This window comes from Macaca fascicularis, chromosome 10, assembly GCF_037993035.2.
Source record: "Macaca fascicularis isolate 582-1 chromosome 10, T2T-MFA8v1.1".
Taxonomy (NCBI): Eukaryota; Metazoa; Chordata; class Mammalia; order Primates; family Cercopithecidae; genus Macaca; species Macaca fascicularis.
This window is the reverse complement of record NC_088384.1, coordinates 86,651,955-86,794,016: the sequence shown is the minus strand read 5'-3', so window position 1 is coordinate 86,794,016 and position 142,062 is coordinate 86,651,955. Positions and strand designations below refer to the sequence as shown.

The window sequence follows — 142,062 nt, the reverse complement described above, 5'->3', positions numbered from 1 at the left end:
TTTCAGACTGGACACATGTGTTTCATCCTCACCATGAGCCAGAGAGGTCACAGATGTTAGAGCACCCCCTCTTTTGCGGCCTCCAGCCACTGAGTGACTGGCCCAGAGGCACCCAGCCAGTTGTAAAAGAGCTGGGCTAGAAATCTATGTTGTCCAACAATCTGTCCTGTTTCCAGGACACGATAGTGTCTGAAATCCCACTGTAAATGCTCATCGCCCTGAGCCTGGCTAGATGATGATGGAACAGGCAGCTTTCTCAGCCCACTTACAGAAACAGCTGACCATCTGGGAGCTCTGCCCCCTGCCCCCTCCACCCCCAGGTCCAGGTTGGGGCAGATCCATCCAGATGCGAGCCCAGCCTCCCTCGAGGCTCTTGCAGCCCAGGGACAACATGTTCACTCACAGGCAGGGCTATTTTGAGGGCTGAGGCCACAGTCCCAGCAGAGCCTGGGGCTTGGGCTTCTCAGACAAACTCTGGCAGGAGTGGCTGAGAAGGGCAGATAGGGGAGGGGGTGCAATATTAAGGTTGAATTAGAAAACTGGCCTTCCCCTCTTTAAGTCCTCAGGGACAGGGAGAGCTGCCCCCTTCCACCCCAAGTCTAGAGGTCATGTGGAGACCTGGGGTCCCAGAAGAATGCTGGGACTGTTCACCTCCCTGAACCTCGGTTTCTTCATCTATGAAATCGGGACAAAATGATTTTACTTGCCATCTCAAGGTGCAGTCGAATGTGAATGCAGCTGTGTAAGCTGCTAAGTGTGCTTAGAAGAGGTCCTGACAGCCGGGTATGGTGGCTCATGCCTGTAATCCCAGCACTTTTGGGAGGCCGAGGCAGGCAGATCATGTGAGGCCAGGAGTTCGAGACCAGCCTGGCCAAACATGGCGAAACCCCGTCTCTACTAAAAATACAAAAAATTAGCCAGGTGTGGTGGCTGGCACCTGTAATCCCAGCTACTGGGGAGGCTGGGGCAGGAGAACTGCTTGAACCCAGGAGGCAGAGGCTGTAGTGAGCTGAGATCATGTCATTGTACTCCAGCCTGGGTGACAGAGCGAGACTCCGTCTCAAAAAAAAAAAAAAAAAAGAGGTCCTTACAAGACCCCAGTTTGTTTGTCCCTTAGGAACTTAGCACCAAGGGTCTTCAGGAAGCACCATGGTTAGGAGTTAGGTTTAAGTGAGACAGACCTAGGCTTTGATCCCTACTTTGCCAAGGGCCAACTACTGCACCTCAGGCAAGTGATTTCATCTCACTGAGCCTCAGTTTCCCCCCCCCGTAAAGGGGAGTTACTTTATAGGATCACACAAGCTAACATAGGATTACACAGGCTAATCTAGGTAAAGCCTTGGTACAGTGTTGGGAATATAGTAAATGTTCATAAGTATTACTATCAGCATCATCTACTGAGAGTGCCTCCTGGTCCCAGCTACCCTCTGGGTATACCAACAGGGGAGAGAGAGCCTTACAAGATGATCCTGTCCGATCCCCACCCCCAGGTGACAAAGGGAAAACAGGGCAGAAACAAGAACCCCAGTTCCACCTCCCACTTGCTAATTCTACCACAGAGGGCCACACCTAACCCGTCCTTCAACAGAAAGATGCTACAGGGAACTGTTTCCACGGCAACCCCAACTCCAGACTGGCCAGGATGGGAGGGAGGTGGTGGCTCAGGGTAAAGGAACAGGGTGTTGGGTCTTAAAGCTCTCTGGCCCCCCCAAAGCTCAGAAGGGAACAAGAGCTCCCCAAGACAGCCAGTTTTCTTCCAGCAGAGTCTTCAAGGGGCCATAGCTGGCCAGGATTGCCCCTCTCGCCTATTCCCAGAGGAGACTGTGGGGTTGAGAGCATTGTTTCTACAGCCAAATTTGGCTGGGTTCTTGGTCCCATAGACAGATCCCAGGGAAGCAGCCAGGCCCAGGGGAGGTCCCTGTGAGCTGTGGGACAGGCCTGAGACCTGCAGAGAAGTCCCCCAGCCTGCCTGCTGTGGGGGTGGACACATGACAGTTACAGGGACTTACCCCTGTAACCTATCCCACGTCTCAACCAGGCAGGCCTGAGTTTGAATCCTGGTTCCATCACTGACTGTGTGTCTCTGCGCCACTGGCAGCTCCTCTAAGCAAGTGGGGATAACCGCAGCGCCTCATTCCTGGCTGTTGCCTGATTTTAATGATAACTCATGAAGAGTGCTTAGCACAGATCAGTGCTCATGAAGGCTGCTGTCACTGCTGTTACTGGCCATTGTGCTCCCCCTCTGCACTCCCGCCACTTTTAGCCTCTTCCCTCTTCCTTCTCTAGGTCTCAGCTCTTGCTGTATGCCCCAATCCTAGAACACCCTTTCCATCGGCCTGTCCCTGTTCTAAAGCATCCTTCAGAAATGTGACACAGAAACCCTGTCAGCACTCACCCTGGGTTGGGGGCTTCCTCTGGGCTCTGAGAATCCCTTTGTGCTTCCCCTACCCCATCATCAGACCACAGCATCCTCATCTTCATCTCCCTGCCCTGACCCTGGGGCTGCACTGTCAGGTCCTGACTGGTGGATGGGTAGGGACCTATAACCTGCTTCTCTGGGGTTCTCAGAGCCAACAGCAGGCAGCTGTCGGGTAGCTAAGGGTTGCTAACTGGAATGAATGGGTGAAAGGCACTCAGGGAGTATCCCTGAGGGCCCCTTCAGGTCTTCCCATCTCAGGAAGCCTTAAAGGCCCACTCCTGGCTTCTCAGCCCAGCCTGGGGCACTGACAGGGGCCCACAGCTGGGAGCAGTAGGGACCATGGAGAGGGTACAAGCCTGAGGCTAAGAAGACGGATTCAGGGCAACTGAGGCAGCCAAGTGTTGAGAAAGCAGGCTGGATGTCTGATGGGCCAGACAGAGGGTGGTCTCAGGCCAAGATGCAGAGGCCTCCGCAGAACAGGGTGGAGCAAGGGACCAAGGGGAGCTGTGAGAACCAAACAGCAGGGAGTCAGGGGCCTAACTCCAATTCCCCATGCCCTTCCACTTGGCCACCAAAAGTCAGTACTCTCTCATGCTCAGTTTCCCTGGATGCAAATGGTAGCTGCTGGAATACAAGTTGTTAGACAGGCTTCTTTACTGTAGGAAAAACCCAGGCCAGAAAGGCACAGGATCTGGGGATGAAGCAGGTTCCTTGGGGCCTGGGCAAGGTTTCAGCCAAGAGGCCACCTCTGCTGCCACACAGCCCCCGCCCACCCCTACTAGCCTGGTCCACTTCCTTGCCCAGGACACACTGCAGGAGCTGCACACCAGCTCCCTCCAGCTGAGCCAAGAGTGCCCTCTCCCAACACCACGTCCTTTTGGGGGCTGGGGGCTCTCAGGGGGCCCCTTCTTCACTCCTACTGCTCATCCGCTGGGAACCTCAGGCTCTCGGTTGGGGGTTTGTGGCGTCCTTTCTTCTCAGTCTCCTGCTCTTGGGTTAGATCTCAGGACAGGGGACAATTACTTCAAGGTGGGGGCAACACACACCAGGCAAACCTAGGGCGAGCACCCCAGCTTCCCAGCTGAGTAAATGTGGGCAGGTGATTCCATCTCTGATGCTCAGATCTTCACGAGGATAAAATGGGCAGAAAAACTACCTGCCTGAAGGGATTCTTGTGAAGGCAAAAAAGTGGATGTGGAGCGCATCAGCACAGAGGAAGACTCAATAAAAGATGGACTTTGTTATTCCGTCCTCATGCTGTCTTCCCAGCAGGAAGGAAGTACCAGCACACCTTTCGTTGGAGGGGATATCCCACACTGAGCAGTTAAATCAGACCCGAACTCTGGGTTTTCCTGCATCCTTTCTGTTTGGGGGACAGGACATTAAGTCAGTGGTTCTGTTCCACACCAGACCCTGGGCTTGGGGAGCCGCACCCAGCACAATTCCACGTCGCTTCCCCCTGGCCTCGTTGGGGCCCCTTCCCGGAGAGGCAACGTCCCCCGCCTACCCCGACCCAGTGGCCGCAGTGAGGGACGCAGCACACTCACCCCCTTGCGCTGGTTGCTGAGGCAGAATGTGCAGATGGAGCGCGGCTGGCGGCCGCCGTCGGCGGCGGTGGGGACGGCGCTCTTGGCACTGCCGGCGGCGCGGAAGCACGGCTGCCCGTCGTCGGCCGAGTCGCCCAGCAGCAGCACGTTGGCCAGGTGCGCGATGTAGCTGGATGCCAGGCGCAGCGTCTCGATCTTGGACAGCTTGCGGTCCACCGGCTCGGTGGGGATGAGCGTGCGCAGCGCCGTAAAGGCCGTGTTCACGCTCTGAGTGCGGTCCCGCTCCCGTGCGTTGGCCGCCTGCCGCTGTCGCACCACCACCACGGGGCCCGCGCCGCCGCCCGCCCGCCGCCCGCCCCCGGGGCCCGGGCCGCGCCGCGCCGCCTCCAGGCCCTCGCAGCAGCCGAACGACTGGTCCGACGCGTCGCTCTCGCTGCGGTTCTCCTCGTCCTCGCTTAGCAGCCGCACGTCCGGGTACAGCACGTGCGCGCCGACTGGCCGCAGCAGCGCGAACGCCATGGGCGCCGGCCGCGTCCCTCCGAGCTCCGCGTCCCAGCGTTGGCCGCGCCCCGCCGTGCGCTCCCGCGCGCTCCCACGGCCCCGCCGGCCCCCGCCTTATAGGCGAGGGAGGGGCCAAATGGCAAGGCCGCCCCGGCCGGGGGCGGAGGGCTCCGCCCGGCCAATGGGGAGACACCCGCCGCACCCTGGCCAATGACTACGCGCCCACCGCCTCCGTTCCCTAGGTTGAAAGCGGCCCGGGAGCTGGTGGCCCACCCCGAAGGCTCCCATTCCGGGCTGGCTAGCCCGGCAGATGCTGGAGGTCTGGGCGAGTCTGCCGGGGTGGGCCCAGATTCGAACGTTTTGTCCCCAGCCTGGACCACCTGGGAGACGCGGGCAGGTCCCTTTCTCCTCTCTTGGACTCAGTTTCCTCATTCGGAACGTTCAGATTGCGGAGAAACAGCTAGTGTATTCCTGCCCTCAAATTCTAATCCTGTAGTTCTGCAACTTTCATGTGCGTAAGAACTGGGGAGGGGGCTTTTGCTATTACAGAGTCCCAGATTGCTCCCACTCTGATTAAGCAGTTCTGGAACGTGCCCAGGAACGTGCATTTTGTAACAAGCCATTGGTGATAGTGGTGGTGTCAGTGGAGAACACTTGGAGAAAAGCTATAATCTCTCCAAATGAGGATTCGATGGTGTCTTGTCCCTGAAGACAAACTTAAAAAAAAAAAAAAAAGCAAAACAAAACCACAACACACAAACACCAGTAGTTCGTTCATTTATTCAACAAATATTCGTTGGATCCCTACTATATGTCAGGCATGGTTTTAGGTCAGGATACAGCCATTAACAAAACAAATTTTTCACCCTCACGGAACTGATGTTTTGGTTGAGGCACTACCGTGTGCCAGACGCGGTGCTATATACTCTATTGAGCCCAGCTGAGGCTGCAGGATGGCAGCCCTGAGTTACAGGTAAGAGAGCTCTGGCCTTCAGTCATGCAGGTGGGAGTGGGGGCGCTAGCTCCAGCCTGTCCGGTTTCACTACTTCTTGGAATCCTACCACCACCATCCCATCGCGCACACACACGGGCTATCTTTCCTCAATGCCTGCCTTCCTTCTAGAAACCTTAGATTGTTCAGCCTGATGTGTCCTCCTCAGAGAACTGCTGAGCCAACGGTGGTTGCTGGGGTCTCCATCTCACTCGTGCCGGCTGCTCAGCTCTCTCCAGGCACTAGCTAAACCAGTATCCCGCTTGGCCTTGAAAATAAGCCCGAATGGCAGCCCGTATAGCAGAGAGAACGCAGGGAGTGAAGTTGAAAGGCTCCTAGGTGCATTTTGGCTCCTCTGGGCGTCTGTGTTCCTGACGATGCCTGCAGCTCTGCCATGCTGTGCTTTCCCGGCTTCCCTGATCCAGTTCAGAACTGGGGGAAGAAGAGGGAACGAGGGGTTTCCCATGGCTGCCGGGGGTGGAGCCCCTTAGGATCCAGGGTCTGCGGGAGACTCTGTTCCCACACCTGGATTCCCCCACTGCCACCATTTGACCGTGACCCCAGCCAGGCTGGGCTTTGGGGAGGAGGAAGGCAGCCAGCATGGGCCCCCTCCCCGCAGGGCTGGTCCCACACACAGCCCCAGGCCAGGCTGCTGCTTCCTGAGCCGATGAATTATTACCGGGAGATTTCCTTCCCTGTCTGCGCCTCCTCACAGGGGCTCCCAGCTCACTTCACTTTCCCTTTCTCCCCCTTCTCCCCCTCCTCTCTGCTCCTGACCCTCAGGCAGCTTGAAATTCCTCTGTCCAGCCCCCTCCCAATTCCACCTCCAACTGGAGATGCCAAACAAGGCGTGAACTGGGCCGGAAGGCGAAGAGGGGCTTGCCTTGTAGGCTCATTCATTTATTCGCTCCTTAGGCAGATTTCTCGACACTTGGGACCCTGGGAGTAAAAGAAAACCATGAATGAGACTGAGACAGGCCTTCTGCAGCCGAGAGGGGAAGGCGAGCTATAAACAAAGGACTTCAAGACAATGTGGTAGGAGCAAGCCAGGGTCTGGTATCAGAGAGACCCAGTTCCGGTTCCAAGGTCAGCTGCTTCCCAGAGTCTCAGTTGCCTGCTCTGAAAATGAGATAATAATAGTACTCATACCCAGGGCTGGTGATGGTTCCATGAGTTTGTGCCAGTAGAGCTGGGGCCTGGCACACAGGAGTGCTCAATACCTGCGAGGAGTTTGTGCTACTGTTTTTAGGGGCTGGCCCCAGCCAACTGCCTGGGAAAGGGCTGAGCAGCATGGACTTTTCTAGTTCTTGTCCCTGGGAGTGCAGAGGGGACTCCTGCCACATTCTCAGCTCACCTACACAGGGGACCTCAGCTTCCCCCATTCTCTGTCCCTCACTCTGCTCCAGCCATACTGGCCTCCCCACTAAACCTGGAGCCCACTTCTTCCTGGCTCCCCGGCCCCTGATAGTCTCATAGTTTGTTCCCTCATTTCCTTCAAATCTTCACTCTATTCTTATCTCAGGGAGGCCTTCCCTGACCACCAGCACTAACAGTAATGGCTCCTCCCACCTGCCAGTATCCCCAGCTCTCCCTTTCCCTTTACCCTGCTTTATTTCTTTTTATAGCATTTACCACTGACTTTCATTCATTCACTTATTCATTCTACAAATATTAACTGAGCACCTGCTATGTGCTAGGCACAGTTCTGGGTACTGTGGATACAGCAGTAGACATGTTACATATTTATTTGTTTACCACCTATCTCCCTCCACTAAAGTATAAGCTCCATGGGGCAGGGACTTTGTGTGTTTGGCTTATCTCACTTCCTTCCCAACACAACCTTCTGAGGTAGTATTGTCATTATTCCCATTTTACAGATGAAGAAACAGAGGTTCAAAGAGGGGAAAGTGACTTGCCTGAGGTCACACGGTGGGCCAATGTGGGAGCTCAGATTGTTCTGACTCCAAAGTGGTTGCTCCTTCCCTAACCACATGGCTTCTGAGGGAGCCTAGAGGTCTGTGAGGGCTGAGTAGGAGTCTGCCAGATAAGAGGAGATAGGTATCACAGGCTGAGAGGGTAGAGGCTGGCCCCTGCCTCTCTGACCATGGGCACCCTTCACTCCCACAAAAAGCATTTGTTTCTCAGAGGCACCCACTGTGCTCATCTCTGAGCCTGTGCTCCAGCTGTCCTTCCTGCCTGGAATGCTGTCCCTTTGGGTCTGAGCAGACATGCCTAGTCCTCTGCCAGTGTTCAGAGTAGCAGATGGTGAAGGCCTCTTTGCCACTTTTTCCCAACCTTGTTGCAAAGTCTTGTTGTGTTCATCACACCATATTTTGACTTTTCTCTCTTCATCCATGATTCTCATTTCCATTTCCCTCCCCTCACAGGACACCCACTCGAATATCTCTGATGCATGTCTTTGGATATATATGTGTCTTTATAAAATGTGCATGGTGTTGATTTGTGTGTGGGGGTTGTTAATGTACATAAATAGTAGTTTCAATAGATCTGTGTCATAGGCTATTTTGTTTCCTCGACACTGCTCTGTGTGCTGAGTCCAGCTCAAGTCCCTTGCTTCCCACTGCTGCTCAGCATGCACGGTGTGCGTGTGCCACCATGCCTCCTTTTCCCACCGCTTTCGTGACGGATGCTGGCTAGCTCCAGTTCCCACCTCCCCAAGCAAAGCTGTGAGGGACTTGCAGTGTGTGACTCTCATAGACTCCTGTGTGTATTTCTCTGGGATATCCCTCAGGGGCAGGATCCCTGGGTGGAGAGAAAACACACAGTTACTGCACTTTGTGACGGCTGCCTCAGTCTACATGACCAGCAGCAGGGCACGAGGGACCACTTTCTCCACCTGGACCCTGGCACTTGGAATTATCTGACTTCCTAATGATGGAGATACGGGTTGTTTTCCATCTCATTGTGCTTGCCTCCCTCACGGCGTGGGCAATAATGAATACTTGTTGCACTTTGGGAGGCCGAGGCAGGCGGATCATTGAAGTCAGGAGTTTGAGACCATCCTGGTCAACATGGAGAAACCCCGTCTCTAGTGAAAATACAAAAATTAGCCAGGCGTGCTGGCGCACCTGTAATCCCAGCTACTCAGGAGGCTGAGTCAGGAGACTCGCTTGAACCTGGGAGGTGGAGGTTGCAGTGAGCTGAGAATGTGCCACTGCACTCCAGCCTGGGCAACAGAGCAAGACTCCACCTCAAAAAAAAAAAAAATATATATATATATAATGAATACTTGTTGCATGATTGAATGAAAAGGCTAATACACAGCCTCCCAGGTTTACCTTGTACCAAACCTCAGTCTAGAAGGTGGCAGTATATGTGTGTATGTTTGTGTGTGGAGAGGGGAATATAAGACAAAGTCCTATGCCTCAACCTAGAGAAAAAGACTAATAAGAGTTAGAATCTATTGAGGGCTTACTTTGTGTCAAGAATTCATAGGTGTATATTCACAACCTTAACTTGAGTTAGACAAGGTAAAATGCATTTCTCTCTCACATTCAAGGCCTTTGGAGGTAGGGCTGCTCTGGCATTCTGTGGTGTGGTCGCCGGCCTCCAAGATTGCCAGCAATGATCCTTGCCTCCTGGCATTCATCTGTGTGTGTAGACCCCTCCCCCATTGAATCAGATTTGACTCATGTGACCAAAAGAATATGACAGAAGTGACAGTATGTGACTTCTGAATCTAGCTCATAAAGGCATTGAGCTCCTCCCTTTTTCTTTTGAGTCATTTACTCTGGGGACAGCAGCCACCATGCCATGAGGACACTCAAGCCATCTGCGGAGAGGGACTAAGGTCCCTAGCCTACAGCCGTCACCAATTTACCAGCCAAGTGAGTGAGCCTCCTTGGATGTAGATCCTGAATTCCTGACCTGTAGGACCTATGAAAAAGAAGAAAGATAATACAGAAAGACAAAGTAAAAAGATAATAAATAATTATTGGCTGGACGCAATGGCTCACACCTGTAATCCCAGCACTTCATGAGGCTGAGACCAAAGGAAGAAAAAAGATAAGAGCGCAGTGGCTCACACCTATAATCCCAGGACTTTGTGAGGCTGAGGCCAAAGGATTGTTTGAGATCAGGAGTTTGAGACCAGCCTGGGCAACAGAGTGAGACCCTGTCTCTAAAAGAAAAGAAGGAAAAGAAATTTGCTGGATGCTGTGGTGCATGCTTGTGGTCCCAGCTACTCTGGAGGCTGAGGCAGGAGGGTCGCTTGAGCCCAGGAGTTTGAGGCTGCGGTGAGCCATGAGCACACTACTGCACTCCAGCCTGGGCAACAGAGCAAGACCTTGTCTCCAAAAACAGAAAAATTATCAATGTTGTAACCCCCTAAGTTTGGGGTGTTTTGTTACGCAACATTAGATGACCAAAACAGATGGTGCCAGGGACCCAGGCTCTGTCTATCTTTTTACTGCACCATACATAGCTTCTACTTCCTAGTTCTCTTACAGAGCCAAAGGGCCACAGGAGCCATTCTGTCTGCATTCCAACTGGCAAAAAAGAGAAAGAGGCAGAAGGAAGAGCATGCTTTAATCTGTAGAACATCAACCTCACTTCTGTTCACATCCCATTGGCCAGATCTTGTCATTTGGCCACACTTAACTGAAAAGGAGGCTGAGAAGATAGTCTTTTGCAGGTAGGTGTCCATGTATGCAGCTGAACACTGGGTTTCTGTTAGTGAGGAAGAGGGGAAGAATGGCTGCTGGAAACGACGAACCATAGGTGTTATATGCCATAGGTGTTATCTCTGGAGATAATAATGTCACATGGTTAAGTCTGCAGATTTGGGAGCCTGACTGCCTGGTTTCATATCTCAGTTAGGCCACTTACCAGATGTATGATCTTGGGAAATTTACCAAACTTTTCTAGGCCTCAATTTCCTCGTCTGTAAACAGGGCTCACAGTAAAGCCTGCCTCATAGGGTTGTTATGAGGATTAAACGAGTCAATGTATGTAGGGTTTATAACAGTCCTGGCACATGGTATGTATGTTAGCTGTTTTCATTATATAATCCTTACGAGGGTTTTTTTTTTTTTTTTTTTTTTTTTTTTTTAACGGAGTTTCACTCTTATTGCCCAGGCTGGAGTGCAATGGTGCAATCACAGCTCACTGCAACCTCTTCCTCCCAGGAGAATTCTCCTGCCTCAGCTTCCCATGTGCTGGGATTACAGGCATGCTGATTTTGTATTTTTGGTAGAGACTGGATTTCACCACGTTGGTCAGGCTGGTCTTGAACTCCTGACCTCAAGTGATCCACCTGCTTCGGCCTTGCAAAGTGCTGGGATTACAGGCATGAGCCACCATGCCTGGCCACAAGGGGTTTTCTTAAGGTCCCACAACCAGCAAGTGATGGAAGCAGAATTTGGCCCGAGAGCATTTTTTTCCACTTGCCTCATCCCATAGAAATTCATAGAGTGCAAGATCAAGACCCAGATCAGTACACAGCACATAATAAGCATCCAGAAATATCTGTTGAATGAGTGTGTTAAATAAACACATAAACTGTCCTTACATAGAGATGCTAGGTTTTGTTTGGTTTTGTTTTATGTTCAGTTCATGAGAATGCTCCATTGACCCCATCTGGTTCCTCTAGTCTGGGGCTGATGCCCTTGATTCCATGCTAGAACTCAGTCCCTCCAGGGTCCCTCCAAGCCATCATTTTTAGGGGTGAATTCCTGAGAACACTTGTTCTTGCAGATGCTCAGGATTCCATGATTTTTTTAAAAAGTCAGAGAAACTGCATTTTATATCCCTCTCCTAGAGACCTGCAACACATTAGCATGTTAAAGACTCTGAGAAATCCTGCAACAAAAAAACTTATTGGGCTTCATTTCAATCTGCATTTTATCTTCTTCTTATTTTTTTGAGACGATGTCTTACTCTGTTGCCCAGGCTGGAGAATAGTGATGCAATCATGATTCACTGCAGGCTTGACCTCCCAGGCTCAAGCAATCCTCCCACCTCAGCCTCCCAAGTAACTAGGACTATAGGCATGTGACACACCCAGTTAATTTTTAATTTTTTTTGTAGAGATTTAATTTTTTTTTTGTAGGCAACTATGTTGCCTAAGCTAGTCTCTAACTCCTGGACTCAAGCAATCCTCCTGCCTTGGCCTCCCAAAGTGCTGAGATTACAGACATGAGCTACTGTGCCTGGCCTCAATGTGCATTTTCTGAGTTTATTTTAGACTTACTTGATTATTGACTCACTTCCTGCCCCCAACACCAGACACCTAATAGAGAATACAGTTTAGCAGACATTTCTCCAGGCTGTTACCACTGACATCTACCTTGCTGTGAGTGGGTATCCATTCTTTCTAGACAGCATGTTTGATAGGAGTGAAGTGGAAGTGAGCAGGTGGGTGCTGGTTACCAGGAAGAGATAGGGTAAGACGGGGAACATACGAGCATATGCCCGAGCCCCACTTTCTAAGGGACATGAAAATATCATTGAAAATATAACAGGTAGAGAAAAATGTATTTCGTGGTACTTCTTTCAGGGAAAATGCAATGTAAATTGAAATAATAATATTATTGAGGGGTAACAATATGCCAGGCACTCTTCTAGGAACTTATTTAATCCTCATAGTAGCCTCATGAGCTAAGTACTATTAATGTTCCCGATCTATAGGTGAGTAGACTAAAGAGCAGAAAGGTTAAGTAATTTACTTAAGGTCACATAGCTAGGGAGTGGACAGGAATTCTTTGATAAGTTGCTTGTGGTGAGGATAACAAAGGAAGACCCTCCCCCAGGGTATTTTAAGCTCAGATGATCACAAAACTCTGCTCCAGGGAGAGTGAGATCACTTGGTTGCAGAGCACTGATTTTGTTGAGTAGAGGATGCAAATTTGGGCCAGAGTGGAATTGTTCAATGATAGAGAGGAGGTTGGTGCTGCCATGGGTGCCCTCCTTCAGCTCCATCGCTTTAAGGAAAGGATGAGCTCATGTTTAAAGACTATTAAGTTGAAGGAAGTGCTAAATAATTTCGCCTGGTCAGGTACCCACCTGACTCAGGTTGACCCTGACACCAGTGCCAGGTGTGGCAGGATCACCAACATGCTGTAGAAGATCAAGATAATGCTAAATGAAACTACCAATTAAGGCTTCTTTGAAAGCTCAAGGAGTTTGGAGCTCAGAGTTGCCAAGAACAAGTTTGAATGGCCTAAGGCCACCATGCTATGAGGAAGCCTAGGCCACATGGAGAGGCCACGTGCTTTTGATTGGTTGTTCTAGTCTTTCAGTTCTCCCAGCTCCAGGAACAGATACGTGAGTGAAGAGGCTTTCATACAATTCCAGCCTCAGTTATTGAGTCTTTGCCATTGAAGCCTCAGACATCACGGACAGTGACATGTCTTCACTGCTCTGCCTGTTCTGAATCCTGAACTACAGAATCCGTGAGCATAAGGAAATGCTTAAGACACCAATTTATCAGGTAATTTGTCACACAGCAACACTAATTGTGACTGTAGCTCACTAAAATGCCTTCCAAATATTATCTTCACAACTAAAAGCACCAAAAAACCTGAAAGTACAGTCGATTTTCATTATTTGCTGTAATTATATTCTAGAAAGTCACTATAAACACTGAATTAGCAAATACTGAACCACTGCTCCTAGGTGAAATACAGGCTTAGGTTCCTGTGAACCATTCTCTTCCCAACATGTTCATCAACTGATCAATACATAAGCTTGTTTCATGCATGTTTCTGTTGAAAGACACCCTGTTTAATACATATCGTTGATTTGCTCACATTGCACTCATGGCCAACAGCACTGTAACTCACGCCTGAATGAAGCTTATCTAACTCACATGATCTTCTCTGTAAGGCACATCAAAGCCTTCTGGTGCTTAGGAACATTAGACAGCACTTCAGCACCACGCCCGGGGTCATTGTCAACAGTACAATCACCAGCAGAAGACACAAACATTTGTAAAATGTGGCACAAAAAATAGACTGTGAAAAGGACAGTTGTTTACAGTGTGAGAGCTGAAACAAGAAGGCAGCATGTCACTTTGTCTGATCTCACCTGGAAACGTGCATCAGGTGACTTAAATTTTTTTTTTTTTTTTTTGAGACAGAGTCTTACTCTGTAGCCCAGACTGGAGTGCAGTGGTGAGATCTCTGCTCACTGCAACCTCTGCCTCCCGGGTTCAAGCAATTCTCCCACCTCAGCCTCCTGAGTAGCTGGGACTACAGGCACGCGCCACCATGCCTGGCTAATTTTTGTATTTTTAGTAGAGATGGGGTTTCACCATGTTGGCCAGGATGGTCTCAATCTCTTGACCTCGTGATCTGCCCACCTCGGCCTCCCAAAGTGCTGGGATTACAGGTGTGAGCCACCACACCTGGTCAGCGACTCAAATTTTTCATGACTCCTCGTGTTGATTTTGAGGTTACAAATTTAGTGAGTAGATGAATCCACGACTCCAGAATCAGTGACGAAGAAGAATTGACTGATTGTTTAATAAGTTCAGGGCTTGCAGTCGTGACTCATAATTGGAGAAAGCGAGGCATGGAGGAAGTCAAGGGGTGTCCCAAAAGGCCTCGCTTTTCTTCTTTGCAAACTGTGGCTGATGAGGGCCATTCTGTGGGGTTTGTGGAGAGAAGGGATAGTAACAACAACTTCATTGTATGGGGCTTTGTGCTGCACACTTTACACACCTGGTAATTTAAAACTCACAATGATCCTAGCAGATGGATCCTATTACCAAGTCCATTTTACAGATGAGGAAGCTTAGACCCAGCAAGGTTAAGGGGCTGTGCTCAAGGTCTTACCATCTAGGAGAGGCAGAGCTGGATCTGAAGCCATTTCTATTCTCAGCCCCTGCTGTGTGCTTTCCCACCATGATCTCCAGACTTGCCTTGAGCCCATGTTGCTAAGGCATGTGGCACGGTGCCTGGCACACAGTAGGCTCACAGTCATGGCTGCTTTGATGATGATCATAAACTGGGATCTGGGGCCTCTGAGGTGATTCTACCAAGGGGACCTGGGGGAAGCTGAGTCCTGGGGCAAAGTGGGGGCCAGCACAGAAGCTGCTGGGGAAGGAACTGAGCCTGTGTGGTGGGAAGATAGGGCATGGAGCAAAGAGGATCTTGAATCAGACCCCGTGGTCCCCTCCCACAGAGGGTTAAAGCAGCCCAGCCTCCTTCCGGCTGAGCGGAAATCAGGTTCTGAGAGCTGAGCAGGGCTCTGGAGGGATGTTTTTCTTCTCCATTTGTCTGCTTGTGGCTGGCCCATAAAATCCACCGGAACTCCATGCTGGACTGAGGCATTCCTGCTGAACAGGGGCATGGAGAACGCAGGCTGGGAGGGGCACAGTGTGGCTCCTTATCAGAGCAGAGACCACCCCATCTTCAAGGCCCCAGCTCCAGGCTGGGTGACACCCTCTGGAGGCCTCACAGGATTCCTGGGTAAGGGGAGGGACCAGGATCGACAGGGTGGGGGAAAGTCCAAGGAACAAGTGATACCCCCTCCCCCCTTTCCAAAGTGAATTTGCAGGGTGAGGAATGAGAGGAGACAGGGAGGGGTCAGGCAGATCACTGAAGTGTGATGCAGGTTCCACCTTCTATGCTGTGTGACACTGGGCAAGTCTCTGCCCGTTTCCTCATCATTGCAATCAGGGGGCTGGAGCTAGATGACCACCATATGTCATTTCCTAATCAGAGCTGACAGTCTGAGGCTCTTTCTGTCTAGTTGGCACCTTGCACGCATGTCCTCCCCTGAAGGCAGTGCAATTATTATAACCCCTATTTTAAAGGTAAATAAACTGAGGCTCATTGAGGCAAGGTGGCCTGAGCAATTTCGCCCTTGAAGGGCTGGGACAGGATGCAAACCTAGACAGTTGGTGCCAGAATCCATCTCTCAAGCATTCGCTCTCCTGCCTCCCAATACGAATTTCTAATTCTCTTTGCCCTGGGATGACCTCTCCTTTGTCTCTTGGCTTGATGACCTCATTTTTAAAGATACGGCTCATGCATCACCTGTCCTGACTAACTAAGCTGGGTTGGGGCTCCTCTCTGTCTGCTCATGCCTCTGGGAAGTAGCTGTCTCTTTTGGTCACTGGACTGTGAGCCCTGGATGAGCAGAGCCAGTTCAATTTTCCTGGAAGATTCTAAGTGCTTGTGGTGGTTTTAGAACATGGCTGCATTAAGAAGTGGGGTCCATTGGTAGCTCATGCCTGTAATCCCAACACTTTGAGAGGCTGAGGCAGGAGGACTGCTTGAGCCCCGGAAGCTGAGGCCAGCCTGGGAAACATGGAAAAATCCCGTGTCTACAAAAAATACAAAAATTAGCCAGATGTGGTGGCATGTGCCTGCGGTCTCAGCCACTTGGGAGGCTGTGACAGGAGGATCAACTGAACCTGGGTAGGTAGAGGCTGCTGTGAGCTGTGATTGCACCACTGCACTCCAGCCTGGGTGACACAGCAAGACCCTGTCTCAGAAAAAAAAAAAAAAAATTGGGGTGTATGTCTCCTCCTCTTGAGTCTGGGTGGGCTCGTGACAGCTTTAGCCAATAGAATATGTCCGAAGTGACTCTGCGACTTCTGAGACTGTTCATTGGCACCCCGTTTTTGGAGTGCTGAGCTGCTGTGGAAGATGTTCAAGTAGTCTGGGACTACCATGCTGTGAGGAAGACCAGGCCACACGGTGGGTCACATGTAGGCACTCCTAGTCTTCAGGTCATCCTGGTCTGGGTACTCCAGATGATTCCAGTTCTTAGTTGTTTCATATCCAGACTTTAAGTCCTCCCAGCTGAGGACCAAACAAGCCATCCCCACAACTCCTGGCCGGAATTCCTAAGCATAATAAAATGGTGACTGCTTAAAGCCACTGAGTTTTGGGGTAGTTTGTTACACAGAGATAGTAACTGGAACAGTGCGACCACCCTGGACATGTCACCTTCCTCTCTGGCCAGCCAGAAGGTGCGGCAGCCACAGAGCTCTCTGCCTCCTCCCTTCCCTCTGCGGTGTGCTGTTGATGCAGCAGCCAGAGGTGTCCCATAAATGCTTCAAACAGACCACGTCCCTCCTTTGCTCAAAACCATCTGTTGGCTCCCAGCTCACTCAGAGGAAATGCCAGATTCTTACCATGGCCCAGAGGCCCCACATGATGGGACCCCTCTCCAGTCCATGACCTCTCTGTCCTGTTTCCCACCCTCTCCCCTCTCCAGCCACACCGCCTCCTTGCTACTCCTCGAACACCAGACACTCCCTGTCTCAGGGCCTTTGCACTTGCCGAGGACAGTGCTCCACTGCCTGGAACATTCTTTCTCCAGGGGTTGCTTGGTTCAGTCCCTCATCTTGTTCATGTGCCTGCTCAGATGTCATCTTCTCAGTGAGGCCCTCTCTTCCTACTCCCGAACCCCTTGACGTGCTCTATTTTTCATCTTGCCATGACCCTTAGAACTACCTGACACACTATGCACTTTACTTATTGTGTTCCCCCACCCACCCCCTCCACCCTAGAATGTCAATACCACAGGGTAGGAATCTTTGTTATTCTTTAATGTATCCCCAGTGCCTGTAAGAGTACCTAACACTCACAGGGGGTTGCTGAATGAATGAATGAGCTGTAGGAGCCTAGAAGGGGTTGGTTGCCTTCCCTAGGGCTATGTGTGTGGGGAAGCAGAGTGGGTGAGGAAAGGGCAGGATTGGAGTGGCTGGGTTGAGCCAGTGTGGCCAGGGCTGGAGGACATTTCATGGAAGTGACAACTCGCTGCCCAGCTGGGGAGTCCTGAGGATGGGAGAGTGCAGGGCAAGCCTTTGAAGATGCAAACGTGGGTCATCTCTGGGGCCTCCCTCCTTCCTGGTCTTGTGTGTCTCCGGCTCTGCCAGTAAACAGGATCTCTGGGGAACTGCCTGAGAACCCTGCCCAGTGCCGCAGAGGCCCTGACGTGCTCCTTCCTGAGCTATAAATCGGGTACCTTCCAGCTGTGTGACATCCTGGATTTGATGGGGAAGGCAGGGAAGACAGATTTGTTGCAAAGAGCTGTGCACTGCACCTTGATTTCCTTGTTAGCAAAATAGGAAGGATAGGAGCATTGACTTCAAGGAGTGGCTATGAAATTGAGTGAGATAATGCATGAAAGTCCTCTGTAAACAGAGATGCTTCAAGGACCCATTCGTGGGTGGAGGCACAGGGAACAAATCCCAACTCTGCCGCTGAGCTCTGTGTCTTCATGTGTAAAATGGGGTTAATGTGAATCTGTAACTTCCTGGGGCTACTGAGGGATTCAAAAATGCAGAGAAAAGTCTTAGTACCCAATGAACGTGCACTAGATGTTAACAGTTATTAATGGTAACTATTACAATAATGATAGAGAATCAGATGTTATTGAGAAGCCATTTGGGAGCCCAAGAGTCTCAGTTCATGCCCCAGAGGGGACAATGGACTTGGCACGACACGATTTCAATCCTGTGCCTTTTGTGTATATTTCAATCTGGTCAGAGACTATCTCCTACTCACAGGCCACCTCCTTCCCCTCCCCTCAGAAAGGCTATGCCTGTGAACACACCACTTCCCTAAAATGTGCTGCAAGAGTTGATATCTAGCCAGGCACGGTGGCTCATGTCTGTAATCCCAGCAATTTGGGAGGCCAAGGCAGGAGGATGGCTTGAGTCCAGGAGTTCGAGACCAGCCTGGGCAAGACGGTGAGACCATATCTACTAAATAACTTTTAAAAAATTAGCTGGGTGTGGTAGTGTGCACCTGTAGTCCCAGCTACTTGGGAGGCTAAGGTGGGAGGATTGCTTGAGCCCAGAAATTCAAGGCTGCAGTGAGCTATGATTGCACCATTCCACTTCAGCCTGGGCAACAGGGCGAGACCTTGTCTCTAAAAAAATTTTAAACAAACAAACAAACAAAGAATAAATATCTAGCTTTGAAGCCAGCCTTGGGGGTGGGGTGGGAGGAGGACAATTTGTGTGTAGGAGTTCAAATCCAGGCCCCACCACTCCCCAGATGTGGAAACTTAGACATGTTATTTAATTGTTCTATGCCTCAGTTTCCTCATCTGAAAAAGGAGAATAATGATAGTACCCATCTCTTCCAGTTGCATTGAGGACCGAGTGAGTTAAAAAGTACCCAACACACCATATGAGATAGTGCTATTTTCATTCTACCAACAGGTAAACTGAGGCTCAGCTAGGCGAAAGAACTTGGTTCACGCTATCAGTTGTGTTGTTTATTGGCCCTAAGTTGTGACAAGTTTCATTATACCATTAGAAGCCCCCAAACAGTAAACTCATTGTTTGTGAGGTATCTCCTCTATCTCTTATTGATTTTTTAGTTAAATGCTAATCATTTATAAAAAATGGATAAGATAAAAACTTAACATTGAAACATCCATGGGCTTCTTTCCATAAGAAATGGAGAAACTCTTGCTACTAGTATTAAAAGGTCTTGAGTTCCAGTTTGGGATACACCAAGCAAGGTAATAGGAAGTCCTTGAAGGTTCTTGAGCAGGGGGAAGCATGAACTTAAAACATATGAACCATGTGTTTGGGTCAATTCAGGTTACTGAAACTTAGACATTGCTGGTGGGATGCAAATTGCTACAATCTCTATGGAGGGTGATTGAGTTCCACAAATATTTAAGATAAATGGAAGAGCTCCTACCAAATGCCAGGTGCTATTCAGGTGTTAAGGATTTGCAGCAAATAAATCCAACCAAGTCCCTTTGCCTGGTGCTTATTTTCTGGAGAGGAGACACACAATGAATGAATATACAACTTAGTATAGCATGCACTGGGGAAAGAAATGAGAATATTTCAGGTAGAGGGAACCTTAAGTATGAAGACATGGAGAGCATGTGTGGAGCCCAGGGTGGGGCAGTGAAGAGATGGGCAGAAGGAAAGAGGTGAGAGAGGTCATGGGGTCATACAGGTGGGGCTTCAGAGCCATCATAAGGGTGTCTTACTCTGAGTAATGTGGGACGCCATCATAGGCTTCTGAGTAGAGGAGGGGCAGAATCTGACCTGGGGTTTGAGAGGATCCCTCTAGCTGCACCGTGGAGAATGGACAATGGGGCCAGGGCAGAAGCTGGGAGCCCAGGGAGGTGGGTGGCTTGGGTCAGGGTAGTAGCAATAGAGATGGTGAGAAGTGGTCAGATTCTGGATCTGTTGTGAGGAGATGGTTTATCAAAGGGCTGGCAATATCTATCAAGGTTGCAAATGCACTTGCCTTTGATTTAGCGTATCTGCTTTGGGACTTTGTCCTACATTTGTACTTGCACATGTGTGCAATGACCCATCTACAAGAATGTTTACTGCAGTGTGAAGGGGGAACTGAAGAGGCTGGACACAGCCAAGTATAGGTGAAGATGTGGAGACAGCGATGGGGGTGTGTTGACTGGAGCTGCCATCTGGAGAGCGATCTGTCCAGTTAAATCTGTATATTGGGTGCATAAATTATAGCCACCAATTATTTGACATTCCTCCCATCTAGATGTAGGCCTATGTATCTGCTCTCTGAATCTGGGCTGGCCTGTGACTGCTTTAACAAACAACTATGGTGGAAGTGATGATGTGTCAGTTTCCAGGCTTAGGCTTTAAAAGATTGGCAGCTTCTACTTCCTCTTTCTTGGAACAATTACTTGAGGGGAAGCCAGCTGCCATGAAAGAACTCCAACCACCCCAAGACTGCCATTCTGTGAGGAAGTCCGGCCAACAATGGAAAGAAGTCCTCTAGGATGAGACACCATGTGATGGAGAGGGAGGCCAGGAACATCAAGACTGTAGACATGAGTGAAGATGCCATCTTGAAAGGGAACCTCCAGCCATAGCTGTTTTGGTTGATACCACATGGTTCACAGAGGTGCCACCCAGCTGAGCCCTTTCTAAATTTCACCCTTCACAAAGTAATGAATAAAACGAAGTGGTTGCTTTAAGCCTCTCAGTTGAGGGTAGTTTATTGTAGTGCAAAAGATAACCAGAATAGATATACCCTATGACCCAGCAATTATACGCCTGGCTGTATGTCCAGACAAAATTCTCATATCAGCCCATATAAGACATGGCCATATTGTTGTGGCAACAGAGAGTTAGAGGCCACCCAGGTGTCCATTACTGGGGTGGTAGGGAGGAATACATGGTAGGTGCAAAGAGCTCTAGGCAGCAATCAGAAGTCACAGGTGAAGCCACACATACAAGTCTGTTATGTTCTACATGAAGACTTATACACCACAGAATGCACAAAGAACCCATCAGAATCTGTGGAGGTGCAGAAAATATGAAGGGTAAATGGGATAAACAGGAATAACGAGAGAGAGAAAACAAAACAAAGGAGGGCACACAGGGGTCAGTTATGATAATCTGCCATGAATTGAGGTTTTATTAAACTCGAGTCTCTACATTTAAAGTCTAAAAAGTAATAACAAAGACCAACAAAATAAATGTGTGTAAATAGGGGGTTGGTTAAACAAATTGTAGCACATCCGCATGATGGAGTACTATAAAGCTATAAAAAAGAGTGGGGGAGCTTGCTATGTACTAACATGTAAGAGTCCCAAAGTATGTCAAAAAGGCTATAAAAAGGGTATTGAAGAGGATGTAGAATAGGCTTCCATTTGGGGGGAGATAACAGTGTATATGGTTGTGGATATGTTTGTAGACAAATGGTATATCTGTGGAAGGATGCTCCTGGGGAAAAGAGCCAGATGTCAGGGGAGAGGAGTGGATGGCACTTCAGAAGAGCAGGCACCCAAGAGCTGTGTTCAGAGAAGGAATTGCCACTAACCCTGGGACCACCTCTCCAGGCCAGGATCATGCCAGGTGTGGGGACTCAGAGGGGGCAGAGAGCCTCTGCTGCTTCCAAAATGCCCAGGGTCCTGACTGTGTCCATGATGCAACCTCAGCCAACAAGTTCGTTGGGCACTGCCCACCGCTCTGCACTTGTCGGCTGCCATCCTCACCTTCATTGCCACTCACCATCACTGCTCTCCTTCATTCTGCCTGAAACACTCCTCCCCACTGCGCATCTCCCTCTGTTACTTAATACACAAACGAGTCCAGAGAATAGCAGAATAAAACCCCAGGTACTCACTGCTCAGTTTAAGGAGTAAAACTTTTCTGTTTTTGTTTGTTTGTTTGTTTTGAGACAAAGTCTCGCTCTGTCACCCAGGCTGGAGTGGTACAATCTCAGCTCACTGCAACCTCCGCCTCCTGGGTTCAAGTGATTCTTCTGCCTCAGCCTCCTGAGTAGCTGGGATTGCAGGCACTCATCACCATGCCCGGCTAATTTTTGTATTTTTAGTAGAGACGGGGTTTCCCCAAGTTGGCCAGGCTGGTCTCGAACTCCTGACCTTGTGATCCACTTGCCTCGGCCTCTCAAAGTGCTGAGATTACAGGCTTGAGCCACCGCACCCGGCCTAAAACTTTTCAAATAGAATTGAGAGTGAATGGTTTTAAATATGTCCACAAATTCTTGGACACTTCTCCCTTCAAAAAATAGAGTTACATTCTCCTCACCTTTGAGTATGGGCTGAGCTTAGCATCTCATGTCTAATGAAGAGGATGTGGTGAATGAGGATGGGTCACAAAAGGGATACAACTTCTACTTAATTGTCTATCTGTCCGTCTGTCTCTCCATGCCCACTCTTTGAACCCAGCCACCATGTTGTGATAGAACCCAGGACGCATGGACGGGCCCACAAGGAGAGGAACTGAGGCCCTCTCCCCTCTTCCCAGTTCCTGATCAACAACCAGCACAAATTTGCTAACCACACAGATGAACCCCTTTTGGCTTGGCAGCAAATTCTCCAGCTCACCCTCCAACTCCCCAACCCGATAGGCCGTCAGATGACTGCAGCCCCAGCTGACAGCTGAATGTAACTTCCTGAGGACCAGAACCACTCAGCTAAACCACGCCCAGATTCCTGACCCTCAGAAACTGTGAGATATAAAAAATGACTGTTATTACTTTTAAAACATTATGTTTTGGGATGATTTCTAATGCAGGATCGATTGCTAATACAGAGGGTCTCTGGTATCCCTTCCCACCATCTCCATCCACCCTCTTTGAAGCCACAATCCGGATGTTTATTATTTCCATGAATGTTTTACCTTTTACTACATATAATAAATGCTTACCCAATACATAGGACTATGTTTCATTCTTTAAAAAAAAATTTTTTTTTTGAGATGGAGTTTTCCTCTTGTTGCTCAGACTGGAGTGCAATGGCACAATCTCGGCTAACTGCAACCTCCACCTCCCGGGTTCAAGCATCATTCTCAAAAATGTATAGAAGTGCATATATATTGTATGGATTCTGTGTATCCTACCTCACGTGCTCTTTTCCTTCCACAGTGTGGATTGGAGTCCCATCTGCACTGAGGCAGGCAGCTGCCATTCATTGGCACTGCTGGGCAGTCTTCCCTTATATGAATATATCAATACCACGATATAGTATCTGAAGTCCATGTTGATGAACATTTGGGTGGTTTTTATTTTTTGCTATTACAAACAACAGTGCTGGTAACATCCACTTGCCCACTTGCGTTTCACAAGGCACCTTCTTGTTCTTGGAGGTCTCAGTTCTAACGATGTAACCCTACCAACCCCCCGCTCCAGCTAATGGGTTCCCTGTCCCCACATGTCCCCCCCAAGTTGACCTTTGACGGTGCTCCCTCTGTTTTTCCTGCCGGCATCTACTCTGTGTGGTCAACATTCAGTTATCTGTTACTGTCTGGAGCTAGAGGGTAAGCCCCACGAGGGCAGGCAGAGTAGTAGGTTTTTTTTCCCATTCCCCTCCACCCCTGATGCTTAGCACAGGGCCTGGCACACAGCAGGTCTGCAGGAACAATTGTTGTATCAGGAATGGCTGAGAATTAGCTTCCTCTCTTTGTGCTTCAGTTTTCCTATCTGCACAGTGAAAACTTTAGATCAATTTCGGGGTGATTTTAGGTTTAGCTTCTGAGAGGTGTCTCAGTGGCCACCACAAAATATCGGAAGACTCCAACTTTCAGCAGAGCTGGCATTCTTTCCCTTGTGTCTTGGATTGGTCTCTATGGCAGATTACGTTTAAAAAGAACAGCCACCATTTATTGAGTGCTCACTATGTGATAGGCATGCTGTCAGATGGCGGATGCACTTCCTCATTTTGGTCACTCATTAACCCACAAAAGTAGCACTGTTACTATGCTCTTTATAAAGGGGGTAAACTGAGGCAAAGAGAAGTTAAGTCGCTTGTCAGAGGACTGGCAACAGAGGGAGCTGGGATTTGTAGCACAGAAGACTATCAGACCCATTCGCCAACCCTGGTGCAGCCCTGCCCCACTGGTACCACAGCGTTAAAGAAGGGGGGTGGGAGGCAAAGGAGGAGGATGGTGAAGGACAAGGGTGAAGAGAAATGTTTGGGTAAGTTTGGCAGCCACTCTTCTTTTTTTTTTTTTTGAGACGGAGTCTTGCTCTGTCGCCCAGGCTAGGGTGCAGTGGCCGGATCTCAGCTCACTGCAAGCTCCACCTCCCGGGTTTACGCCATTCTCCTGCCTCAGCCTCCTGAGTAGCTGGGACTACAGGCGCCCGCCACCTCGCCCGGCTAGTTTTTTGTATTTTTTAGTAGAGATGGGGTTTCACCGTGTTAGCCAGGATGGTCTCGATCTCCTGACCTCGTGATCCACCCGTCTCGGCCTCCCAAAGTGCTGGGATTACAGGCTTGAGCCACCGCGCCCGGCCTGGCAGCCACTCTTCTGAAGTGCTTTGCCAGCCACAGCATTCAGGTGTCATTAGTCACGGGGGCTCCGTCACTTCCCCATCCCCGTTTCCCAGCGTTGATAGGTTTAGGATGTTCCACCTCCCCGCATTTGGCTCCCCTGCCCCAACCCCAGACCCCAGTGGGGTCCTGCTGTGTTCTAGCAGCCCATAGCCCTCTCCCTGTATGGAGGCATCTCCTTCCAGGTGTCCAGAGACTGAAGCCCAGAAGCTGAGGTCTGGGCTCACAGCCCAGCTGCAGTGATGGGACAGAAGGGTCTTTCCAAACCACACCTTGCATTTTCCCAGAAACAGTGGAGGAGGAGAATATGATGAATTGAAGAGGACATCTGTCCCTCTGGGCTTCTGGGCCCTGGGACGGTGGGGAAGCTGGAGTATGCGATTATATCTTCTTAGCCTTGGGGGTTTAGGTCCAGGATAGGCAGGCCTCTGGGTGTGGAGGGCACCTGCTCCCTGGCAGGCGGCATTCACAGGGACTGGGAGGGGGATCCTTGGGATCTTGGGACTCCGGTGCTCTCATGGATGACTTCACAGGAAGAGGATTCCAGGACATGGGAATGGCAAGTGCAAAGGCCCTGGAGTGCGAGAGGTGCCTAGTGTGATGAAGGCACAGCCAAGAGGCAGGTGTTGCTGCAGGGGAGTAAATGAGGGGAATGCAGGAGGCAAGGAGCAGACCCTGTAGGTCTGGTGGTCATTGAAAGGAGCTGGGGTTTGTTCTGTTTTTCAATGGCGCTTGGGAGTTTAGGCAGAGGAGTGACATAATCAGATTCAGTCTTTGAGACAATCCCTCTGACTTCTGAGTAAAGAGAATGTTGAGGGGGCAGGAGTGGGAGCTGAGAGCAGAGGCCAGTAGAGCAGATGCCACAGTAGGCCCGGTGGGAGATGAGCGAGGCTTGGATAGTGACGGTGGAAGTGGCTGGGTCCTGGATGTGTTTCGTAGGTAGATCCAGCATGACTTGCTGAAAGATCTAATGTTGGATATGAGAGGAGACAGCTCAGAATGACCTCGAGGCATTTGGCCTGTTTGAATGGAGGGAAGCATGATTAGGGAAGGCTGGCTTGGAGCAGGTTTTGGACAGGTGGCAGGTTAGGTCTGACAGCTGTTAAACGGTCTAGCAGAAGTGTCAAGGCAGCAGTTCAGGATGAGACCAAAACTGGAGATACACGTTGAGCATCATTGACATAAAACTAAAGCCATGGGATTGGATGAGAGTGCTAGAAGGGAAGGAATTTAGATAGAAAGGAAGAGGCTGTGATGTAAGCACTTTCTACAAGGATAACAGTATATCCAAGTATGTAGTGGGTGACTTGTTTGAGGTTTGTTTATTTGTTTGTTTATTTATTTTACAGACAAGGTCTTGCTCTGTTGCCCAGGAGGCTGGAGTACAGTGGCGTGATCACAGCTCACTGCAGCCTGGAACTCCTGGGCTCAAGCTATCCTCCCCATCAACCTTCCTAGTAGCTGGGACTACAGGCACACACCACCATGCCCAGCTAAGTTTTACATTTTTATACAGAGACAGGGTCTCACTATGCTTCCCAGGCTGCTCTCAAACTCCTGGCCTAAAAGCGATCCTCCTGCCTTGGCCTCTCAAAGCGCTGGGATTAAGGTGTAAGCCACTGTGCCTGGCTGAGATTTATTTATCACATAGATACCTATACTATTCTAAGTGTTTTTCAAGTGATAACTCATGTAATCTTCATAACTGTCCTGTGATGTAGATAGTATCAGTTTTATCGGTATTTTATGGAGATTAAGTAACAGAAGCACAGAAAGGTCAAGTAACTTACCCAGAGTCACACAGCTGGTAAGATGTGGACCCAGCTTTGAATCCAGGCAGTCCAACTCCAGAATCCTTGTGCTTCACACCACCACTGTGATGCTGCCTTCACCATCACGTGTCAGTTCCACACAAGTGGATGCCCATGATGGTTGGGAGTAAGGGGAAAAGGAGTAGGGGTTGAGGAAAAAATAAAAGTGAAGTGTGTGATGACAATGAGCTATGACTTGAGAAATGGGATTAACTCAGCTGTCTGTACTTGATACAAAAAAGATGAAGGAGAAGGAGGAGAGGAAAGAAGAAGAAGGAAATATGTAGCTGGACTCTCCGGGGCTTAATTATAACAACTGTCTGGCACCTAAGGTCCTTCCCTAGCTGGGTCTGCTGCTTCTCCAATCTCATTTCCCTGCCTTTCTCACAGTGCTCCAGTCTCTCCAGGCCACACCCCATCCCAGAAATCTACTTGTTCCTACTTTGAGCCTTTGCTTGTGCTGTTTCTTCCATTAAGGGTGCCTTTTCGCCAGGTGCAGTGGCTCATGCCGTAATCCCAGCGCTTCGGGAGGCCGAGGTGGGAGGATCACCTGAGGTCAGGAGTTTGAGACCAATCTGGCCAACATGGTGAAACCCTGTCTCTACTAAAAACACAGAAGTTATCCAGGTGTGGTGGCAGGTGCTTGTAATCCCAGCTACTTGGGAGGCTGAGGTGGGAGGATTGCTTGAACCTGGGAGGCAGAGGTTGCAGCGAGCCAGCCTGGGCAACAGAGCTAGACTCTGTCTCAAAAAAGAAAAAAAAAGAGTGCTCCTTTCACCATTTTAGGAACTCCTACACATCCATCAAAACCTGGCCTAAAGGCCTTCTCCTCAATGGAACCTTTTCCAGCCTTCCACTTCTTGGGGTTCCCACAGCCCTTTACATGTCTCTATTCTGGTTGGCTCACCTGCTGCTCTCCTCTGATGGCCAGTGAGCTCCTGGAGGACAGGGATGGGTCTGGCTCATCTCTTTAACCACCATGCTGAACACAGAGCCTGGTAAATGGTGGGTGCTCTATAAGCTCATGCCCATTTATAGTCGCCTTTACTTGCCTTTATAGTTCCAGTGTCTGACTGACAGTGGGTGCTCAGTACACGTGTTTAGACAGATCAACGAGTGAATATTTGATGGAAGGGTGAATAATGACATCAAGGCTCCATTCCAATAACAGCACAATCCCAGTGCTGAGAAAACAATTCACAGCCCTGGATTCATATCATGGAATTCTGATTCCTAGGCCCCTTTGTTCCTAGAGCTATCCGATGATGCTGAAGAAGAGTCCCTGGGCATCACCTGTTCCAGCTGTGTGACCTTGGGCAAATTGTTTAACCACCTTGTGCCTCAAGATTCTTATCTGCACAAAGATGAGAAATAGCTACACCTTCCTCATGGGGTGGTTACAAGGATGAAATTTGATCCTTGATGTGCCAAGAACTTAACACAACACCTGAACATCACGGCATTAGCATGTCATTGACATTGGCATGTCAGCTATGCCAATGACTCTATTTATACCTGACTTTTCACTTTGAAATAATTTCAGACTTACAGAAAGTTTGCAATAATAGTACAAAGAATTCCCACATACCCGTCACCAAGATTCCCTAAATGTTAACATTTTGCAATCTTTCCTTTTTCATTCTCTCTGCATATATTTTTGCCCAGTGTCTGAATTGTTGGAAATAAGTTGCAGACATGTTGACTCTTTACCTCTAAGTTAACTATCCCGTGTATATTTCTAAAAACAAGAATATTCTCTTACAAAATCGCAGGATAGATACAAAAATCAGGACATTGATACAATGCTATCATCTCTCTTATAGACCTATTGAAATTTTGTCAGTTCTACTAATGTCCTTTGCAGCAAATAGATAAAAAGAATTCTACTCCCCCCACCCACTCAGTAACCAGTCCAGGATACATGTTGTATTTAATGTTTACGTCTCTTTAGTCTTCTTTTTAGTCTTATCTGGAGCAGTTTCTTTTTTTCGAGACAGAGTGTTGCTCTGTTGCCCAGGCTGGAGTGCAGTGGTGCCATCTCAGCTCACTGACAGTGATGCAACCTCTGTCTCCCAGGTTGAAGAGATTCTCCTGCCTCAATCTCCTGAGTAGCAGGGATTACAGGCACCTGCCACCACGCTCAGCTAATTTTTGTATTTTTTTAGTTTTACCACGTTGACCAGGTTGGTCTCGAATTCCTGACCTCAAGTGATCCACCCGCCTCGGCCTCCCAAAGTGCTGGGATTACAGGCGTGAGCCACTGCACCCAGCCTAGAACAGTTTCTTTGGCTTTTATGACTGATTATTTGAAGAGTTTAGGCCAATTTTTGTTTGTTTGTTTTGTGAAATGGAGTTTCACTCTTGTCACCCAGGCTGGAGTGCAATGGTGCAATCTCGGCTCACTGCAACCTCTGCCTCCCAGGTTCAAGTGATTCCCCTGCCTCAGCCTCCTGAGTAGCTGGGATTACAGGTGCCTGCCACCATGCCTGGCTAATTTTTTGTGTTTTTAGTAGAGACGGGGTTTCACCATATTGGGCAGGCTGATCTCGAACTCCTGATCTCAGGTGATCCACCTGCCTCGGCCTCCCAAAGTGCTGGGATTACAGTTGTGAGCCACCGTGCCCGGCCTGGAACAGTTTCTTTGACTTTTATGATCGACATTATTTGAAGAGTTTAGGCCAGTGATTTTGCAGATTGTGCCTCTGTTTGGATTTTTGTGTTATTTCTTTATGCTTGGATTCAGATCAGGCACTTGTGGCAAGAACACCGTATCAGTGATGCTTTGTCCTTCGGGGTGCGTCCCATCAGGGGGCCCGTGATGCCGACTTGCCCCATTATTAGCAATGTTCACTGTGATCACTTGGTGAAGGTGGTGTCTGCCAGTTTTCCCCACTGTAAAGTTACCATTTTTCTCTTTGTAATTAACAAATACCTTATAGGAAGATACACTGATACTATGTAAATATTCTGTTTCTCTTTATATTTCCTGCCCATATATTTCCTAGCAGGATGATCTATTTTGCAATAGATGAAATTATAATTTGATAAAGGAATACACAAACATAGACCAATATTCCAACAGTATAAAAGAGTGTAAGGCAAGTCTCCCACCCACTCCATCCCCAGCCACCCCAATCCTCTCCCCAAGCCATCCCTAATCTCACTGTTTCTTGTGTCCTTCCAGAAATGTTCTATGTATAGACAAGCGAATCCACTCATCCGTCTTCTTCTCGAGTTATGTGCATGCAGGAGGTAGCTAAATAGACACATGGTCTGCGTCTTGCTTTATTTCATTTAACATTTTGGAGACCACTTCACATTTGAACACAAAGAGAGATCTCTTGCTGATTTTAGAAACTTATGTCCATCTGAGGTGCAATCCCAGGGCAGTCAATCTCTTTCAGGTTCACAAATAAGGAAGCTGAGGCTCAGAGTGGAGTAGGGACAGGTCCTAATGTCAGAGGCAAAACAGACTTGGAAACCAGCCTGGAACCCCTGAATAAGAGAGTTGACGGGTCTTACTATTGGGGAACCAGTCCTTCCAAGGGTCTTTCAAAAAAATGCCAGACCCAGGCTCATGCTCCCATTCTCAGCCTGGCTTCTCCTCACATCCCCCCCTCCCCTGGGTCCCTTCTTAACTCTCGTTAGGGACTCCCCTCTAGCTCCCTGCTGGGCCAGGCCTTGGGAGCCCCATTGATCCTCTGACAGCCCAAGACAGATTGGTGGGGAGTGTGTATTCAGGTGCAGGCGCCAGCACATGGAGGCCAGATGAGAATGGGGTGGAGGGGGTCAGGGGCCTGCTGGGGTGGGGGGATTGAGGACTGAGGAAGGCCAGGATAGAGCATCCCACAGGCACCTGCCTCCCCTCTTTCTCCCCCACCAATTCCCACCCTTCTTGGGGCTTCTGTTCCTCCCGCCTCCTCTTTCCAGGCGTGGGCAGGCCAGAGGGGCTGGGGCAGGGCCTCGGAGGACTGGGGGTGTAGCAGGGATAAGTCGGGATGTGGAGTGAGCCTTGCTTGGTTTGATCTCAGCTCAGGCCCTCTTGTGAGACTCAGGCAGATGACATCTCTTGAGCTTCCGTCTCCTCAGGGCAATAAGAAGGAAATAAACTTCACACACTGTCCAGCAGACAGTGAGGCATGGCCAGTAAAGGTTTCCCTGTCCCTTCATTGGCCTCTTAAGGCTCCCACCGCATGGTTCCTGTCTGATGATGGAAGTCCCCCAGCCAAGGCGGCCCCTCGGCTCTGCCTGCGGGGAAGTTTTCCCTTCTGCTGCACAGACCAGGCCAATGTGGCCTCCAGCATGGAGGAATCAGCCTAGATTGCCTGTGACACCTCCAAAAGGCCTTAGGAGGCACAGCATTTCAAGTGCACACCCGAGTACGGTGTGATCTGCAAGGGGAACAGGGGCTGGGGGGAGACACAGGCTCTGAAGATGAGTCAGGCTGGAGCAGGGTGGAAGTGGGCTTGGAGAGATGGAGCGGGAGGGGTTGGTCAGGGAAGAGGGAGCTCAAGGGAGAAAATGTAAGCACAGAGAGTGAAATAGACAGGGACCCAGTGGCAAGTGGGCTCAGAGAGGGGCTGTGGTGCAGAGCGAACCAGACTCAGATGGGGGTTGTAGACTCAGAGAGAGGGATGGGGACAAAAGGGGAGTGGGGGCTCAGGCGAGGGGATGAAGGCAGAGATGGGAAAATTGGGAGGGAGGGGAGCGTCCGTTTTGGGAGGGAAGTGTCAGTTTTGAGCACACACAGTCCTCTGCAGCTTGAGGAGGAGGAAGGCTGGGTCTGTGGAGGGTGGGGAGCGGGTGGCACCAGAACAAAGCCTGGGGGTAGCAGCCTGGGCCCTGCAGCTCCTTCGCAGCTGACAGACCCTGAGCTAATTACCATTAATGAGCAGCTGGGCCCAGTTTTTCGGGATTTGCATTCACTGTGCTAGTCAGCGCCACTGTGGATGGAAGCCAGCGCCAGCCTTCTGGGGTGGGGGTGACTCAGGGAGCTGAGGTAAGATCGCTGCCTTCATGTGGGGCTGAAGAAGGTGTGGCTTTGCCTTTCCTGCAGATTAGGAGATGGCTGAGGCACAATCGTGCCTGGAGGCAGGGCACTGGCATCATCCACCTGTCCTCAGCCAGGGCTGGGGTAAGGGTCCTGGGGAAGAAACAGGTCTTATGGCCCTCACGAACCCTCAGACATTTGATTGCAAGGGCCCTTAGATTGTGCAGCAAGCTGTCCACTGTGGAGATGAGGGAATAGACCCCAGAGGGGCAGGGGCAATGTGCTGCTCAAACTCACACCAAGACAGCATCGCTCGTTAAGTATGCCTGTGTCAGACGCGTCCAAAGCACTTTACCGAATCTTCACTACCAACTCCATGTGGTGGCTGTTATTATCAATCCCATTTTACAGATGAGTAAACTGAGGCACAAAGCGGTCACACAGCCAGGGAGCAGCAGGGCTGGCATTTGAGCCCAGTACTCCTGACTGATCCCTGCTGGGCAATAGGGCTGAGGACCTCTCAGACCTGGGTTTTCCCTTGTGATGGGGGCTAACAGTGCCTCTCTCCCCCTAATTCCACTCTCTGCAGGGATGCTGGTAGGTTTCGTGCCCCTGGCAGGGTTGGGAGGTGAGACTTAAGTATAAATAAATAAACAGGGAGCAGATGGTTGTGGGGGGAGTGGTGGTGCTGGGAGGGGTAGGGCCAGGGCCTCCCACTTCTCCTTGGGAAAACATTTCTGGGCTGGAGCAAATGGATTCCAGACTCAGGACCTGGGAGTCCCTTCCCCAGGCCTACCTTCCTGCCTGCTGGCCTCAGACCTGGCCCAGCCCCTGGGAGAAATGGTGGGCTGGAGTCCTGAGTCTTGGGTTCTGCCCATCCCTCATTTTTCTCTCTTTTTCCTGTGTGGCTTTGAGCAAGTCACTTTACCTTTCTGTGCCTCTATTTCCCCATCTGTCAAATGAGTAGAAGGAGAATGAACTTTGTCAAGTTTCTGTTCAAGGGCCACCTCTTCTGATAAGCGTTTCTTGATTGCTCCAGACAACTTTTGTTAGAGCAACAGCTGAGAGTATCAAGGAGAACATAGGTATTTGTGTTTTTCATTTCACAACAATCCATTCAACAGATACTTTCTCAGGGTCACCTATGTGCCTGGCACGATGCCACACTCCAGGCTGACTCATAGTTTTCCTCTGTAGCTCCAGTGCTGGCCCAGAGTAGCTACTAATAAACATGTGTCATGTGCGTGAATGATGAGCGGGTGACCGAAAGGGAACATGAGGAGCTGCCGTGTTTCCCAAACGTGGAACTTGCATCATGGGGGTGGGAGTGGGGACTGGATAAAAGATGATACAGGTGAACAGCAACAAGTTATTAAATAACAATAAATCAACAGTGAAAAAGTCGTTCCTTTTTCATTATCTCCCAGCCCTTCTCACAGGCCAAGGAGAAAGTCTCTGATGATGCCAGGAACGTGTTTCTAGCACCTGTGGATCTCTTTTTCTCTCTCTCTCTCCCCCAACTCCCCCAAAGCCCACTCCAAGAATGCTGGTCTTGAACTCAGAGCTTCTACAAACAACACTACCCATCTAGAATTTGAGAATGTTGTTTAGTTGCCATTTTATTCATTTTGGTCAGTTACCTTTTGTTTGTAACGGGGATTCCGATTTTTCCTTTATGTTTGGATATGGCCAGCGGGAGTTTGAAGCGTTTGGCACTTTCTGATGAAGTGATCAGAACCAGGGTGGGGAAGAGGGCTCGACTGAAAAGGAGCACGAGAGCACTTGTGGGGTGATGGAAACGTTTTGTGTTTTGCTTGTAGTGGTAGTTACATGGCTGTGTATATTTTTCAAAATGCATTGCACGGTAACACTTAAAATGGGTGCATTTTATTGTATGTAAATTGTACCTCCAAGTTGATTTAAAAACACAGATTGAGGGCTGGGCATGATGGCTTATGCCTGCAATCCCAGCACTTTGGGAGGCCAAGGTGGGTGGATCACCTGATGTCGGGAGTTTGAGAACAGCCTGGCCAACTTAGCAAAACCCTGTCTCTACTAAAAACACAAAAAAATTAGCCGGGCATGGTGGCGCATGCCTGTAACCCTAGCTACTCAGGAGGCTGAGGCATGAGAATTGCTTGAACCTGGGAGATGGAGGTTGCAGTGAGCTGAGATTACGCTGTTGCACTCCAGAGTGAGACTCTGTCTCAAAACCACCACCACCACCACCACCACATGTTGAGGATATTAAGTAAATAATAATACAGATGCCATGTAGGTGTGGCCAAAGTCATGAAGGTTGCCCACCACACAGTAAACTTTGTAGTCAGTGAATAAATGGATACATAGGAGTTAGAATGAATGAATGCATGAATGGGTAAATGAGCAAGCGAATGAATATCTATCTCATCCATTCTCTACAGCCCCAACACATTGGGAGGCTGTCCTAATTCAACTTGCATAGCTCCTAGAATGGGGGAACTCACTACCTTACGACATAGCCCTTTCCACATCTGAACCACTAGGTGTGTGTAAAAGACATTTTTTCATATTATCTTTCTGGAGACCCTGTGCTCTCTGGGGCCCACAGACACATCTGCTCCCCTGTCTGGGGACAGTCCAAACACTTGCCCTCCCCAGGCTGCCCTTCTCTGGGCCCTTCCGCCCAGATCCTTGGCTGCGTTGCCCACCAGGTCCTGCTTGCACAGAGCTTATATCCCAGTGGGCGGCAGGACAAAGCACAAGCACACAGGCACACAAACACAATCATTCCATGCTATGAAGGAAATGCAGAGTGAGACTGTTGGGAAGAGCATGGCGGGGTGTGGAGAGACAAGCGGAGTCTCTCTAGGAAGGTAATATATAAGCTGGGACCTGAAGCATGCAACAAAGCCAGAAGAACAAGAGAAAGCGCATTCCAGATAGAGGCAAGAGTGAGTGCAAGAGCCCTGAGGTCACAAGGCAATCGGAAACTAGGAAGCCTGGCTGGATGGGGAAGAGCAGGGGCAGGGGAGGTCATTTTGGGTATTGACGGTGAAGAGCCTGGAATTGTTTTCTAAATTTGATCTCCAAACACTTTTAAGCAAGAGGTGATATGATATGATATATTTTAGTAGGAATATATTTAGTAGGAATATTTCCTAAATTAAAATTGAAGACCCTTCTAGTTCCAATAGTTCCATGCTTCCCAAAGTGATACTGAAACGACTTCAAGAGAGAACAGGCTGGGTGTGGTAGCTCACATCTGTAATCCCAATGCTTTGGGAGGCTGAGGCAGGAGGATTGCTTGAGGCCAGGAGTTCAAGACCAGCCTGGGCAACATAGTGAGACCCCCATCTCTCCAGAAAAAAAAAAAAAAAAAATTAAGGCAGGGCATGGTTGCTCAAGCCTGTAATCCCAGCACTTTAGAAGGCCGAGGTGGGTGGATCATGAGATCAGGAGTTCGAGACCAGCCTGGCCAACGTGGTGAAACCCCATCTCTACTAAAAATACCAAAAATTTAACCGAGCGTTTTGGTGCACGCCTGTAATCCCAGCTACTTAGGAGGCTGAGGCAGGAGAATCGCTTGAACCTGAAAGGTGGAGGTTGCAGCGAGCAGCAATCATGCCACTGCACTCCAGCCTGCGTGACAGAGTGAGACTCTGTCTCAAAAAAAAAAAAAAAAAACCAAACAAAACTGGACATGATGGCACGTACCTGTGGTCCTAGCTACTCAGGGGGCTGAGGCAGGAGGATCACATGAGCCCAGGAGGTCAAGGCTGCAGTGAGCTGTGATCGTACCACTCCACCTCAGCCTAGGTGACACAGTCAGACTTTGCCTCAAAATTTTTTTTTATATTTTATTTATTATTATTTATTTTTATTTTTATTTTTACTTTTTTTATTTTTTATTTTTTTGAGACAGAGTCTCGCTTTGTAGCCCAGGCTGGAGTGCAGTGGCGTGATCTCAGCTCACTGCAAGCTCCGCCTCCTGGGTTCACACCTTTCTCCTGCCTCAGCCTCCTGAGTAGCTGGGACTACAGGTGCTCGCCACCACACCCGGCTAATTTTTTGTATTTTTAGTAGAGACGGGGTTTCACCCTGTTAGCCAGGATGGCCTCAATCTCCTGACCTCGTGATCCACCCGCCTCGGCCTCCCAAAGTGCTGGGATTACAGGCTTGAGCCACCGCGCCCGGCCAGGAAACCTGTTTCTAAGCGCAGCTCTTCACTGTGTGTTCTGTGCTTGGTTGAGTTTCCCAGGGCACCAGTGGCAGAGAGGGATTCATCCCAGCGACTCCAGGACTCTGTCTACACTCTGGCCTGCAGTGAAGGTTCCGAAAAGGGCTGGTGGACTCCCAAAGTTGGAGTCACTGGGATCTTCTCTCTCATCCCCCAGATCCAGTCCCATCCACTGGTAAATCCTGGAGCTCCTTCTTCAAGTTATGTCCCGATTCGGATCAATTCTTTCTACCCAGGTGCGATCCACCAAGCATCACCTGGGGCTCTGGTGACAGCAGCATCACCTTCACCTTCCTTCTTTTCCTGCTGTACTTGGCAGCCAGAGCCAGACCATGTCCTTCCTCTGCTCAAAGCCTCACGTGGCTCCCAGCTCACTTGGAGAAAAAGCTAAAGCCCTCACCCTGCTATGAGGCCCCTCCCAAGATGATGACCCTCACCTCTGCAGCCTCGTCACCTGCCCAGCCGCAGCCCTCCTCCCACCCCCACTGTCCCCACCACACTGGCCTCCTTGCTGCTGCTTGAACACTCTCTGCAGGCTCCCAGCTCAGGGCTTTTGCATATGCTGTTCCCTCTGCCTGGAACACATCCCTCTGACACCCACAGGGCATTTTTCCTCTCATTGTCCAGGTCAATGCCCCCTCTCAGAGAGGCCCATCCACCTCACCTAAATGAGTATGTCCTAGCTCATTCTTCCTCCCTCCCCTGCTTTTCCCTCAGAGCACATATCACTACCAGATATCACATTTTACCTTTGATACGTATTTTGTGTGTGTCATTGCCTATCTCCCAGACTGGACTTCAAGAGGACAGAAGTTTGTATCTGTTTTGTATTCTGATGGCTTCAGTGCCTGGAATAGTACTGATTTGCAGAATGAATGTCCAGGGGTGTGTGTGAAGGGTGGGGGCAGTCACTCCCAGCCCTGCCCAGCCTCGCTATGGCCCCTCAGTCCCCTCTCGGGATATAGCTTTTCTCTCTGCCTGCCCCACCCCCTGACCCTCAAGGGCAGGCCAGGGCAGCAAGCTCATCCCTTAGGAGAGAGGTTTCCAGCTGCAGGGCAGACCCTCCTCCTATACCTCCATCCCAGATAAGCCCAACTGGAGCTGCCCTCTCATGGAGGGTACTCCAAGGATGAAGGGCCTTAGGGGAAGAGCCACCCTGAATATCTCTGGGCAGCCAGGAACCTGCTCACAGCCTCTGTGACCTCATCGGGAAAGAGGCAAGACTCATGAGAGTGAATGGTCCATGGGGAGTTACTATGCTTGTCCCCTTTTACAGATGAGAAAACTGAGGCTCAGAGAAGTGAATTTGTCTCTAGGACAGCTGGAGTCTCTGTCCCCTCCTCTGTAAAATGAGGAGAATAACTCCCCCCTCCTAAGGTTACCTTGAGGATTAAATGAGCTAAGTAAAGCCTTTAAACACAGAGCCCTGTGTGGCACATGGTAGATGCTCAATAAATGCTGGGTACGCTTGTTGTTCTGACAGGTGAACTAACTTCCCAAGGTCTCACAGTTAGTAAGTAACACAAACAAATTCAAACCTAGATCTGTCTGAATCTAAAGTGATTCCCAGAGGGGTGCAGTGGCTCACACCAGCACTAGGGGAGGCTGAGGCAGGAGGATTGCTTGTGCCCAGGGGTTCAAGACTAGCCTGGGCAACATAACGAGACATTGTTTGTCTCTACAAAAAACTTAAAAAATTAGCCAGGCACGGTGGTATGTGCCTGTGGTCCCAGCTGCTTGGGAGGCTGAGGTAGGAGGATCGTTTGAGCCCAGGAGTTGGAGACTGCAAAGAGCCGTGATCACACTACTGTACTCCAGCCTGGGCCACAGAGCAAGACCTTGTTTCAAAAAAAAGTTAAGCAAATAAATAAAGTGACTCATGTTCACAGCCACAAAATAATAATAACAGCGACAATAGTAACAACACCTCCAAGCAATAACAGCATTTTCCACTGCAGGTGGTGGCGCTGAGGGTAAAAAGATAAGGTCATCAGGCGACAGCCCCTGCCTGGCACCCAAACCCGGACATTGGACCCTGCCCTCACGCTGCTTCCGCAGGGACGGGGGCAACCAGCAGAGCCTCCCTCTGGGGATGCCCCCCAATCTGGTTGCCTGGGGGGCCCAGCAGGGGTGGAGCACCCTGGGCGGCCCCGGGGAGCCCCCCGGGGGAGGGATGGGCGGCCCTCGGGCTCTGGAAGGGGCCGCGCGGCCTGGAAGACATTACACGGCTGTCGGACGGGGGGCGTCGCTCGGAGTTCCGGAGGGGGTCCCGGCGGCGGACGCGCGGGGTGAGGGGACCGCCCGGCCACAAAGCGCGCTTTGTTCTGCGCTCCCCCCGGAGCTGGAACCAATGGATTGGCGGCAGCTGAGGTCATCTGTCAGGCAGAGCTGGGGGTCAGGCCCGGGGAAGGGGCTGCGAGGGAGGGCAGCGCGCATGGGCCGGCGGGGTGCGGGTCGGGGGCCGGTTAACACACCAGCGCTCGCTGGCGGCTCTGCGGCAGGTCGCCGCGCTGCTTCGGGCCTCAGTTTACCAGTCTGTCCAACAGGAAAGATCATTTTGTCCTGTTCACCTCTGGGGGCTACTGTGAGAATTAAAGTAGGGGAGCTACAATGATGATGATGATGACGACGGAGGATGACAGCTTTCTCCTCATCGCAGTCTCTACTTCCCGCACCATGGAAGAGCTAAGGCAGGGGCTGGACGCAAATGTGCTTTGTAGCCTATAGTGCATGCCTGCATGGGAGGCAGGGATGGATGTTTCACCCCAGAGACGGATGTTTCACCCCAGAGACGGATGTTTCACTCTCTTTCAGCCCAGGGAAGTCAGTGGCTCCCCCTGATTCCCTGCCTTGACCCTGGGTGCCAGACTTGGTCTGCCTTCTCCAGGGCTGATAGGTGCAGCTGCCCAAGCCTGAGCCCAGGAACCCATTGGAGCCTGTCCTTGGTGCCTTCTGGTCCAGGGTCGGGTGGGACTGGAGTGACCCAGATAGGTGGGATTTTTTTCTGACTGGAGGTAGGTCAGGGTCTGAAGGCTCTCCTCTGTCTGCTACAAAACGACAGCCCTTTTATTCATCAATTCACTCATTCATTCATTCATTCATTCATTCATTCATTCACACTGCCACCTGCCTGTGCCTCAGAGCTCCCATCCAAAAGATAATTAGGCTTCTAAACATTTGATACAGGATCCCTTGGGGAAGGAGATCATCAAATATAGGGAGGCCCAGAAACTGCCCAAAATGTGTGTGTGTATTTTTGGGGAAAGGACTCATGGTTTCTTGTGTTCTCAACCAAATTCATGATCCCAAACAAGGCTAAGAAGTACTGGTTGGAGTGCAGGGAAGGAACATAGGCTCCCAAATTCCATAGGAGAGGGTGGCACTTGGAACGACCACTTTGGAGAGCAATTTGCCAGGGTCTTAGAAGATGGAAACGGTCATATGCATCAGCCAGGCAGCTCCACTCCTGGGTATACAGTTGAAAGAGCAGGGTGATGGTGGGGGCCGTTCACAGCTGCAAATAACTGTAAGCCCCCACACGTCCAGGATCATGATCATGACTAACAAACAGCTACATTCACACCCTGGAACACCACGCAGCAGTAAAAAAGAAGGAGCTAGAGCCACCTGGAATTCATTCATTTGCCAGATATTGATTGAACACTATTATCTTTTAGGCACTGTTCTTAGCACTGAACCTACAGTGATAAACAAGACAGATTAAGTCCTGCCTTAAGAACACACATTTGGCCGGGCACAGTGGCTCACCTGTAATCCCAGCACTTTGGGAGGCTGATATGGGAGGATTGCTTGAGGCCGGGAGTTGAAAATCAGCCTGATCAACATTGTGAGACCCCATCTCTACAAAAGAAAAATAAAAAATTAGCTGGGCCTGGTGACACACACCTGTAATCCCAGCTACTTAGGAGGCTAACTGGGAGGATTGCTTGAGCCCAGGAGTTGGAGGCTGCAGTGAGCCACGATGGTGCCACTGCATACTCCGGTCTGGGTGATAGAAAAAAAAAAAAGCAGACACAGAAGAAAATTTGGGAGAGTGTGACAAATGCCATGAAGAAAATAAAACTGGATAAAGGGACAGAATGATGGGGGAGGGGGCTGTTTTAGACACTATGGTTGGGAAGGCCCAGGAAGAAGTGACATTTGGGCACAGACCAGAATGAGGGAGATTGGGAGAAGAACACACACGAATGGGATGGTTGGCGGCGGCACAGTGCCAAGGGAGAAAAGCAATCTGCAAAACAACACAAAAAAGAAAACATTCTTTACTTAAACACACATTCATTACTATCAAATTAGATGAGTCTGGAAGGGTTGATGCCAAATTCATGAAGGTAACTGTCTCAAGAGTGCAAAGGAATAACCAGGACTGGGTCTTGTGGTGGGCTTCCGCTTGCCTCTAATATTTTCAGTTTCTAATATTTAATTATTTAACATTTTAATATTTTAATGTTTAAAAGGTAAATATGGCTGAATGCAGTGGCTCATGCCTGTAATACCAATACTTTGGGAGGCCAAGGCAGGAGGATCACTTGAGGCCAGGAGTTGGAGACCAACCACCCTAGGCGACAGAGCAAGACCTGGTCTGTATAAAACGTTTAAAAAAAAAAAAATTAGCCAGGTGTGGTGGTGCCTGTAGTCCTAGCTACTCGGGAGGCTGAGGCAGGAGGATGGCTTGAGGCCAGGAGTTTGAGGTTGCAGTGAGCTATAATCAGGACATTGCATGCCAGCTTTGGTAACAGAGCAAAACCCTGTCTCAAACAAACAAACACATTTTAAAAAGTAAATATACTTATATAAAACTTGTGAAATGGCTGGGCATGGTGGCTCACGCCTGTAATCCCAGCACTTCAGGAGGCCGAGGCGGGCGGATCACCTGAGGCCAAGAGTTTGAGACCAGCCTGGCCAACATGGTGAAACCTCGTCTCTACTAAAACAACAACAACGAAAAGCCTTGTGAAATGGAAAAAAAAAAAAAAAAAGAAAAAGAAAAAGAAAAGAAAAGAAATTTAAATCTACCACAGGTCAAATGGGTGGATTCCAGGGCAGGGAAGGCACATACTGCCTTTCACTGGAGCCAGGTTCCTGGGGGCAGAGGTTGGTTTGGGGAGGGACACTACATGTAGGGTCACGGTAGCCCAGCTAGTAGGAGCCCAGAAGCTTCTTGGAGAAGGTACCTCCTTTGCTGAGCCTGAGATTCTCTGGCCCAGCACCCCCAGTATAGACAGGAGTGGGTAGACATGTATGCAAGGTCACAGAACAAGAGCAGGTAAGTAGAACCTGAACTCCAGACTCCCGGCTGAACCCGGATTAACTATTCTGCCTCTCTCAGCCGGGCGCGCGCATCCAGTCCCTTTCCACAGTGGTAGCTCTGCAAGCCCGAGGGCCAGCCCTGCAGTGGGGGCAGGAGAGCAGCGCCACCTGCTGCTATAAGAGGGAAACGCAACTCTCAGCGACCTGCAGGTTACAGCCTTTAAAACCCAGCTGGTCTTCCTTAAATGACCAACCAGTCCCCCTCTACTCCGAATCCGTTCTGCACCTCCTTCCCAGTGCCTGGCAGGGCCCTTAGCGCTGCCTGGTTGCGTCTTCTCTGCAAGAAGGAGAAGTTGTTTCGGGAGGGGGCGACCATCTTCACTCTTATTCCAGCCCAGCGGGCACAGGAGGAGTTTACTCGCAGAAGACCGTGGCACCTCACCCTCGCTACAAACCTTAGGGGTACACAGCCCATCTGACAGCCTGGAAGAAGTCCCCAGGGAAGGGACAGAACTGCCCAAGGTCACACAGTTAATGGTAGACAAGCTGGGGGGAATGAGTAGACTCATTCCACTGGCGATGGAAGTGGGGAGGTCACTATATTTGAAAATAACTGACGCAGTCTAAATGAGTGGCTCTTAGTGTGCGGTCCCTGAACAGCAGCATCAGCATCATCTGGGAACTTCTTAGAAAAGCAAATATATTACTGGGGCCTTGCCCCAATTCACCTGAATCAGAAACTCCGGGGGCCACATCTGTAATCCCAGCACTTTGGGAGTCTGAGGCGGGAGAATCGCTTGTGCCAGGAGTTTAAGACCAGCCCAGAGAACATGGCAAGACCCTATCTCTACAAAAAATGAGAAGGGCGCACCTGTAGTCCCAGCTACTCAGGAGGCTGAGGTGGGAAGATCACTTAAGCCCGGGAGGTCAAGGCTGCAGCGATCCATGATCGTGCCACTGCACTCCAGCCTGGGTGACAGGGCATGACCCTGTCTCAAAACAAACAAACAAACAAACAAAAAAACAAAGTGGGGGTGGAGCCCAGCAATCTGGGATTTAGCAAACAAGCTTGAGACCCTGAACCGCTGGTCTAAAGGAATTGCACACCCCCTTTTTTTTTTTAATTAAATAAACTTTTATTTTGGAATGATACTAGATTTACAGAAAAGTTGCAGAGATAGTATAAAGAGTTCCTGTATATCCTTCACCCAGCCTACCCCAAGGTCAACATCTTACATCACCATGGTACATTCGTCAAAACTAAGAGACTGAAATTGGTATATTAATTAAAATTCAGACATTTTTCAGATTTACAGTTTTCCCACTAATGTCCTGTTTTTGTTCCAAGATCCAATCCAGGATACAACATTGCACTCAGGACACTCTCCCTTTTCAGTTCTATTATTGGTCACCTTAGTCATCTTTCCCTGGGAAAGAGAATGCGTGGGAAAAGTTGTTGTCCTTATTATTGAACTGGGGAAACTGAGGCTTAAAAGTGCCAAGTGACCAAGTTCCCTTAGAGGGCAGTGAGAACAAGGCCTGCCTTACTCTGTTCCCTTTCCCTGGGGACTCTTGATTTTCGGAAGCCCCTCTGGAATGTCCTACCTGGCCTAACCCCATACCACCAGTGCAGCAAGGAGGTGCCCCTACTACAGTGGGTCCAGTCCTTGGAGAGACTCACTTCCTGCCCCAACACCTCTTCCCCTAGACCCTGAGGGCCAAGACAATGTCTTAGTGCCTTCAGACTTGGCAGAGTGAGGCCCGTGAAACAGAGAGAGAAAGGGGGAAGAGGGAAATACTTTTATTTGCCCATCCAAAATTATTTGTGATAGGTGAAAAATGGCCACAAGCTCTGCGTGGTTCCCCTCATCAAGACATGTCGTCTGTTTCTCATCCCTTGAATCTGAGCAAAGCCTTGTGATTTGCTCTGACGGAGAGAATTTAGCAGAAGTGACACTGTCCTAGTCCCAGTTCCAGGCCAAGAACCCAAGAAGTCTTTCAGCTTCTACTCTCACTCTCTTGGAACCCTGAAGCTATCATGTGAATAAGCCTCAGCTAGCCTGCTGGAGAGGCCACATGGAGGAGAACCAAGCAACTCCAGCCAACAGCCTGTCACCTTCCAGGCAAGTGAGTAAGGCTATCCTAGACCATCCAGGCCCAGCTGAGGTCAACAGCTGACCTTAACTCCATGAGGGATCCCAGGTGGGAGCAGCAGAACTGCCCTGTTGAGCCCAGCCCAAACTGCTAACCCACAGGATTGTGGGAAAATAGAGGGTTTGTTTCTAGCTGCCAAGTTTGGGGATGGTTTGTTACACAGCAAAAGCTAACTGGTACACAATTCCGCCTTTCTCTCTTGGTAATGGGATCCCAGTTTTATTGCAGGAGGCAGTGTACCAGTCTCAGTAGATGGAGCACGATTGGTCTACTCAACCATGACAATTCTGTTCCCTGCTGTCTTAGCTTTCTTTGCAGCTAGAGGTGCAATGGTAGCTGGCTCAGGCCAAGGGCATCTAAGTGAAAATATGCAGAGGGAGAGAGCAGGAAACAGACTTCTGACTAGGTTTTACTTTCTGATAGGTGACAGGTCCAGCTAGTTTGGCCCTTCCTCTTCCTCCACCCCTCCTTCCTTGAACGCAGACATGATTCTTGGGGATACAGCAGCCATCTTGGGACCATGAAGTAACAAGCACTGAGATCAAGGCAAAAGGATCCAAGATGTCACCCCTACCTTTGTGGAGTTGTTGAACCAATACCATTAGCCACCCATCTCCAGAATCCATGCTATGTGGAAAAACAATCTTCTGTTTGTTTAAACCACTGCAACCAAGGTTTTCCTATCCTTGCAGCTGAATGTAGTCTACATAAGAGGTTACATAGACAAAAATGCAGAGGGATCCTTGTCCTTGGGAATTTGAAGCCGGCAGCATGTGGCTCTCCAAGCGCATCTCTGTTCTCATTTCACCTTCTCAGTAATGCTTCAAGGGTAAGGCCATGATCCTATTGTCACAGAGGTGGGAACTGGGGCTCCCACACTGCACAGTGAGTCCAAGGCCTTGTAGCTGGCGAGAGGGGTGCCCAGAGTCAGACCTTCTTCCCAGGTGCAAAGAGAATGCACCCCTGCTATCCCTTCTGCATGGCCCAGCCTGCTGGAGGCCAGGTGTGTCTTCTGGGCTCTTGAAGGTGGCAGCAGGTGCCAAGGAGGCTGCTACTGCAAGTCTGGTGTGGATGCCCCCAGGTACACCCTTAGGTCTGAGAGAGTGGACTGGACAAGCTTGGCGGGGATGGTCTCTTGCTGCAGCTGCTGGTAGGCCGCGTAGCGGTGGCAGCCCCCGAAGGAGTAGAAGTAGTCACCTCCCTGGGCCCCTTTGATCCAGAGGACATCGATGGGGGGCACGCTGTCTGGGTCCTCCTGGGGAGAAGGGGCACAGAGTCAATGGATGGTACAAGGCTTGACAGTTTGTAAAGCAGACTTTGTCCACCTGTGCCGCGCTCCTTATAAGGTGATCACACCGGACTACTGTGAGAGACAACTGCTAAATATCAGGAATTTTGTGAGCTGGTCGACATCACTTTGTAGCTTGAAAATCAGCCATGGGAGAGTATTTACACCAGAGAAATGGACAGATGCTACAAATCAGGGATTTCTCCCACACATGTATCAGTACACCACATGCACACTATCCATTGGGCCCTGTTGTAGACCCTGGGAATACAGTACAGCTGGAATGAGACTGAATAAGGCCCTGCCTTCAAGGGGCTCCAGTCTAGTGGGGCAGATGGAACAAGAAGTAAATATTAGAGTGACAAATGCTATAATGACAATAACACAGGTGAGAGGACAGAGATGGGGTCCACAAGGCCTCTCTGAGGTAAGAAGGAAGCAGAGTACTTGGAAAGATTCAGAAACGGGGCTGGGCATGGTTGCTCACACCTGTAATGAGAACTTTGGGAGGCCGAGGTGGGTGGATCGCTTGAGGTCAGGAGTTTGAGGCCAGCCTGGCTAAAATGGCAAAACCCTCTCTCTACCACAAAAATTAGCTGGGCATGGTGGTGCATGCCTGTAATCACAGTTACTCAGGAGGCTGAGGCAGGAGAATCGCTTGAACCCGGGAGGCAGAGGTCGCAGTGAGCTGAGATCGCACCATTGCACTCTAGCACAGGCGACGGAGCGAGACTCCATCTCAAAAAAAAAAAAAAAAAAAAGAGAGAAGTGGAATAGTTTCAATTAAGAGCGTAGCTGCCCGGGTTCAAATCTAGCTCGCTGCTTAACAGCTATGTGATCTTCGGCAATTAATCTTTTTGTGCCTCAGTTGCCCCATCTATCAAATGGGATGGAGATAACCGATCCATCTCACAGAGCTTTTGGGTTAAATGAGTTAATATATATAAAGCACTTTAAATCATGCTTGGCACATCGAAAGCGCTCAGTAATGTATGCTGTGTATGACCTGAGGGAAGAAGATTCCACGCAGAGGGAACAGCAAACGCAAAGGGCCTGAGGCCAGAGCACCTTCACCGTATAGGAAGCACAGCAAGGAGGCCAGTGTGACTAGAGTGGCCTCCAGGGCTCGAGGAACGGTCAGAAAGGCCAGCAGGAGCCAGATGGTGCAGATCCGTTTCTGAGAGAAGTTGGTGGGCCTGGAGTGTTCGCGATAGGGGAGAGTGATATGATCTGATGCACACTCTAGAATGCTGTCACGGGAGAACAGACTTGGCAGGGCGGACAAGGGCACAAGGCAGGAAGACAGAGGGGAGGCCTTTGCAGGCATTCAGCAGAAGATGCTGGTCTGGATGATGGTGTGGTGGGGACAGGGAGAGGTAGACGGGTTTGGGACACATTTAGGGGGCAGGTCCGAGGGGTCTGGCAGAGGGGTGAATCCAAGGGCAAGAGAAAAGGGAGAATCTAAGTTGGCTTCCTGTTAGGGGCCCGCACAGCCAGGTGGAGAGTGGGTCATCCTCTAAGTAGGGAAAGCCTGGGGCAGGATGGGTGCAGCGTAGAGCACTCTGGGGAGACCCCATTAAGTGTGAGCGGCCTGGAATGCCTCCTGCTGCTGGCCCACGGGTCCTCTCTCATGACTCCACAAATGATTATTCAGCAGTAAGGCGCAGCAGTCACGAGCCTGCGCTCTGGAACTCGGCACACCTGACTTTGGATCTCGGCTCCTCTCCACAGCAGCTGGGGCACCCAGCCCTCTGAATGACATTCCTCACCTGTAAACTGGGAATAAGACATCCTAGAGGGCTGCTGCTGAAGAGTCAGTGAGCTGATGCCTACCGGGCATCCGTAGAGCACTACGGAGGGGCAGCCGTGCCAGGCAGGCCTTGTGCTGGGTACTGAAGGCACGATGGTGGATGGCCAGAATGATGGCTCCCAAAGATGTCCACGTCTGAACCCTTGTGAATACGTTACCTTACATGAGAAAAGGGACTTGGCGGACGGAATTAAGGTAAGGATCTTGAGATGCAGAAATTATCCAAGGTTATCTAGATGGGTCGAATGTCATTATCAGCGTCCTTAAAACTGGGAAGAGGGAGCAGAAGAAGAGGTCAGAGTGATGCGATGTGAGAAGGCCTTGGTCTAATGTTGCTGGTTAGAGGAAGAGGCCAGAAGCCACGCAGTGTGGGTGGCATCTGGAAGCTGGGAAAGGTGAGGAAATAGATTCTCCCCTAGAGCCTATAGAAAACAGTGCAGCCCTGCTTGATGTTAGCCCAGTAAGACCCATTTTGGACTTCTGACGATAAATAAAGCTGTGTTGTTTTAAGCCATCAACTTTGTGGTAACCTACAGTGGCCCCAGAAAACTAATATAGGTGTACGTAAGCAAAGGAAGAGCTGGTTCTGGCCCTTGGAGCCTACAGTTCTAGCATGGAAGGCAGGTGTCTAAACAGGACGTTAAAAGCCAGTGAGCTGTAATCCCAGCACTTTGGGAGGTTGAGGCGGGCAGATCACTTGAGGTCTGGAGTTTGAGGCCAGCCTGGCCAATATGGTGAAACCCCATCTCTACTAAAATACAACAACCAGCCAGGCGTGGTGGCGGGTGCCTGTAATCCCAGCTACTCAGGATGCTGAGGCAGGAGAATAGCTTGAACCTGGGAGGCAGAAGTTGCCGTGAGCCGAGATCGCGCCACTGCACCCCAGCCTGGGCGACAGAGAGAGACAATGTCTTTAAAAAAAAAAAGCCAGTAGATCAGAGCTATGCAGGTGGTCACACAGGTGGCTGCAGGCCCACAGAGCTCCTAACCTGGTAGGGACGGTCAGGGAAGATGCTGACACTGAGACAGGAAGACTGAGGAAGAGTCAGAAACAACAAGGCAGAGACAGAAGAGGTTCTCAATAGGAGAAAAAGCCCAGTGGTGGGACAGGGCGTGTATGGCAGATCCCTTCCCATCTCAGCCAGGCACTGTGCTACTGTTGTGGCAACAGATAAGATGGGACAAGGTCCTCGCCCTTGTAGAGTTCACAAGAGGTCGGGAAGACAGAAAATAAAATGCAACACAAATAAATGTATGATATAATTTCTGGTGGACATAAGTGGTATCCTGAGAAACATCTCGGGCTAAGGGGAGAGCTAGAGACGCCAGGGACCCTGACCAAGGGTGATCAAGGAGGCAGAGAGCTGGACCAGGCAGGGGGGCAGGCCCTGTGGTTGTTGGGGGAAGTGGCTCCAGGCAGTGAGGACAGCAGTGTAAATACTAGGACTGAAAGTTAATCGGGGGTGGCTGTAGAGGTGCTGGGTGGGGCTTAGGGATCTCATGCGCTCGCCTTCCAAGGGTCAGGGGGGAGGGGACTCAATGTCGTGTAGGCCTAACCTGACACCTGTTCTTGCACCTGCCAGAATCACTCCGGCATTCTTAACACCCTCCCTCAGTGGTGGAGCTGACCCTTGACCTCCTCCACTTCCCATTCAGACGAGGGCCTCCCAGCAGATACGACACACCCGGTCCCACTGTCACTGACTGTCACAGCCATGATAACCCACGGCTTATCTCCGGGTAGTGCAGTGGCCATGTGCTGGGCAGTGGGGGCCGGCTGCCTGGGTGTGAATCCTAGCCGTGCCACTTTTTAAGCGCCTGATCTTAGTCAAGCCGCTGAAATCTTCCCTGCCTCAGTTTCTCGTTTGCAAAAGAGACACTCTCTACCTCATAGGTACTCATTGGGTTGGCATTGGAAACTAAGGGACTTCCTGCAGTTCCTGGACCACTGCAAGCACTAGCGTTATAAGCATTATCATCACTACTTTAATTATCTCGTCCAATTCCCTCCTTGCTCAAGTGAGGAAACAGAGGCCCAGAAAGGCCCAGCCACTTGCTCAAGGTCACACAGCAGATGCTAAGCTCCGGCTGAGCCCGGAACCACTCCGTCTCGCCTCCATCGCGGCGACCTCCCTCCTCCGGCGACCTCCCCTCCAAAGCCCTCCCTCCAGCTGGCTGGACTCCTCGGGGCCTCACCCGGATAGTGTTCACGAGGCTCTGCACCTTGGCGGGGTCCAGCACGGACGGCAGCGGCCGGATAAGCACGTTCAGTGGCACGTTGTGTACCGCGGCGATGCAGCCCGAGTGGATGCTGCCGCCCTGCGCGCCACCGCTCGGCCCGGGCCCCTCGGGCGCCCCCCGATCCGCGCCGGCTCTGCCCAGCGCTCCTCCAGCACGGAGCCCCATCGTCGCCGCCACCGTCGTCGCCGCTGCCGCCGCGGGACTCGCCGCCTCCTCAGGCCTTAACTCTGGCCGGGCCGTACCATTCTGCGCGGTCGGGTGGGGGGGCCCGGGCCAGGGCGCGTTTCTCCCCCGGCCCCGCCGTGGTCCGGTCTCAACCCCGCGGTCCCCCCCGCTACTCAGGCTCCGCTCGCCAGGTGCAGCCGAACTCGCGCGGGGCTCCGGCTCTCCACCGGGGGGCGCCTCCCGCCTCCCCTCCGCCGCGCGGCGTCCGGGGAGTGGAAGCGCCCGGGCTGGCTGACTCAGGGTGAGTTTGCAGGTCGCGGGGCGGGAGGGGCGCGGGTGACGCACCGGCCGCGGTGACTTAGGCCGCGGGGGCGGGGGCGGAGAGCGAGGCGAAGCTGCCCAGCCGGGATGAGTTGGCAAATCCTGCAGTGCGCTGCTGCCCCGCTGCTAGGGCTCCTAGCCAGCGAGGTGATGATCCCCACCAACGGTTCCACTTCCAATCTGGTGCTGGCTGTGTCTGGCGCCGTTCCAAACATTTTGCACGAATATTGACTTATCTAAACCTCAAAACAACTCTGCAAGGAAGGTATGATTGTTATTCCCATTTTACAGAAGAGGAGACTGAGACACAGAGGTTTAAGTGATTTACCCAAGATCATGGAGTTAGTAAGTGGCCGAATCCGCATTCAAATCCAGATAGTCTGGCTCCGGAGTCCGCTCTCTGCCCCACGGCTGGTTGCCTTGGTTCAGCAACAGTGACTGTCACACGGAGCCCTCAGGAATCGCGCTGACAATGTGTGGGCCCTGCCTTCGAGTTCCACACTGTTTGTATCATTACAACACTACTGGAAGTAGGTGCAGTTATAGACCCGCTTGTTCAAGATCAGCTGAAATGAAAGTCAGGTCATACAAGTCCATACTGTGGAGCCACCTAACCACCAACTCCAAGCAGGAAGGTGGACAATCCCAGACTCGGTTGAAGACAACCATGTCTGGTTTGCTTGTCTTCCTTCTCCACGTGGATGGCACGAACATGGAGGAATGCATACTTACCCTGCCAGCCCAAGAAAACTCCACATGGAGGAGGGGGCCAGGGGTTTCTACTTTGCCTTGAGCCAGTTGCTGACACTGTCTGAATCCTGTCTGTAAAATGAAGTAATGCTGCTCCTCACTCAGAGTTGTGTGAATTGGGAGAGTGCTCATATAGTGCTCTGTGAATTGCGTAACATCCATTTTGCTGTTGAAGATCTTTTATTTTGGGTTCTTAGTCTCTCACAAAACCTTAGAACACTGAGACCAAGATTTGAGCCTTTCCCTTTCCAAACATAATTCCCGTGGACACCTAAATGATACTTTGTTTCCAGAAGTAGAACTGACAACCACACCTCAGCCCCAGAGCACTTTGGGAGGCCGAGACGGGCGGATCACGAGGTCAGGAGATCGAGACCATACTGGCTAAAGCGGTGAAACCCCGTCTCTACTAAAAAAATACAAAAAAACTAGCCGGGTGAGGTGGCGGGCGCCTGTAGTCCCAGCTACTCGGGAGGCTGAGGTAGGAGAATGGCGGGAACCTGGGAGGCGGAGCTTGCAGTGAGCCGAGATCCCGCCACTGCACTCCAGCCTGGGCGACAAAGCGAGACTCTGTCTCAAAAAAAAAAAAAAAAAAAAAAAAAAAAATTAGAGAATTTCATCAAGAAGGAAGTTATCCCTTCTAAAACATCTTTCTCATTATAAGAAGTAAGAATGGCAAGATAACAGTTTCTAGAGTGGAAAAGTGGAGCTCTGGCCTGATTCTTTCATCATGGTGTATTCAGGGGGACCTCATTTCCTGGTATCAAATTCTCTGTGTTAAGATATCTATGGCCTAATTCAAAATTGCTTAAGCAATAAGAAGGTTTGTTTTCTCACATAATAAGATGTGGTAGGCATGTCTAAGGTTGGTAAAGAGGCAGTTGAACAAAGACTCCAGTTCTGGCTGGGTGCAGTGGCTCACACCTGTAATCCCAGCACTTTGGAAGGCTGAGGCAAGCAAATCACTTGAGGCCAGGAGTTCGAGACCAGCCTAGCCAACATAGTGAAACCCTGTCTCTACCAAAAGTACCAAAATTAGCCAGGCATGGTGGCACGCGTTTGTAGTCCCAGTTACTCCAGAGGCTGAGACAGGAGAATCGCTTGAAACTGAGAGGCAGAGGTTGCAGCGAGCTGATATCATGCCACTGCATTCCAGCCTGGGCGACAGAGCAGGACTCTGTCTCAGAAAAAAAAAAAAAAAAAAGATTCTGGTTCTGTCTATCTTTTTGTGCCATCATCTTCAGTGTTCTGTTATCCTGCAGTGTGCCCTTCACGGTCCCAAGATGGCTGCTGTAGCTCAAAGCATCACATCACTACATGCGAATGTCCACAAGTGGAAGTTAGGACATCCTTCGCACCTCTTTTTAAGAGTGAAGAAACCTTTGCTGGCTGGATGCAGTGACTCACACCTTCTGACCATCCACTCCTCGAGCCCTGGAGCCCACTCTAGTCACACTGATCTCCTTGCTGTGCCTCCTCCACAGCGAACATGTCCTGGCCTCAGGCCCTTTACATTTGCTATTCCCTCTGCATGGAACGCTCTTCCCTCAGGTCATACACAGCATACATTACTGAGTGCTTTCCCTGTGCTCAGCATGGTTTGATGCGCTTTACATATATTAACTCTTGGAACCCAGCAGCTCTATGAGATGAGTCTGTTATCTCCATCCCCATTTGATAGATGGGGTATCCCTGTGGGAGCTCTGCCCATACGTTCCAGAGGTGCCAGGCCATTCACTAATGGGGGCAGGAGCCGGCGAGTAAATGCCAGTCTTCTACTGTCACAGATGGATGATTCAGAGAGGTGTTCTAGACCATTCAGATCTCTCTGGAACCTTCTCAGAGACCAGAAGTACTCATCCCTATTACTACAACTGACTTCACTAACACCCCCTCTGTCCCATTCCTCTCACCCCTTACTTCTGCTTCCAGGGATCACCTTCCACATAAATGACTTACACTAAAGTCTCAGACTTGCTATCAGGGAGCCAAAACTAAAACAAAAGGGAAACTTGATACTGGGTCATCCCCTATAATTCTGTACCTTGCGTAGGTTAAAATTGCACTATTTTATTGCATGTGTGACCTCGGGCCAGTCACCTGCCCGTGCCTGTTTCCTAATCTGCAAAATGGACATGCGGTCACCTAATTCACAGGGATGTTGGAAGAATGAAGAGAGATGATGTTAGGTGAGGTCCTTAGAACAGTGCACAACACATTATAAGTGCTCAATAAATGTTTGCTGTTTGATTGCATTTTAAATTATAACAGAGCTTGAAGGTCTCTCCGTGTCTTCACTTTCAGACTAGTCTTGATGTATTAGTCAAGACTTTTGTTTGCAAGTGACAGAAAGCCAATGTGAATTAGCTTAATGAAAATGGGGATGCTTCGCTATTCCCTTGACTGAGGTGAAGCCGGGCCTCAGGGGAAAGTAAGTTGAGAGATTTCTTTTTTCTGCCCTCACTCAGCAGAGGGATTATCTCTACATGTCAGGAACATGACTGTCAACAGCAATGATATTTGGCTTTCAATAAGGGAAACCTGACAAGAGAGACTTAATACAACTTAAAGTGTTTCCTCTATTAAAAAAAAAGTCTGGAGGTAGGAAGTCCATGGCTGGGATGGCTGCTCCATGGTCACTAGTGGCATAGGCCCTTTCTATCTTTCTGCTCCATCATTTTTGAGCAGAGTTTTCATTCCCAGGGTCACCTCCTATTCAAGATAGTTGCTGAAGTGCCAGCCATCTCATTCAAATTCCACCCTGAAAAGAGGTGGAGAAATGGAAAGGCAAAGGATATGACCCTTCCCCTTTTTAGGATGCTATCTCAGAAATTTTATATAACATTTCCCCTTGCGTGTCATTGACTAGAAATTGGTCACATGGCCACCCCTGGCTGCAAGGGCAGCTGGATATGTTGTCTTCATTCATAGCGGTAATGTGCTCAGCTAAAATTGGAGTTCTCTTACTAAGGAAGAATAGAGATTGATAAGTAGCTAGCAATTGGAGGCACAGCTCTCAAGTTACAGGCCTTATGGCACAGAGAGAGGGAGAGAGAGAAAATTTCCAAGTTCTAGTCAGATGCCTACATATGAACAAACCAGCTATAGCATTGGGGGGCAGAGACTTTCTTAAAAGCATAAGCCACCATTATTTATTATAATGACTTAAAGGTATGGAGTTCATTTAAAGGTAATTACTGGTCAACTGCTATTGGCTGGGCTGGACCCAGGGGATTTAGTGATCAGCAAAAAGACACTACCAATCTCTGCATTATGAAGCTTACAGTGTAGTGGAGGATTCAGATAATGATCAAATAATCACACTGGTTAATGGAGAGTGTAAAGTATACATTGATAGTAGGTGCTGCAAAAGAATGGCATGTGGTTCCGAGGAAGTGCCTTAGTCCTTTTGGCTGCCATAGCAATACCATAGACTGTGGCTTATAAACAACAGAAATTTATTTCTCACAGTTTCGGGGGCTGAGAAATCCAAGATCAAGGTGACTCTGTATCTCCCCAACATCCATATGTTGAAATCCCAGGTGCTGATGTTGGGAGGTGGGCCTTTGGGAAGTGATTATGTCGTGGGGTTCCTGGGGGCAGAGCCCTCGTGAGTGAGATTAGTGTCCTTTTTCTTTCTTTTGAGACAGGGTCTCACTTTTGTCACCCAGGCTGGAGTGCAGTGGAACTGTAAAGAAAACTTCAAATTTTTAAAATCAGGAACCTGATAATAACTAAGGAATCCTGAACAGAGTATTGGTAGAAATACAAATGAAAAAGGCCATTTGGATGAGGAAATGAGGAAGATATTGGACGATGGAAAAAAGACCATCTTGTTACAAAATGGCAAAGAACTTGGCTGAATTATGTCCATGTTCTAGTGCTTTATAGGAGGTAGAACTTGTGAGCAATGAAATGGGATATTTAACTGAAGCTGTTTCTAAGCAAAGTGTTGAAGCTGTGGCTTGGCTCCTCCTGACTGCTTACAGTAAAATATAAGTAGAAATAAATGAGTTAAAGATGCGACTTTTAAGCAAATAGGAAGCAAAATGTAAAGATTTGAAAAATTTTCAGCCTATGCATATTGCAAAGAATCAGAAAGAATGTTTGGGAGAAAACATTAGTCTCCATAAGGAGACTGTAATGGTTATGAACTTAATCAGCCATCCCAGCTGGAAAACTGCCATCTTGAATTGAAGGGGAAGGAGATGGGGAGGGATGAAGGAAGGCTGTTTGACTTCTTGGGTTTTTCAGGACAAGACCAGAATGCAAACTATTGTTCAAGACAAGGGAAGAATGACCCTGAAGGCAATTCAGAGATCATCAAGGCTATCTCCTTGCTTTCAAAAGTCAGGGACAATGCCTTGCATTCAACAGGTTAGAGGGCCTCTGTCCAAAGCCATGGAGGAAGAGCTGCCCAGAGCTGTTGGGGTGGGGCTACCCAGAGCCCTGGGAACATGACCTCTGCTGGATAGAGCTGGAGGGACAGGACCACCACCCCAGAGGGTACAGAGGGTGGGACCAACACCATCGTGGATCTGGAAGGCTGCCTCAGTGGGCCTGGAAGCAGAGCATTTAATGAACCAAAAATGATTTTTCTTGAGCCTTAAGATCTCATGGAGTTTGCCTTGTAGTTTGGATGTAATTTGGATCTGCTATTCCTTTCTTCTTTCCTATTTTTCCCTTTTGGAATGGTCTATCTTATACCTGTCCCACCATTGTATTTTGGAAGCAAATAACTTGCTTGATTTAACAGGCTCACAGCTGGAGAACAATTTGCCCCAGCATGCATCACACCTTGAGTCTCAGCCATATTTGACTTAGATGACACTTAGATAATAAAACTTTGGATTTTAGACTTCAGAGTTGATGCTGGAATGAGTTAAGACTTTTGGGGCTGTTGGGATGTAAGGAATGAATGTATTTTGCATGTGAGAAGGATGTGAATTTGGCGGGGGGCGGGGATGGAGGCAGAATGCTATAGACTGAATGTTTGTGTTTCTCCAAAATTCATGTTAAAATCCTAACCCCCAATATGATGGTATTAGGAGGTGGGTTTTTGGGAGGTAACTAGGTCATGAAGGCAGAGCCCTCATTAATGCAATTAGTGACTTTATAAAAGAGATCCCAGAGAGCTCCCTCACCCCTTCTACCATGTGAGGACATGATGAGAAGATGGTGGAACCAGAAATCAGGTCCTTACCAGACATTGAATCTGCTAGCCCTTGGATCTAGGACTTCTCAGTCTCCAGAACTGTGCAAAATACATTTCTGTTGTTTCTAAACCACCTAGTCTACGGTAGTTTGTTACAGCAGCCTACACAGACTAAGACAGCCATGATCTGATCTGCATTTCTGAAAGATCCCTGTGGCTGCTGTGGATGGAGGGAGGGAGGCCAGGGAGGCAGAATGGATCCAGGAGACCAGGGAAGAAGACTGGTACAGTTGTCTAGATAAGAGATGATGGTGGCTCTGAACCAAGGTGGAGACTGAGAAGATGGAGAGGAAAAATTGACAGGACCTGGTGGATTGGGTGGTAGGATGGGGAGACAGAGGTGAGAGAGATGACCTCTGGGTTTTGTGACTGCAGGACTGGATGGGTGCTGGTGTCATTCACAGAGGTGGGATGCCTCAGAGGAGAAGCAAATCACAGCTTCAGACCTGGGCTGGTCTCTGATGCTTTTGGGATATCAAAGTGGAGGTGGCCTGCAGGCAGATACAGATTTGCAGCTCAGAGAGGAGGCTGGAATTGAAAATGTTAGTGTATGGGCCGTCTCATGTAGGTAGAAATTGAACCCATGGGTGTAATTAGATTGCTTTAGGGGAGTATACAGAGCAGAAAGTGGGTTCCTTCCTTGGGTATCGGGTAGGTGAGTCTGCAAAGCTGCTAGGTGGAGCAGTCAGACAAGTAAGAGGAGAACCAGATAGTCATGTCATGTCATGTCATGTCATGGAGGTCTTGAAGCTCTTTGAGAACGTCGTAAAAAGCAGACTGGAGCCATGTGCCAGTTGAGGTACTCTGGACTGCAGGTAACAGGAACCTGATTCAACTGACTGAAACAGTAAACTCATGTCTTCAGGTATGTTCAAGTAAACAGAAGTCCACAGGCAGCAAGCACCATGAGTGGGATTCAGGGTGGTGTTTTCATTGGCTCCGTGATGTCATAAAGGACCCAGGCTTTTTCCATGCCCCTGCATTGCCATATGTTGTGTAGGCTTCATGCTAAGGCCAGTTCATTTCATGGTCACAAGATGACATGCTTCTCTGCTCACATTTGAGGGGAAGAGGAACTGGACTTCCTTTCCTTTTAAGAAAAAGGAAGCAGCAAGTTTTCCATACCCTTCCGGCAACCCTCTCCTTAAGTCTCATTGGCCAGAATTAGGTTATGTGCCCATTTCTGAACCGTGGGAGATGTTAGTATTCTTAGACCAGTAAAGACTACCTCTTAAGCTGATGTTCAGTCCCCAGATTGCAAGGTTGCTAATCCAGGAGAGAGGGGTGGGGTGGAATGGTTATTGGACCTGTATAACTGGGCTGGATATGGCTGATGGAGATCCAGCATTCTTTCCCACCTCCCTCTAGGGTGCCTTCTAGATTGCATAGTTGGAGAGTTAAAAACTATATTTCTCAGATCTCTTTGCTGCAAAGATACTAACAGGGAATTAAGTTCTACCAGTTAGATGTACTTCCACGAGATATGGATGGCAGACGTGGGCTGGGGCCATCTTCCGACTGGTTTGACTCTTGCTACTGTCAAGATCGTCTTGGAGGTGTTAAGATTTTCTGTAGCAGTGTTCCAGCATTGTGCCACCAGCACAGTGGGAGACAGGAGACAGTTATAGAGGCAGTGGCAAGGGCCTGCTGATCCCTCGGTTGCACCTATGATGTGGTGTTCTTCAACTCAGTAGTTCCAGTGCACCCTATTGACCACCACCAACCCCCACTCCACACCCTCCCCCACCACTGACTGTGGAAGAGGCAGGTGCTGTCTCGGTGGCAGCAGTTCTGCAGTGGAGTTCTGGACTCCAGCAGATGGCTCACTTCTTCAGCCCTTCCACAAATTTTGTCAGCAGCCAATTATTGAAGTATTAAATCCTTTCTCTTCAAAGGGATTTAATACATGTTTATAAAATCCTGATCTAGAGTGGTTTCTGTTCCTGGCACCTAAAACAAACATAATGGATCCAATAGCCAGTCATGGGCAGTGTATGTGGGTGGTTAAGGGATGCAGCAGGTGCCTGGGTTTCTCAAAACCCCACTGGCGAGGCAGGCAGATCACTTGAGGCAAGGAGTTCGAGACCAGCCTGGCCAACATGGTGAAACCCCGTCTCTATTAAAAATACAAAAATTGGCCGCATGCAAGGGCTCATGCCCGTAATCCCAGCACTTGGAGAGGCTGAGGTGGGCAGATCACAAGGTCAAGAGATTGAGACAATCCTGGCCAATATGGTGAAACTCTGTCTTTACTAAAAATACAAAAATTAGCTGGGCATGGTGGCATGCGCCTGTAGTCCCAGCTACTCAGGAGGCTGAGGCAGGAGAATTGCCTGAACCTGGGAGGCAGAGGTTGTAGTGAGCCAAGATCATGCCACTGCAGCCTGGCAACAGAGCGAGACTCCATCTCAAAAAAAAAAAAAAAAAAAAAAATTAGCCAGGCATGGTGGTGCATGCCTGTAATCCCAGCTACTTGGGAGGCTGAGGCAGGAGAACTGCTTGAACCCAGAAGGCAGAAGTTGCAGTGAGCTGAGATTGCGTCACTGCACTCCAGCCTGGGCAACAGAGCCAGACTCTGTCTCAAAGAAAACAAACAAGAAACCATTGGAGATTTTGCAGAGTTAGGGGAAGGTTCCCACAACTGCTGTTGTTGAAAACAGCTAGCACATTGCTCAGGATGCAGCTGCTTGTCCAGAGGTGTGTGGAGGGAAGGCGGACAGGCACCAGGTAGACAGTCTGCAAACTGAGGGCACTGCTTACACAGGAGGAAACCGACAAAGAGGCCCCAGAGGAGGCAGGTTCTAGCCTGCAGCTTCCCCATCCCATTACTCGGCATCCATCCCTCAAAACATGCAGGTTATGCTTCTTGGTAAGTCTGAGTTGAGGGTAGGTGGCAGGGGTTGGTGGTCCCCACTGAAGTTTTCAGTAAGGTGAGACAGATTTGTATTTTGAAGGATCGCTAAGGCAGCTATTGAGGATGATGTATTGGTTGACTTGAACACTTTTGGTGACAGGTAGCTCAGAAGCTCTATGGGCAACTCACTGTTTTTGGACAACTTTGCCAGCTGAGCCAAAGTCAACATTTTTGCCTGCTTCCACTCACTGAATATGTGACCATATATGACTGGGCAGAGCAGTAGGGGATGAACTGGGGAAGAATATTGGGGTTGTAAACTGGCTGTCCACAGACACATGTGGACCACAGTTGTAATTGTTTGGTAGGTGTAATTTGAATCTTATTTCTCTAAGGTGAGACACACTCCAATTAGTCACAGGCTTCACCTTCCCTAATGTCTTAAGGCAACTGGCTTCACTCACATGTTATTAATCAGGTTTTTAAACCCTTATTTGAGGAATATTAAGGATTGAGGATGCCTGAGACCCTGTAAATGCCAAGGGACCCTTGGGGCTATGTGACCCTTGGTGGCAGCTACAGGCTGGTCAGGCTATAGAGAGGAAAACGGAGTGGAAAAATACTGTCTCTCGGATGCCCTCCCCTTCTTCTCATTCCCCCCTTCGCCCCCGCACCCTGCTCCAATCAGAACGTCTGGAGGCGATGGTGAGTGGCCAAAGTCCCTTTAATATCCCTGAATTGCGTTACAAGTAATACTGCTGGAGGTGGGGAAGGGATGGGGGTTTGGGGGTGAGTTGGGATAGGACGGAGGAGGAGCGCCAAGCGCTCATACAAAATATGGCCAAAAGGCTTAGCATGCATGGAAAATTATTGCTGTCAGAAGTTCCTATTTACAGGGTCAACACCCTCCATAATTGCTTCTGCTACCCCTCTCCCTCCCACCATCCCTGCAGCCTCCCTTCCCGCTGGGCCTGGAGCTGAGCAAAGGCCCATTCACCCCTCTGGAGCCCTGGGGAAGTGCCCCTGCTACAGGGGTGCCTCCAGTCTCCCCCTTCTTTTGTGGCTAAGAGGAGGGGAGAGGAGGATCTGAGAGTCCAGGACTCCTGCCCGTAAGCTGGGTGCAGAGCAATGGGGCAGAGGCGTGTGCTTAAAGCGGAGGGGGCCGGGGCCCGTGCGCGTGGAGGTGTGTGCTTCGGTCCTCGCCCGGGCATGCAAAAGCGCAGCGGAGGAGGTAGTGGCGGCCAACGGGCGGGTGGCTGGCAGCCCGGCCCCTCTGTCCGGGAGAGTTGCATAGACGTGGCCGGGAGAGAGCGCCCCTCCCGGGGAGCAGGCCAGAGGCCCTAGCGGGTCCGGGGCTCAGTCGGTCCCTGGAACCTGGGGTCCCTCGGGAAGAGGAATAAATAAGAAACAAATCGAGGAGGCTCCTCTCTCCGGGCCGCCTGGAGTGGCAGGGTAAGGTTCAGGAGGGCGGGGACCTGCCCCACGCCTGGACCTCCTGATGCTCCCTCACCCCACAAGTTGAGGGTCAGCAAGCTGCCCCCCAATTCTCGAGTCCCCTTCCTTAGTGAGTGCGGGCTCTGGTGAGGATGGATTTCTCCCGAGACGCGGGGGTGTGTGTGGTGGGGGCAGCCTTCTGTGGCCTATGCTGTCCCTCTCCTTGCCTGGCTTCCTGACCTCCCAGTCCAGCTGGGGAAGCCAGACTGTCCCTGGGTGAGGCCAAGAGATTAAATAGAATAATAAATAGATAAATAAATAAATACACAAATAAATAACTGGAAGGACCCAGCCGGACGGGGGAAGGGCATTGGTGAGGTGCTCCAGACCTCCCCCCAACAAGTAAGGAAGGGGATCTGTGGCCCTGGGGATGGGGGAAAGTGCTCAGAGAGTCTGGGGGTAGGGCAGCTCCAGATTGTGGAAGCCCAGGTTGTGCCGGGGAGAGAGGGGTTACACTAGGGGGCAGGGCCCTGAAGTGCCCCTCAAGCCCCCTCCAGGTTAGGTAAACTCAGAGGGGTGAGAGTTGCTAGAGAGGTGAGGGCATCTGGAGCTGGTGCTGGGAGTGGGTGATGAGATCCCCATGGACTGAAGAGAGTAGGAAATGTGTGTGGGAATGTGTGTGTGTGTGTGTGTGTGTGTGTGTGTATGTATGGCCGGACCTAAGGCCTGAGCATGGATGGGATCAGGGACAGATTGGAGACTTCAAGAAGGGTGAAGATTAGATCCCCAGATGGGCACACTCTGGGAGACTCAGCAGAGGCCAGAGGGATGGTCTGGGTTGGATTGTGGTCTCAGGGCGGCAGGGCCTGCGTCCAGGTATGGATGGGGAAACTGAGGCAGGCATGGGCGTCAAGGGTATAGGTATGCGGCTTTCATTGGGGGCTCCAACAGAGGAATGGTCAGAGAGATTCAGCTGAGAAGCGACAGAAAAGATCTAGAAGTTAGAAGAGCAGCGCGGGGTCTGGGCGGGAGAAATTTCCGGCTCTTGGCGCAGGAGAGGTGCGGACCTGGTGCCTGAGTTGGGAGCCTTGAAGGCGCGGACAGGGGGTCAAGGTCCGAGGGGTGGCCGGAAAGGAAGCAGTGGGTAGGGGGACGCTGGGGAAGACGGTGCTGGAAGTGAGTCGTGGGCTTGGGGGCTGGAGAGAATAGTTCAGGGCTGGTCAGGGGTCCTCACGAGAGGGGCATGGGCAGGGAAACGCAGCGGGGGGTGGGCGAGGGCGCTGCGGGCGCAGGTAGCGGACCCGGGGCGCGTGGAGAGCGAGTTCCAGGCGCGCGGGCGAGGCGGAAGGCTCAGCTGGCCGGGCCAGCAGGGGTCGGCGGGGGCGGCTCGGCCCCCTTGACGCAGGCTGCCTCGCAGTGCTTGTGGAGGTAGGACTTGAGCGCGAAGCTCTTGTCGCACTGGCGGCAGCGGTAGTGCTTGAAGGCCGAGTGCGTCTGCATGTGCGCGCGCAGGTTGGAGCGGTCGGCGAAGGCCTTGCCGCAGTGCGCGCAGCCGAACGGCTTCTCGCCAGTGTGCGAGCGCATGTGGCCCTGCAGCAGCCAGGGCCGCGAGAAGGCCTTGCCACACACGCCGCACTTGTGGCGCAGGTTGTGCGTGAGCACGTGCATGGCGAGCGCGGGCATGGACACGTAGGCCTTGCCGCACGTCGGGCACTTGCGCGCCAGCTGGCTGTCCAGGCTGCGGTGCGTCTGCTTGTGGCGGCTCAGGTTCGACGACGTGGCGTAGGTCTTGCCACACTCGGCGCACGCATGCCGGTGCCCGCCGCCCGCCTGCGCCCCTGCTCGCCCCGCGCGTCCCCCGGCGCCCCCCGCGTCCCCCGAGCCCCCCGCGTCCCCGCCGCCTCCGCCCCGCCGCCGCCGCGAGCGCCCGTCCGAGATGAAGAAGGCGTCCATGGAGTAGCTGTCGGTCACGGCCGCCTCCCCTCGGAAGTAGCGCGCGGACAGGCTCGACTGCGGGCTCTCGGGGTCGCTGTACTCCTCCGGCGCCGCCGGCGGGTACGCGGGCTCGGCCGGGGCCAGCTCCAGGCCCGGCTTCTGGTCCGCATCGTAGCTGCTCGGGGGCAGGCAGTGCGGAGCGTACCCTGGAGGGGCGAGAAGTGGAGGGGCGGTGAGAGGAGGCGCCGAAGAGGGTTTCCCGCTTTGAGCAGGTCATCCTATGTGCCCTGTAGCTCAGCGCCCCTGTGGCAGCCCCGACAGTGGCAGTCTCCGACCTGCACTTCAGCTCTTCGTGTCAGACAGCCTGGGTTCAATTCCTTCCTCTGTCGACTGCAGTGCAAACAGCCGCCACCCCATCCCACGGAGCGTGGGGCCGGCACGGTTCTACAGAGCGTACCTTCACTATCAAGTGCTCACAACCACGGAGTGATGGTCTTATAATACCCACTCTACAGGTAGAGAAACTGAGGCACAGAGAGATGCAGCAGTCAGTCTAACCTTAGAGTCAGTAAGTGATGGAGCCCTTGCCAGTGTGACCCTGAAGCCCATGCTGCCTCTATTCCAACAACATTCTGCCGTTGCAGTCCTGTGACTTCTCTGGATCTCAATTTTCTCATCTGCAAAATGCAGCTTGTGATTGGACACCTCCTTCCAGGGTCGTTGGAAGGACTGAGTAAAGTGACGATAATAAACATGTATTAAGCTCTTACTGTTTGCCAGACTCTGCCTCGGTGCTTTACACATGTTAACTCTAATTGTCACAGACCCAAGGAAGTCGACACTATTGTAATCCCCATTTTATGTGTAAGGAAATTAACAAAGGGGGGAACATACAGTAATTGCTATATAAATGTTAGCTATTATAATTATGCTTTTTACTTGCTTGGAGATAGTCTCCTCCCCCACCACACTGTGAGCTCCCCAGGGTTGGATCTGTATGCTCAACACATGCCTGGCTCAAAGTAGATGTGCGATGAATAGATGTTGCACGAAGGAATCACAATCCAGTTAGACCCACCTGCCAGGGTTGCTGGAGCATTTAAGAGGGGTCAAGTGTGTGGCATGTAATAGGTGCTACAGAAAGGGGACTTCCTCATACCTGCTCCCAAGCCTGCTTTGCTCTGTGCTCCTCTAGAAGTCGTTGGGAGTCCCCAGTGAGAATTCACCTTCCCCTCCTCCTCCCACTTAACTGGAGTTAGACCAGGAATCCTGTCTGCCAAGGGTTTGAGTGATTGGTGGGTGGGCAGGCTGGGGTCTCCCAGGGGATTCCATAGGGGGTTCTTATAGGCAGGGGCCATTCTGATTTGCCTCTGCCTCCCATGGCCTAGGCTGGTCCTAGTACTTTCCCTGGGACCCTGGGGGCTGGGCTCCCTGTCGAGTTTCTGGCAGACAAACTTTTCATCCTGGCACTTGATGAGCAACTGATTCCATTTTTCTGTGATTCCACAGAACAATGAAGGTTAAGTCCCTTTCAGAGGTTTCCCAGCTGGGGAGCGGGATTTGACCTTCTCCTGGTGACCCCTGAAACCGATAACCACTACTCCTTCCCTTCTCCCCGTAGCCTCCTTAGCTGAAGTGAGCAGGTGGAAGAGGGTTTTGTAAGGGGAAACAGGATTCCAAGATGTTCAGACTTTTCGCTGGGTATTCTGGTCAGGTTTGGTTCCCTACACAGCCTGATTCAGCCTCCAGGCCTTTGCCTCTCATCTGGCATTTGGGATGGACACAGGGTGAAGTCTGTGTGCCCCTGAAAGCAAGGGTATGCCCTCGTTTTTATCTCTGTCCCTTCAGCAGCCAGCACAGGGGCCTCTGCACATAGAAGTGATTGTGGATTGAGGAAGTGGATGACCTAGTAGGGAGAGGCTCTGTGCTTGGATGTAAAGGGGGATAGTGATAGTGGCAATTTTTTAATCTGGGGAGAGGAGATGCCCAGCCTCTCCGAACCCTATGTCTTCCATCCCATCTGCCTCTGGTCTGGAGATCCCCCTGCTTCCCACTCCAGGAACCAGGCGTGGTACTCAAGTCCCAGAACGTTCAGGAGTGTTGTTTCAGACTGAGTTAAATACCTGTCAGGCACTCCCAGACCCCCCTCCTTCTCCTTCTGTATTTCCTCACGTTGTAATTCCTGGTGATGATAATAATAGCTAATATTCATTGAGCACTTACTGTGTGCGTCAGGCTCTGTGCTAAGTGCTTCGCTCCCATCATCTCACTGAATCATCACAAAACTGCTCTTATCACAGATAAGGAAACTGAGGAACAGTGTGGTGATGGCCCTTGCTCCAGGGATGGAGCAAGGATTGGAATCTACTGCCCCCTTGGTTTCCCACATAGTGAGAGGTCCTCCAGGAAGAGGCTGTTCACCTCCCATTCCTAGGGCCCTAGCTAGTAGGCACTTAATAAGTATTTGTGGAATGAGTGATGACGATTTGCGAGGCCAGCCTCACTCCCCAGCCTAGCAGGGCCTGGTAGACAGTCCTGTCCACCTGGTCTCAGGGCAGGTCTGCACCTCATGTGGCTGGGGCCATGGAAGGGGAAGGGTGATTTGGTTCTCCAACACAGATTCCATCTGGGTGCCTTTGGGCAGGTTGTGCCTCGGGTCCTTTTTTTTTAATGGGATTTGTTTGGAGGGGTGACTGATCATGTAACCAGTGCCTTGCATGTTCTATTATTAAAGAAGGATGACATATTGGATAAGAGTACAACTTTGGTGCCAGACAGCCTGGATTGTTTTGGCTCTGCTATTCCCAGCGGTGTGACCTTGGACAAACGATTTGGCCTCTATGTGCCTCTACCATTTCAGTAAGGGGTCGTCAGTAAACAGACAATGTATAAACAAATAATAACCAACACTCCCAGAGCACTCCTGTGTCAGGCACTCTTACAGGGGCTTTCCACACATGAATGCACTCTACCCTCATGACGCACAAAGTGGTACCATTTTACAAAAGAGGAAACCAAGGCACAAGGAAATTAAGTAACAAGCCTAAGATTGTGCAGCTAATAAGTTAGAGTCAGGATTCCAGCTCAGTGGCTGGCACATTTTAAATCCACCATGCATGTTGGCTGTTACCATGAACAACAATAACAATCTCCCCAGATGGGTTTCTGTGCTGCAGCTTTCTTGGCGTCTGCCCCAACACATTTTACTGCTCCTCTCTGGGCCTCTGTTTCCTCACCCAGGATGTGTAATTTCTATTTCACATTCTGATGGGAAAATTTCTGGTGCATAGTAGGAGCTCCATCAGTGAACCAGAGCGTTCTCAATGAGGTGCTCTGCCCATGGCGCCCTCTGCTGGTGGCCTTCAGCACTGTTGACTTTACTCTTGTTGCAAGGGGCTCTTTATAAAGTAGGGGCGCCTTTAACAAAGGCTGCTCATTTGCCTAGGGAGGGATGCAGAATTGTCTTCAGGATAGTAATTGTGAGCCCAGACCAGACACCCTGTCAGTGGATTTTGGAATGGGTTGAGAGCATCCTATGAGAGTTTGTGTGGTCATGTTAGGAGGAAGTGGTTCTAACTTGCTTTGTGACTGTGGCCAGGTTGCTTAACCTTCCTGGGCGGAATCTATACATGAGAAAGATTGACTGGAATGGTCTAAAGACCCTTTCTGCATCATGGCTGAATCAGTCCCTCCATGATGCGCTTTGTCCCCTCCACTCCTCGCTCCTCCAATTCCACCCTGTTTTCCTCAGATTCACAGACATCTCCCTATGCAACCTTGGGCAAGTTACTTAACCTCTTTCTGCCACACCTGTATAAGGGAGCTCATAATAAGGTTGAATAAATGAATGCATGTAAAGTGCTTAGTACAATGCCTGACACATAATAGCTGCCCTCTCGACCTGTTATTATTATTGTCGTTGGTAGTATTCCTACATTTCCTGGTGATATCCTTCTAATCTGCCAGAGAGTAGGAGATACACATGGGTGTCTTATGCTGCTGTGTGACCTTGAGCAAACCACCTCACCTCTCTGAGCCTCAACCCTGGAGACTTCTTTAGGAGACTAAAAGCCATACTTTAACCTGATGCATGGAACCCAGACTCGTATCCTCCTCTGTCCTAAGGGTGACTATAGAAGGCTGAGATACCTATCCTGCAACTGACAGGGTGAGACAGGACTCTTGTTTGGGTTCCCACAGAGATAGGGATGGTCTGGGATTCAGAGAAAAGAGAATCTCAGATGAGATCTCTCATCCTGGCCCTTGAATTCAGACCCTAGCTGTGTGACCTTGGGTAAGTTGCATAACTTCTCTGGGCTCAAATCCTCCATTTGAGGAATGAGGACCAGAGCCACCCACGTCATGTAGGGATATGGGGAGGGACCAGAAATACTTTGGAGATGTGCACATGTTTCCTGGGAATGACTTGGGTTTTCCCTGCCCAAGAGTCTTGAGATTTTAGGCTGAAGGTCCAGAATCTATCTTTTTAAAAATTAGTACTCAAAGGAGTCGTGAAAGGTAAATTTATGAGAATTAAGGTGCTGGGCCCTCTGCAGACACTGTCTCATTTAGCTACCTGACCCCCTGGGGGGATGGAGGGGCATGTGTAACAAATACTACTACTGTTACTGCTGGTGCTTCCAACTGACACCAGCCTCCCTGTAAGCCAGACATCGCCCTGTGCCCAGAGGCCCAGAAAGGGGAGGGGATTTGCCCAAGGTCACTGGAGAGGGAGGTGGCAGGTCTGAAACCTTCCAAGGCCCGTGTTTTTTCCAAAACACCAGAGAGGGCATGGAGACTTGCTGGGGAAGAGATCTTCAATTGGTGGGGGGAGGGGTGGTGGGGAGAGCGGTGGTGGGGTGCTGCGCAAACACTCCCATCTAGTTAGGCTGTGGTGGGGTGGGTGGGGGCATCGGGTAGTAGGGGCATGGAGAAGCTGTTGTGGAAAATGCTTCAGGCCCTTGTAAATATTTGTAAATCATACTTAATAACAGTAATGTCTATCACTTATTGAGCACTTACTTCGTGCAAGGCACCCTGCTAAATACTTCGTGCACATTAGCTCACATCTAAGGTCACTTCCCTCCATGCCCTTGTTCTGCAGAAGCTGAAGCCCAGACAAGGGCCTTGACCCACCTCAGGTCACAAAACAAGTTCTCATCAGAGCTGGGTTGGCCTCCTTTTCTTTTCTTTTCTTTTTTTCAGTCCAGGACTCCTTTCCCCAGTCTCTCCCAGACTCCCAAGGTGCCAAACTTTCTCCAGGGAATTCCTAGCCTCAGCCTCACCTCTCTGTCCCAAAATGGGCAGAAAAAGACAGGGGCCTGGTGGTGGGCCAGCTTCCCAGGCGGCCCACTTTCCTGAGGAGGGCTGGGCCCTGCTGGGTGGTGGGGGCTGGAGGGGCTGCTGTATGGGTATATTTAGACCTGCTTCTTGCTGTGCCAGGGCCTCGGGCCTCGAGAATCAGCTCCAGCCAGCTGAGCAGAAAGCCAGGTCTGTCAGCAGCAAAGCAGGATAAAAATAGTTTCTCCTGTCTGCTCACAGAGCTGGGCAAAGGGGCTGGGTACCTCCCCCTCCCCTTATTATAGCATCTTTGTTAGCGGTTCCCTGGGCACTGGACCAGAAATGACACCCACCTCCTCCAAAGGCCTGGCAGCTGGTACATCTGCCCACGGGGAGGAGGTCCCTGAGTCCAAATGAGCAGTGGACAGAGTGAGGTCTGGCCTAACATGACCAACGCTGCACGGCTTGGGGCTGATGCCCACTGACACAGGTCCAAGGAACTTCGAGATAATTCCAAGGCTCTTCCCCACCACCCCCACCTCTTGGAATTCCCCGTATTCTGGTCTTTCCTGACTGTGACCCAATTCCTGTGGCCTACAGGGAGGTCCAGAGCTCTGCAGGAATCAACAGGAAATATTTTTCAGGGGGGTGTGGAGATTACAGTGAGTGGCTCAGGGTCTTCAGTTGCCCATCCTGGTTGGTGGAGCTGCCTCCCGCTCCCTCGGGGGGTTCTCCAGTGGGCCCTTTCTGGGCTTCCTTCCGGAGACAGGGTGTGTTGCGCAGTGTTCCACCTCCTCTCCCGGCCTCCTACTTTCTGCTGTGCCCCCCCCTCTCTAGAAGGCCCATTCCAAACCCCTCCCTACCCAAAGGCTGGCAGTAGACACTTCACTGCAGGGGAGTCCACAGCTGGGAAGGAGACCAAGAGGCCTGAGGGACCCCATCTCTCCTGGCAGAGGGCCTCCAGGCTGTGGGGGCCCCTAGAACCTGTGGATGTAGCACCCACCAGGGAGGTGTGACAGGGCACACCATTTATGCTCTTGTGACTTCGGGCAAGTCATGGCCCCTCTGTGACCTCAGTTTTGCCTCTGTAGGTTGGAGTGAATCCTCCCCTGCCCCCCCTGCCCTTTGCCCACTGTGGATTTGTGTGGCCAGAGAGTGCCTTTGGGATGTGTAGACTGCTGCACTGACATAAGGGACTTGGTGTACTCTCCCGCCCTCCTTCAGCAGTCAAAGACTGAGACTCTCTAAAGTGTGGAAGCTCAGCTCGGGACCCTCATGACCCTCTCGTAACCCCAGGCTTTAGAGGAAATCAGGGGTTCCCAGATTCCGTATCTCACATGGGTCTCATCATTCCACACTTCCACTGAGCCCTGTTAATTCACAGGAAAATTAGATTTCTGGGTCCCTAGAAGGTCAAAGCTGAAAGAGATCATATTCAACTGTTTGATATCATGAAAGGGAAACGGAGGCTGGGAGGAGAGGAGAGACTAGGCCAGGACCACCCGGAAGGCTAATGGTGAATCTAAGACTTGAACTCAGGCCAGCCTTGAGAATAGATCTGGACATGACCTTGGACTGGAAACTGGGCCTGAATCTTGATTCTGGACCCAGCGCTTTGCCCTGGACCTGTTCATAGATATTGAAATTTGAAATTGGACATGGATTTGTTCTGGATAGCAGACCTGGACCTATAACCTCAGACACTGACCTTGTACCTAGTCCATGGACCTGGTCCTATACCTGAAGTTTGACCTAGGCATTGGACTTGGACCTCAGATCTGTACTTGGATGATTGGACTGAATGTTAGACCTCGACCTAGACTTTGAACCTGGGCCTCTGACTTGTCTTTAACGCGGACCTTGGACCTGGACCAAGGCCAAGTTACCAGGGAAATGGGTGGTTAGAGAAGACTCAGATGGGCCTGCTGTGTGTCCATGGGCACCTCCCCAGACTTCTCTGTGCTCACTCTTCCAAAAGATTGGGGAAGCCCTTTTGCATCACTGCTCCCCAGAGGAACTTTCTGAGGAATGGATGTGTGGCAGCTGGGGACATTGGGCCGGGCTCCTAGGCCTGGCCTGGAGCGACTACCTGGCGCCATCAGAGGGAGTGAGAGGAAGTGGGCGCTGGTTTAATGTGGTCAACTAGATAAGCCCATGGGTAGAAGTAGGAGAGTTTCCTCAGCTTGCTGGGGGAGGCTTAATGTAGCTGCAGAGGGCAGACAACTGCGTTATTGGATTGGCATTGATCCCTCATCTGCCTGGGTTGGATGCACTCTGAGAGGGCATGAGGGCAGGACAGGGTGGGGATGCAGAGGAAGGGGGGCCTAGCTCCCAGCTGGGGTTCAGCGTTAAGGTAGAGGGGAGGCAGACACTCCAAAAGATGTTCTTGGCAGGGGCCCACAGAGACCACTGACATGCATATGGGTGGGCCACCTTCTCTGGGGTGGCTGAGAGTCCCAGCATCCTTCAGGATGGGGGCTCTGGTCTGGGGAAGGCCTGGTGGAGTTGGAGGGTGAGGTTAGCGGAGGGTTAGGATGATGTGAGTTGGCATCTCCCAGAAAGACTGAGTCTGTGCTCAGAATCACCCAGGGGAGACAAGGGGAAGGGAAAGCAGTGGAGGAGCAAGAGAGGGATCTTACTGGAGGGGACAATGAAATTAGATCGATTCCCACTTATCAGGGAGCTCTGCAGAGAGACCTGGTGCTTTCTCCATTTTGGGGGCTCCCCTTTCCTATTTAGGGGTTCTGTGGGCTTGGGGGGACCCTGGAGCACAGACGCACTTGCTGCACCCTCTGCTCTGCCTGGTGGTAGAGCTGAAAGGGAGTAGGAAGGCAGAGAAGAACATTGCTTGTGTGTGTGTGTGTGTGGGTGTGTGTGTGTGTGTGTGTGTGTGTAGGAGGAGGAGGAGTCCTCCAGGAATTCTCCAGCATTCTCAGGCATTCCCAGAGCTGGGGTACACCTCTTTAATTTGGGGTTCTGCATCTTTATCAGCTAGGAGCATGTGGGTTCTCTGACCTCCACATTCACAAGCTCCCCCAACCCCTGCTCCCCCGACCCAGGTTTCCCTCCCTCCAGCCTCCTCCTGACCCTGCAGCCCGAGCTGCAGGAATGGCTTGTAAGAAGATCTTTCTAATAACTGGAACTATCTCCAGCCCCAGGCCTCCCCCTCTCTCCCTCCCTCCCTCCCTCCCTTCCTTGCTTCTCCTCCCTCCCTCTCCTCATCTTCCCCCCTCCTCTCTTTCTCCTTGTTTACCCAGCACACTTACACACGCTGAGAGAGAAAAACGTCGGCTCAGCAATTTTTCACACTTCCCTCAAATGCTCAGCAAGGTTATTTCCGGCAGAGCGGAGACAACGGGCCACCAGGAGCCGGCAGGCTTTCAGCAGACCTCCAGCACCCTCCACCCACCCAGGGAATAAGGGATCCCTCACTGCCCAGTCTGGCCACACCCCAGGGAGGGAAGAGGCCCCCGAAAACAGGACAAGGCAGACTTTGTATTTCCAAGTCATACCTTGGCTTGGTCTCTGGCACTGACTTTCCACTGCAGACACTGCCAAGGTGGCCAGGCCAGGGTGCCTGTCCTCAACATGGGGTAGCCTACTGAGACCAAAGCCAAGAAAAATGCCTGATCCCAGAAATGCCGCTACCCTCAGCCAGGTGGCGTATGTTCAGTGGAGCCCTAAGGAAAACCTGACAATGGCCTCCCAGCCTCCTGTTAGACCCCTGTGCAGGCATCTCCAGTGCTTCACACTCCATACTTGACCTTCACAGAAGCTGAGCTTGTCAAAGTTGGAAGGATGCTTAGTTTCTGCCATCAAAACTCTTTCACTGCTGGGGAGGCTGAGGACCAGAGAAGGGAAGGCACTTGCCCAAGGTCACACAGCAAGTGAGAGATATAGAGCCCCGGCCTCCAAGTTTCAGGCCAGGTTTCTGGCTATCAGGACAGCCTCAGGATTCCTGAGAGGTGAGGGAGTTGGTCTGGAGCCCCGTGGGGAAAGGGACAAAGACGGAGGTGGTTCTAGGGTGTTAAACCCGGTGGAACCTCTGCAGAAACACCCTGCTGGTGGCTCTGCACCCGCCCTGCTTCCCACTATTCACTCAGGGGCTCCTTTCAAAGCTTTTCTGGACTGAATTCAAGGCAAGGCATTCTCTTGCCTCCCTCCTGAGGAACAGCCTGCAGTTTTGGCTGTGAATGGGAAATTCTCTGGGCTTCTCTGGGTTTCCTCAGCTGGCCTGGGGACAGGACCAACGGGGCTTCAGGGGCTGGAATCCCAGAGCTTTGTGTCAGTCCCTTAAGGGATCCATATCCCAAGCTTGCAGATATTTCAGTTTCCACCAGCTTTGAGCACACACTCTCCAGCTTTGGCATAGCCCCAGGTCCACCCTCTGTCCTGCCAGCCCTCAGCCCAGCTCAGCCATGTCCCTGGGCTTCTGTCCTCCACCTCAAGAGGCCCTACGGTCACGAAAAGAGGACAGTAGAATAAGGGATATGTGGACAGAGAAGAAGGGGTTTCTGTTAATGATCTGGGGGAGGCTAGGGGATGAGGGGCTGTAGCTGTATCCCTGATCACTCTGTAACTTCTTTGACCTTGATGAGGTCACAAAGCCCTTTGCCCAGCACTCTCTCTCTCTACCTGGTGTGGCAGAGTGATGGAATGTGGGTGAAGTGCTTGGAAATCCCAGAGGTGGAAGCCCCCACCCTCCCAGACTCCTGTCTTTGCCATCTCAGTTCCCCCCTCATTCTCGGCCCTTTCTCTTCTCCTCTCTCAATCTCTCTCTCCCCACCCCCATTCCCCCCCCCCACACACACCCCAAAGCTGCCACATGTGATGTCAGATCTCTCACTACCAAAGGGACACCTCCTCTCCAGACACCTGCCCTGGTGGGGGCCATCAGGGGAGAACCCCTTTATGATCCCCTTGGTGGAGGATGGGATCCACAGAAGCAGTCTCCACTTTTCCCTGCCCTCCAGAGATCACCCCCTTCTGCACCTGAATGACCTCTCTTGTTCCTCAAACCCTTGTCCCTGCAGGAACTTATTCTGAGAAGAGATGGGAGTCTGTGTGTGTGTGTGTGTGTGTGTGTGTGTGTGTGTGTGTGTGTGTGTATGTAGTAGGGAGGGGGCTTACGAGGAGCACCAGGGTTGGTTCTGGAGGGGGTTTGAGAAGCTGGGGATGGGGAAGAAGTGCAATCCAGGGGACCAGGAGCCACTTTGGGGGAACCCCTCCCAGAAATCCCCTCTTTCTTGCAGTCGCCAGGACAGGCCCAGCCTTTGGCAGGCATGTGGCTGAGGGTAACAAAAGAGTTATTGAGAGAGGGGGTCTGAGAGCACTTGAGTGACATCGGCAGGGGAGCAGGTTTGAAGGGAGGGAGGGTGCCCCCAGCCACCCCCAGAGAACCAACCCTGTCTCTCCAGGGACTGAACATCCAGGGCTCTTTACCTTCCCCCTCCCCAGGCAGCCAGCTTCTCTTCCTCAGCTGGGGAGAGGGAACCCTCAAACTGCCTTGTGCTTTAGTCCCCAGCACTGGCCCTTCATGAACAGACCTCTCTCTGTGTTCTCTCGCCACCCACTCACTCTAGCCCTATTTGAGGGCCACAACTTTCAAAGTCCCGACTGGCGCGTGGCTGCGGGATGGGCCGACCCCGCGACTTTCCCTTTGTACTACCTAGCCCCTGCCCCGCCCGCACGCACGGCCCTTGGAAAGCCCGGGAGGCGCCCACGGCCAGAGATATCTCCTCCCGGGGTTTCCTGTCGCACGCGCCCCTCCTCGTGGCCCAAGTTGGGGAGGGCCCCAGCTCCCCTCGTCTCTCCTCCCAACCCCCCCGCCGGGTCCCACTCACCGTTGTCCCCGGGAGGCCCCCGGGCGCCGGGCAGCACGTAGGCTGTCTCCAAGGGGTGGTAGGTGGGGGCCGGCACCCCGCTGCACTGGAAGCCGTCCCCTTTGATCTTCTTTACCAGGAAGGAGCGCGGCATGGTGCGACTGGCGGGGGGCTCGGCGGGGGCAGTTGCGTGGGGCCCCGGTGGGGGGAGGCGGCCAGCCGGGCGCGATTGACTGTCCGCGCCGGTTTTCAGCACTGGACAGCTCCCAGCGGGCGGGCGGGCGGGAGGCCGCTCGGAGCCGGCACGGGTGGCGGCGGCCCCTGCTCGGGCTCCGGCTCGGGCTCGGGCTCCCACTCGGGCTTGGCAGCGGCGGCGCGCAGACAGGGGATCGCAGGAGCTGTGCTAAGCACTCCGGCTGCCGGCTTTATATGGGACGCAGGCTGGAGGAGATCAGGTGGTCCCCTAGCAATGGAACTGTTCAGCGCTCTAATCCATCAAATGTCCCCCAGGACAATCGCTCCGCACACGTTCCCCTGAACCGGCAGCGGTGGGGGCAGGCCAGGCGCAGGGAGCAGCGAGCAGGCAGGAGGGGAGAAAGTGAGGGTGAGAAAGGCGCAGAGACAGAGAGAGACGGAGAAAGGGGAGTGAGGGGGGCGGGGAAAAGAAGAGAGACTCGGAGAAAGACAGAAAGAGACATACAGGGAAAGGGAGACGCACACGCTGAAAGAGGTAGAAATAGAAGCAGAGAGACCAAGATAAGGACAAAAAGACACAAGAGAGAAACACAGAGAGAAGAAAGACAGAGATGGAGAGAAGTAGCAACACACACACACCCACAGGAGGAAAAGAGAAATCCAGGCACACAAAAAGGAAGCCCCCCAGGAATGCAAAGAAAGGGAAAGAAAAGTGCAAAATAGGGGCAGAAGACGAGGGGAACGGAGGGAGAGCGGTCCCGAGCAGGCGGGGTTCAGGCACATGGGGCCACAGGGAATGGGATGCAAAGAACAGAGTGTGCACTGGCCAGCAGCGACCCTCCCGCCTCCAGTCCTCTCCCTCTCCCCCAGTTCTGAAGTGGCCAGGGTGGACACTCAGCTTTAACTAGAGTAAGTCTCCCCTCCCCCCTGCTCGGGCTCCCACTGGAGCCCCCTATTGGGTTTGGGGTTCAACTTTCTTCTTCCAGAACTGGTTGGGGGGGGAGCAAGTCCCCCACGTCGATGGCTGGCCGCGCTCAGTTGGTCCTGTTCCGGTGCCTAGCTCAGGCGGGCGCTGCAAGAGGAAGTGAAAATCGTCCAGTAATTAATTTTCCTCCTGCCGGGGGGTGGTGGTTTTGACACATCCGAGGCTGTGTCTTTCCCTGAAGCGGGGAGCAGACAATAGAGACACGTGGACTGGGAAGGGAGAGGGGGGAAGGGAGGGGGAGCGGGGCTCCTGCTGGAACTCTTTGCAGGTCAGCTCCTTTGTCTCTAAAAGGATCTGAGCAGACCCTCCACCCCCAGTCGGACCCAAACCTAGGGGAGCCCCCATATCTTGGCAGGACCAAGGAGCAGGAGAACTCAGTCCCCTGCCCAGAGACTGCTGGGCAAAGCCCCATGGTGGTAGACCAGCTTCAGCAAGTGTGGGATGGCCAGTGCACAAGAGTCCCAGAATCAGACTCTAGGAATGCCAGGCTCTCACTGTCAATGGAATTCTGTTTATGAGATGCAAGGCTGGTGGAATGGGGATGTCCTTTTGGGACTGGGTCATCCAATACCAGTTTGCAGGCTAAGACCTAGAGAGGGCTTGGAGGTGCTTGAGGTCATGCAGTGAGTCAGCAGCAATTGCCAGAGACCTCAGTGGCCTCCGGGCACCGCTGAATCAGGGCCTATCATTGTCCTCGAGGTGTAGCCCAGAAGTCTCAGAATAAAACTGGGGCCCCTTGTGGTGGCTCAAGCCTGTAATCCCAGCATTTTGGGAGGCTGAGGCAGGGGGATCACTTGAGGCTAGGAGTTTGAGACCAGCCTGGGCAACATAGTGAGACCTCATCTCTACAAATAGTTAAAAATAAATTAGCCAAGTGTGGTGGTGCACACATGTGGCCTTAGCTACTTGGGAGGATGTGGTGGTAGGATCACTTGGGCCTGGGAATTTGAGGCTGCAGTGAGCTGTAATGGCACCATTGCAATTCAGCCTGGATGAAAGAGCGAGACCCTATCTCCAAAATACTACTACTACTACTAATGATAATAATAATAAATTAGAGTTTCCAGTGCAGGATCTCTTGGCCTTGAATATTTTCAAAAGACGTAAAGATGCAAGGATGTGTAAACTGAAGGTTTACCGTTGAATTTACCCTGTATGGTTTTAGATTGTTTTCCCTGACCCAAATAAGGAATTAAGGCAGTTTACTCCCTATATATAAACATTGAAAAACATATTGCAAGTCCAAAAAAAATGGGGGCCCCTGATTTTGTCAAGGCCCTGCATGATCTAGAAGTCCCCCACCATCTTTCCTGTTGCATTGCCTCATATCTTGCCCATGTGATTTTTTTTTTTTTTTTTTTTTTGAGATCGAGTTTCACTCTTGTTGTCCAGGCGGGAGTGCAATGGCATGATCTCGGCTCACTGCAACTGCCGCCTCCCGGGTTCAAGCGATTCTCCTATCTCAGCCTCCTAAGTAGCTGGGATTACAGGTGTGCACCACCACACCTGGCCAATTTTTTGTCTTTTTAGCAGAGATGGGGTTTCACCATGTTGCCCATGGGACTTTTTTAAACCTCTGTCACTGAGAGTTGAGGTGACCACACCCTTGACTCAGGGCATGCCCATACATTCTCTGCTCCAGCCACAGGTGCCTACTGGTTCTTTGGGCTTGCTGTTCTCTTGACCTGCATACCGTTTCCAATGCCCAGAGTCCTTCCTTGCACTTCACCCTAGGAAACCCCTACTTGTCCTCAAGACTCAGCCGAGGTGTCACTTCCTCCAGGAGGTGTCCCTGACTTCCATCATTGTAGGCTGGGCCAACTCACCCACTGGTCCCTGAGCTTCATGAGGACAAAGACTGTGTCCTATGTATGGCTCAACACACTCTTAACAGTGTGCACTAGGGTCTTCCAGCTCCCCTACTTACTAGCCATAGGTCCTTGGACAAGTTACTCAACTGCTCTGTGCCTCGGTTTCCCCACTTATAAAATGGGAATAATAATTGTCACTACCTAAGGGTTGTTGGGAGCTTTAGAAGAGTTGCAACATATAAATGGCTTGGAATGGTGACTGGCATATGGTAGGAGCTCAATGAGTGAGGGTTCTATACATGCAGTTTTGCCTGTAGCATGCGGCACTCATTTGTTACATGTTAGTGGGATTCTGTTTAATGAGTGGTGAACTAGGCATCTCTGGTCCCTGCTTTCTTGCAGCTGATCTTGCAGCTGTCCATCCATTGAGTGGATGGACACCAAGCAAGAAAATCCTTAAATCAATGATATATTTTCAGATAGTTGTCCAGGGCTGTGAGGAACATAAAACAGGGTGAGATGATGGAGAGTCATGGTGCCTTTAGACAGGGTGACCAGCAAGGGTCTCCTGGGAGAGGTGGCATGTGAGCCTAGACTTGAGCCAGCCATAGAAGGAGCCCAGGAAAGACTGCTCCAGGCAGAGGCTTGACAAGTTCAAAGGCTCGAGGCAGGAATGAGCTTGGGCAGCTGAGGACAGCAAGAAGGGAAGGAAGATGAGTTCAACACATCAGCAGGGCCAGACCCAGAGATTACTCCATAAATCCCAAATGAATGAGTGAATGAAAGAATGAATGAGTATACGGGTGAGATTCAGCGTATAATTATAGCTTATAACTGTGACTAAGTAGACCTATTGGTTGGAGAATAACTTTTCACTGTTTGCATAGAGGAAGTTGCTTATTTGTTCAGTCACTGACAATTGTTTGTGGTGTAGCCATATTTTTGAGTCTGTGCTGAGTACTGGGATCTCTGTCCTCTAGGGGTGCCTAGTTCACTGTGGGTAAATAAGGCAAGTGGGTGTCATCTAGCTCACCTCCACCTGCCTGATGGTTCTACCTCTCCAACCTCACACTTAAGAGATGGCAAAATGGAGCCCAGAGTCCTTAACAAGGAATTTAGGTCACAGCAACTTGGGACAGAGCTGGGACTGGACTGTTCTCACTGGGCAAGATAGTGATCCACCCCCTAACTGATCAAAGGAAGCCCCACGGAAATTATGTATTGATAGGTGCTGTAGCCCACTAATGTCAGGTTGAGGATAAAACCGCAGGTCTCTGACCACAAGCTGGAAGGTGGTGTGGGTGCATTTAGCAGATAAGAAGAAACTTTTAGCCCAGGAGATGAGGTTCCAAAATACTTTCAGTGGGGAAGAGGCCTTAAGCATGGATGAAATACACAATGGCCAGCAGAATTTCATCACTAGGACACCAGGAAGGGCCTTCAGTCTCCCAAGCCTCCCCCACCCCAGCTTACTGGTTTCAGAAAGTTCACTGTTGGGAATTAATTTCTCTAAGTCACATGAAATAACGAAATAACTTTTATTCCCAAGGATGTTCGCTGCAGCATCAGAGACGGGAATGAAAACCCTGGATTGGAGAAAGCAAGGAGAGGGTTGTGAAGAAGACATTCGCTCCATGTAGTATTCTGCAGCCATTAAACATTCTCATATGGGGAGATAAGCTCATAGAATATGTTAAGTGAGGGGTGCAGAATGCAGAAATCTTACAGCACGTTCACAACCTTGAACCAAAACAAAAATAAACTCACACAAAAGAGTGAAATAAGGGTCTGGAACTATGGGGTTTCCTCCTCCCTTCTTTTTGCATTTTCCAAAAAGATCATAAAATATTTCAGTTCAGCTGGGTGCTGTGGCTCACGCCTGTAATCCCAGCACTTTGGGAGGCCGAGGCAGGCGGATCACGAGGTCAAGAGATCGAGACTATCCTGGCCAACATTGTGAAACCCCATCTCTACTAAAAATATAAAAATTAGCTGGGCATGGTGGTGCGCGACTGTAGTGTCAGCTACTTGGGAGGCTGAGGCAGGAGAATCTCTTGAACCTGATACGTGGAGGTTGCAGTGAGCTGAGATTGCACCACTGCACTCCAGCCTTGTGACAGAGCGAGACTCCATCTCAGAAAAAACAAAAAAAAAGTCAGTTCAACAAATATTTATCTTGAGCACTTGCTAACTGTCACTTACTTCCAAATAGAAGGAATGATGAAGTTTAGTAAACCATGTCAGGATGTTCACTATTCATTCTGACTTTTGGGAAGATGGCATTGTGAATTTTCTCAATGGCGATAATAATTATTAGTACATCGCCAGCAACATTACAGAGTCACCCCACATACCTGGCACTATGCTAAGCACTTTCCCTTTGGAGAAGTTGACCTTGCCTGGGGCTTTAGATTGAGGGGGATTTGGAGTCAGGCTATTTTCAGTTTAAATTCCTGCTCTGCCATTTCCCAACTGTGTAATTCTCTGTGCCTCCGTTTTCTCATCTGTAAAATGGATGTATAAATTGGGCCTGTCTCACAAGGTTGCAGTGAGGATTAAATGATAATATACGCATAAAGTGCTTAGAGCAGTGCCTGCCACACAATAACGTGATAAATGTTGACTGTTGTTATTTATATATCCTCACGCATCTAAGCCTTACCATGGCCTCATGGGAGAAGGTGCTGTTATTGAAATGACTGGTTCATGGCTACATGGTCACTGTGCAGAGGAGCTAGAGAGTGTCCCATGTCTTCATGGCCTACTGCCTTCCTGCCCAGGAGCCCCAGGTCTTGGCATAATAGGTCTAGCTGGCTGCAGGCTTGGCCTTCTCTGGCCTACCTAGTCTGCTCTGGCATCTTCCATATTTTAACTGTGCCCTGCCCATCAGGAAGGAGGGCAGCTACCAGGGTCTAGGTGTGAGTCTCAGGGCTGTGTGACCCTAGGTAGCTGGCAGAGCCACCCTGGGCCTCACCCTGCACATCCATAAACAGGGGTTGGGGCATCCTGTGATTCACTGGCTTAACTCTATGGGGTCAGGAAGGAGCACTGACTGACCTGTGAGTCAGGAGCCCAGTTCCAGCCCTGGTTCTGCTCCCTCTGCCCTTCCCTTTGGGCCCCAGCTTTCTTGTCTGTCAAATGGGAATGGGACAAGATGGTCCCTGAGCTGCTGTCCAGACCCGGTAATGGAATTCTGTATGAATTCCAAGGAGGAAAGTAGCCACAAATGCATCCGCTCCACGCTGATGGGGCTCTTTCTCTGGTAAGCTTCACTTACTCTGCCATTTCTCCAGTGTATTTTATCAGACCCACCTCCTCTGAGCCAAAGAAAAGAGGGTAGGAGAAGGATGAAACAAACTCACAGCTCTGTTCACTCAGGCTCATCACAGAGATGACTTGCCCAAGGGCATGTGGCAGGTCCTCTGAAATTTGAGGAAGGCTGTGTTCTCTTTTGTGTCATTTTGGTCCTCCGGGAAGCAGATGTGAAAACGGAGGTGTAAGTGTAAGAGATTTATTGAAAAAACCCCGTGAGAAATGGAGGCGAGCCTTCAAAACAGGATGCAGGTCTGATACTGTGAAAGCAGAGGTGGAATAAAGAAAGATTGGGGAAGAGGGAGCTCAGGCCATGGTGCAGGTCTAAGGAAGTCCTGGCCAACCCAACAGGGAGCTCCTGTGCAAAGATTTCCTATAGAGGAGTCCCATACTCGACAGAAGGGCAGGCGCTAGTTTTCTACCATGCTCAGTCATCAGCCGGGCTGTCTTGGAAGAGTGGCTGCGCTGGGACACTGTGGCAGATTGCGAAGGTGTTGCAGCTGGAGGCTCTCAGTGACTGTAGTCCAGAGAAGATCTGAGTGGCACCTCCCTAAGGCTGCCACATGTTTTTCTTTATTCATTTAATAGACACTTACAGAACTCTGGGCCATGTGCCAGTTACTGATCTATGCACTTTACAAATATTAGTCAATCCTTACCCTCGCCTTTTGAGGCAGATGGTATTTTTAGCCCCATTTTATAGAGGGAGAAACTGAGCACAGAGAGGTTAAGTAAGTTGCCCAAGGTTTCACAGCCAGTAGGTGATAAGCCACAAATCCAACCCAGGCAAGCTGCTTGGAGGCTGTGCTCTGACCACTCCACCACACTGCCCCCTCTCCAGCTGCAAATGCCTTAGTGGCAATTTCTGGGAATATTTCCATTTTCATTTCTCATTGGCTCAGGACCTCACAGCCTTAACAGACTTTAGGAAGGGGCCTACTGTGGTGGTTGGGGGCATGTAGTAGCTTCAGGGTCCCAGCAAGCCCTGAAGCTACTACCTTGCTCCCTCAAAGACTTCCACCTCAATGCGTTTGCATATACTGTTCCCACTGCTCAGAGCGCTCTTCCATCCCTTCCTTGCCTAGGCAACCCCTCCTCCCATCGCTCCCTTGCCTGACCCCAGGATCTAGCCCACGATAGGGGTGATATGTGATGGAAAGGAGCTAGTTGACATTTATTGAGCACTTATTATGTGCTAGGAGTCAAGTCCAGCTCTTTACGTAGATTGCCTCACTTAACCATCATAACAACCTGTGAGTGTGGCCCATGGCTATCCCCATTTTACAGATGAGGAAACCAAGGCTCACAGAGGCAAGATGACTTGCCCAAGGAGACCCAGCTAGGAATCAGTGGTATCAGTATTTAAAACAGGCTGCCTGGCTACAAAGCCCTGATCTTAAACCTTCCCTCTAAGAGGGCAAAAGGTACCAATGCTGGGGTGGGTAGGCGAGGGCCCTCCAAGGAATGTCTCTCCCCTCCCCGCTGCCAGGGCTGACAGGTCCTTGAGTGGGATTCCATATCTGCTCCATTCATTGCCGCACCTCCATCATCTACCCAGTGCTGGGTAAATAGTAAGTGCTCAGTAAATACATCAATTGAATGGATGAATAAACTGGTGAGTGAAAAACCTTTTTGTGACCTGCAGTCGCCTTGGTCCCCTTTGACCAGAACTAGGTTGATGTGTCAACCCTCAAGATTTCCCTCTATTTTGGGTGATAATTAGATTTCTGTCCTGACTGTTACAGACACTGATATTCCTCCATTAAAATGTCTTTCTTTCAGACTGGGTCAGGTTGCTCATGCCTGTAATCCCAACATTTCGGGAGGCCGAGGCGGGCGGATCACCTGAGTTCAGGAGTTCAAGACCAGCCTGGCCAACATGGTGAAACCCTGTCTCTACTAAAAATACAAAAATTAGCTGGGCATGATGGCGCATGCCTGTGATCCCAGCTACTTGGGAGGCTAAGGCAGGAGAATCGCTTGAATCTGGGAGGTGGAGGTTGCAGTGAGCCAAGACTTCGCCACTCCACTCCAGCCTAGGTGATGGAGTGAGACTCTGTCTTTAAAAAAAAGAAGGAAAGAAAAAAAGTCTTTCTTTCAAAGTTGGAGACATCCCTAAACATTCTAACTCTTGTCCCCAACAAGGTCCCATCTTAAGCAGGTCTCTGAAACCTCTGGAAGAAGGAATTGGCTGTCAGGAGTCTGATCAACAGGCTCCCTGCAGGGTCAGGGGATTTGGGGTAGGCCTCTGGCATGGTTTAGGGGTGGGCTAGCTAAAAGCCCCTAGACAAGAGCCCACCATTCAAGCAAGTGGGATAACTCAGCGTTTGGGCCTGGGTCACCCTGAGCCAAGTTTTATTTTTTATTTTGTAGAGACAGGGTCTTGCTCTCATCCAGGCTGTTGTGCAGTGGTGTGATCATGGCTTATTGCGGCCTTGAACTCCTAGGGTCAAGTGGTCCTCCTCCCTCAGCCTCCTGAGCAACTGGGACTACAGGTGCATGCCACCATGACCTGGCTAATTTTTAAACTTTTGTAGAGATGGGATTTTGCTATGTTTCCAAGGCTGGTCTCAAACTCTTGGCCTCAAGTGATCCTCACACCTCAGCCTCCTAAAGTGCTGGGATTATAGATGTGAGCCACTGTACCTGACTGAGCCAAATTTTAATCCCGGCTCTGCCTCTTCAAGCCGGTTGGCCCTGGGCAAGTTACTTTGCCTCTTTGCAGCTCTATGTCATCTCTGTAAACAGAGGCCAGTGGGAGCACCTGCTAAGTAGGGCTATAGGAGACTTCATGTATAGTTAGCCCTTGGTAAATGGGAGCTCTACTTGAAGGGCCTTTGAGATATCAGCATTGTCTCCTCCCCACCCCCACTTGACAGTTGTGGAACCTGAGGCATGGGACAGGGAAATGCTTTCCTGGAACATTCAGGCTCCCTGCCAAGTCAGGACGGGTTTCCTCACTCCAAGGTGGCCTCTCTTGCCTCCCTCTCTTCCCCACCAGCCGAGCTCAGAACCATGCCTGGCAGATGCTGAGGCGGCATTGGAGCTGCAGAGTTGGCATTTCCGGGCTCCCAGGACTCCTGGCACAGAGGAATCAACCCCTCTCAGCACCTCCGGCTCTGCCTCCTGCTCCCTGCCTCTGCTCATACACCAGCTGGGACTCATCAGCTTCTAGAGAAAGCCAGGAGGTGGCCCAGGTGCATGGAGGCAGGGGGCTGTCAATATTGACCTGCGCTTGACCCCAGACTTTGCGGGTGGACAGGTTGCTAAGGAGTCAGAATGTCCACATGCCCCTAGTGCTCATCTTCCTAGCCTCCCATCTCACCTGGCTGCAGAGGGAGAGGGGGAGCACAGGAGTTGAAAGCGTGGATGATCTGGGTTCACTTCGGCTACTTACCAACAAGTTATCCAGCCTGGGGAAGTTTCCCATCCTCTTTGTATCTCAGTTTCTTCAACTGTTAGATGAGGATGCCGATACTAATGGCTTATCTTGAAGGGCGGATGGGAGATGAGTGGTGTTTGCACACAGCCAGTGCTCAAGCACATTGGCCATTGTTAATTCCGAGGCTATCCTCTTACAGTGACCTCCTGGGCCTTTCAGCCCCAAGGAGTCTCTCCTCTCTCTGACTCCTGTGGCTCTAATTGTCAAGATCCTGCAATGAAATTCTGCTGGAACCCAATCCAGACTGTGAACTCTTCAAGGGCGGGGACCCCATACAGGTGCCTCATATAGGCCTGGTACACAATAGGTGCTCATGAAAAGGCCTGCTTGGCTGTGATACTACATGAACTTACAGAACCCTCACAACTACTTTTGGAGGCATATGATATGATCATCCCCTTTTATAAAAAGGGGGACAGTGGGTAACATCGAGGGGAGTGGGCAGGTAACCCTCCTATTGGCCATCTAGCACCCTCCAACATCCTTGCTTCTGAGACCTCACCTCCCACTCATGGTGCCATTCTGGCACGAGTGTAGTGGTTGCTACATTGAGTGTCCAGAGGTAGCAGGGACTAAAGTCCTGGTGCCTAGAGAAATTGCCCAAGCAGTTGGGCATGATGGCTCATGCCTATAGTCCCAACACTTTGGGAGGCTGAGGTGGGTGGATCACTTGAGGCCAGGAGTTCAAGACCAGCCTGGCCAACAAGGTGAAACTCCATCTCTGCTAAAAATACAAATACAAATAATAATAATAATAATAATAATAATAATAATAGCCAGGCATTGTGGCATGCACCTGTAATCCCAGCTACTGAGGCTGAGGCATGAGAATCATTTGAACCGGGAGGCAGAAGTTAGAGGGAGCCAAGATCGGGCCACTGCATTCCATCCTGGGTGACAGAGTAAGACTATGTCTCAAAAAAAAAACAAACAACAAACAACAACGAAAACAAAAACAAAGAAAAAGAAAGAAAAGAAATTGCCCGAGGGCTCACAGCTGTAAATCTGCAGATATTTACCGCGACCTGCTATGTGCCAGACACTGTGCTAAGGGCTGGAGACACAGCAATGAACAAGACAAAGACCTGCTCTCATGTGGCTTACATCCTGCTGAGCCAACAGTAGGTAGATACGCCAACGTCCTATCATAGAAAGCAACAGGCAGGGAAGTGGGCAAAGATAGAGAGAGGTGGAGGCCGGGTACGGTGGCTCACACCTGTAATCCTAGGACTTTGGGAGGCCGAGGCAGGCGGATCACAAGGTCAGGAGATCGAGACCATCCTGGTTAACACAATGAAACCGCAACTCTACTAAAAATACAAAAAATTAGCCGGGTGTGGTGGTGGGCGCCTGTAGTCCCAGCTACTCATGAGGCTAAGGCAGGAGAATGACGTGAACCCGGGAGGCGGAGCTTGCAGTGAGCCGAGATTGTGCCACTGCACTCCAGCCTGGGCAACACAACGAGACTCCGTCTCAAAAAAAAAAAAAAGATAGAGAGAGGTGAAGTGAGAGCCATTTTAGATAGGGTAGTCAAGGAAGACCTCTCTGAGGAGGTGACTTTTGTGTAGAGCCCTGAATGCGGCAAGTGCTGGGTGGAGACTCAGGGAATCTGCTTTAGCATTGCTGTGGCCGGAAGAGATCCCAGGACTGGTGGTGCCTAGAGCCCAGTTGCCTAGATCAGCTTCAGTGTGGATAAATGGACTCCCCTGCCCCGGCGAACTTACCTTCCTGAAGCAGTTAAAAGAACAGGGCACATGACTTAGATTCCCTGAGCTTCACTTTTCTCATCTGTAAAATGGGGATTGGAAAGCGTAGCTTGCAATTTTGAGAGCTCAGTTGATTAATAGAGATGGTCCACATAAAATGTTGGGCCAAGAGCTGGGCTGACCAGATTCACCTAGTCCTTGGTGGCTGGAGTGGGCAGGTGACCCTTCTTTTGGCCGTCCAGCACCCTCCAACATCCTTGCTTCTGAGACCTCACCTCCCACTCATGGTGTCATTGCTGGCCTTCCCAGCTCCGTCTTGGCCAGGGGGCAGTCAAGTGACCCAGGTTAGCCTCGTGCCATTCTGGTGCTAGTGTGGTGGTTGCTACACTGAGTGTCCAGAGGTAGCAGGGACTAAAGTCCTTGTGTCAGCATTCAGCGTTGGTGTCAGCAGCACGAGCTCTGTCCTGGGGACCTGTGGTGTCAGCAGTGAAGTCTCCCTCAGGCCAGGGCTTTGGCCTGATTTGAGGGCTTTTTTTCTTTTCTAGATATGAAGCCTGTAAGCCTTCTGACCCTTCTGGAGATCCTTCAAGCATGTGTGCAGCCATGGGTCCTGGATGGTTTAGCAGCCCACGCCATTGTCTGGAAACTCCACTGGTACTATTTTTCTCATGTTCAGCTGGATGCTTTCTGTGCACAGACTCCACCCTTCTGGCCCAGATGGCCCCTTGGGGATATGCACATATCAAGTTCTTTCCACTGTCCTCACTTCGAGGGCAGGGGCCTGGGTTGTTCATTTTTGTGTCCCCAGATCCTAGCACAGAATGGCTCAGAGGAAAGGTTCAATGCATGTCCGTGGTGTCAACAAATCAGTGGCAAAGGATACAGTTTCCACATATCTCCCCATCCTGCTTGCTTCCCCAAACCATGTTCCAGTTTGTCAGTGTTCTTCTGAATATACAGGACCAGAATCGAGCACAAAACTCCCAGAAATAGGTGAATGGAGCTGAGCAGAAGGAAACTGTCACCTCCCTTACTGTAGATACTGGACTTCTAATTACATGACCAGACATTTAATAAGCTTGTTTTGTTTCCCTGGGTGGCATATATCAAGCTACTAGCAAATGGTTTGTTTTTATGGCCCTCTACCCACATATTGTTGCAAAACCTTACTTTACTGCCCTTCTCCCTTAATCTCATGCTTACAATGGTATTGCCCCCTCTCTCACTTCCCAGGAATGCCAAATAGATTACAGCTCAAGAGCTCAATCTTGATTGGTCTGTAGCCTGGAACATGGGGCTGAGATAGATGCTGTAACTGAGTTTGGCCTCAGTGAGAAAGACTGCTGCAATTGATTAACGATGTCTGCCAAGCTTCGTAAAGTGAAGTAATGTCATTCCCTATCACAAGGTCCTAACCTGGGGTCCATGAAAAGAATTTAGTTGGTCTGTCATTAACTTGGATAGGGAAAGTATTACATCTTTAATTTAATTAATCTCTATCTGAAACTTATCATTCCTTCAATTATGAATGCAGGCAACAGACCACAGTGGTATTAGCAGGACCTGTGACTTTGTCACCAATAGAAATCACAGATTTTTAAAAATTACATTACAGATGTTCTGCATATCTTGAAATATCATTTACATGCATTGTGTCTTGGAAATGATAAGTTATTTGCTAAGCACTCATTTACTCCCTCACATTTGTTTAGCACCTAGTCAATAGCCTGGTGACATGCCAGGACCTGGGCTGCGTGCTAGGCAAAAGGGAGATGCGTAAGGCTCAGTCCTTCCCTCAAAAGAGAAAAGAAGACAGTGACAATGAAAAAGCTTGATGCTTTGGTGGGGGAAGTACCTGAGGCCCCCAACCCAGCCCAGAGGGATCAGGGAAGGCTTCCCAGAGGAAGTGGCCTCTCAAATGAGTAGGAACTAACCAGACCCCTGAGTGCTGAAAAAAAGTGTTCAGGGAGCAGAAAAAGCATGAGTAACGAAGCTGGGAAAGAAAGAGGGCACAGGGCTTACAGAGTATTCCATTGTGGGGAGGATGGGGAGGGGAAGAGAGAAGAGGGGAGATGGCTGGAGGGGTCAGGCAGGCCCCTGGAAGTCATGCTTGGCGGTACCCTGGTAGTGGGGAGGAAGGGGTGCTGGCTCTTGCTACCCCATCTGTCTCAGTGGTATTGAGCTGTGACTTCAGTGGCCTGGGGAAGTTCAAGGTCATGTCTGGGGTGGAGGAGGTGGAGACTATCTCACCAGGGCTGGCAAAGGCCAACTGGGAAGCTGGGGCCAATACCTGCCCCTCATGGCAGCCACCACAAGGGTCCTTCTGCTCAGAAGGCCCGAGCAGACCCTGTTCCTTTATTTATGGGCTGTGTGAGCAATTTGCTCCTTGCTGGCCGGCTGGCTGGGTGTGCGATGCGGGGATTACTCACGCCCCAGTTGTGGTCCGGCCTCTGCAGGCTGCGGGGTAGTGAGTGAGGTAATTAAGTGTAAAAGATGGAGCAGGCAGGGGAGGGCTGAGGGCGGTGAGCAGTCACTGGTTCTTTTCAGGAGCAGGGGAGTGAGATAATGTAGGATAATAGCCTAGCCAGGCCCTGCCCAGGCAGCCCGGCCTGTGCCGAGGGGTGCCCCCCAAACAGCCAAGACAATTCAGTCTTTTCAGGGAAAATGGGGGGGCTTGGGCAGGGCCTGGCTCCCAGGGACAGCTGTATGGAAATGACAGCTCCTCTCCTTCGTCCTGTCCTGTGTTGGCTCAGGGTAGGAGCAAGTCTAAGTGTCTTCAGCTGGGGATGAGGCCAGGGCTGGGGGCAGTAGATGGGACCAGGAAAGCTGGTAGGTGAGAGGAGGGATCCACATGGGGCTGGGAGACTGAGCTGTGTGTGTGGCACAGGTGCAGTGATTCATGGCGGCAGACTCCAGGGCCTGACTCATCTGGTGGAAACTGTGGCGTGGCTTTGGCTAGCTGTGTGACATCAGCCTAGTCGTGGTCCTTCTCTGAGCCTCAGGGCTCTCATCTGTCAAATGGGGCTATCAAACAATTTCTACTTCCCAGGGGTGTTTGGAGAATAGCTCATAGCGCCTGACGCACAGGGGCTACTAAATGCTTGACATGGTGAAGTCCAGAAACAGAGTGCATTAGTCATTCACTCATTTAGCGGATAAATGTTTATTGAGTGCCTACCACATTCTAATGGTTCCTGGGAAAGCAGCAGTGACTAGAACAGAGTCCCTTTCCTCTTGGAGATGACATTCTAAGAGGGGAGAGAGACCATTAATCATGAAACACATAAGCATAAAAGATCATACCAGCAATCCCACTTCTGAAAACTTATTCTATAGACATGTTTGCACACATGTGGAATGAATGCATTCATGTATTTATTGCAGTTTTGTTTGGCATAGCAAAATCTTAGTAATGATCTAAATGTCTGTTACACATGGACTGACTAAAGTATGGAGTATCTGAATAATGAAATATTACATAGCCATTACAAAGGGTGAGACCATTTCTATTTGTATTTATTTTTTTTAGAGATGGGATCTCACTATGTTGACCAGGCTGGTCTTGAACTCGTCGTTGGTGAGACCATTTCTTATGTACTGATATAGAAAGCTCTGTAAGATGCCTTGACAAATAAGAAAAGGAATGTGAAGGATAGTTTCTGTAAAAGAGGAGATAATTTTAAAAATGTATTTATATTGGCTTGTGTATATATGAAACTAATAATAGTTGTCACCCAAGGAGAGGAGTAGGGGTGGAATGAGAGACAGGGAGGGGAGGGTTTCATTGTATACTTTTCTATAACTTTTATTTTTGTATGAAGTGAATGTATTACTAGTTCAAAAAAGAGAAAATAAATATTCAGCTTCCTCTTTCCTCCTTTCCTTCCCCAGCATTTGTTGGAGGTGACTGGTGGGATTTGGGACTAAGCAGGAAAGGGAGCTGAGTGAGTCGGTGGCTCAGTGTGCCTGGGGATTGAACAAACAGGTTCATATATCCAGGATAATGAGAGCCAGGTTGCTCACCATCAGAGAAGGGAATTACAAGTATGAAAACAGGAAAGGCTAGAAAGAACCCTGTGGTGTTATATTGGAATTAGAGGAATCACTGTAAACTCATGGCTTTTGATATATATAGTTACATAAGCATGCATGAAAGTGTGTGTGTGTGTGTGATGCATATGTGCATTTCCCAGTTCTGTCCACAAAAACAGCAACAATGAACACACCATTTAGCCATGAATACACCTAACACCCAGATCTTGGGTTTTAAATACCATCCTCCACTGAAAGGAATTGGGGCTTGGGAAAATGGTAGATTTGAGGGCTGGAGCAGGAAAAGTGCCCAGTGCCTGGTACCATGGTACATGAAACATCTAACTGTGCCATAAGATAGGCAAGTGCTCAAGTAATGCTGAGGACATGTCAAAAGAGCCAAGGTGCCAACTTAAAGGGACTCCCAATGGCCAAATCTGGGACAACTTGAGTATCAAAATAATGACAGTAACAGATTATAACCCATTAAATAAAAATAGTACTGATATACACACACATACATGTATTGCATACGCACATATATACATACACACGTGCAGAAAGAGAAAGCTCTTTCTTACATTAGAATGCCCAGTAATAGATGTAGAAGGAAGGATGCAACTAGTATGGTAATAATTGATTCCAACAAGAAGCACTGCTAGATGCTAAAACTAAAGCCATTGTGTGAAAATTTGTTGAGGAGTAGGATATTTACATAGTCTTAAAGAGTCTTTCCACAAGATACGATAATTGCAAGAGGAAGGAGAGTGACTTTATAGTGAAGAAACATGGCAGAGACTATCTTAGTCAAGTGACCAAAGACTGCATCACTGTTACTGGACAAACTGACTTGAGCCTCCTGATGGGATGCACAGGGAAGAGTGAAAAATCACTTCTGTGATGTTCCTGCCAAAGATGCAAAACCGAAATCTAATCACGAGGAGCCGTCACATAAACCCAGTTTGAGGAATCTTCTACAAAATAACTGGCCTGTAACCTGGGTAAGTATCAAGGTAATGAAAGGCAAAGAAAAACTGAGGGACCGTCACAGATTAGAGGAGACTAAAGAGATAAGACAATGACATACAATGAGTAATTCTGGATGGATCTTTTTGTTTATTATAAAGGACATTATTATTGAGACAATGGACAATATTTGACTGGGCTCTGAAGATTGGATGGTGGTAATATATCAATGTCAATTTCCTGATTTTGATGATTTTATTGTGGTTATGTAGGAGAATATGCTTGCTTTTAGGAAATGTACACTAAAGTACTCCAGGATAACAGGGAATCAAATTGACAATTTACTCTCTAACAATTCAGAGAAAATCTCTCTCTATATAAATCTCTAAGAGAGAATGATAAAGCAAATATGTTTATATGTCAACATTTGGGGATTCTGGGTAAACAATATATGGGAATTCTTTGTACAATGTTTGCAACTCTTCTGTAGGTTTAACATTATTTTACAATAAAGGTATTTACATGAAACTGAAACCATATGATGTCAAGTAATGATAAGTGATATATAGAAAAATCAAGTGGGCAGGGGAACAGAAAATGAGGGGGTGGTGCTATTCCAGATGGTATGGTCCGGGCTTCTCTAGGGGAGGACCTTTGAGCAGAGACCTAGTGGGAGGGAGGGAGTAGCTCCGTGGATACTTGGGGAGAGCCTTCCAGGCTGAGGGACCCATCTGAGAAAAGACGCAGAGTGGAGCCAGCTTTGCCTGTGTATTAGTGTCTATTGCTATGTAACAAATCATCACCAACAAACAGCCATTTAGCTTACAGTTCTGTAAGTCATAGTCTGGCACAGAGCAACTGGGTTCTTTGCTCAGGATATTACAAGGTAGAAACCAAGGTGTAGGCTGGGCTTAGTTCTTATATGAAGGCTTTGGAGAAAAAAATCCACTTCCAATTTCATTCTTTTCTTTTCTTTTTCTGCAATTGCAGAGAGGAAAGGAGGAAATTTTTGATAGAAAAATCTTGGAGATCCTGTTGCTGTCACCCATGGGGCTGTTGGAAGCTGGCGTTAGTCCAGAAGTTTTCAGGTAATGCCAGAGTGTTGCCTTGGCCAGAACTCTCAGTTGCCTCTGAACTTCTTCCAGCCCCACACAATGGCTAGGCTCTCCATGAAAGGAGACCAGTTGGCAACAAAGCCAACATTCCCAACACCCTGAGGGCACTGAAGGATTGGCTAAGTTCTCCCTGGCAAGCCTGTTCCCCGAGAAAATGGAGGACAGAGTCCTTAAAATGAAAGAGTTGGGGTCTGCACCTATACTCACCCTTTCAGGGAGTCTACCTTGGATCCCAGGCAGGCCCCCACAAGGAGGCGGTGTCGTTCATCTGAGGTAATACCCGAGGTTTGCTATCTCATGGCCACAGAAAACTAGGACTTGGACACACCAGAGTGAGGTTAAGAGCAGAAGTTTAATAGTCACAAGAAAGAAAAGCTCTCTCTGTTGCAGAGAGATGGGTCTTGCAGAAAATGGGTTGCCCCCAAGTTCATTCTTGTTGTTGGCAATGTTCAATGCCTCGCGGTTGTGGGACTGACAGTAACAGATTATTTTCTTGTTGGCTGTTAGTTCCTAGAAGCTACTTGCATTCCTTGATGTGTGGCCCCTCCATCTTCAAGTGAGCAATGATGTGTTGAATCCTCCTCATGCTTCAGGTCTTTTACTTCCTATTCTGTGACCAACCAGGGAAAACTCACTGCTTTAAAAGGGCTCATAGGATTAGATCGGGTGCTGTGTTAGTTCACTTTTGCATTGCTATAAAGAAATACCTGAGGCTGGGTGATTTATAAAGAAAAGTGGTTTAATTGGCTCATGGCTCTTCAGGCTGTACGAGCATAGCTCCAGCATCTGCTTCTGGTGAGGCCTCAGGAAGCTTCCAATCATGTAGAAGGTAAAGGGAGAGCAAGTGGTGTCACATAGTGAGAGCCAGAGCAAGAGAGAGAAGGGGAAGGTGCCAGACTCTTTTATTTTTTATTTTTGTTTTTTGAGACAGAGTCTTGCTCTGTCGCCCAGGCTGGAGTGTAGTGGCACAATCTCGGCTCACTGCAACCTCTGCCTCTCAGGTTCAAGTGACTCCCGTGCCTCAGCCTCCTGAGTAGCTGGGACTACAGGTGCACGCCACCATGCCCAGCTAATATTTTTGCATTTTTGGTAGAGATGGAGTTTTGCCATGTTGCCCAGGCTGGTCTCGAACTTCTGAACTCAGGCAATCTGCCCACCTCAGCCTCCCAAAGTGCTGTGAATACAGGCATGAGCCATGGCGCCCGGCCCCAGACTCTTTTGAATGAGCAGATCTCCTATGAACTAACTGGGTGAGAACTCACTTATTAACAAGGGGATGGTGCTAAACCATTCATGAGGAATCTGCCCTGGTGATCCAATACCTCCCACCAGGCCCACCTCCAACACTGGATTAGATCGGGTGCTGTGTTAGTTCACTATTGCATTGCTATAAAGAAATACCTGAGGCTGGGTGATTTGTAAATCACATTTCAACATGAGATTTGTAGGAGACACACATCCAAATCATATCAGGCATACCCAGAGAATTTCTGTATCTTAAGGTCATTTATGCCAAATAACATAACCTGATCACAAGAGTAGACACCACCATATTCACAACTCAGGGTATTTTACAGGACACGTACACAGGATGGGGAGGACTGGGCTGAAATACTGGGGGCCATCTTAGAATCTGCCTACCATAGTTGGGGGGTTGAGAAACAAGAAAGCCAGTGTGGCTGGAGCACAGTGAACAAGGGAGTATGGATTCACTTGTGCTAAAAAGCACCCCTGGGGTAGAACCCAGTAGATGATGTAAGTCAGTGGAATGTGTGTTGAAGAGTAGCCCTTGGAGAACCAGTGGGCCGCTGGGCATAAGTGATAAGTTCTGTTCTGTGCATTTGGCCCAGTAGGCACAATACCAAGAAGCCATGGGCTCGTCAAGGGTCCATGGAAAAGTCTGAAATCTAAAAAAGCTGGCTGGAAAAATATTTTAAAACTTTCCAAATTTGAAAGACTTAATGAAGAGCCTACCAAGTAGCATTGTGTCAACGGGTCATGAGCAACGCCCAAGTCTCCTAATAGTTACATATGCGTTCTATTTGATGTGACTGCATTTTGTTTCCATTTTAACATTATTGTAGTTATTTTTTTCATAGTATTATGTGCAACGTACAAATAAAAAGAAACAAAAGGAGATGCCCTGAAAAGCAAGTCTCTCTCCCACCTCTGACCCCCAGCCACACACCTTCTCCCTGCTGAGGCCAGTTTCCTGTGCTTAAAGGTATTTTGTGCACATGCTAATGAACATGTACATATACACTTGACTCCTCCCCTTTTCACAATGGTGGCTGTTCTGCCTGCAGTGTATCTTGGAGATGTTTCCTATTGGCCCGTGTGGAGCTACCCATTCTTTTGTACAGCAGCAGAGCAGTCTGTTATTTGGATGAACTGTCATTTGTTAACTAGACATGCCCACAACCCTGCCACCTCTTTTCCTAACACACGGGGCAGTCTTGGCCTCTCCCAGACTCCCTGGGAGGGTCACTACTTTCACACAGATGACACCCATCTCTGCCCATGGAATCTGGCTTGCTCAGTGGCTACCTGGCAGGATTGAGTGACACCACTCAGAAGTGCAAAGAAGGCAGTGAAGAAGAAAGAAGAATTTATTAGGTGCCCCAGGAAGGGCTCAGTCCTGCCAGTCTAAACATTGTTGTACATACCTCCTGATACGTTTTTCTAGAATGTCTCCAGGAATGGATTGCTGGGAATAAGTGCAAAATAATGCCCAATTGTTCTCCAGAGTGGTTGTACAACTGACTCTCTTATCACCAGTGTCAAGGAGTCCTTGTTCCACATAATTGATCACATTTGGATTTGTCTAGCTTTTTAAGTTTTGCCAATTGAGTAGACAGGAAATGAGCTTTTAATTTGGATTTCTCTAATTACTCAGAGGTTGAGCATCTTTTCAAGCTTCTCTATGTGTGTCCAAATCTTCAGCCCAAATCTTTTTCTTTTGGATTGTTTGTCCTTGTCTTATTGATTTGTAGGGGCTCTTTATATATTTGGGTGCTAATCTTTGTCAGTCAAATTGTTGCCGACATCTTCTAGCTTGTGACTTGTCTTTCTACTTTTAAAAAATGGTGAATTTTGATGAATGGTATCAGTTGCAATGTAACTACTTTATTAATATTTGCCTTTATGGTTTGTCCTGTCTCTTGCTTCAGAAATCCTTTCCAACCCAAAGCCATCCCCGTGTTTCTATGATGCACTTGTATATATATTATTTATTTATTTATTTTTGAGATGGAGTCTTGCTCTGTCGCCCAGGCTGGAGCAGAGTGGTGCGATCTCAGCTCACTGCAAGCTCCGCTTCCTGGGTTCACGCCATTCTCCTGCCTCAGCCTCCCGAGTAGCTGGAACTACAGGCACCCATCACCACACCCGGCTATTTTTTTTGTATTTTTTAGTAGAGACGAGGTTTCACCATGTTAGCCAGGATGGTCTCGATCTCCTGACCTTATGATCCGCCTGCCTTGGCCTCCCAAAGTGCTGGGATTACAGGTGTGAGCCACCACGCCAGGCACATGTATATATATATTTCTAAAGGGATCATATGTGCATCCTGTTTTGTAGCTACTTTTCCACTTACCTAACATGAATGAACATTTTTCCATGTCTAAATATTCTACAACATCATTGGCAAATGGTTGCATAGTTTTCCATTGTATGGAATATACAGTGTTTATTTACTGACTCCCCTATGATGAACATTTAAGTTGCTTTCAGCTTTCATATGATCAATAATGCTGCCAAGAATATCCTGGAGCTGCTGTGGTCCACATTCATGATCATTTCTCTTAGATAAAGTCATAGAAATGAAATTGCCCATAGAATTTAAGGCTTCTGATAATTTTACCAAATTTGCCAGAGGATCCACTTTTGATTCCTTTCCAAGAATCAATATGCCATTGTGTTCAATTGCCCTTCCCAAGAGTCTGGAATCAGCAAAGTAGGGGTCCCGGAGATGATGTTTTGAACCGAGTCTGGAATCAGCAAAGTAGGGGTCCCGGAGATGATGTTTTGAACAGGAGCTGTTAGCAGGCATGTTCTGTTGCGTGAAGAAACAGTTACTGTAGCAGATATTTTTCCTGTCCTCTTCCTTCCTACCCTCTCCTGACTCCTGACAGGTAAGATGCCATTATTAGTGATGTTAAGAGAAAAGAGCCAAGAAATTAGGCCTGCTTTGGTAATGATTCTTGGCTAATTAATTGCATTTCCAATGGCCATAAGCTTCTGCCTCAACCAGCACCTCTATGTGTTGAAGGCAGGAAAAGGGGTCCCCTATAGCTGCTGCCTCCTGCGCTGGGCACATAACATTCTCATAAAATGTTTGTCCGGTCAATGAAGGATTTGGGTTTTTTTAAAGAGACAGAGTCTCATTCTGTTGCCCAGGCTGCAGTGCAGTGTCATGATCACGCCTCCGGCAGTCTTGACCTCCTGGGCTCAAATGATCTTCCCACCTCAGCCTCCCAAGTAGCTCGGATCACAGGCACACACCACCATGCCTGGCTGATTTTTGTGTTTTTTTTAGAGATGGGGTTTTGCCATGTTGACAAGGCTGGTCTCGAACTCCTGGGCTCAAGCAATCCATCTGCCTTGGCTTCCCAAAATGCTGAGATTACAGGCATGAGCTCCCAGTCAGGAATCTTTTAAAAGTCTCCTGGATTGTCTTGGATGAGAAAATAAAGAAAAAGAAGTCTTCCAGAGAACTCGAAAGCCTTTGAACATGATTCCCTTCCTTCGGAGGGGTGAGAGGTGGGTACCAAGCATTTAATTCTTAAGCATTTATTTTAGCAAATATCAACATGTATAGTAATTGATACTAATTTTCATGTATGGCAGCACAAAGTTTCCCATTAGCATGAATTGGCTTTTTGTTTTTTTAATGAGGCTATTTAAAGAAAAATATTAAGTAAGTTGGTGAAAGATAGCCTGCAGATGGGGGTGGGAAGGAGGTCGTGTGATTTTTGCCCAAACTTTGAGAAACACTGCTTCCGTGGAAACTGCTCCTTGAGGAAGGCCTTAAGCCAGGGCTGGGTTGGGTCAGGAGAAAGCAGGGCCTTGGGATTCCAGGCCGAGGGCGCTGGGAGGCTCTGGAGGGTGCAGTGAGGCTGCCACAGTCAAAGGCCGGGCGGCTAGGGGGGGCCTTCGGAGCTCTTCCCGGTATTGAAATCATATTTAGGGATTACAAAGTGTGATCCTTCTCATTGTGTCATTTGACACTCACAGCAACTTTGTGGAGTTTCAGGCAATAAGGAGATTGCCCTGTCAGTTTACAGAAGGAAACGGAGGCGGAGAGAGATGCAGCAGTTTGCCCAGGGTCTCAGGTGAGTAAATGGCCTCAGTGGTGGGTGCGGGCAGCATGGCCGGAAGAAGCGGAATTTGGTCTGGAATTTGTGGAGATGTGTCAGGAGTTGCACCTGTGGGACCAGGGCACTCACAGCCCTCTCCTAATAACAGTAACAACCACCATTAGCATTTATGGAGTGCTCACTGCGGGCTGGCTCTGCGCTGAGCAACTCTGGCTGTCTCACTGCACACTTTACACTAACGCAATGGGAGGGGAGGTGTCATTATCCCCCAGAAAGTGTCAAGGGCAGAAGTTATTGATTCATGGTGCCTGCTCTTGTAGAAATTTGAATTCCAGTAAGGGAGAGGGGAGCCAGAAAATAACCACGGGAAGACATCAATGAATGAGATAATTTCACATAACGATAAACGCCAGGGAGAAAAAACCCACAGGGCAATGTGATATGGCCTCTGGAGGTAGGGAAGGAACTGCTCCAGATGAGGCCATCAGGGAAGGCTTCTCTGAGGAGGTGACATTAGAGCCGGAGCCAGTAATGTCTGGACTTGAACCTGGGCTTGTGGCATGGGAGAGTCCTGCGTTGACTCCAAACCTCCCCTCCTCTGTCTCCTTGTGGATCACAGAATGCTTTTGCCAGAGACTCGATCCCTTGTTAAGAATCATGGAGTTGGCTGGGCACGGTGGTTCATACCTGTAATCCCAGCACTTTGGGAGGCCGCGGCAGGTGGATCACTTGAGGTCAGGAGTTCAAAACCAGCCTGGCCAACATGGTAAAACCCCGTCTCTACTAAAAATGCAAAAAAATTAGCAGGGCATGGTGGTGTGAACCTGTAATCCCAGCTACTCAGGAGGCTGAGGCAGGAGAATTGCTTGAACCTGGGAGGTGGAGGTTGCAGTGAGCCGAGATCCCACCACTGCACTCCAGGCTGGGTGACAGAGCAAGACTCTGTCTCAAAAAAAAAAAAAAAAAAAAAAAATCATGGTGTCATGGCTTAGGGAATGGAGTGTCCAGGAACTAGGGATGAAAAGATGGTAAGATATCCAAGCTGGAGAGACCTCACCTGTGATGCTGTCTTGCCCAACTCCAGGAGCTTCATGCACTCGCCTACAGTGGAGTTATGCAACATTAGGGGTCTCTCTAGATGATTCCCCTGGCCAAAGGGAAACCAAGTCCCAGAGACAAGATGCATCTTGCCAAAGGCGGTAGCTTACAGCTGTGCAAGTTGTACTGCGCTCCAGGGAGCCCAGCTGGAGGCTAAGGGGATGCCTTGCATCCCACCAAGGGGCTGCACCAGGAAGAAAGGGTACCTGTGTCTAATTCACACAAAGGAATGCTATGGGCTAGAGGTGGCCCTGAGCCTCACGGAGGATGGGGCAGAGGTGAGATCCCCACATCGTCGTGCCATCCTTTTTCCCACCTCTCTTGCTTCCTGCTTTGTTCCTGCCAGCCCCTGGAGGGCAGGCAGGTGAGCATCCTCACCATTGAGGGATGCCCCCTCCTTAATTATGGCAAGGGGGGCCTTTGCAGCCCAGCTCAGGCCTTATGGGACAGTGAAAAAAAGCAGGCTGGCCAGGATTCCCTGGGGTTTTTTGTGGAGCTGATAGGCTGAGGAGTGGTTGGTTCTGGGGGTGGGGGTGGCCCAGAAGTGCCTTATCTCCTCTGGGCCAGTGTCAGCTCCTGTCCCCAGCCTGCAGCACAGGCTGGAGCTGCCAGACGAGACTGGGGACCGCAGCAAATTTGCATTTATATTGGAGACTTCTGTTTCCAGGGCCTGGGGGGAGGAGGGGTGGCCAGCACCATCAGCTGAGCAGAGATGCAGGAGAGGAGGGGCCTGCAGCCCTGTCCTGCCAGGGGCACAGGAAGTAGCCGGTGGGCCGGGTCTGCCTGGCTGAGGGAACAGTGGCACAGAAGGTTCTCTGGGCACGCGGCCGGCCCCGACAGCCTGCCTGTCCACCCTCCCAGACACTCGCCAACATCAGCTGGGAGTTGGCTCTGCCTCCAGGCCTAGGAGAAAGGTCAGAGGCTGGTGCCAGCAAGGGACTAAGCAAGGCCAAAGCACTCCTGTGACAGGGTGCAACTGTGTGTCACCCAGTCTCAACCCCACAAAATTGTAAATTGTTTCAGCCAAGAAAACGGAGGCTCAGAGGGGCTTAACCATTAGCTCAAGGTGATCCAGCTTATCATCCATGCCCCATGAGCCTCCTAGGAACACCCAGGATACTCACACACCCTGGGGGATGCCATCTATACTTAGGAGGCAGAGAGGAGTCGACACCCCTTTTCCAGCTAAGTTCTGGAGGGTCAAGGAAAGTCATCGCAGGCTCGTGACACTGTTAGGGCTGGTTTTGTGACAGCTTAGGAATCATGTTTCTTTCTCTCTTTTCTTTTTCTTTTTTTCTTCTTCTTCTTTTTTTTTTTAGAGACAAAGTTTCACTCAGCTGCCCAGGCTGAAGTGTAGTGCAATCATGGCTCACTACAGCCTCAACCTCCCAGGCTTAAAAGATCCTCCCACCTCAGCTTCTGGAGTAGCTGGGACCACAGGAGCATGCCACCATGCCTGGCTAATTTTTTTATTTTTTATTATTAGTAGAGACTGGGTCTCCCTATGTTGCCCAGGCTGATCTTGAACTCCTGGCCTCAAGATATCGTCTCACCTTGGCCTCCCAAAGTGCTGGTGTGAGTCACAGCTCCTGGCCTCATGTTTCATTTTATGATGGAATCCATAAAATGGGTTTTTTAGGGCCAGGTTCAGACCAGGTTTCCCCTTGTCTTTGGAGAATGTAGCTTCTCCCATCTGAGGTTCCATGTAGAGAAGGAATGAAAGGAAGGAAAGAAGACAAGAAGAAGGGAAGGAGGGGGGACAGGAGGAGGGAGGAATAGGGAGTGAAGTATAGGATAAATAAGTAGAAGAGTGGGGCTGGGAATGGTGGCTCACACCTTTAATCCCAGCACTTTGGGAGGTCGAGGTGGGCGGTTCACCTGAGGTCGGCAGTTCAAGACCAGCCTGACCAACATGGGAAAACCCTGTCTCTACTAAAAACACAAAATTAGCTAGGTGTGGTGGTGCATGCCTGTAATCCCAGCTACTCGGGAGGCTGTGCCAGGAGAATCGCTTGAACCCGGGAGGCGGAGGTTGCTCTCCAGCCTGGGAAACAAGAGTGAAACTCTGTCTCAATCAATCAATCAGTCAATCAATAGAAGAGGGGATAGAATGAAGGAGTGGAATGAGGGGAGGAAGGGAGAGGGAGTAGATGAGAAGAGAAGATAGACTCATCCTGCAGTCCCCACCAGGTGTGCTTGTTGCTGTTGGAATTGCCCCCTCTGTGCCCTTTCCCTCGCTGTTGTATGGAATGGTGATCCTCTCCCCATCCTCCTCACCCTACAGCTGAGATTTCCCTCCTGACCTCCAGTAGCAGGTGAGCCCTGCTCCAGGTGAGGGACCAGTGACAAGCTGGTTGGGGCTCCAGGAAGCAGAAGTTGGGGCCTTGTTGTGATCCCTGGGCTTTATTTCCATTCCTTAGTGCTTGGCTGCCTCTGGAGGGGGCTGTGCCTTGCTCTTTGGGTTCTCTCCACACACTCCCTCCCCCACTCTTCCAGACGGAGGTCTTGGCCCCATTCCCCCAGCCTGTGGCTGTAGGCTTGCAGCTGACAAACCTCCTGGTTCTGGCTCTCCGTCCAGCAGAACAAGCCCTCCCTGTCTGTCACCAAACAGTCAGGACGGTCTGTTCCACCTGGCGGGCTGGACTATTGCCCAGCGTAGTCTTGGGAAGTGAGGACCAGGGCTGAGAACCCACTGCCTGAGTTCAAATCTTTGCTGTGCCTCCCTGGCTGTGTGGCCTTGGGCAAGACCCATTACCTCTCTGAGCTTCTAGCTTCTCATCCGTCAATGGGCATAATGTTAGGATCTGCCTCTTAGATTACTGTATGAATGATAGAAGATCATTCATGGAAAGTGCTTGGCTTGATGCCTGGCACCAAGACATTTCAGCTTATATTATCCTAGCTGTATCCTTCAGTGTCTCTCTGGCCTAGATGGGACGTCAGATTCCAGGGACCTGTCCCCATGCTTCCTCCATTAACCCCTTTATGACTAGTGTCGCCTGATACGACTATTTCAACACACATAGGATTGAACCCTGGTACTATTATACCGTTACTAATTCTCCTAGTTGTCGTATAAGTGCTTATGGGATCAGGCACTGTTCAAGCCATTTTAAAACATGACTCCAAATTCCTTTAAATTCTTCTAATCAAGAAGTGGGGCTATGTCCCCTCTATTGATTGCTCCCAGGAATAAAATATGGTTAGAAATGACCATGCCAGCTGGGTGTGGTGGCTCACGCCTGCAATCCCAGCACTTTGGGAGGCTGAGGCGGGCGGATCACCTGAGGTCAGGAGTTTGAGATCAGCCTGGCCAACCAACATGGTGAAACCCCATCTCTACTAAAAATACAAAAAAATCAGCCAGATGTGGTCACGGGCGCCTGTAATCCAGCTACTCGGGAGGCTGAGGCGAGAGAATCACTTAAACCCGGGAGGCAGAGGTTGCAGTCAGCCTAGATCACGCCACTGCACTCTAGCCTGGGCAACAGAGTAAGACTCCTTCTCGAAAAATAAAAAAATAAAAATAAATAATAATAAAATGACCGTGACACTTCTGCTTGAGTCTCAGGGAACACTCATTCTTGGAACTCTTGGAACCCAGCCTCCATGCTGGGAGGAAGCCCAGGATCCACAGAGAGGCCATGTGTGGATGTTCTGGCCTGCAGTCTCCACTGCGCCACTCCTAACTGCCACATGTTAGGGGAAGACACTTCTAGATGATTCTAGTCCCCTGCCTTCAACTCTTTTCAGCTGAGGCCCCAGATACTGTAGAACAGAAGAAAGCCACCCCAATGTGCTCTGTCTGAATCTGTGAGAGTAAGAAAATGGTTAACAGTACTACATGTTGGGGTTGTTATGCCGCAGTAAATCACCAGAATCCCTGTACTGACTCACTTAAGCTTCACAACTTAGGAAGTAGCTGTTATTATCATCTCCATTTCATAGATGAGGCAATTAAGACCCAAAATGCTTTAGCAAGTTGCCTGAGTTCCCAGACCTTCTAAGAGGAAGAGCTAGGATTTGTGCCCATGAATTTGAGCATTGAAGAGTCAAGCAGGGCCCATGTCCTACAGGGCCTGGTACGCCACATAGGTGACTGAGTGTCATCTCAAGGGCCTTGGACGGCTGTGGGAAGACAGTGATGTGTGGAATTTATGAGATTGGGAGAGGGCACTAAGAAGCTTGCTTGGGTGCAATGTGGAGGGTGGGTGAGAAGGGGCTGGAAGTGGCCCACGAGGATGGACAGCACCACCCTGCCGTTGTCCACCATCCTCTCCCTGTCCTGCTCCTCAAAGTTGTGAGGGCAGCAGCAGGAGGCCTGGTCTCAGGTCCTAATGAGCTCTGCACCTATCAGAGCTTGGCCCAGGCAGAGATCCCAGCCAATTCCTTTGGGCTGACCTAGGCTGTGCCCTTGGATGGACAGAGCTGGGCAGTCAGGGCTGGAGCCTGACAGTGTGAACAGGAAGTTGAAGGCTCACGAGCACCCTCTGTTCTCTACCCAAGTTGGGCCATACAGCTCCAAGATCATCTGTGCCAACTGGATCTACTGGGGTTGGAGTTGGCTGAGAGTGGCAGGGAGCCCACAAGAAGAGTGACCTATTTTAAAGAGGATAGATGCTGATTTCTCTTTCTTATTACCAACCTGGAAGCAGGCAGTCCCAGGCTGGTAAAATGGCTCTTTGATCCTCAGGGACCCAGTCTCCTTCTATCTTGCTGTTCCACCCTCGACACTTTATAGTCCAAGGTGGCTGCTCATTCTCCAGCCATCATGTCCACATTCCAGCCAGAGGGAAAGAGGAAGAGGCAAAGAATACTCTGGTCTCTTTAAAGACCCCTCGCCCCACCGCTCAGAAGTTGTACTTGGTACTCGGTTTACCTCTTCGTGGTGGGAATGCAGACACATGGCTACCCCTAACTGCAAGAGAGGCTGGGAAGCATGGTCTCTATTCTGCCATCCATGCACCCAGCTACATCGGTGGGGTTCTCGTACTGCAGGACAAAGTAAATCAGTTGGAATGCCAGCCACACCTGGCACCTGGAAGCCAGAGTGAGTGTTTTGAAACTTGAATCATTTTACTTCCTTGCTTAAAATGATCCTGTAGCACTCACTGCTCCCATAATAAAGGCTAAATCCTCATCTGAGCCCCAGGGCTGCTTGATCTCACTGTGGCTCACCTCTCCAGCCTCATGCCCTGGTTCCCCCAGCCCCATCCTCCCCAACTCACCCCAACATTGAAATCAAACCATGCACACTCCATCCTCACCTTGTATTTTCCTTTACCATCTGATTATTTGGGTTCTCTTCATGCCACAGCTCCACCCAATATGTGCTCTGCTTCCTTAGCTGTGAAAGGAGCTCCCCATAGTACCCACCGGGCACACAGTAGGGTCATTTGCTTGGGTACAATGTGGCAGGTGGGTGAGAAGGGGATGGAAATGGTCCACAAATAATGATTTGGGAGAACACAAATAATTAGACATGAAGAGCCACAGAAGCACTTAATGACTCTAGGGACTCTGGTTATAAAGCCCCTGCAATGTGCCAGGTTGGTACTATGGGGAGCTCCTTTTATAGATAAGGAAACAGTGCATGCTGGGTGGAGCTGTGGCGTGAGGCCCTGCTGCACAGCCTTGCTGATGAGAAAAGACACTTATGGGCAGAGCACTTTACACTGAGCAACTCTGTGCCTGCCTTTGTCTCAGGCAGTCCTTGTAGCCATTGTGCCATTTTTTTTTTTTTTGAGATGGAGTTTTGCTCTTATTGCCCAGGCTGGAGTGCAATGGTGCAATCTTGGCTCATCACAACCTCCGCCTCCCGGGTTCAAGTGATTCTCCTGCCTCAGCCTCCCGAGTAGCTGGGATTACAGGCATGCACCATGATACCTGGCTAATTTTGTGTTTTTAGTCGAGACGAGGTTTCTCCATGTGGGTCAGGCTGGTCTTGAACTCCCGACCTCAGGTGATCACCCACTTCAGCCTCCCAAAGTGCTGGGATTACAGGCGTGAGCCACTGCACCCGGCCCACTGTGCCCCTTCTGCACATGAGGAAATGGGAGAGGGACTGTGATTCCGTAAGGTCATATAGCCAGGTGGTAGCCATGCCTTGACTGGAACCCAGCTCTGCCTGCCTCTTGCCTGCTGGCAGTTGCATCACCTGCCTTCCCTGGGGAGTGAATGAGGACAAGCCACACTTGACCTTCCATGGTCCTGTAGCAGGGATTTTAAAGTCCAGCTTTTAGAGAGGAAACTGAAAGCCCAGAGGGGAAGGAACTTGCCCTTGGTCCTATACTCCATCAAGCACACTGCTGGGAAGGGACTCAGGTCTCCTGACTCCCAGTCCAGAGCTCTTGCACACTTTGCTCCTTCATGCAACAAATATTTATTGAGCACCTACTGTGTACCAACCTTGAGAACACAGCAGTAAACACAACAGACACAAAACCCTGGCCCTGTGGAGTGGACATTCCAGTGCTGGGTGGAGGAGTGGGAGACCAATAAGGACCAAGTAAGTCAGCTGCAGCACTGTCTTTCCTCTTATTTATTTCCTGAAACAAATATTTATGGAGAACTTTATTGCTATAAGACAGACATGGTCCTGACTCTCCTACAGTGAGAATATAGTGTTGGAAACAGGCACTCAATGAAAGACACATAAATAAGCAAAGTTCAGATTGTGATCATAGCTGAGAAGAAAACAAGGTTGAAGTGCTAGGGAGTAATGGGAATGCGGTCTTGGTAGTTAACTTTAGATAGGGTGGCCAGGAAAAGCCTCTCCAGGAAGTGACTCTTGAGCTGAGACCCAAAGCATGCAACGGGGCCCAACGGTGTTCCAGGTGGAGGGAACAGCAAGTGCCAGGGTGCAGAGGTAGGACAGAGCTTCGTGGGAGAAAGGAACCAAGATAAGACCAAGGTGGCTGGAGCAGGGTGAGAAGGGGAGGTTGGCAAGAGGGAGGGGGCTGGAGAAAATCCAGAGTGTGGATAGACACTGAATAGAGAGAAGGGATGACTAGCCCCTTACAATTCATCCCTGGGTGGGGGTTGGGTAGTCATCTTTGCTCTGATAATTTCCCAGCTAAACCCCCAAGGAGTGGGGGCCAAACACCTGCTGGCCTGGCACTGCCTGTCTCTGCAGAGATAAAGTTCCCCGCTCCCCGTTCACCAGGACCCCACTCTGTGGTGCCTCCACCTGCACAGTCAGGCAGGGCATTGTGTGTTCTGGCCGGCACACCTGGCATTCACCAGCCTGCTGGCTGCCTGATTTAGGGGCTCATCCTGCCTGGCTCAGGGGCCTGTTCCCTGGAGTCTACCAGCTGGGACTAGGCTGGCTGAGGAGGACACTGGCGCTGGTGGTGGCCACAAAGAAGGCACCCTTTACCCTTGCACACCCATTGGACCATTTTGGAAAACCCAGGCCTCCCTTCTCCAGCCGTCCTTCCCTGGTTGGGCTTGGGCAGAAAGGTTCAAGGGGTAGTTCCACTGCTATGCTTAGAAATTTTCTCTCCCTCTCTGAGCCTCAGTTTCCTCATCTGTGCAATGGAAGGGTTGACCTGGATAAACTCATGGTGTGGACTCTAGAGCCAGACTGCCTGGGTTTGAACCTTTACCACATAGTGGCCCTTTGAATTTAGCTAAGTTACTCAACCTTTCGTTCTCAGTTTACCTATCTGTAAAATGGAGGTACAATAATAACACCTATTTCAAGGGCTATGGGAAGATTAAGTGAATTATATATGTCTGGTGTTTAGAACAGTGCCTGCCCTGTGGTACGTGCTATATATTTTAACTCTGATCATTATTCTTAACATCTTTAGAGAATGTTGCCCTGGAAAGACTCAGTGGAGAAATCTGAGTTCATTTGTTTGCAAACTTTTTGGTCTTTGTTTTTAACAGAGAAGCTCTGCATTGGTCAGGAGAAATTTTACTCAGAGCCCCAGCTGTTAGCAGGGGATTGAAGGGGGGGCGCCTGTCCCACCTGCTCCCCTGTCTCTGTGTCTGCAGCCTCCGAGAGGCCTACTGGAGCATAATTTGAAGATCCCTGCTCAGTTTGTCTCCTTCAGCTCACAGTCAGGGAAACTGAGACTCAAGAGAAGAGCAGGGATCTGCCCAGAGTGAGTGGCCCAGCCTAGCCTAGAACCCAGATCTCCTATTTTTCTCAATACAAGACAAGGGGCAGGGGCTGAGAGAGAAGCCAAGACCAGAAGCCTCTTAGGGGACTGGGTGCATTGTGGCATCAAGTCATTAGCATGCAAATGATATGCAAATGAATGCAAAACAGCATGTTTTATGCTAATTTGCAGAGTCGAGAGCTACGACATTTTTGGTAATAGGGCAGCAGTCCTGGTCCCTGGGCATTGCCGAACACGCGTCCTTTTTTCTTTTCTTCTTTCATTATTATGATCAGGCCCATAAATCTTGGTTTGGCTGTGACTCCCCCTCTTCTTGCTTGAAAGCCTGGCTCCTATCATCCTCAAGGGCTCCCTTGCCAGTCCTCTTGTCCGGCCTGGGCCCAAGGACAGGCCTGAGCAGTGGGTCAGAGAACCAGGACTCAGGAGCCACCAGTCAGACCCAGAGGGTGAGCCTAGCTCTGGCCTGGAAGCCACTTCTGAAGGAGGGGACCATGGCATTTCCTCTGAGCTCCCACACCCACTGTGGCTTCTGTGCCATTGTCTGTTTGGGGCTGGCCTGCTCCTTTTCTTGTCAGGACGCCCAGTACCTGGAACACAGGTTCAGGATGTGTTTGGTGTTTGAAGACTGAATCCATAATATGGAGAGCTGGTGGTATACCCTAGTGATGAGCCTGCAGTCTCTGAAAACACGCAGCTTGAGTTCAAATCCTGACACCACTACTTTCTGAGAAAATGATAGTATGTACTCACAGCTAACCTTGTTTTTGTTTTGTTTTGAGACAAGATCTCGTTCTGTGGCTCAGGCTGGAGTGCAGTGGCATGACCACAGCTCACTGCAGCCTTGACCTTCTGGGCTCAATCCATCCTCCCACCTCAGCCTCCTGAGTAGCTGAGACTACAGGTGCACACCGCCACCATGCCTAGCTAAATTTTTTCTAGAGATGTGGTCTTGCCATGTTGCCTAGGCTGGTCTTGAACTCCTGGGCTCAAGCCATCCTTCCACCTAGGCCTACCAAAGTGCAGGAATTACAGGTGTGAGCCACCACACCAGGCCCATAGCTAACATTAATGGAGCACCTACCATGTTCCAGGGCTCTGCTTTGTAATTGTTGTTAATGCTGTCACTGATAAGAATACCCTAGAAGGTGAGTTTTGTTATCATTGCTCTCATTTTACAGAGAGGTTAAATGATTTGACTGAGGTCACACTGCCCGGGGGAATGGTAAAGGGGCATTTGTATTTACTGAGGATGAGTGCTTCATCAGGAAGGGGCCTTTAAGCCACTCAGCAAAGCTTCTGTTACAGGGTACCAGGGCCTCCGCCTGTGCTATCAAGCCACTCTTTAAACAATGTTAAACTTTACCTGAGCGCTGTGCTCCTGAAAAACAGCAATGGTCCAGAAATCCCAACTTTTTGTTTTCTGAAGTCTCCCTACCTTTTCTGTTCAGGGAAATGGCTTAGGAAAACAAGCCACCCTTCCCCATATGACTCAGATAAGACGTAGTCCCCTCTTTCTAGTGTCTCCTTTAAGACTGGAGGATGACTAGCTTGCTGGCCTGTGATCTTTCCCCTTTTGCTGGAACCTGCTGACAAGGCCAAGGCCAAGGCCCCTCCCACTTCCCATTCTTTGTCTCATGGTTGATTAGCTGAGATGAGAACTGTGTGTCCTCTCTGAAACTAGCTAGACACAGAGATGAACATTTCCTCTTCAGTGGACTAATGGAGACATCCCCTATTTGTAAGACAATCCCCACTATACATCCCTCCTCCTGTAACCTGTCTCCTCACCCCTATAAAAGTCAAAGGCAAATTCATCCTGCCCAGACACTCTGATCTTGGGATCTGGCGTGCCCTCCTTATTGCAATAGCATGAATAATACCATCCCCCCAATTCTTCCGTGTATTTTGTCTTTGACCCTTTCCACTGTGCTGTTTTCCACCTAAGGCTCTGAGCTGGGTAAGAGCCCTGTGACCTTGGAGTACTTCTCAAGCATCTCCATACCTCGGGTTTAAAACGGATGCTCACAGGCGTTATGTCCTCAGGTTGTGAGATAAAAGGAGACGACGCCAGGGAAACGCTTGGTCGCTTGGCACTGTGCCCAGCAGCGTGAGCGCTCCAGAAATGTCAACCATTGTGAGTCCAGGAGAGGAGAGTGGCGCTCAGAGAGGGGACGGGACTTGCCCGGAGACTCACAGCGGGAGGAAGTGGGAATAGGGCACACGTCTGGTGACCTCCGCCCCCAGCTTTGGGAGTGCCCTGTGACCCCCTCATCCCACCTTTGGATCACGAGCTGGGGTCGGTGGGACGGTGGCGGGGGGCATACTCCTCGATCCTGCACTCCCCGCCGCCCGCCTTTGATTGTGGTGAGCAGCGAGTCGCGGAGCAAATTAACTTTTTGCACACTTCATTATGCGCCGCCCCGCGTCCCCCGGGGCCGCGGCCCCCGCCCCTGCCCCGCGCCGACAACTTGATTGGGCAATTAATCTTCGCGCCCCCCACACCCCCTCCCGGCCCCGGGCCTTTGTGCACCCGAGCGTGGGCCGTGGGCGCCCGCCCGGCCGCCCGGTCTGCTCGCGCAGATAAGGCGCCCCTAGCCGCGCTGCCCCGCCTTTGTCAGGGCGCCGGGAGGCCCGGCCGCCGCGCTGCCGTCTCGCACCCCATCCGCGCGCCCCCGCCCCTTGGCTCGGTCCATCTGTTTGAGCTTCACAATCCTCCAGCGGCCGGGGGCTGGGGGAGGGGTCTCGCTCTTGGGCAGGGAGCCAGCACCCCCCTCCCCCCGGCATCCCCACGTGTGACAAGTGACCCCCCCCACCCAGCCCCCAGACACGCGCGCGCGCACACTCACACGCGGGGCCGCCGCGTGTAAGCAGTGCGGTATTAATTAAGAAGGTTGGGGGAAGCACAGCAGCAGTTTGAAGAATTGTTAGGCGGAGGGTTCCCAGCGGTGTCCAGAAAAGAGGGGGACCCTGCCACCCATCTCGTACCCCAGGTGCTTAACGCCTGGTTATTGGCTTGGGAGGCTACAGGCTCCAATGGCTGGGGAGTGGGGGTTGGGGAGGTGGGAGGTGGGAGGGAGAGGCCTGGGAATTTGCCTGACAGTATCTCTTTGTGCATTTTTCTGGGATTTTGCCAGCAGTTGACCCAGCCTCAAAAAGGTAGCCTGTGATTCAGGTAATATTGAAAACCAGAGGCCTTTAGGGAGGGTAAATCTGGGCCTATTTTAGAGGCCAATAGCGTGGTGGTTCAGAAAGGGCTTCCAGAAGTGCTCCCTACTTACCGTTGAGGATGTGCGTCAGGTAACCACCCTGCGCCCCAGGGCGGTGGAGGTGATGGGCTGAGGCGGGCGCAGTGCTCACAGGTGCTGGTTCTTGCTGTTTTCTGTGATTTTCCTTTGAGGGGCACCAGGAAAACAAAAAACGGATGGTGCTGGAAAGAGGCCCTTGAGTTTCATCTCACAGCTGGCAGTAGGGTGAAAGTGGTGCTTGGCAAAAAACCTGTGGTCTGTGCTGAGCTTGGGGCTGGGGGTGTGTGTGTGTGTGTGTGTGTGTGTGTGTGTGTGTGTCTATGGTCTTTAAGAAGTGTCTTCATCAGCATGTGACTTGTGTGAGTTTTTGGGTGGAGAAGGCACAGCCTTCACTAGTTTCTACAAGAAGGGTGTGATCCAGTGTGCGAAAAATCCCCGTGTGCAGGGCTGGGAAATCAGCTTCATCTCTTCAGTCCAAGAATAGCATGGATGGCACGCTTATTGTGTGTGGAGTCCACAGCAGCATCCCTAGGTGCTAGGGACAACCGTGAGCAGAGCAGAGTTGTTGGCTCCCTTCACAGACTCGCAGTCTCCTTCGGAAGATGAATGAGAAATAAAATAAACATGTAAGACATGAGATAGGTCACTAGGTGATATGAGCTTTAGATAAAAACAAAGCAGGGCACCTGATTAGGAGGGTGGACCCTATTTGCCAGACCCCTACCCTCCTCCCTATTACAGTGTATCATTGCCTGGGCAGAAGAGGGCCACACTCTAGGTCTAGGGACCTAGGGCCCTAAGTAGCCTCATTTCCCACCCACTAAGACCCAGCCTCCAGCCAGTTCTGTTGCATGGGGCAGGGTCCCTGGGATGATTGGCAGGCCTCAGACTGCTGCAACCTCTGCCCCTAGCCCTGAGGTGGTGGTGGTAGTGGTTCCCTCTGATAATGACATACTCCAGTCTTGCATGACCACAATGCCTCATGAGCCCACAGTCCAGAAGGGGCCCGGTGAGCAGGAGCTGAATTAAAATAGATAAATACAGCCTTCCTTCCCCCATTCCTGCTCCTCCCCCCTTACTCCCCTCATTCCTGCCACTCCTGAAGCCATGGGTGAATAGTTTCTCAGTCTCTGCCTTGCTGAGCTGGGTTAGTTGGGTTAGCTGGATGGACATCTCCTTATGGATACCAGAGTAAGGAGACACCCAGAACTAGCAGGTGGGATTTTAGAAAGTGCTGTTTGGCTCCGACCAACCACTACTCCCACCCCATGCATAGCAGGGTTAGTTTCCTCATCAACTCTGGTTTCTGATTCTTATGTTCTGCCCCTAAACATCCCATATTCTAACATTGTAGTCTTCTGACTTTTTAGAATTTTCACATCCTATGCTTCTTACACGAATATTGTGGAGTTCTGATTTCTGCCCTTATGTTCTAGATTCTGAGTCTTCAGTATTAATTTTGTTGGGGTCTACCCATTCAAATAACAATAGAGAAAGACTATATGCATAATACTAGTCATTACAGTAGCAATTAACATCGTTTTGACCTTGGTTTTATTTAACAGTGTTATTTTTTGAGAATTTTCTAAGTGCCAGACACCACTCTAGACAGCATACAAATAAATAGCTAAAAATAAATAAATAAATGTTATTTTAGAAAGTGAATTAAAATTGATAGTCAAGGCAGGACTCACTAAGAAAGTGACAGTATTTTCTTTCTACTTCTTTTAGTTATTGAGATTTGAAATCTCAGTTGATGAGGTGGATTTATTTCTCCTTGCAGGTCATTCAGTTTTTCCTTCATGTATTTTGAATCTCTGCTATTGGGGGCATAAATATTTAGAATTGTCATATGCTCATGATTAACTGACTTTTTTTTTTTTTTTTTTTTTTGAGATGGAGAGTCTCGCTCTGTTGCCCAGGCTGGAGTGCAGTGGCAGAATCTCAACTCACTGCAACCTCTGCCTCCTGGGCTTAAGTGATTCTCCTGCCTCAGCCTCCTAAGTAGCTGGGATTATAGGTGCTCACCATCATGCCCAGCTAATTTTTGTATTTTTAGTAGAGATGGGGTTTCACCATGTTAGTCAGGTTGGTCTCGAACTCCTGACCTCGTGATCCACCTGCCTTGGCTTCCCAAAGTGCTGGGATTACAGACGTGAGCCACCGCACCCAGCCTTAACCTTTTTAATCATTATAAAATGACCTTATCTTGTCTGGTAATATTCTTTGCTCTGAAACAAACATTGTCTGATATTAAACTTAGCTACTCTTCCAGGGTTATTTTGATTACTGTTAGTTTACATCTTTGTACTTTTAACTTGTGTGTTTATACTTAAGGTGTGCTGTTTTGAAGGTTGGGTCTTATTTTTTAAAAACAAAACCAATATTTGGGTCTTACTTAAAAAAAAAAAATCCAATCTGACAATCTCTGCTTTTTAATTGAGGGTATTTAGACCATTTACATTTAATGTGATCATTGACATGGTTAGATTTAAGTCTATCATCTTGCTGTTTGTTTCATTTTTGTCCCATCTGTTCTTTGCTTGCTTTTTCTTCTTTTTCTGTCTTCTTTTGTATTAGCTGAGTCTTTTTTTATTATTTCATTTTAACTCCTCCTTTTTAAATTACATCATTTTACCTCCTTTGTTGGTTTATTAACTGTAATTTTTTGTTTGTTATCTTAGTAGTTACATTAGGCCTTACAAGGCTGGGTGCGGTGGCTCACACCTGTAATCCCAGAACTTTGGGTGGCTGAGGTGGGCGGATCACCTGAGGTCAGGAGTTTGAGACCAGCCTGGCCAACATAGTGAACCCCTGTCTCTACTAAAAATACAAAAATTAGCCAGGTATGGTGGTGTACGCTTATAGTCCCAGCTACTCAGGAGGCTGAGGCAGGAGAATTGCTTGAACCTGGGAGGTGGAGGTTGTAGTGAGCTGAGATAGAACCACTACACTCCAGCCTGGGTGACAGAACAAGACTCCATTTCAAAAAAAAAAAAAAAAAAAAAAAAATCATGTACTTTCATTTCTTTCCTGGCCTTTTTGCTGTTGTTGTGATACATACATATATGTGACAGACTCCACAAAATGTTAGTATTTTTGTTAAAATGCTAAGTTATCTTTTTTTAAATTAAATAATCAGAAAAAAAATGTATGTATTTAACTCATGTAGTTAACATTTCTGGTGACCTCCATTCCCTTATGTAGATCCAGATTTCCATCTGGTATCATTTTCCTTCTGCCTCAAGGATTTCCTTTATCACTTCTTGTAGTGCACATCTGTTGGTGACAAATTCATTCAGCTTTTGTATGTCTGAAAACATCTTTATTTCATCTTCATTTTAAAAAGATATTTTAACTGGGTATAGAATTCTAGATTGGCAGGTTTTTTCTTTTATTAGCTTAAAAGATGTTGCTTCACTATTTTCTCCCTTAAATTGTGTCCAACAAGAACTCTGCCATTATCCTTGTTTCTCTATACTTTACAAGCCTTTTCTTTCTCTGACTGTTTTTATTTTTTATTTTTATTTTTATTTTATTTTTTTTTTTTTTGAGACGGAGTCTTGCTCTGTAGCCCGGGCTGGAGTGCAGTGGCCGGATCTCAGCTCACTGCAAGCTCCGCCTCCCGGGTTTACGCCATTCTCCTGCCTCAGCCTCCGGAGTAGCTGGGACTACAGGCGCCCGCCACCTCGCCCGGCTAGTTTTTTTTTTTGTATTTTTAGTAGAGACGGGGTTTCACCGTGTTAGCCAGGATGGTCTCGATCTCCTGACCTCGTGATCCGCCCGTCTCGGCGTCCCAAAGTGCTGAGATTACAGGCTTGAGCCACCGCGCCCAGCCTGTTTTTAATATTTATCTGTTTGTCATTGGTTTTGAGCAATTTGCTCATGATGGGTAATTTCCTTCTTGTTTCTTGTGCTTGAGGTTCGTTAAGCTTCTGGGTCTGTGAGTTTATAGTTTATATCAGATATGAAATATTCTTAGCCATTAATTTTCTATTTCCTCTCCTAATATATGTGTCAAAGACACATATATTAGGCTTCTTGCAGTTGTTCCATAGCTCCTAATACTCTTGCTTTTTTGGATTTTCTTTTTCTCTGAGTCCTTGATTTTGGGTCGTTTCTATTTGCTATGTCTTAAAATTCTCTAATCTTTTCTTCTGTCACATTGCATATTTTTCATTTCAGACATTGTAGTTATCATTTCTAGAAGTTCGGTTTGGGTCATTTTATATCTTCCAAGTCTCTCCTTAACTTTTGAACATGCAGACACATGAAATACAATTTGAATACTTATTTTAATGTTCTTATCTGCTACTTTTGTATCAGTTCTGGGTCAGTTTCGAATGATTGATTATTATTCTCACATGAACCATGTTTTCTTGCTTATTTGCATGCAGGATAAACTTTGGATGCCAGACATTGTGGATATTACCCTTGTTGGGTGCTGTACACTTTTATATTTCTACAAATCTCCCTCAGTTTTGCTCTAAGACGCAATTAAGTTACTTGGAAACAGTTTTATCTTTTCTAGTCTTGCTTTTATAATTTGTTCGGTGGGTCCAGCAGTGCTCTCTGTTGAGGGCTAGTTACGTACCACTGTTGAGAAAAGACCTTCCTGAGTACTCTACCCAGTACCCCAGAAATTATGAGGGTTTTTCTGTTTATTAATATTTCTGGTTTTGTGTGAGTGCTGAGCACTGTTCTCTGATCTTATCAGATGATTTCCCCCCCTACTTCAGTGTAGTTTTATCATACAAAAGCACCAACTAGTACTCAGTCTAATACTCAAGGGGGACTTTCTTCATATCTCTGGAATAGTCTCTCTGTGCAACTCTCTCCTCTCAATACTCTGTCTTGCAAACTCTGCCCTCTTTGTCCTTCCTGGACTCTCAGCTCTATTTCCTTAACTCAGGAAGCCTGCTGGGTGCTGCCTGGGATCCTCCTTCCTGCACTAGGATCTGAAAACTCTCGCTGAGTGGTAAACTGAGCCATGATAGGGCTCATCTTGTTTATTTCCCACTTCTCAGGGATCATGATCCTTTATTGCCTGTTGCCTAGAGTCTTAAAAACTATAGTTTCACATATTTTGCCTGGTTTGATTTGTTTGTTTGATTGTTTCAAGCAGGAGAGTAAATTCAGTTTCTGATACTCCATCTTGGGTGGAAGCAAATATGAGAAGGTGACATTTGAACACAAACTTGAAGGAGTTGATGGAGTGAACCAAGAGGATATGGGAGCGGGGAGAGGAAGAAGATTCTAGGCAGTGTGAACAGCAAGTACAAAGGTCTTCTGTGTGTACAGCTGAGAGTGTGGGTAGTGTGTTTGAGGAAAGAAGGGAGCAAGTATGGCTGGAGCAGAGAGTTATGTGGGGAAAGTGGGGAGAGGAAGGGATGAGGTGCCAGCTTGTGTAGGACCTTGCAGGCCATGATGAGGATTTTGGCTTTTACACCAAATGAAATGGGAGCCATGGGAGGATTTTGAGCAGAGGGAGGACATCTTTTACAGGATCTCTGCATCGATTGGAATAACTGAAAGAGACAAGAGGGCAAGGGAGAAAGCCAGAGACTTGCTGGGAACCGGTGCACTAAGCCAGGTGAATGCTGGTGACTCAGACACATGAAAGGACACACTATTAAGGGGGTGAATAATTAGGAGCGGGGATGAAGGAGGCTTCTGGGGTGCTGTCAGTGTCCTGTATCTTGATCTGGGGGAGGTTACATCATCTGCTCACTGTGTGAAGATTCATTGAGCTGGATGTACACTTCTAAATTGTGTTCACAATTGAATTGAATACATGAATATATTACTATATAAATATACTATATATGTATAAAACTTAAAAAACAAAGTAGGGAGATGAAGGTGGCTTGGACTAGACTGTTATCAGTGGAGGTGGGAAGAAATGTGTGCATTCTAGATCTCTTTTATAGGTAGGTCCAACAAGATTTGCAAACAGATCTAATGTTAGATGTGAAGAAAGAGAATAGTCCAGGATAATGTCAAGTTCTCTGGCTGAGCTACAGCAAAGACTGAGGGCCTGCTGTGCACCAGAGTTTGGGTTAAGCTCTATTAACTTATTTAATCTTCATGGCAATTCTAGGAAGTAAGTCTGGCAAGAGCCATTTCCGAGGTTTTTGTGGGGCTACTGGGAGCCTTTCCACCAGAAGTGTAGTTTGTGTGATGGATTCCAGAGGTAGTGGTGGCCACCTTTGTCTCCATGAGGTTAGAGGCTGCCTGAGAGTGAAGCCTACAAGGAAGAAATCAAAGCCATGATAGAGAGAGAGACAGGATCCTCACAGTAACATGTCAACACCTGGATTCAGCCATACCTGAAGCCAGTGCCCTGGGTTTCTCAGTTATATAAATTAATAATTCATTTTTTTTCTTTCTTTCACTTCTAACTGAAGAGTCCAGACTGATATAACTTCTTCAGATGTGTCCCCTGTCTGCATCATCCCATGGACCGTCAACAGCAGCTACATCCTCTCCTTACCGTTGCTTTCTTTTTTTGAGACAAGGTCTCTTTCTGTTATCCAGACTGGAGTGCAGAGGCGTAATCACAGCTCACTGCAGCCTTGATCTCCTGGGCAAAGCAGTCCTTCTGCCTCAGCCTCCTAAGTAGCTGGGTCTACAGGTGTGTGCCATCATGGCCAGCTATTTTTTGTTTTTTTCTTGTAGAGACGGGGTCTAACTATGCTGTCTAGGATGGTCGTGAACTCTTGGATTCAAGCAATCTTCCTGCCTTGGCCTCCCAAAGTACTGGGATTACAGGCATGAGCCACCGTGTTTGGCTGTCCTTACCATTTCTAATGTCTGCTCTGCACTTTCTCTCTCTGGACCTTTGCTCCTACAGGTCCTCCTTTCCAGAATGCCTTTCCTCCCTTACCTTCTGCCCTCACATCAAAACCAGCCTCCTACTCAAAGTCATCCTGACTCCACCAGCTGAAAGATGGAGCTGGCAGAGTGCTTAGGTACCAATCCATTTTACAGGTGGGAATACCAAGGTCACTGTGAGACAGGGCAGATTTGTGGTCAAGACCCGCGTTCTGACTCTCTGAGACTCCTTCTGTGATCCTCCGGGACAGCCTTTTCTGTGCCCTCCCTTGCATGGGGTTGAACAGCACTTTTCACAACAATTTATACTCTCCCATACCCCAACCCTTGCACATGCTGTTTCCTCAGTCTGGGATGCCCTATTCCATTCTGTCCTTCCAGAAAGGGTACCACTTGAACTTGGAGATTCAACTCAAGGATCAGGCTTCCAAAAGCCCTCTCTTTTTCCCAGGGTGGCTCAGTGTCCTGCCTGGTACTCCCGCAGTACTGCCTCTGGTACCTCCATGAACCTGTTTATCCATTTGTTTTTTAGGTGTCTGTTTCCTGTTTGTCTTACCTTTTAGGTAGGGGAACTGAGGCAGACCTCCTGGCCAAAGAAGGCTCCCAATTGGTGTTTGTGAATCAACAAACACAGAGAGAGAAAGAGCCCCGTGGGGTGGGGTGGGGGGTGGAAAACCAGCACTGGGCATGGGGGCAGGATGCCTGAGCTCCAGTCCAGCCACCACCACTCTAGTGTGTGGCCTCATGCAAGTCATGTCCTCTCCTTAAGCCTCAGGGTTTTTTGGCAGTAAAAAGGACAGAACATCATAGTAGTTAATACCTTAGGCAGCCTGGATTTGGATCCTGGCTGTGTGACTTTAGGCAGGTTACTCCAGCTCTCTGTGCCTGTTTCCTCATTTGCAAAATGGGGACAATAAACATACCTGCTTCATAGGGTATTTGTGAGCATTAAATGAGTTAATGTTTATAAAACTTTCGAACCATGCTTGCTCGGCACATCATGTAAGCATCCCAGAGTGAGAACCATTAAACAAAGGAAACCCTTGCCTTCCTGAGAGGAGATGAGAGCTTGACAAACTGTAAAGTGCCATGGGAGTGAACTATGGTCATTCTCAGAGGGTAAAGTTGCCTGGGAAAGGCTGACTCTGACATTGACTAGTGTGAGTGTGTGTCTTTGGAGAAACCGTGTCACCTCCCTGGGCCTCAACTTCCCCATCTATCAAATGGAGGAGTTGGTCTAGGGCAGTTGGAGTTAAAGTGCTTTGTCTCTTTGAGCTTTTATGTCCGTGTCAGTAGAGTGGGCTGAGAGCCGCACATCTGTAACGGGCTCCTGGTGAGAATGAAATACGATGATGGGCCAGACGCGGTGGCTCATTCTTATAATCCCAGCACTTTGGGAGGCCGAGGTGGGTGGATCACTTGAAGTCAGGAGTTCAAGACCAGCCTGGCCAACATGGTGAAACCCTGTCTCTATTAAAAATACAAAAATTAGCTGGGTGTGGTGGCACGGGCCTGTAATCCCAGCTACTTGGGAGGCTGAGGCAGGAGAATCGCTTGAATCCAGGAGGCGGAGGTTGCAGTGGAGTCAAGATTGTGCCACTGCACTCCAGCTTGAGCAAAAAAGTGAGACTCTGTCTCAAAAAATAAATAAATAAAATAAAAATATATACTAATAAATAAAGAAATACAATGATGTCTGCAGCACTTGCCAGTCATGCCTGCCACATAGCAAGTAATCTCTCATAACTGCCACTGTTATTCTGGCCCTGACATTCCAGGGTTCCTTGAGGCGGGGCAGGATGGGGGATGAGCTGGGCATCATGAAGGAAGGTGCAGATGTATCACCTACTGACAGTTTAGAAAAGGGAAGGCAGCCACGTGACCCACAGGCAGTGTCCCCCTGCCTGAGCTTTATTTGCGGGGCTGTGGCGTCGGTGAGCAGGACAGAAACCACCACGCCCACTGGAGAAAGAAGCACATGCTGCTTTTGTGAGTTCACAAAGGTCTCGGTCTTCCAGGGCCAACAGTGTCCCCACCACGTGACCACCTCAGAACCATCACCCGCCACCTGCCAGGGCCTGGAAGTTGGAATCTGAGGTGGAAGGAGAGAGCAGGGGCCGACTCCTGGCTGCTCCCCTCTCTTGCTATGTGACCCTGGGCAAGCCTCTGCACCTCTGTCCCCTTTGTCCTCTCTTGTCACATAATGAGGTTTTGAGTGTCTTAGATAGGGAGGATGTCTCCCATCAGGAGATGCGATTATTGGCCTAGACTGGGCAGGATCTCCACCTGGGCCACAGGTTGGGAGGCGGAAGTGAACCTGGTGGCATGAACCATTCTCAGTGACTTTTCGCCAGGGTGAGTAGGAAGTAGTTGGGGGCATTGAGGCCTCACTCTCCATCCTTAAGATGGAGCACAGACTGGCTGGCTGAGGCCGGGGGCTCATCACAGGATGGAGACAGATTGGCAGACAAAGAGGAGGCAGGCAGTTGGGGCTGGGTGCCCCTGGGGAGGAAGGCGGGGAAAGAGCAGGAGGAAAGAAGGCTGGGCTTGTGTGCAGCTTCACAAACTGAGCCTGCAGAGTCTCCAGCTGGAGGTTGGGACTGGACCTTCCCCCTGAATGGGCAGGGAAGGAGGCTTGTTGGCCCAGCCCTCTGGGTTCTTGAAATAAATGAGGGAGGGCCTTGGGGGGTGGTAAATTGCTGAGGCTTTGATAAAACATTCTCCCCTTCCCACAAAACACACACAGGCATGCGCACGCGCGTGCACACACACACACACACACACACACACCCTGGCCACACTGCTCTGCATATCTTACTGATTGTTGTCCTCTGTGACAGCAGTTCTCCAAGTTGAGTGCATTGGAAGGATCGGTTAAAATGCAGATTTTCAGGCACCATCTCTAAGTGTAGGGTGTGGCCTGAGAATGTGTATGTCTTATAAGATCCTGGTTGATCCTGATGTTGTGGGTTCTGGGACACACTTTGAGAACCACTGCTCTATTGAGTGGCCTCTCAGTTTGGGTCTCCCTCGGTGCTGGTGCTGGGAAAGAGTTAGGAGAGCAAGGGGGTTAGTGGGGGCTGCTGCCTATGAAACACAAAGCAGAAGGGAATGGAATTGGCCAGGAGAACCTCAGACCACAGTGCAGGCTTTCAGAGTCCACTCTCTGGGGGTCTCCAGAGTAAAGATTATCCACAGAGAAGACCCATGTGGGGCAGAAATGGCCAGGCCCTGGTGCCTCTGCTAGCTCAGTCTGGCTGGGACAACCTGGGAAGAACAGGGCCTCAGTCCCCAAGCCAAGGCGGCTTCTGGAGGAGCCATAGCTGGAGGCTGTCAGCTCACTGCCCTCCTTGCTGCTGAAAGACAAGCTTTTTCTTGAAGGGAGACTGTGTCCCGTCCACAACTACCCCAGGCATCTACCACATATCAGGCTCTGTGCAGAGTGTTTACCTGGACAAATGCAGTTTCAGATCAGAGCAACCTGGCCACCCAAATATAATCGTCCCCATCTAATAGATGGGGAAAATGAGGGATTAAGTCATCTGCCCAGTGGTGGAGTCAAGATTTATCCCCTCTTGTGCCTTAGCACTCATCTCTGTCAGCTTTCCTGGGTGGTGAAGAACATTAGCTCCTTTTACACCTGAGGAATCTGAGGTGTGGAGAGGTCAATGACTTGCAGTTGAGGTAGGTAGAGGCTCCGGGATTCCAACCCTGCTCATGTCCCTCTCTTTTAATTTCAAGATGCTGTCCCTTGAGTAATAGGGGGATGTAATGGCAGAATCTTGGGGCTGGAAGGAGCCTCCCTGGCATTTGACAGGTGGGTACACTGAGGCCCAGGGAGGCAATCAGCTGTGCCTCAGTGCCTCTCTGCCCTGAAGGGGCTCCCTGTTGTGTGTGGGGTATAACCCCCTACATCATTCATGCATTCAGCACACACTGGGAGGCACCCATTGTGGGTCAGTCCCCCAAGCCAGAGTACTGTTGGTGAGTGGGCAGGCAGACGTGGTTGCAGAGGGTCTGTGCAGTGATCGGGGATGCACTGGGGATTGGAGGGGGCAGTTGACACGTGTGGGGGTGCATGCAGGGAGGTTTCCTGGAGGAGGCAGTCTGAGAGAGGAAGAGGTGAGAAGAGTATTCAAAGATGAGAAAAGAACAGAAACAAAGGCTTGGAGGTGGGAGAAGTCATATTGCCTTTAGGAAATTGATAGAATATCAGTAGCTGAGATAGTGTGGGGAAGGTATAGCCAGAAATGAGGTGGAAAGTGGAAGCTTGGCCTGGGGAAGTGGTGGAAAGCTCTGGACTTGAACCATGACCCTGGTTCTGTTCAAGACAGGGCTACTCTCTGCAGGGCTCTGAATTCTCCAGATTTTCCTCTTACCTCTCCGAACCCCCTGTGGTGGCCAACCCCTAAAATAGCCCCCAGTAATCTTTGAGTCCTAATAACCAGCAGGATTTTGTGTAAATGACAGAGTGTGACTTCCAAGGCTGGATCATAGAGTGTGTTGCAGCTTCTGCCTTGGTCTCTGGGTTTGATCCCCCTGGAAAAGTCAGCTGCCGGGCTGTGAAGTCACTCAAGCAGCCTGCAGAAAGGCCACATGGAGAGAAACTGAGGTCCCACCTGCAGCCAGCATGGACTTGCTAGTCATATGACTGAACCACCCTGGAAGTGGATGCTCCAGCCCCAGGCAAGCCTTCAGATGACAGCAGCCCAGAACCACCCAGCCAGGCCTGTTCCATATTCCTGACCCAGAGAAACGGAGACATACTAAATCATCATTTTGTTGTAAGTCACTAAGTTTTGGGGTCATTTGCTGTGCAGCATCAGATAATGAGGGCTTCTCTGTGCCCTTTCTTGGCTTCTTCTGTTGCTCCAGCTGCCATCTGATGAAAGTCTGATGAAAACCAAAGGCCCTCCTTCAGAAAAGTTCAAGTACACACAGAAAGAAATGGGGATGCAATCTCAAAGGGATCACAGGCCATCTAAAATCAAACTTCAGACCTTCAGATCCTGGCCACCAGTGGACATGGAACCTGAGTGAGGAATGAACAGTGTCTCAGTACTGAGCTGTGGGACATGGTGGCTGCTGCAGGGTCTTCAGCTTGGTCATGGCAGGGTGCCTATGGCCTACATTCCTTTCTCTTCCTCTTCTCTGTGTCCTTGGCAGACTGCCCCTGCAGAGGAGGCCCGTGGGTGCCCAGACTGAGTAGGTAAGTTTAGCTCTAAGGGAACAGGTTGAGAGATCCCATCTGGTTGTGTACAGGCAACTTCTCAGCCAAGCTCTGCCAGTTGCTGGTGTTCATACGTGGCTGATGTCTCCACTTCAATACAGAACCTGCAGGGAATGCAGGCTGTAAACGCAGCCCCTGGAACCAGACTGTGGGCTCAGCCATGAGACCTGGGGGATGTACTTCACCTTCCTGACTTGGGCTTTTGAATTGGAGGCCAGAAGTCCACCCTGAAGTGTGGCTGTGGGGTGGAAACAGGCCCTCCAGCAGGGCAACAGGATGGGCTCTTTGCCTGGCAGCTCCTCTGGTTCTTCAGCCCTTAGCCTCCACTCTCTGGCTCTGGTCAGTGGCTAATTCACCAGCCCCCTTATGGGACCCCCTGCTCCAGAGTGCCAGGATTTCCCGTTGCGGTGGCCAGGGCTATCTGGAGCCTAGCATGCAGCTCAGGAAGCAGCTCAATGCACATGGGACGTGAGTGGGAGCAGAGGGCAGCCTCCCTCTCCAGACCCCTAAGGATGAGTCTCTCTCCCTCCTTGGTGCTGACTTTTCTCTTCTCCTTAAATCTCCACTTGTTTCTTCTTCCTTTATCTCCTCTACCTCCTTCTCACTTCTTCTACCTTTTTCCTTCTTTTCTTTTTCCTTCTTTCATCTTCATTCTTCTCTTTTCTTTCCTCTTTCTCCTCCTCTTTCCTCCTCTCTTTCTTTTCTTTTCTTTTTTTTTTTTTGAGACGGAGTCTCGCTCTGTCACCCAGGCTGGAGTGCAGTGGCCCGATCTCAGCTCACTGCAAGCTCAGCCTCCCGGGTTTACGCCATTCTCCAGCCTCAGCCTCCCGAGTAGCTGGGACTACAGGCGCCTGCCACCTCGCCCGGCTAGTTTTTTGTATTTCTTAATAGAGACGGGGTTTCACCATGTTAGCCAGGATGGTCTCGATCTCCTGACCTCGTGATCTGCCCGTCTCGGCCTCCCAAAGTGCTGGGATTACAGGCTTGAGCCACCGCGCCCGGCTCCTCCTCTCTTTCTTTTGTCTAGTCTTTCTTCCCCCTCACCTCTCCTTTTCCTCCTCTTCCTTTTCATAATGATTAAGAGCATGGTTTCTGATGTCAGCCTCCCTGGGTTCTAATCCCAGCTCTGCCACACGCTGGCTGTGTGGCGTTGGGCAAGTCACTTAATTTCTTTGTGTTTTGGCTTCCTGGGCTGCACAGTGGGATGCTAACAGTGTCTCTCTTGAAGGGTGCCATGGGTGTCAGGTGAGTGTTAGCTGTTCATTGTTAATGTTCTTCCCTCCCCTTCTCTTCTTCTCCTCCTGGTCTTAGAAGTCTGTCTTCCTCCCTCTCTCCAAGCCCTGTGACTTGGCTCTTACGTCTCTCTGCCCAGCATCTTGGGCCTGTCTCTGGCCCCTGCCCTGCTGCCTCATCCTCTCACTGCACAGACAGGAAGGAGAGCCCAGGCCTGGGGCCAGGTTGCCTCATGAACAGTTGCTGAGCCAGGTGGCTGGAGCTCTTCCCTCGGGCCCCGCCCATGATGAGTTCGGGAGCTGCCTTTGTGCACCCGTGACAGCCTCTCCTGGCGCCTCATTTGGCAGAGCCGTGCATCTGGCCCACTTACTGCAGTGGCCTTGGAAGGCAGAGTGCTCTGGGGCTCCCTTGTCATCCACCTGCGTGACCCTGCATGAAGGGTATGCCCAGCCCCCAGCTGGACTGCCAGACCCACAGGCACCCTTGGTGCCCACCACACAGCGGGAGTTCATCCACAGATGGGCACAAATAGTGATACCAGACAGTTCCTCTGACTCCTTGCTGTGCTAGGCACTGTTCTAAGTGCAAATTCCTTTCATCTTCACAGCAACCCTTGCAGTGGGGGCTATTATCATCCCCATTTTAGAGATGAGCAAACTGAAACACAGAAAAGCATAGGAAATTGCCCAAAGTTGAATGAATGAATTAAATGACAACTCAGGAAGAAAGGTATTTTACTGAGGAGTGACAGGCCCATGGTCACACAGATAGTAAGTGGAAAAAAATCAGGACTGGAACTCAGGACTCCAACATCATCTCCCACCTGTCGATAAGCCCAGTGACAGCAAGGCTGGCACTCCCTCATCCATGGGGTTGAGGCCAGTAAGAGCTGCATTTGTGGAACACTGGCCAAAGCAAACCCTCTGTGCTGAGGGTGCTTCAGCCAGTGTCTCAAGCCTCTTTGCAGTTCTTTCTTTATTTTTTTTGAGACAGATTCTCACTTTGTTGCCCAGGCTGGAGTGCAGTGGCACAATCTCAGCTCACTGAAACCTCTGCCTCCCAGGTTCAAGCCATTCTCCTGCCTCAGCCTCCTGAGTAGCTGGGATTACAGGCGCGTGCCACCATGCCTGGCTAATTTTTGTAGTTTTAGTAGAGACGGGGTTTTGCCATGTTGGCCAGGCTGGTCTCAAACTCCTGACCTCAGGTGATCCGCCTGCCTCGGCCTCCCAAAGTGCTGGGATTACATGTGTGAGACACCATGCCCAGTCGACTGAAGTTCTTTGAGAGTACTGTTCCCATTTTCCAGATGAGGAGCCTGAGGCCCAGAGAAGGCAAGCAACATGGCCAAGGTCACACAGCCAGTAGGTGTGATTCCAAAGTCCCACTTTCTGCCTTCCACTATGGAGGGAATGTCCCATCGGGAGATGCCTAGGATGGGGGCTAAAGAAAGGCAGACCCGACACCAGCCTCTCTCTTCTGTCTGCTGTCAACACCATATCTTGGTGCCACTCTGCCCACTATTTGTAGAGAAACCTGGGTACCAGCCTCTTCACTTTGTCTTGGAGGCCAGGCCAAGCAAGGATCACTGTACCCACTTTTCTTTCCTTCCTTCCCTCCCTCCCTCCCTCTCTTTCTGCCTTTTTATTAAGGTATAAACTACACAAAATAAAGTACATAGAGCCAGGTGTGGTGGCTCACACCTGTAATCCCAGCACTTTGGGAGGCCAAGGGACCCCCCAGCCAGAGCCCAGAGCTCAGAGCACAAATGCTCTCCTTGTTGAGGGTGGGGGAAAAAATCTCTTTTCAGGTGCCAGCCTTAAAAAGAAAAAATAAAAAAGGTAACTCCACAGATGATCTTGATATGTGACATGGGCAGCCCTTCACACAACCACAGAACTGTCTACAGCTGCCCCAACAGCTGACCCCTCTGCCAGGCAGAGTTTTCTATCAACCAGCATCAGCTCCCAGAGGTTTTGTTATCCCCATTTTATTGATGTAGAAATGGAGGCTTGAGGCCAGGTGAGGTGGCTCATGCCTATAATCCCAGCACTTTGGGAGGCCGAGGCAGGTGGATAACCTGAGGTTGGGAGTTTGAGACCAGCCTGAACAACATGGAGAAACCCCGTCTACTAAAAACAAAAAATTAGCCAGGCTGGTGGCACATGCCTGTAATCCCAGCTACTAGGGAGGCTGAGGCAGGAGAATCACTTGAACATGGGAGGCAGAAGTTGCCGTGAGCCAAGATCGTGTCATTGCACTCCAGCCTGGGCAACAAGAGCGAAACTCCGTCTTAAAAAACAAAACAAAACAAAAAAAGAAATGGAGGCTTGATTGACTGAAGTAGGAGGAGCCAGAGCACAGGCTTTGGAGCCAGAAGAGCTGGGACCAGCTCTGGGGCTTTGGGTACATTACTCCACATCCCGGAGCCTCCTACTGCTGACCAGATTGCTTTTGCAAGCATTGTACTACATCTTCACACAATCCTGGGAGGCAGCTGTTACGAACCCCATCTTACAGCCGGAGACCCTGAGGCTCAGGGAGGGAAGGGATGTGTTCAGAGACGTGCACAAAGTGGAAAAATGTGAAAACATACCTCATCGTGCAGTGTTATTGTGCAATTTGAGTTGAATGAGGGATAAGAATGTGAATGGATCCGGTCCACAGTAGGTGCTTATTTAAGTCTTGCATGGGGTCTAATAGCTGGTGAGTGGCAAAAGGAGAACTTGTACCCAGATCTGCCTCACCCCAGAGCCCATGTCTGAGCCTCTTTATCCATGGGAGGCCATCAGCATGGTGCCTGGCACCGAGTGAGCCTTTGAGAAAGGGTAACTGGGTCAAAAATTATTTTCATAAAGTTGAAAACATGGATCTTATACAAATATATAGTGAGCACATGTCAAAGTGTTATTTAACTCATTAATGACGGAACCGGTAAGATAGCAAAGCAGATTCAAAGGAGGATAAGATGGCAAAGTTAGCTATGACATTGGTTAATGTCTTACAAGGCACCAAAACCATAAACTTTAGCGTTATTTCTTCTACAGGTCAGAAATCATTTGCAACTTGTGCACTTTTTAGAAGTTACTGGGTAACTTTGCTTAGAATCAGGTGACCCAGGCTCATCAGACAGTGCCTTAGCTTGATATTGAAAGGGTACACAGACACCCTTTTTGTCTTATTTCCAAGTTTTGGGTATTTTTTCTTTACAGTTATTATTACTATCACTCCACTTCTCTCTGATGAAAGGCTGCTCACAGGCCTCACAGGTTCCCAGGAGCCCAGGGACACGCAGACCCCACCCCACCCATTCACACAAGGACACAAGGGGCAGAGCCTCTACCCACAGATGAACTCGGTGGTGCCCAGGCACACAGGCTTGATGGCAGGGCACGCCCAGGCTGAAGGGGCAGGCGGGAGCCGATGCGTGGTCTATGGCAGCCCAGCCTCTTTCCTCAGCAACCATGCCATAAAAAGATCCCTGCATTATTTGTCAGGTAAAAGAAAGCGACCCGTAACTAGTAGCGTGGGAGTCTATCCAGCTTAATACGTGTGTATGGGCAGACACATTTATGAGTGTGCATGCAGAGAAAACTCTCTGGGGAAATACCCCCTAAACTGACAGCCATGGGGAGTGAGGATGAAGGGGAAACAATCCTGTAAAAGAAATTCAAAAACCGAAGCCCACTGCATTGTTTAAATTGGTTACATCCAACTTGTTTTCCCGTGTTATTTGTCGCCTGTTAATACACACACACACACACACACACAGAATAGGATAGACTCTCTCTCTCTCTCTCTCTATACATATATATAAAATTTTATTTTATTTTATTTTTTTGAGAGGGAGTTTTGCTCTTGTTGCCCAGGCTGGAGTGCATTGGCGCGATCTCGGCTCACCGCAACCTCCGCCTCCCGGGTTCAAGCTACCTCCTGAGTAGCTGGGATGACAGGCATGTACCACCATGCCTGGCTAATTTTTTTTTTTTTTTTTTAATTTTCAGTAGAGACGGGGTTTCTCCGTGTTGGTCAGGCTGGTCTCGATCTCCCTACCTCAGGTGATCCGCCCGCCTCGACCTCCCAAAGTGCTGGGATTACAGGCATGAGCCACCGCGCCCGGCGGGATAGAATATTGCTGTAAGGCTATCTGGGGGACTAGGAATGGAATGGTGCTTGCGTGCGGGGCTTTTCCACCGTTTCCCTTCTGTACTCAGGCTTCCACCGCTGTTGTTATTCCCTCCCCGGGAACACACCTCTACCGCCGTCTCTGGGACAGACCCCAGTCGCATGGGCCAGGAACCGGGATGTGCGCTTCGCTCCGGCCCTGCGGGGGCGGCGCGGGAGGGAAGAGGTGCGGGCCTCGGAGTCGCGGCTGGAAGCCCTCGCCCATCCTTCCCGGCCAGGCCGGGTCCGCAGCTGACGGTGGGGGTGGGGAGCAGATGGACGGGGCGCCGGACGGCTTGGGGGTCCCCTGGTCCCGTCCAGGTGGCTCGGGCCGACTCCGGGCCAGCTGCGGGGGCCAGGGAGGGGTGGGCAGCCCGGCTGGGGAGGGGACCCCGTTTTCCATGACAATGCCGAGGCGGCGCGCACAAAGGCGCCGCAATCAGCGTTTTATTGGTTCGAGTTAATTATCTGAGGCTCGGAGGGGGCGGGCGGGGCGAGGCGATTCCCTGGTGGGGATGGGGAGGGGGGCGCCGAGACCCGCAGAGGAGGGGGCGATGGGAAAGCAGCTTTCCCGTCTCCTCCCCCGCCCCGGGTTTCGTGGCAAAGCGCCATCGCCCCCTGGTGGGGCCTCATTCATTCCTCAGTCACTCATTCGTTCACCCTTTCTCAACCTTATACCGGGTTGCTGTACTGCACAAGTTTAGGGTAAAGTGCTGAGAACAGGGCAAGTGGGCCACATTTTTAAATGCCCTGTCGGGAGCTGGGTCCCTCTCGGTTGCCATCCTCACCAGGAAAGGGCGCTCAGCCTCGCGATGCAGATGGACTTAGACCATCAGAATGCAGCCCTGCACGTGATACAGTAAGGACCACACAGGGGATGAGGGCCCAGTGAGGCCCTTCGGGAGAGGAAGGAGTCCCAGATGGCTCTCTGGGGGAAGTCTGGTCTAAGATGACCAGGTGAAGGGGTGGGGGTCAAGGGAGATGAGGGCATTGCAGGAAGAGGTTTCAGCTATTGCAAAGGGGTTGCAGTACGGGCAAGTAAGGTGCACTCTGGGGAGAGTAACTTGCACTTACTGTGCGAGGGGAGTGGAGGTGATCAATGAGGTAGGTAAGTGGGCCAGGGCCAGATGACAACAGGGCCACCTGCAAGCGTGGGCTGAGGGTGGGGTGTCAGATCGTTTCATCATTTCCAGTTTATCCTTCTCCCCTTCAGATTTGGAGAGGATTGGGCTGCCCCCACCCTTGTAAGGGTTTAGGCATTATTCCCCCTTGATTCCTGCCCAGTTGTCTCACTGGTCTCCCTGTATCCCTTATTTTGCCCTTCAATCTGCCTGCACCCCATCCTCCAAAATGACCTTTTTAAAAGCAAAGTTCAGTGGCACTACTTTTCAAAATCACAAATGCACAGAATCTGTAACCTGGTGGTTGCACATGACAGAAACCCTATAATAATCATGGTTTAGGTTGGGTGTGGTGGCTCAATTCTGTAATCCCAGCACTCTGGGAGGCTGAGGCAGGCGGATCACTTGAGATCAGGAGTTCCAGACCAACCTGGCCAATATGGTGAAACCCTGTCTCTACTAAAATACAAAAATTTGCTGGGCGTGGTGGTGTACACCTGTAATCCCAGCTACTCAGGAGGCTGAAGCAGGAGGAGAATCACTTGAACTCAGGAGGCAGAGGTTGCAGTGAGCTGAGATCGCACCACTGCACTTCAGCCTAGGTGACAGAGTGAGGTTCCAAAAAAAAAAAAAAAAAAGTCATGGTGTTAGAGGCATTTTTCTTTTCTTCTTCTTCTTCTTTCTTTTTTCCTGAGACGGAGTCACCTAGGCTGGAGTGCAATGGTGTAATCTTGGTTCACTGCAACCTCCACCTCTTGGGTTCAAGAGATTCTCCTGCCTCAGCCTGCCAAGTAGCTGGGACTACAGGCGCCTGCCACCATACCCAGCTAATTTTTGTACTTTTAGTAGACATGAGGTTTCACCATGTTGGCCAGGCTGGTCTTGAACTCCTGACCTCAGGTGATCCGCCTTGGCCTCCCAAAGTGCTAGGATTACAGGTGTGAGCCACTGCACTCAGCCAATAGAGGCATTTTTCTGTCATGTAAATAAAGTCTAAAGCAGGCAATCTAAAGCCCAGGCTGGAGTGCAGTGGCCTGATCTCGGCTCACTGGAACCTCCGCCTCCCGGGTTCAAGTGATTCTCTTGCCTCACCCTCTGAGTAGCTGGGACCACAGGCACGTGCCACCACACCTGGCTAATTTTTTATATTTTTAGTAGAGATGGGGTTTCACTGTGTTAGCCAGGATGGTCTCGATCTCCTGACCTTGAGATCTCCCTGCCTCGGCCTCTCAAAGTGTTGGGATTACAGGCGTGAGCCACTGTGCCCGGCCCCCAGATGACGAGTCTTTTAGTCAGTAGAAAGGAGAAAGGAGCCAAGGAGGGAGGAAGGTTCCCTTAAAGACTCTTTTGGAAGTCACATATAATCTTCTTGTTGACATTCCATTGGCTAAACTTGATCACATCGCTACACTAATCTACAAAGGAGGCTGAGAAATATGATCTGTGTTCCAGGCACCATGTGTCCAGATGAAAATTGAAGCTCTTATTTCAAAGGAAAAAGTTCAGTCCATGGTCAGGCGTGGTGGCTCACACCTGTAATCCCAGCACTTTGGGAGACTGAGGCTGGTGGATCACCTGAGGTCAGGAGTTCGAGACCAGCCAGGTAACATGGTGGAGCCCCGTCTCTACTAAAAATACAAAAATTAGCTGGGCGTGGTGGCGTGTGCCTGTAGTCCCAGATGCTCAGGAGGCTGAGGCAGGAAAATTGCTTGAATTTGGGAGGCAGAGGTTGCAGTGAGCCAAGATTGCGCTGCTGCCTTCCAGCCTGGGTGACAGAATGGGACTCTCAAAAAAAGTATCAGAAAAAGTGCAGCCTGGATATTGGGAAATAACAGTCTATGCACGTTCAGGAGTTCCATGTCTAGGAGTGTGTCCTATAGGTGTACTTAACCCATGTGACATTTGACACATTTACAAGATTATTCACTGCAGCATTGTGACAGCAAAAGACTGGAAACAACCTAAGTGTCCTGTAATAGGGGACTGGTTAAACAAATTATGGGACATTTATACAACGCAGCACAACATAGCCACAAACACACATGAGGAAACTCTCAATGCACTGATATGCAATGGTATTTAAGATGTTTCACTTTGGAAAACAGTTTGGTAGTTTCTCATAGAGTTAAACATACACCTCTCCTATAACCCAGCAAGTTCAGCCCTAAGTTTTTGCTCAAAATAAAAATATGTATGTATATATAGCTCCACAAGGACTTCTATGCAAATATTCAACAGAATTTAACATGTGATAGACAACAATTGGAAGTGGCCCAAGATTGATCAGCCAGTGAATGGATAAACTGGTGAGTCAAATATTACACTGGAGTTTAAATGAGTGATCCAATGCATGCAACCACATGGATGAATCTCAACACATGCTGAATGAAAATAAGCTGGATACAAAAAATAGCATGTTGTAATGATGCCATTTATATGAAATTCTAGAAGAGGCAAACCAATCTATGATGACAGAAAGCAGAGCAGTGGCTGCCTCTGGGGTGGAGGAATGAACTGGGAAGGAGCATAAAAGAATTTCTTGGGATGCTGGAAATGTTCTGTGTCGTGATTGGAGTGTTGATTACACAGGTGCATTTCACTGCATGTAAGTTATACCTTGATATTTTTAAAAAGTGGGGTGCAGAATTTAAATTATGGAAGCTGGTATGTGTAAAAAGCAAGGAAATTTGCTTGTATCTGCATTGACTGTGTAGAAGAGACTTGTACTAGTGATTGTGGGAGAGGAACTGGGTAGCTGGGGGCTGGGGAAAAGGGACATTTTGGGCCATATCCTGTTATAACTGTAGAATCTTAAACCAATTGAATGTACTACCTAATTAAAAACTAAAATTGAAAAGATCAATGAGGTGCATACTAGACATCACCACATCCATGTTTTAAATCTCCTAATGGCTCTTCCCGGCAATCTGGATGAAGTTCAGACTCTGAGCTGTCCTGGCCTTATGTGGCCCCACTCAGGCAGCATCCTCTCCAGCCACTTTCCTGTTCCCTGCAGAGACAGCTCAGTGCCCGGCTCCCTCTGGTTTGCCTAAGTGCATATGTGCCATTCCCTGAGTGCTCAGCTCCTTGGTGAATTCTCCCCAGTCTCCTGCCTGAGTTGGTCCCTCGGGTCTCACTCGACCTGCTGCACTTTGCCTTCCCCTCTTCCTCATCTGTCAGATCAACACGTGTTTCCCAGAGCTCTCTGTGAGCTGGAACCCAGAGTCCTGGAGATGTGTGGGAGCCACCTTTATGGGGGAACCTGCTTCCATGTTTCTGCTTCAGACAGCAGGCTTCTCCTGCCCTGAGACTCCCAGCAAAGTCCCCTCTTCCCAGACCCAGATCTGGCCTGGGGTAGAAACTTTCATAAAATGTGCCGTCTTTAAGTTAAATATGGCTGCGTAAAGAATACATTCCATGACAAGAACCAACAGAGCCCTGGTTTCTTAGAAAATATAGAGAAAACACGCTGTTGTGGGAGAATTGTGTCTGCCAAAAAGATACATCCCAGCTCTAACCCTGGGACCTGAGTGTGACCTTATTTGGAAACAGGGTTTAGGCCGTTGTAGTCAGGTCAGGGTGAGGTAATACTGGATTAGGGTGGGCTATTCCAATGGCTGGTGTCCTTATAAGAGGGAAACAGACACAGGAGAACACCACGTGACCACGAGGCAAAGATGGGAGTGATGCATCCACAAGCCAAAGAAGGCCAAGGAGGCTTGCAGCCATAAAAGTTGGGGAGAAGCGAGAAAGTGTCCTCCCTTAGGGCTTTCAGAGAGAGCATGGCCTTGCCGGCACCTTGATTTCAGACTTTTAGCCTCCAGCACTGTGAGAATAAATTTCAGTTGTCTTAACCTACCCAGTTTGTGGTTATTTGTTCTTTTTAAAAATTATTTATTTATTTATTTATTTATTGAGAGAGAGTCTCACTCTGTCAGCCAGGCTGGAGTGCAGTGGTATGATCTTGGCTCACTGCGACTTCCACCTTCCAGGTTCAAGCGATTCTCCTGACTCAGCCTCTGGAGTTGCTGGGATTACAGGCACCTGCCACCACACCTGGCTAATTTTTGTATTTTTAGTAGAGATGGGGTTTCACTATGTTGGCCAGGCTGGTTTTGAACTCCTGGCCTCAAGTGATCCACCTGCCTTGGCCTCCCAAAGTGCTGAGATTACAGGTGCGAGATACCGCACCTGGCCTGTGGTTGTTACTATAGTCCCAGGAAATGCATACACACACAAAACTAGCTAATACCTAAGACAATTCCGGCTAGTGGCAAGTGCTTTGGAAAAACAAAACGAAACAGGTGAGAAGGGCATGGGATAGAGAGGGACTGGGAACGGTGCCACATTAGCCAGGGTGGTCAGGGAAGGCCTCTTGGAGGAGGAGGCGTTTCACTGGAGAGGAGAAGCCCAGCATGGGAGGACCAGGCAGAGGTGCTGGTGAGGGGGTACTTGGTGGGCGTGAAAGCTACTGGATGCAGCTCTGACAATGGAGGATACTTGACTGGGATTTTGGGGGAAGTCTCCAGGTATGAACCAGGAAGGGGCTATCCTCTCTTTGCCTCTGCAGGTCTCAGAACCTGCTGCGTGGCTGATGCAGGCTGTCCCCCGGCCTAGGCCGGCTGGCAGCCGATGAAGGAGGCCAGCCTTGCAGCTGACATGCTGCTCTCTAATTGTGATTAACTACCAAGTCCTCTCCTGCTCCGGCCTGAGGCCGCTGGTGTGACAGCTGCAGAGTGAAGCAATGAGGCCAGGAAGGGGTTAATGGGCGGCCCCTCCATCTGAGCCCTTCAGACAATAAGGGGAGGTGGGGTGGCCTCTGGTGGGGGTGTGTGGCATCAGCTGGGGTGAGTGAATGGAGGGGACAGAGGCCTTGTCCCTGGGGACAGGGTGTGAGTGCTCTGTGGGGAGAGGGGTCAGACCCCCCTCCCATTATTGTCATCCACCTCCATCGTCCTCTCCCCTCCCCAACCCAGCCAGAGCATCCCAGACAACTGCCCTCTTGGCTCCAAAGGGTGCAGCATCTTCAGCCTTAGGGAATTCTGAAGCAGAAATTCTAAAAGCCAAAGAACTGCAGAATCGTGACATGTCACAGCTTTTGCAGTAGAACCCACAACTCCCACCCCACCTCATTTGCCCCCAAAATAATAAATAGTGCATTGATAACATTGAGAACAGACTCTGGGCCAGGCGCGGTGGCTCACGCCTGTAATCCCAGCACTCTGGGAGGCCGAGGCGGGTGGATCACGAGGTCAGGAGATCGAGATCATCCTGGCTAACATGGAAAAACTCCGTCTCTACTAAAAATACAAAAAATTAGCCAGACGTGGTGGCGGGCGCCTGTAGTCCCACCTACTAGGGAGGCTGAGGCAGGAGAATGGCGTGAACCCGGGAGGTGGAGCTTGCAGTGAGCCAAGATAGCGCCACTGCACTCCAGCCTGGGCGACAGAGGGAGACTCCGTCTCAAAATAAATAAATAAATAAATAAATAAATAAATAAATAAATAAAGTCATTTAAAAAAAAAAAAAAAAGAGAACATTCTGGTACCAGCCTGCCTCATTCAGCCTTCATTCAGCCCTAGTTCTACCACTTACAACTAGGGTAACTTGGGGGTATAATGCAGTTTAGAGGGGTGTGTGTGTGTGTGTGTGTGTGTGTGTGTGTGTGTGTGTGTGTTTTCCCTAGAGACAGAGTCTTGCTATATTGCCCAGGCTGGTCTTGAACTCCTGGGCACAAGCAATTCTCCAGCCTTGGCCTTCTGAGTGGCTGGATCTTACAGGCTCACACCACCATGCTCAATAGTTCCATAGGTTTTGACAAGTTTGTAAGTTACGTAACCACCACCACAACTAATATATAGAACATTTCCATTGCCGAAAAATGTTGCCTCACGCCCCTTGTAGTCAATACCCTTCCCTGTATTCCCTGGTATAGCAGGATGAATAAAGGTCATCTAGAGTTAGTGACTCTAGGCCAGGCATGGTGGCTCATACCTATAATCCCAGCATTGTGGGAGGCTGAGGTGGGCGGATCACTTGAGGCTAGGAGTTTGAGACCAGCCTGGCCAACATGGCAAAAACCCGTCTCTACTAAAAATACAAAAATGACCCAGGTGTGGTGATGCACACCTGTAATCCCAGCTACTCTGAAAGCTGAGGCAGGAGAATCGCTTGAGCCCAGGAGCTGGAAGTTGCAGTGAGCCGAGATCACATGACTACACTGCAGCCTGGGCAACAGAGCAAGGCTCTGTCTCAAAAAAAAAAAAAAAAAAAAAAAAAAGTTAGCGATTCTAAGCCTTGAATTTTGTAAATGTTACCTTATTTGGATAAAGGATCTTTGCAGATGTAATTAAGAGGCAGAGGTTGGAGTGATGTGGCCGAAAGCAAAGAACACCAGGAGCCACCCAGAACCAGAAGGGGCAAGGAATGGATTCTCCTCTAGAGCCTCTGGAGGTAAAGTGGCTCTGCCAGCACCTTGATTTCAGACGTCTGGCTTCAGAACTGAAAGAGAATACATCTCAGTTGTTTTAAGCCTCTCAGTGTGTGGTACTTTGTTACAGTAGCCTTTACAAACAAATATACCTAGCAACCACCATACCTTGTTTTCTGTCTGTATAAGTTTTGCCTTTGCAAGAATGTTACATAGACAGAATCCTGCAGTATGAAGCTTTTGTGAGTTTGGGTTCTTTCACCCAGCATAACACAGTTGAGATGCATCCATGCTGTTGCATGCATCGGAAGTCTGTTCCTTCTGGATGCTATTTCACTGCTGGATATACCATGGCTTATCCATTCACCAGTGGAAAGGCATTTGGGTCACTTCTAATTGGGAGCAATTATAAATAATGCTGCTATGAACATGTGTGTATAGATCTTTGTGTGGACATACACTGTCATTTCTCTAGAGTAGATACCTTGGAGTAGAATTACTGGGTCATATTGTAAGTGTATTTATAATTTTATCAGAAATTATTACCCGACGAGGTGGCATGCACCTGTAGTGCCAGCTACTTGGGAGGCTGAGGCAGGAGAATCCCTTGAATCCAGTAGGTTGAGGTTGTAGTGAGCCGAGATCACGCCACTGCACTCCAGCCTGGGTGACAGAGCAAGACTCTGTCTAAAAGAACCAAAAAACCAAAAAACTACAAAGAAACTGATATGGCTCATGCCTGTAATCCCAGCACTTTGGGAGGCCAAGGTTGGAGGACTGCTGGAGCTCAGGAGTTCGAGACCAGCCTGGGCAACATGGCAAAACCTGGTCTTTACTAAAAATACAAAAATTAGCTGGGTGTGGTGGTGCGTGCCTGTAGTCCCAGCTACTCAAGAGGCTGAGGTAGGAGGATCACTTGAGGGTGGGAGGCGGAGGTTGCAGTGAGGTGAGATTGCGCCAATGTACTCCAGCCTGGGTGACAAAGTGAGATCCTGCCTAAAAAAAAAAAAAAAAAAAAAAAGAAAGAAAGAAAGAAACCGACAAACTGTTTTCCAATGTAGCTTTGCCATTTTGCATTCTCTCTAACACTTAGTATTGTCAGGTTTTTATGAAGGTAGGTATTTTAGACCAGGTACTTGTGGCTCATGCCTGTAATTCCAGCTCTTTGGGAGGCAGAGGTGGGCAGATCACCTGAGGTCAGGAGTTCAAGAGCAGCCTGACGAACATGGAGAAACTCCATCTCTACTAAAAATACATAATTAGCCAGGCATGGTGGTGCATGCCTGTAATCCCAGCTACTCGGGAGGCTGAGGCAGGAGAATCGTTTGCACCTGGGAGGCAGAGGTTGCAGTGAGCTGAGATCATGCCATTGCACTCCAGCCCTCGAGCCTGGGCAACAAGAGTGAAACTCCATCTCAAAAAAAAAAATAAGGTATTTTAATAAGTATGTAACAATGATAGGGTTATTGTGAGGATGAAATGAATATATCTGAGAATACTGCCTAGCACATGGCTCCTGGCTTGGAAGGGTGAGCTCCTCCTATTGCCATCACTATGGAGTTATGTCCTGTCCAGGATAAAACCAGAGGCGAAAACTCAAAAAAACTCAGGTGGGCCAGGAGGAGGCTGTGGGGAGCCAGTGAGCTCATGCCCCGTCTTGAAAGTCAAGGTCCCGGGAAGCAGCCCGTGAGATGGAAATCTGCATGTGGGTGGTTTTCCAGGGAGTGCTCTTAGGATCTTGGAGGAGCCAGGGAAGCAGGCTCAGGCTGTTGCAATAGAGGCCTCGGCCAGTCCCATCAGGAGCTGGGCCAGCCCTTAGGACACGTCACAACCTGAGACAGGGAGGTCACGCCTCTGTACCCTGCAATGATCAGACTTTGGAGTAGCTACCCACAGGAGAGATGTTATTAATATCTTGGGTGAAGCAGCCCCTTTAAGCTGGTGCCTTGATCCAGGTGATGGCTTTGAGGTGGAAAAGCAAGCCTGAGTGGTCTCAGCTTTCAACTTTTCAAGAGAAGCTATAAATCTAGATTTTGATGTTAACGCTCCAAATTTTTTAAAAATGCTGGAAACTCTAGACTTTTCAAACCTGCCGTGAGGGGCCCACATGCCAGGCACAAGGGCTGGAGGGGGCCTGAGGCTGCCTGTCGATGCCCCTTGATATAAAACCAGGCTGGGCGCAGTGGCTTATGCCTGTAATCCCAGCACTTCGGGAGGCCGAGGTGGGTGGATCACTTGAGGTCAGGAGTTCGAGACCATCATGGCCAACATGGTAAAACCCCGTCTCTACTAAAAATACAAAAAAAAAAAAAAAAAAAATTAGCTGGGTGTGGTGGCTCACCCCTGTAATCCCAGCTACTCGGGAGGCTGAAGCAGGAGAATCACTTGAACCCGGGAGTTGGAGGTTGCAGTGAGCCGAGATTGCGCCACTGCACTCCAGCCTGGGCAACAAGAGCGAAACTGTCTCAAAGAACAAAACAAAACAAAAAAACAGAAAACAAAACAAAAAAAACCCCAAAACCTGCTGTGTCATCTGACATCACGCTGGTGTCTGGTTGCCCCACTGGAGAGGAAACCCCATGGGGCAGGAATCTCTGGGTTTTGATCTCCACCACATCCCCAGCATCTAGGGCAGGGCCCAGGCCTGGATGCAGGATGAGAGAAGGAATGCAGGACCCAAATAAGTAATTTGTCTCAGTGTGCAGGTTATTTAATTGCAAAGAGAGGAAAAATGACAACACAAAACAACCAAATGAAAAAATGAGCAAAGGATTTGAATAGACATTTCTCCGAAGATGTGTAAGTGGGCCAATAAACACAGGAAAAGATACTCAGCATCACTAATCATTAGGGAGATGCAAATCAGAATTGCAAGCATGAGATACTGCTTCACACCTATTAGGATGACTATTAAAAACAAAAACAAAACAAAACAAAAAAACAGGCAGGGTGCCGTGGCTCACACCTGTAATACCAGCACTTTGGGAGGCTGAGGCAGGCGGTTCACCTGAGGTAAGGAGTTCGAGACCAGCCTGACCAACATGGAGAAATCCCCTCTCTACAAAAAATACAAAATTAACTGGGCGTGGTGGCGCATGCCTGTAATCCCAGCTACTCGGGAGGCTGAGGCAGGAGAATCGCTTGAACCCGGGAGTTGGAGGTTGCGGTGAGCTGAGACCACGCCATTGCACTCCAGCCTGAGCAACAAGAGTGAAACTCCATCTCAAAAAAAAAAAAAAAAAAAGGAAAAAAAATCACAGCTCTGATTTTGTGACCTTGGACAAGTTACTTAACCTCTCAGTGCCTCCATTTCCTCCTGTGTAACATGAGACTAAAAATACTACTCATACCTACCTCATAGGGCTATCATGAGGATTAAATAAGTTCACAGGTGCAGACAGGACAGTATCAGCACAGGCAGGAATTACATGGGAGTTGGCTGTGGATGCAGCCATTACATGGATGCAGGGGTGGATCAAATCCATCTCTGCCATGGACTTGCTGAGTGACCTAGTGCAGGTCACTTTGCCTCTCTTGGTCCAGTTTTCTCACCTGTAAAATGGGTCCATATTACCACTATGCATAGGGAAAGCGTGCGGATTCGAGGAGCTCATATATGAAAGGCCTCCTTCAGGTGCAAGGCTGGTCCTTGGTTATGCGCATATGTGAGCCTCTTGGCGTGCCTGCATATGTGGGGCGTAGGCAAGCACTCACGTAGCCTGGACTCCAATCTCAGCTCTGAATGCCCCCACTTCCTGGCCTGGGATCAGCAGGACCTCAGTCCATCCAACATCCAGGCACATCCCTTTCTTTCCCTGCTTTTTTCCTGCTTCTTGGGCGGCACCACCACCTACTGGCCCAAAGCTACATTGCAGCCAATGTGCATAGGAGGGTGGAGGGAAGGGAATATGGACTTGGGGAGCTGCTGTGCGCAAGAATATTTACCTCTGTACACACTAAGATAGGTGTCATTACCTCTTTTATATAGGCTGAGACAGGCCTAGGGAGCTCACACGGAGAGAGCCAGCTGTGAAGCTGGGGTTAGAATCCCTGTCTCCCTTTCACCTCTAATCCAAACATCCTCTTAGAATGGGAACTCAGTTCAGGTTCTGCCTTGGGCCCCAGAGGATCCACCCCTCCCTTCTGAGTAGGGAGCCAGGAGCTGAAGTCCAGGGTCCTTGGAAGTATGTCAGGGTTGTCCCCCGCCCAGGGTCCTGATTACAGAAGAGAGAACACTGGACTCAGAGTTCAGAGGTTGGGGTTCTAGCTTTGCCTTCCCTACCTCCAACTACCAGCAAAACAGCCTTTGGAAAATCCTCACCCATTTATTCTAGCACTTGTCATTTTGAAATGTATTTACTGTGGGAGAGCATTTAATGTGAGTATTAGGTTCTAATGCAAGGAGAAATTTATAAAAATAAACAAAAAATTTTAAAAACTCCTAAAAATCCTTTAAGTCACTCATAAAGTACAATATGGGCAGTTTTCTAAATATAGTCCTTTGCAGCAATAAATGCATGGACCATAAAGAACAACAGTGTATGGTGGCGATTGCATGCGTTTGCAGACTGTAATTTTAGGTTCTGTTCTCTCTCAGGGGTGTGTGGGATTCTGAGCAGTGGATCCACACCCCCAGATCTCGCTTACAGCTGGGATCACGTCCAGGCAGAATCGCCCACATTGTGTACATCATTCTCCCTTCTCTCTCTTTCTGAGCACACAGTTGCATTTCCGAAGTTACATAATAAAAACAGCTAACATTTATTGAGCTTTTATTATGTATTAGGTACTGCTCGGAGCCCTCGGAGGTAGGTAGTATTATCTTTTCTCTTTACAGATGAGGAAACTGAGGCACTGAAAGGTTAAGTAACTAGCCCACGGTCAAACAGTGTAACCACCCAGCACAATGGGTTCACCTTGTTTCTGGGTGGGATTGCAGAACTGGCTAAGCTAGATTACCAATCTGGGTGGTGTCAGCTGATCCATCAGCTGCTGTAGTGCAGGGTCTGCAAAATATCTCAAGCACTGATCTCAGGTTTTGCAATAGTGATACTGTCCCCAGGAACAACTTGGGAAGGTTCAGACGCTTGCAGTCGGAGGTTGCATGGCCCCTAAACCTTGATTTCTAATCTTGGAGCTATTTTGTTAGTCCTACGAAGGCAGACCGGTCCCCAGGCAAGAAGTGGATCTTTTCAGGAAAGGGCTACTATCAATTTTGTTTCAGAGTCAAACTATAAATTACTTCCAAGGTTAGTTCAGTCTATTCCCAGGAATGCACAAGGACAGCTTAAATGTTGTGAGAGGTGACCACGTGCTAGCAGCCGTCGCTCGCTCTCGGCGCCGCCAGCCTCGGGCAGTGAGCAGCTGCACCCGGGCCAGCAGCTGCAGAGGGTAAGCCGGGTCCCCCAGCACTGCCGGCCCGACCACGCCGCACTGGTAATTCTCACCGGGCCTCAGCTGCCTCTCCGCTGGGCAGGGCTCGGGACGGGACCTGCAGCCTGCCATGCCCGAGCTCCCCCACCACCCCCGTGGGCTCCCACGTCCCATCGACCGCCACTAGGTGACTAGGTGAGGCCAGCTGGGCTCCTGAGTCAGGTGGGGACTTGGAGAACTTTTATGTCTAACTAAAGGATTGTAAATGCACCAGTCAGCACTCTGTGTCTAGCTCAAGGTTTGTAAACGCACCAATTAGTGCTCTGTGTCTAGCTAATCTAGTACAAACTTGGAGAACTTTTGTGTCTAGCTAAAGGATTGTAAATGCACCAATCAGCACTCTGTGTCTAGCTCAGGGATTGTAAACGCACCAATCAGCACTCTGTCAAAATGGACCAATCAGCTCTCTGTAAAATGGACCAATCAGCAGGATGTGGGTGGGGTCAGATAAGGGAATAAAAGCAGGCTGCTGGAGTCTCAGTGGCAACTGTGGGAAGGGGTTTTGTTTTCAGTCTTTGCAATAACTGCTGCTCACTCTAGGTATGCATTGCTTTTATGAGCTGTAACACTCACTGTGAATCTGAAGCCAGGGAGACTACCAACACATCAGAAGGAAGAAAGTCCAAACACGTCAGAACATCAGAAGGAACAGACTCTGGATGCACCTCTTTAAGACGGTGGGCAAGGGTCCTTTAAGACACTCAGGGCAAGGGTCCGCAGCTTCATTCTTGAAGTCAGAGAGACCAAGAACTCACCAATTCCGAACGCAGTTTGGAGCAAGATGGAGTCAGTTAGGTCTGATCTCTTTCACTGTCATAATTTTCTCAGTTACAATTTTTGCAAAGGCAGTTTCAACAGCCAGTGAGTGGTTCAGCCTGAACTTGAAGCCAGGAAGTCCGGGACGAGAACCCACAGTCTGGACTGGCATGCCACCCGAAGGAAGGCTCCATTGAGCAACGGGTGCATACCTGTGTACCTGTTGTTGGCCGACACTCTCTGTTAGGCAGGCTGGAACCTGATCTAGGTCAACTTTGCATCTTTAGTGCTGGTCCTTTCCATCCAGGGCCGCACTCAGGCAGGGTATATGCTCAGTGACTGTTGTACAAATGCATAAAGCTCACTTTGCATAAAGCTCACTCCAGCTTCTGTGTGTGTAAGACAAGAATCGGCCAGGCGCAGTGGCTCACGCCTGTAATTGCAGAACTTTGGGAGGCTGAGGCGGGCGGATCACAAGGTCAGGAGTTTGAGACCAGCCTGTCTAATATGGTGAAACCCTGTCTGTAGTAAAAATATAAAAAAGCTGGGTGTGGTGGCACGCGTCTGTAATCCCAGATGCTCAGGAGGCTGAGGCAGAAGAATTGCTCGAACCTGGGAGTCAGAGGTTGCGATGAGCCGAGATTGTGCCATTGCACTCCAGCCTGGGTGACAGAGTGAGACTCCATCTGAAAAAAAAGAAAAAAATAGAATCAAAATCAGCTTTTCAGATTGCCGGAGGCTCCAACAAGCCCATTGGCGGGAAAAATTCTCTTTAAAGACACTGATGTGGGCTAGGCGCAGTGGCTCATGCTTGTAATCCCAGCACTTTGGGAGGCCAAGGTGGGTGGAGCACTAGAGGTCAGGAGTTTGAGACCAGCCTAGCCAACATGGTGCAACCTTGTCTCCACTAAAAATACAAAAAATTAGCCAGGTGTGGTGGCATGCACCCGTAATCCCAGCTATTTGGGAGGCTGAGGTGGGAGAATTGCTTGAACCCAGGAGGCGGAGGTTGCAGTGAGCCAAGATCATGCAACTGCACTCCAGCCTGGGCGACAGAGCAAGACTCCATCAAAACAAAACACTGATAGTGGATTTGTTTCCCCTCCCAAACCTCAGGTGGGGTTGTAATCCCCAGTGTTGGAAAAGGGGCATGGTGGGAGGTGATTGGATCTTGGGGGCAAACATCTCCTTTGCTGTTCTTGGGATAATGAATGAATTCTTACGAGATCTGATTGTTTAAAAGTTTGTGGCAGCTCCGCCCACCCTGTTCCAGCCATGTAGGACATGCCTGCTTCCCCTTCAAGACCTTTTGCCGTGATTGTGTTTCCTGAGGCCTCCCCAGCCATGCTTCCTGTAGAGCCTGCAGAACTGTGAGCCATTTTTTAAAATGAATTACCCAGTCTCAGATAGTTCTTTATACCAATGTGAGAAAAAACGAATACAGGCCAGGCGTGGTAGCTCACGCCTGTAATCCCAGCTCTTTGGGATGCTGGATCACGAGGTCAGGAGATTGAGACCATCCTGGCTAACATGGTGAAACTCTGTCTCTACTAAAAATACAAAAAAAAACCTAGCCGGGCATGGTGGTGGGTGCCTGTGGTCCCAGCTACTCTGGAGGCTGAGGCAGGAGAATGGCATGAACCTGGGAGGCAGAGCTTGCAGTGAGCCGAGATCACACCACTACACTCCAGCCTGGGCGACTGAGCAAGACTCTATCTCAAAAAAAAAAAAAAAAAAAAAAATTACAGACACTAAATTCTCCCTTGCCCACATTCTGTTTGGTCCCTTCTTGAATTTTCAAGCTGCTCAATTAGGTGGCCTGCACCAGCTTGGGAGACCTAATTGTGTGTATCTGTACCCAACTCCACATTCAGTAACATCATGTTTGTAGCTTGAAATCAGCAATGGTGAGTATTTACACTATGGAAATTGGCAAATGCTTCAAACAGGAGTTTTCCCCTCTAGAGATGTTAAACATTTGCCACTCCCAGGAGGAAATAAATCCTCTAATGCCCAGTTTCAAGGAGGCAGCACAGTGGAGTGATCATGCTTATTGGCTCTGGAGCCAGACCACCTACGTTCAAAGTACAACTCTACCACTTACCAGCTGTGTGACCTTGTTCAGTTACTTAACCTCTCTGAGCCTTATTAGTCTCATTCATAAGATGATTACCTATTTCATTAGGAACTCAGTGCCATCTTCCATATTGGTGCTCTCTCAGTGTTATATATTAATATTATCAATCTGCTTAGGAGGTGGGGAAAATTTCTTGTTTTCCATCCTAGGAAAGTGGGTACTGAGGACAGAACTTGCAGTGTCAAAAAGGAACCTCAAAAATGGCAATGTGTAACTCCAGGTCTGAGCCATTTTTGAGGGTCTCTTGAGCACTGGCAGACCAGATCTTTATGAGCCAACACAGGTTGTGTGTGTGGGGGTTAGAGGGGGAGAGGCCCTCTAACCTCTTGCAGGAAAGGCTTCTGTTAGCTCTAGAGCCTAGAACAGATTTAGGGGGAGAGGTGATCTAACCAAACTTTCCCTCTGCCCTCAGCTTGCCAGTCTTCTTGCTAGTGAATACTCCTAGTGCGAGCTAGAAGGTTCCCTGTTCCACCTCCTTCCTCCCTCTGTAGAGGAGGTATGCATTGGGGGAGGTGTGTGTAAGGCCCTCCTGGGGTATCCCTCCAGGGAATCTTCCCATCTTTTCCAGCACTGCCCCATCTGACATCCTGCCTGAAGCCACAGGCTTCCCTTGCAATCACTAAAGAAGCAGGAGGGAACCAGTAGAACTCCCTGCCCATGTGCACAAGAGGTGATCCAGAAACTTCAAGGGGAAAATCCTGCTCTCCACCCCAACAGGCATTGATTTTTGGCTGCCAAGATTACAATCTCTCTCTCTCTCTCTCTCTCTCTCTCTCTCTCTCTCTCACACACACACACACACACACACACACACACACACACACACACTCCCGTGTGCCAGGAGGTTCTTGGAGGGTCCTCATTCCTTGCATTCAGGTGCTCCAGGGCTGGCCCACTCCTGGAAGGTGCCCACAACTGACCACGATGCCCACAAGACTGTGGGAAGGGTTGCCCCATGTGCCTTCCTGCCCCTCCCACTGGATCCCAATGAAGAATGTTTTCAGAACAGAAATCAGTGCATGTCACTCCCAACCTGCCTAAACCCTCCAATGGCTCCCACCACTTTTGATCAAGACCTGAATCCTTTCCAAGTCCACCCCCTCCCCACAGGGTCTAACCTTGCTTCCATCCCTGTCTCCACTGCTTATCCCTCCCTCTGGGCTCCTCCTCAGGCCCTCGAGGTGCCAAGCTCGCTCCTGCCCTGGGCCTTTGCTGCTGCTGCTTCCTTGGCCTGGAGCACTCTTCGCTGTCCTTTTTGACCACGTGAGGCTGAGAGGCAGACAGAATCATGGTTGCTAGTGTAGAAAGGCCACACTACTGGAGTTTGTATTTCAGTTCTATCACCTTGAACTGGGTGGCCTTCACCCATCTCTGCCTCCCTTTCCTCCCTCTATACAGTGGGAAAGATAATAGCACCTACATCTTAGGGTGTGGTGAGGGTTGATTGAGATAATCTATGTAAAGTGCACAGGGCAGAGCCTGGCGTATGGTTTGTGGTAGTTTCTGAAATGTGCTGTAAACTGTCTGATTCTCCTCCCATTGGAAGGTGAGAATCTGACTGCTACCCTTAACTCTGGGTGAGAGGGTAGGGCAACAGCAATGCTCCATGATTTCAGAGACTGGGTC

The 142,062-nt window shown here is 49.9% G+C and overlaps 3 protein-coding genes and 1 long non-coding RNA gene across 4 annotated transcripts in view; 1 reads left to right on the top strand and 3 right to left on the bottom strand.

Moving 5' to 3' along the window:
- The window catches only part of TCF15 (transcription factor 15), a 6,067-nt gene extending 1,511 nt beyond the window's left edge, over window positions 1-4,556 (bottom strand). Inside the window, exon 1 of the mRNA XM_005568588.3 lies at window positions 3,967-4,556. Within this exon, the coding sequence (XP_005568645.1) occupies window positions 3,967-4,485 (519 nt within the window). The 5' untranslated portion in view covers window positions 4,486-4,556. The remainder of the gene's footprint in view (window positions 1-3,966) is intronic.
- Window positions 4,557-41,589: 37,033 nt separating this feature from the next.
- Window positions 41,590-48,169, bottom strand: SRXN1 (sulfiredoxin 1). The gene is made up of 2 exons (XM_005568587.4): window positions 47,927-48,169; window positions 41,590-43,887 (listed from the first exon to the last, which is right to left on the bottom strand). The coding sequence occupies exons 1-2, from the start codon at window positions 48,134-48,136 to the stop codon at window positions 43,684-43,686; spliced, it is 414 nt and encodes a 137-aa protein (XP_005568644.3). The 5' UTR covers window positions 48,137-48,169; the 3' UTR covers window positions 41,590-43,683.
- Window positions 48,170-48,304: 135 nt separating this feature from the next.
- LOC135965623 (uncharacterized) lies at window positions 48,305-94,648 on the top strand. The gene is made up of 3 exons (XR_010578611.2): window positions 48,305-48,437; window positions 93,849-94,072; window positions 94,566-94,648. It is a non-coding gene; the product is annotated as an uncharacterized lncRNA (long non-coding RNA).
- Window positions 57,984-72,362, bottom strand: SCRT2 (scratch family transcriptional repressor 2). Its single transcript, XM_005568586.5, has 2 exons — window positions 71,769-72,362; window positions 57,984-60,851 (listed from the first exon to the last, which is right to left on the bottom strand). The coding sequence occupies exons 1-2, from the start codon at window positions 71,899-71,901 to the stop codon at window positions 60,061-60,063; spliced, it is 924 nt and encodes a 307-aa protein (XP_005568643.3). The 5' UTR covers window positions 71,902-72,362; the 3' UTR covers window positions 57,984-60,060.
- Window positions 94,649-142,062: the final 47,414 nt, after the last annotated feature.

Coding starts and splice junctions, on each gene's coding strand:
- SRXN1 (XM_005568587.4), bottom strand. CDS start 48,136: ATGGGGCTCCGTGCTGGAGGAGCGCTGGGCAGAGCCGGCGCGGATCGG. Junction 43,888..47,926: donor GCCTCGTGAACACTATCCGG/GTGAGGCCCCGA, acceptor CCTTCTCCCCAG/GAGGACCCAGACAGCGTGCC.
- SCRT2 (XM_005568586.5), bottom strand. CDS start 71,901: ATGCCGCGCTCCTTCCTGGTAAAGAAGATCAAAGGGGACGGCTTCCAG. Junction 60,852..71,768: donor GGGGCCTCCCGGGGACAACG/GTGAGTGGGACC, acceptor TCGCCCCTCCAG/GGTACGCTCCGCACTGCCTG.